This window comes from Sphaerodactylus townsendi, linkage group LG03, assembly GCF_021028975.2.
Source record: "Sphaerodactylus townsendi isolate TG3544 linkage group LG03, MPM_Stown_v2.3, whole genome shotgun sequence".
Classification (NCBI taxonomy): domain Eukaryota; kingdom Metazoa; phylum Chordata; class Lepidosauria; order Squamata; family Sphaerodactylidae; genus Sphaerodactylus; species Sphaerodactylus townsendi.
The window spans coordinates 108,701,822-108,802,963 of record NC_059427.1 but is presented as its reverse complement, the minus strand read 5'-3'; the positions used below and the strand labels follow the sequence as shown (position 1 = coordinate 108,802,963).

Sequence of the window (101,142 nt, the reverse complement as noted above, 5' to 3'; positions counted from 1 at the left end):
GTAGAAAATATCCCCTCCTTCAATATAAAATTCACAAACGTTGACAGCTGTCATCATGCGGTGCTTGGAATGTCCTGAAAATAAATGGGGCTGTAGCTATTGAAGAACAGGGATATTTCTTCAGCACCTTTTCTTGAATGTTCTGCAACAGAGCAAATGGAGGAAAGAGCAATTTTAACACTATAGAAGCTGAGGCATCGGTCTCCACTCTGTGAGGGGCAAAGTTTAACAGTCATAAGTTATGTGGATCAGAACTGAGGTTTTCGTGCACGGGAAGATGAAGTTACGTGCCTTGTGAGGGGGTATATTCAGTAAGGGAAGTGGTTAGTGTGTGTTTTCTGTTTTTCATTGCTTATCAGCTGTTAACAAAAATATGAAGTTATGCCAAAGATCTGAGAACAAGGCTTTGTTTCCATGAGCTGAGAGGCCTCAATCCAATTTGAGGTCTTCAGCTGCAGCACAGGGTAGACTGTATTACTGCCCTCAAAAAAGTGACCTGGCAGCATTTTTTCAGGGTGTGAAAGAGGTCCATTTCTTCCTCCTTGAAGCTGTACAAGGTCAGGTTTGTGGCAGAAAGGAAACTCTATGGAGTGTAATGGGGAAAGAGGTTACCCGAAGTTAGAAGTTGAAGGATGTTCAGCAAGGAGTTTTAATAGTGTTACTGAAAGTGGTGCAGAATGAGTGAAGCCAGAAAAAGTTGTGTGGAAAGTGTTTAGAACAAGACAGAGCATGTTATTGGGGAGCATGGTGCTTCTGAGGGATGCTTATTCACCAGGCTGACTTCCTGTAGTGTTGTGGAAGCCTCAACAAGAAGTTGATTTGTACACATGTCATCTCTGTGATGTTTTCTTAATATCTCCACAGTTTTAAGAGTGTAGGAACTTGTGAATTTTTCCAAAGGTATTACTTAACAACTTGGACTTTTAAGATTTTAAGGCTGAGGTGGCTTTTCTTGAGGTTGTAGCCCAGAATGGAATGTTCTGTTTAGGAACAGAGTTTAATAATCTCAGATTCCAATATCTGCTTGTGGTACTGGGCATATTTTACATTAGTTGTCTAAAGTGGAAGAGATGTTTTGTGATTCATGTGAGCCAAGTCATAAGAAGTGCAAAGATTTTTAAAAAACTTTTCAGACCTAGAGGAGAAAGTGTACCTTGTAAGATATCATTCCTATGGAAGTGTATTTATTTCCCATTACACATGCAATGGTACTCGATTATTCCCTGTGACAGACTCTTGTTGACCCACTGGCTTTTGAATGGTTCAAGAATTCCTGTATTTTCCTTGCAAGCTACTTTGAGATATTCATCTTGGTGGGGATGAGAGATCTGGACATGTCTTCTTGAGATTGTTGTTGTAAGGAAGTAAACCACCTTGGATAGAGAATGTTGGAGAAAGAAAAGAGCAGAGAGGTGTTGAAAAGTGAAGGCTGAGGTTCCAAATTCTTACTGAAAAGCAGCGTGTGCAAGTAAGGGTTGGAATTGGGCTGTGTGGAGAAGAAAATGTAGTCAGGATAAAGTGCAGCGTGCACAAGGGAAGTATGGAGAGGTGAGGGGAAGGGAGAAAGATGGTTGCTTGAAGTAGACTCCTGGACAGCAGTTGAATAATCTGGTCCTAGTTTCTAGAAATGTCTCCATTCTGACATTGTTGGTTGTGCGGGGTGTGTGTGTGTGTGTGTGTGTGAGTGTGTGAGTGTGTGAGTGTGTGTAGTGCTGACAAATCACAGCTAACTTATGGTGACCCAGTAAAGTTTTCAAGGCAAGAGAATAACTGATGTGGTTTGCCATTGCCTTCCTTGGCAGCCCTGGTGTTCCTTGGTGGTCTTTCATCCAACTAGTATCCAGAACTGACCCTGCTTAGCTTCTGAGATCTGGTGAGATCAGGCTAGCCTGGGCCTTCTCGGTCAGGGCATCGTCAATCTTAAAGTTGTGCAATTTCTCAGTAGACGTTACTCTGATCTTCTTGATGTTCAGCTGTAATCCTCCTTTGGCACTTACTGGTTTATTTTTCCTCAATGGTCATTGCAAGTCTTTGCTAATTTCTGCCAGTAATGTGGTATATGTCTCACCATCATTATCAAGCCGTCTTTTATTGGCATAAGGAAAGTGTATAGCATATCTCAAATTGTTTATGTTCCTTCCACCAATTTTCACTCCACCTTTTTCTAAATTTAATCCAACTTTGCCTATGTTCTGTGACAACAAATCGATGCCTTGGCCATGAAGCTTTACAACTGTCCTCGAGGAGCTGGAAATAGACAAACTGTCTTTTTTGACAACCAATCCTGGATGCCCATTAAACTTCCTCGTCAGGACTAATATCATCCAGAGCCATCTTGAGATCCTGGAGATCAAGGTTCAGGGCATTGCTGATAGAGGGCTCCCAGTACTGTTTCAGTTCATTCTCCTGCAGCTTCCGCATCTGTTGCAGAGCCATGGGGAGGCAGTGGCTGTTGCTTAGCAGCTGTAGGAGGCCCTGGGAGCATGTCAGGCAGCCTTTGTAATAGGTGAGCTTGCAGGCCAAGGACAAGCTGTTGGGGAGGATCTTGAATATCTTCCGCACAAAGACTGGATTCCTGGCATCTATCCGAGGGAAGGCAAAGAGCAGTTGCTTTTCACTGTTCACATTCTGAAATATTGGTATTCCCATGTGGTCAGGCCGAGGGTCAGAGAAGGTCAGTTTCTTTTCTCTCTTCTTTTGTCTGTATACATTCTATAGTAGTGCATGGCTGCATTGTCCAGCCGCATGGCCTCCTTTATGCACGTCAGGTGGACTTTGGAGGCACTCAGTCACACATGTCTTTGTTCTTTAGGATATATTCCTTTCCTCTCTGCAATCACCCAGACAGGGAAGTATGATTCACAGGGGCGTAGGGTGAGAAAATGGCGTCTGGGGCAAAATGGCGCCCAGGCGCCGCCCCCTTCAGCCCTGTCCTGCCCCCGCCCCCTGCAGCCCTTCCCCCTCCCCCCCACACTTACCTTTTTCTGCCGGCTGAAAATGGGCCAGGCTGGTGGGGTGGGGCAGGGGGGCAATTTTCCGCCCCCACCAGTGCGTGCATGGTACACCCCCCGTCCCCTTATAGCTATACCTCTGATGATTCAATCTCTTAGTATTTCTTGTAGTGCTTGTTCCTTTTGAAGTTGCCCAGGTTGGCCTGCAGCACAAAACCGGCCAAGAGGGAGCAGGCTTCTTCATGCCTCTTGCACTGGGAATGCACTGAGAATGCAGGATGTGTTTTCACAGGTGCAAGTTATAATAGTAGAAGGCAATTCAGTTCATGGCACAGAATTTTAGCATTGATTATATTGAGGAAATCACCATTGGGTTTGAAAAGTACAGATGCTGCAGTAGACTTGCATGACTCTGTTATTGTGGGAGTTTGTTCATCACGTTCCAGACTTTCCCCCATGAGTCATTCAGTGAGCCACTCCAAAACTGCTTGGGAACCTCAAGATCAGAGCATTTGGTGATGGCAGCTTCTCTTCATCACCCGCATCACAGGGGGTGGGGCATGTGGGTGTCACCCCCTCAGGCAGCATCATTTCTGCTTGGCTATCCAGGGTCCCTCAGAGAGCCCCTCACTGCCACAGCTCAGCTGCATTCTCTGCCTGCTGTGCTCATTTTTTTGTTTACTTCACTGTTAAACATTCTTCAGCAAAGATGGCAAAGGACTAGTGTTACGAGGCACTGTTCTCACTCCAAAATGGCCAAGGGATCTTAATAATGCAGCTAGGAAAGAATCTGCCTTCTACAAGAAATGAAATTCATTGATGTTCAGAGCACATCCATTTTCCTTGCCCCGCCCCCCCCCCCCCAAAATTGTTATTAGCAGTTTCCATTTTGAATTTGTTAGACACATTAAGCTTGCTGATTTCTCGTGGTGAGCCAGGCTATGAATAATAGAGGACATTAATTTATTCTATCACCATAAGTCAGGAGTGGTGTGACAGCTCTTAGCGCACACACGATCTAATCATCCAGAGTACAGAAAGGCAAATTTCATTCATCGTTTAATTGGCTTACAAATAAGAAATCTTTTGCAGGGCTTTGGGGTTTTGTATATTTATCTCCTAATGTCTCAGAATGTATTGGTGTGTGCTTTGCTTTTCTGTTCACAAGTTTCTGATCTAGGGTTCCAGGAAGTAGGGCAGCTTCTGCAAATAAGTTTTTCCTCTGACTTTGATTTGCCCACTGAATTTTTTTAAACTAATGATTGATTAGTGACTGTTGAACGTTTGAGTTTTTAAAAATAGCCCCTTTATTGAAAAACTGCTCAAATGGAACAGAAGCACTAAAGGCATTATTTGTCTTCAGCCTGCATCACTTAACCTTCCCTCTGGAAGCTTATTCTGCCCACTTTTTGACGTTTATCCAGATGTGCTTTCTAATATTGTTGAATTGATTACCACAGGAACTTGGAAGTACGGCCTGTGAAATTTCTAGTGTACCTTTTCTGACCAGTACCAAAATGTGTTTCCTACCCACCTGAGTTTATCACCCTATGTTTCCAGGACAAATATTGTTACTGAGAACAGGAAACTCAAGGAAATTAGAATGGCTAGTGCTTGGGTATTGATGGGTCTGAAACATCTAGTTGAGTATTATGTGGCTGTTAGATGGAAGGCAGATGGTGTATTCGTGCCCAGGGTAGAGTATTTTTGCTTTGAAATTTTGCAAGGGTTGGTAAAAGCTTAAGTGCTCACCTACCGGTAGATATTTTTTTTTAATCTTAGAACTGACAGTGAGGTTATAGATGTAGGAAAGGAGGGCAGTGGAAATTGCAAAATAAGTGAGTAAAATTCACACACAGAAATACGTTGTTAGAGGTTGGTGTTGATGTTGGTTGATCATGACTTGGTTGATGTTTTAAAACGAAAGCGTTTGTATTTGTTAGACTGATTTCTACAGGAGAAATGCTACTCATGTCCCTGGCAAGAAAATAATTTGGCTTCAACTGTTTTGTTTCTTTTTTGAATGTGAAATTTGAATACTGCAAACCATTCTAAAAATGTTGCCCCCTCAAAGAGCCCCCTTCTCCATTCCTTTAACTTCAAGAGAAAGCAAGAATAACCTTAGGAACCCCAAGGAAGTTGTCTCACTTTCCAACATGGAAGGGTGTCTTCCATTCTCAAAGCAAGGTTAAAATTTGAAATTGCCATGTTGGGAGGGTGATGGGGGGGTTGGGGGGAACAGTTTGGTAAGGGTTCAAGGCTTTTTCAAATGTTCAAAAACATGGGATGTCTTTTCAAGGAAAAAATGAGGAAAATGCAGTTTTATTGCATTTTTAGAATTATTTTTTTAATGTATTAATTTAGAACAAATCTTTGTTTTAATGTTATTTTTAATCTGGGTGGCTAAATGTTTACAATCGCCTGCCTGACATCTGCTCTTAAAGTGTGTGGGGATACTGGGGGTGGGCGGGGAGGGCACATGTGTGCAGCGTGTGGTGCATGCAATTCAAGTGGGGAGTTTAAAACAAAACTGTAAAAAAAATCATGCCAAAGGTAAGGCAGAGACTAGCTGGGTAGATGGTTATATTCTAGGCATTAGCATTTCACTATATTCTCTATATATCATATATTATAAATTTGCATGTTAAAAGTAAATACAAGTAACTTTTATCTTATATGGAAAGGGAATTTAACTTTGGAGTACTTGTAAATTTGGTCACATGTCGCGATTCAGGCTTGCCTGAACCTCTTAAGCTTTAGGAGCGGTTTGATTTGTTTTTGTAGCTTTTTGGGGTGGGGGTGGGGGTAACCAGCAAACTTTCATTTTGCCTTCTTTTGATTAAAAAGGGTGTGGCTTACCCAAAGTTTCCTAGAGAGGTGTAAAAGCAAAAGCAACTAAGCAGCAGCAAAATTGGCTTAAGTTACAGCCCAGGTGGGACTGATAGCCAATTTGTCTCTCTCCAAATATTGTATCTTCCATTGCTGGCCTGTCATGTGGAAATCTCCACCATGGATTCATTTCGAAGGCTTGGTTGTACCACTGACATCCCCCCAGACAATGCTGTAGGAGCAGGCAAAAGTTTTTCCAAATGGCTAGTGGTTTACATTCGCTTGTTTAACCAACTTTTCCCCTTGTTACTTCTGAAAGATCAAAGCTATACTTGTGTTCATTTATTTATTGCCCAGAGGGGACTGTGTGTGTGTGCGCGTGTGTCTGTAACTTATTTTTTTAACATTCCCTTAATTATGGGAATGTATTTTTCATCCGTTGTATTTGGGTAGGCTATTGGATCAAAGTTGAGGGATGGAACATAGCTAACATTTGATTCAATATACTTTTCTTGCTGTTCAAGGGATCCAAAAAAGAGATGATGGATAAGAAGGTTTCATATTACTTTTCCAAGCACTTGGTTGGGCCCCAGAGTTGGCAGGATTAGTGAAATACTAATGGCCTGTTTGGGATACATACTGGGAGAAGGACAGAGGCTGGGACTTGGAAGAATCAGGATATGCACAGTGACCAAATTCTGGTGAAAAAAGTTTGCTTTCAAAATAATGATCTGGGATAGCATGGTGATAATTTTCCCTTGCCTTCTGGTTTCAGACTTTGGGTTCAAAACCAACACAAAAGTCACTTGGCACAAACCATTTTTTAAATAAATATTTTAATGCAGATGAATAGGTTTACTCTTTCAAACAACTGAGTCACAAGAATGTGTGAGGATTTATAGCCTTGTACTGTGAGAGGAAGATAGCCTGCTGTGGGGGAGTGAAATAGATGTGATATGACATTGAATTTTATTCCAAGAAGGGTCAGAGTGCTATTCCTCTCTAGCCTCCATCATGTTTGGTGCATTTCATCCCAAATCACAGAAGCATAATACCCCTGCTTGAACTGAAACCATGGGAATGTAGGGGGAAAGGTGGTCTATACCTCCGGAGCAATGTTTCCCATTGTTTCTGAAAACGAATAGTATTATTTTGTGCACATTTATTCCACTGCTCCTCCAGAAAGCTCAGGGAGGCCTACGTCATTCTCCCTGCCTCCATTTTATTCTCACAACACTCTGTGAAGTAAATTACGCTGAGAGAGAGTGACTGGCCCAAAGTCCTGAAGCAGGTCGAGTGGAAGAGTAGGGATTTGAATCAGGGTCATCCAGATCCTAATTTGATACACTAGTAGCTGCCCCACACTGCTTGTTGTATTTGGCCATTTGTTTTTTAGCTCAGTACAGTGCAATTTGAAAAAATGGCCACATCTCTTACAATTGTTGGAAAATTGATCAGATCTGAAGAGAGGCACTGTGCCACTTAATCAAGGTTGGCTTGTTTTTATTTTTTTTTAAACCACATGTATTTTGTAGTGACTCTAGTGCCCTCTGCTCCCCATAGGTCGTAGTTGGTGCTAAAAACCAAACAAAAACATGATGATACCTGTGCCAAAGCACGCTGTGATTTGTGTGGAAGGTTACAGTGGTGGGAAGCGTAATATCCCGCATGCAGACTCGTATGTCTCAAACTAGTTAGGGCCGGTCAACACGGTACTTTTTCCCACAGCAGACTGCATTTGTTTGATGGTTCTCTGTACTCTTTAGTAATATTTAGTAAAGCAAAATATGCAGAACCCTCTGATCTTGTTGGAAAGTTGCCTCACCAGCACCAGATATCCCTGGAAGTGGCATGGGAACTCTTCCTGCAATTCAAGAATCCAAATGGCAAGCCGCTTTAGACGTTGCTGTAGGCTGGATTAGGAAAGAGACAGGTGGCATGGAAGAGTCAGCCTTCAATATAGTGAATAATATGGTTTGTCCAAGGAGGAAAATGTTCTCATTTGTCTGTGTGTAATTGATTTCACTTAGAAGACATCTTTTGTTTCCTAGGCTTGGGTCCGTTTATGTGTGTTCGGTGGTTTAGCATATTGATTCCTGCCATTTTCCACAGGCAGATCATCTTTCCTTTGAGTATTAATTGTACTTAGGATTCTTAAAGATAATTGAAGAATAGTACCTGCTTCACTGTCTTCAGGAATCTGTGCTAAACACTTCTGCCTGGACTGTGGGGAGTGAGCAACTTCATTGGGTCAGTCCAACCACATAGGACGGGGTTCGTTTTATGCTTCCTTCCATTTGTTGTTTGCTAGAGTCCTCCCTCTAGGGTTTCACTATCCTGAGTCTCTTTGGCTTTATCCCATTTCATTTCTTGTTATATAGTGATCCCCAGAATGGGGGGTTGGCTTTTCTAGGGTTTCTCCCACTGGTAGTCTAAACAGCTTATTAGTAGTAACTGTTGACCTCCTGTCAGTGAGGTCAATTTCAGTGCGACTTTGGACTTAAAAACTCACCTGTGTTAGTCATAAAAAGAAGACAACATTCTTCATTACTTTTGAAAAGCTTTTTTTTTACTCTGTTTGTAAAAACCCTCATAGAAGCTTAAAAATAAAACTTTCTTTCCCTAGATGTCTGACTCGGCCCTTTGTAAATATCATTCACATTTCTACACCCTCCTTCTTTCCAAACAGGACTTCAAAACCATCCTGAGCAGTGAAACACTTTGAACTTGGGATCAAGAACAAAGTGCATGATGGTAGTATCTCAGAAGATTGTTTAAGCATGTGTCAGGTTATCTGAGTGTGCCTTGTATTGGTTTCCTGTCCCATTATTTACCAGTATCGCCAAAGTGGTTTATTATTAAAAATTCAATATGTAGTCTAATAAAGAATGAAAAACTCTCAGATTGGAAAAATATGATGGCTTACTAGAACGAAAAAGGAATGACCATATCTGTCACTTGCGATGACTCTTGAACCCTGGAAACTGGCGCCTGTTTCCCTCGTTTTTTAGCACATGTGAAATCCTAATGTATGAATTCCAAAATCCTAATGTATGGAGCAGCTTCAAGGGACATTATTTAAAGATGTATCATCATTTGGTACTTTTATTGGCTCTTCACATCTAATCTTCAGTTTTGACTTGCATCATAACTGGCAGAATAATGGCAGTAATTTAGACACCATGAGAGGGGCAGGGGAGAAATAGGAAGAAATGGTATACGTTCTCTGAAACTGCTCAAGAGTGATACCAGCAGTGGTGAAGTCCTACATGTGTGTGCACACTCTCAAGTAATCGGTTCTCAGATCCTGCATAATAAAGGTGTGTGTTGAGTTCTCCCCTACTTTCTACGTGTACATTCACGCTTCCATTATCAAACAGTGCTGGGGATGTGGTTGGTAGTCTGACAACGTGTTATCAAATGTCTAGACAACAAAATGGTGCGGCCTCCACCCCCCATTCCAGCATCTGATGAGCATTGGTGTCCTTGAACAGGGTTTATTTTAAATACACTGAGTAAAGGTTTGATCTACTGTGAATGGGCTTATAATCCGAGCATGTGTGCAATATGTTCTTAGACGTCACTGTTGCGGCTTTCTGTCCTTTGCCAAATTGCTGCTGTTTAACTCTTAGTGGCAGGAGTGTACTAGATGTTGTATAACTGACCTTTCCTTACCCACCTGCCCGCCATACATGTTTCATTGCCGCCAGGCATTAGTGCTTTCTGCTTGAGTTATCCCACCTAATGGTGGCAAGCTTTGGGCACTACATTTGAAACCTGGTCTGTGCTCTGTTGAAAAACTAAATGAATCAGCTACAGTAGTGTCAGGGGCACTGACCTTTGTGGAGGTGGGCCTGGGCTTCAGATTTCCATTCTGTCATTCTCAAGGGCCAGGGCTGGTTTACATAATACTCTGGTTCTCCTTGTGAGTAATTCCAGTTGTCCCATGTTCAAGTCAGTATCAGTTAAATTATATCCAAACTCAACTCAGCCCATCTTTTGGCAAAGTAAAAAAAAAATGCTACCAAGAGTCACATTCCAGAGAATCCCTTCACATGATACAAGTCTCCTATTGGCTTAATGTTTCTGGGATACTAGTAAGCAGTTAAACAATGGATATACAGTACTGCAACATCAGGCTACCTATATTTTTCTCTGTTCATCCCACTATTAATACATTGCCCGGAGATTTTCTAAGAAAGGAAGGGGCAGTTGCAGGAGAGGGGCAGACAGAACTTCTGGGGTAAAAGCAAGGCTGGGTCATCTGAGAGATAATTACTTTGCAGGGATAGAAGAAACTCCAGAAAATAACCACAAACCACAGGTTTCCAGAAAATAACCACAACATATTTCAATTTCCAATTATAAGCCCCCCCCCCTGTTTTTAGTATATATTTATCCCACCCTTTCAGTAAGCTCAGGGAGGTGTTCATTGACCTGCCTCACTTCGTCAAGACAAGCATAGGAAATTTAAAATGCACTAACTAGCCTAGGTTCTTGAATAATACAAGTTAACTCTAGCTTGCTGAAGCAGCAATTATTGTCAAATTCCTTTTACATATCTCTAAACAGTTTAGGCTCTCTGCAGGCGCTGCGGTTTCTCTAGGGACCAGAGTCATGTGCATACCTGAATGTTGCAGGGCATTGTTACGTCCCCATTTGGAGTAAAACAAAAAAGTGTATATGCCCTTTAAACTAACAGATTTGTTATGCTATTAACTTTTGTGGATTAGAACACACTTTTATCAAATGCATGAGGCCAATTGGCAGATAAACACAGGTATGAAGAAACTCAGCACTGGGGATGAAAATGCCATGAAATGGAAGAGTTTTTGGTATATAAGGTCAGCACAAGGACAAAACATAACATGGAATCACCATGTGTTCTCAGCTAGAAAATGTTTGAGAGGGACTATCCTTATGGGAATCTGATAATGTGTTATGTCCACTCTTGCTGTTGGGTACCAGACTTTCTTCAAACCAAACAATATTGTTCACTGGACAAGGAACGAATGCTACCTGGTTTTTATCAATGGGGTAAAGGACTTCTTTGGCTTGCCAATGATTTCCCTTGTGGTCAAATAACAGTCTCTGTGCTTTAGCTGCATGCCTCTTTGCTACCACATTTTAAAATCCTCAAGTCTTTTCTCACCACCATTACTTCTCATTTGTCACCTGGCTAATGATCCAGGAACAGCAGTCCAACAACCAGGCATTTCTCTTTCCCAGTCCTACTTCATGGAGGCAGCAATAGGTCATGCTGACCTAGAGTGCAGCAAAACACAGGGCTCAACTTACCTGCCAGTGCCTCTCAGGAAGTCTCCTCCTTTGCCTGTGTTAATCATAAATCCACCCATCTCCATGGAGACCCAAGTTTCTTACTCCATGGGACATCATCAAGGTGAGAATCTTTATTTGGTAGATCAGTTTTGGGGAATCTTACCTTTGAGTGCTGAAGTGACTGCTGGTGGCAGCAAGGAAGGAGAGAGCCGTGAGGGACTTCTGCTGCCCTCCCAAATGGCCTAACATTTTTTTCAGCTGCCGATTTCCCTTCGAAATAATAAACAGCTGTCACCTAATCCCTGTACCCTCTACATTCTGCCCATCTCACTTGTAACTTGAAACTCCCATGGGCATAAAGTTATTTATAACCTTCCATTGACCTCTACAATCTTGATTATTATACTTTAAAACTTACCAGCCTGGGGATAAGAGGCATTAAATGATCTGCTATTTATGATCTGCTGGAACAGTGGGAAACCCACTCTCTATACTTCATATCAAGTACTCATTTCCCCAGTTTCCTCTTCTCCGACGCTGCAGCTGGATCGCACTACAGCGAGGCAACTCCCCTGGCCAAGGTGAGTGTTTTCCTGGCAGCCTCCCGCAAATGTGGTGCTTGCAGACCAAGTGTGCCATGCTTGCCTAGGATGGGTGGGGCTAGGAATACAGCTCTCAACCATCTCATTCTGGAACCATAAATCCTGCTCTGCGTGAGTCCGAAAGTAGCTTTGGATGTTGGACCTGAAAGATGAAAGAAGGAAATGATGCAGCAAATGCTGGTGGTAAGGAGTAAATTTAAAGGGGTTGATGTGTTTGAACTAGGCTTAAATTGGGAGAATATAAACGATCTGCTTTTGGAAAATTTGCCTCTTGGTGGTAGTAAATCAGGAGAGGCTGACCTGAAATTATGATGTGGAGCAACTAAGTGCCCCACTACATACCAAAACCAGCATGGAAACCCCCCTTTACTCAGTGGCAGGATGGTTAAAGGGATTATAGAAAGTAAAGAATGTGGATTGAAGGGATTTTGAGTGAGTTCTAGGCTCTCAGTATGTGGAGTAGGCTGTGAGTGAAATTCTTGGGCTTTTATTCCCAAATCTGGAAAAGGAAATTGGGTTGGTTGGATTCAGACCAAACAGGGATGGTTCTAATCCAAGGTTTTAAGTTCTTGGTTTTTCTTATTGCTGCACTTGTGAAAACTGTGCTAGGAAACAAGTATTTCCAGGGAGTTGTGATACCCTGTAACAGGCTTTCTGTCATTCTTTCACCCCATGTCCTCTGGCTGTCCTTTCCCCACCCATGATGGACCTGGAGAATATCAACAGTTTTACATTTTAACTGGAAACCATGCATAGGAGTTGCCTGCAAATCAGTCACCTATGGAGACAGTGTCTGCTGCTGTTTAGCCTTTGGGGGTGCCTAGGAACAGGTAATGTCTGAACTACTGAAGAGAGGGTCAGGTGGGTAACCATGAACTGCTGAAGACTGTCTACTCCAGGCTATTAATCTAGTGTGAGGGATCCGATAGAACTCACGGAAGGGTTGTGTTTGGAGAGGGTGGAAAGAAGAGCAGCGTCTGTCCTGGTTTGACCTCCCATGAGAATTATTTTTTGCTTTTAAAAGTGTGTGTGTGTAATAGACTGTTCTGTGTCATTTATAGATTATACAAAATCTATAGGCAAGGAAGCAATCACAACAAATACCTTGCAACTGGGAGTGTGTCCAAAGGCAGGCATTTGCCAAATGTCTCCTTCCTTTCCCCCAGATCTGAAATGATGGCTCTTAAACTGATTTTTTGTGCCAATGAAGAACAATGTGTGTGTGAAGCTATCAGAAGGTTAAAATACTTTTTAAACAGGAGTTTGGGAAGGTGTCTTTATTCCACTGAACACTGGTGGTATTTTTGACTTTTAAGACTGTGATAACTATCTTGTAATTGAACAGCTAAATTCTAATCCTGTAGCATCTTAGAGACAAACAAAGTTTTCAGGATATGAGCTTTTTACCGTCAATTGGGGGAGCTAAAAGCCCACAATCTGAAAATCTTGGATTCTAAAGTGCTACTGGACTTGCATCTAGCTGTTCTGCTGCCGACCAAGACAGCTTCCCTCTGAAACATCTTTCATTGTGTTCTGCTTGAGTCAAGCTGACAACGGGCAGAAAGGGGCTACGCAAAAACCATGCCTTATTTTTCAATGTTCCCTGGTCGTTGGCATGCTTTTCACCAGCTCTGTACTAAATGCTTCCTGTTACTCTAGGGTGGAAGAAAAGTTAACCTATAGGGGTTTCCCAGAGGGGCAGTATAATGCTGAAATACCTTCTGAGCACATTGCCCATAGATGGTGGTTCTCAACCTTCCGAATGCCACAACCCTTTAATACAGTTTCTCATGTTGTGGTGACCCCCCAACCCTAACATTTATCCATTGTACAGATGGAGAGTACTGATGCAGGGAGTCTTAGGTGACCCCTGTGAAAGGGTCGTTCGACCCCCAAAGGGGTCCTGACCCACATGTTGAGAACCGCTGCCATATATGGTGGTTCCCTTTTGGAAAGAGAAGGGTTTTGTGCTCCAAGTTTACCTTTCAAGGTTATAGTTCCTGATCTGAGTGAGGAAGAAAAGGTTGAGATATATTCCTGCTATTACTTTACATCAAGGGTGTCCAACTCTGGTGCCCCAGATGTTCATGCTGGCAGGAATCGTAGTCCATGAACATCTGGAGCACCAGAGTTGGACGCCGCTGCTTTACATGTCCAAAAATGGAGCAAGTACCTAACTTAAGGTTAGCACTGTCAGCCCCCAGGGGGTGGCCTGGAGATCTCCCAGAATTACCACTGATCAGTTGCCCTAGCAAAAATGCCTGCTTTCAAGAGTGGCCTGTGTGGCATCATATCCTGCTGAGATCCATTCTCTTCTGAAACCCCGCTCTTCCCACCTCTATCCCCAGATCTCCAGGAATTTCCCAGCCCAAAGTTGGTAACCCTAGGTTCTAGAGGCCTATTTCAGTGATGAGTAGAGCAGTCTGTTCCTTTTTTATGGATGCTAATAATATCTAGGCACATTGGCTTAAATCCTATCTAGAAATCACACAAAACATTGTTTATGTAAGCAGATTTTCATGCCTCCCCCCTCCCTCCACTGCAGGCGACAAGATCACCCACTGTTTTAATTCTCCCCGCTTTTTTAAAACTGCCCTGCAGCTATTCCAAATAAGGACAAACTGTGCCCAATTCCTGTGCAAAGACATTCATCAAAAACTTTCTCTTGATACATTCCAAGTTGCAAAGTATTTGTTGCAATTATTTTCTTGTCTATTGATTTGGTTATCACCTATAATCCATAACAACATTAATGACCTACCGGTAGTAGTTTCGGGATTTGTCCTGGTCAGACCACGAAATCTCCCCCAGTGACCGAGATCAGATCCCCTGGAGGTAAAATGGCTGCTTTGGAGGGTAGACGGCATATGGTGCTAGACCTCGCTGAGATCCCTCTCCAGGCTCCATCCCCCAAATTTCCAGGGATTTCCCAACCCACCGCAGGAAATCTTACCCTAAACAACACGTGACCTGAATTGTAGAACAAGGTTTAGAGATTGTGGCACAATACGTTTTTACTGCTCTTGGAGTTAAAATTGATATTATCCCTTATTCATTCTGGTACTCCTCAGTGGACCCAAAAATATTACACGGTGTCAGAAATGGATAATGGGGGGTGGGGGAGAGGGGCTGTCAAGTCACAACTGACTTATGGCAACCCGGGAGCGTTTTCAAGGCAAAAGACATTCACGGGTGCTTTGCCATTACCTGACTCTGTGTGGGCTGAGAAAGTTCTGAGAACTGTGACTGGCCCAAGGTCACCCAGGTGGGAGTGGGAATTGAACTCAGTTCTCCAGATTACAGTTCACCACTCTTAACCACTATTCCATGCTGACTCCCAAAATGGGAGTACACCAGATTAAACTAAAAGCCATTGCCATGCTGTACAGCTAGAATCAAAAAGAAAAGGTCTATGGGTGTCACACCCAAAGAAAGCCTGGAGGGGATATTGGTTGAGATATAAGATGGATGGCCGTGAAGCTCAATAGATTATTCATTTTACTCTTCCTATTGATCTGTGAAATCTGGAAGCATTCTGTCCCCACACTGCCAAAATAAACGCTGAGGGATCGCAGTATGTTTTGCGCTGGAACTTATCCTGCTGTTCCTCTATTAATTCCATTCAAGGAGGACATTTGTCCTTTGCTTTCATATCCCCTAATTTCAAGTTGCCAGATCTCAGGGGGTTGGGCCTGGGTCTCAAGTTTTTAGGGCTCCTTTTTCAATGCCTCAGAGCAGCAAATTGATATCACGGGGGTTGTTTGGCTGGGAGCACACTTGCTGAGTTCTTTTAAGACTGCCTTGCAAGCCTCCTTCTGTAAATTATAGTTCCATTTATTGCCCACAGTTAAATTTCCATGATAGTCTTTGTTTTGTGTGTGTGAATGGCCCATCTCGTCAAAGCTGCATACCTGCCTATGTTAATTCACAGATCATTCCTGGTGGTGTGTGTAGAATTACTACCCTTAGTACCAGTAGCCAATGTGGCATCCTCAAACCCACCCCAAGAGCCAGAGTTTGGGATGCTGAGGACCTGGCAACTTTATGCCCATAATGGACCCTCACAATGCAAAGAAGTCATCTAGGCCCAAGTATTTCTTTTATGGCAGAAACTTGGACTAAAGAATCAGGAGGCCGGCTTCTCTCTGTGAGGTTCCTAACAACTCAGCGTAGTTGGGCTCCCCACCAACTTCTATTGTTCATTCCCTTGACTGGGGTTCTCTTGGCTGTTGATGTACCTGTTAACTAAGTAGACTCTGTTTTGTATGGCTGTTCTACTTGGGTGAAAAGTTCTTTCAATTAGGGGATCCAAGCAGAGGAATGAAACCCTCAGACTGGAAGCCTCCTGCCCAAACAAACAAAACAAACAAAACAAACAAAACAAACAAAACAAACAAAACAAACAAAACAAACAAAACAAACAAACAAAACAAACAAAACAAACAAAACAAACAAAACAAAACAAACAAAACAAACAAACAAAAATGCTTAAACATTCCATTTCATTACACATGATACTCAGTTCCATCATGTGCTTCCAGCTGATCTCAGGAAGTCCGTAGAAACCATGAATTTTGAACTGCTGCCTGTAGGCAGTTTTTGAGTATATGCAGGCTAATAAATTGAAGCTCAATACTAACAAGATGGACATGTTACCCAGATTGCCTTTTTCCATCTTCCATCTTCCATCTTTTTCCATCTTTTCCATCTTTTTCCATCTTCCATCAGTGGCTGGCCCCTTACCTCCCCCAGGCTGACCTGGCCATGGTGATCCATGCAATGGTCACTTCCAGCTTAGACTATTGCAACTCACTCTATGCGGGCTTTCCTTTGTGGATGATCCAGAAATTAAAGCTGGTCCAGCATGCGGCGGTGCATCTCCTTGCGGGTAGCTCTGCGGGTAGCTCTATTCGAGATCACATCTCCCCTGTATTGTGCCGCCTGCACTGGCTCCCAGTGGAATTCCAGATCATCTTCAAGGTGTTGGTGTTAACCTTTAAGGCACTTCATGGCCTGGGGCCTTCATACCTTCGTGACCATCTTATACCATATGTCCCTATAATAGACCTCTGCACTCTGCAGAGGCAAATCTGCTGATAGTTCCCCACCCCTCAATGATGCAGCTAGCCTCTACCTGGGCCAGGGCTTTTACTGCCCTGGCCCCTGCCCGGTGGAACATTCTCCCTCCAACTGTTAGGGCCCTGCGGGACCTTGATGATTTACGCAGGGCCTGTAAAGCCGAGTTGTTCCACTGGGCTTTTGGGGAGCTGGCTGCGGATTGCCTGCCCCCTCTTGATGCCCCATATACCATCTGTTGTGTCATCTTCATCGATTTGCCAGTCCCATCCCCCCCCCCCCCAGCATGGGATCAGGTGCCGCCAATATATGTGAGATGCTGCTATTGTTTTTAACCTTTTAATGTTATAGAATATTTTATATTTATACTTTGTGTTTTATTGTTGTTTGCCTATGGCTTATTGTACACTGCCCAGAGCCCTTTGGAGGTTGGGCGGTATATGAAATTTTAATAATAATAATAATAATAATAATAATAATAATAATAATAATAATAATTGCGCCTGGAGCCATTCACAGAAAACCTGGTTTCCAGAACATCTTTGAGTTGATAAAATTAGCATCATCAGGAGATTCAGAGGGCAGCCCTGCTGGATCCGCTTTAAATACTCTTTAGCTGTTATTACAACTTACGTAGGCCTCTGGGTGAGGCTCGAATTGTAATAAATGGCCAACACCAGCTAAAGATCTGGCAGCTGTGAAATCTGTAATAATAATAATAATAATAATAATAATAATAATAATAATAATAATAATAATAATAATAATAATAATAATAATAATAATTGGCACACTGGGCGCCATTCTGAAAACACTAGGGCAGCACTAGAAACATCTTTGAGTTGATAAAATTAACATCTGTCAAATTCAGAAGGCAGCCCTGCTGGGATCCGCACAAATACTACGCTGATACATTACAACTTCGTAGGCCTCTGGGTGAGGCTCGAATTGTAATGAATGGCCAACACCAGCTAAAGATCTGGCAGCTGTGAAATCTATAATAATAATAATAATAATAATAATAATAATAATAATAATAATAATAATAATAATAATAATAATAATAATAATACTTTGGCATGACATCTATTTTGGGGATGGCATTGATGAAGCTTTAGCAATTATTGAAGTCTTTTTTGATCAAATTCTGCTCTTGTTTCCCTTCAGCTCCTTTTCATCATCCAAGTTGTCTTCCCTTGTCTTCATCCACACCCCATCCTGTGTTCGGCTTCTGGGAATTACCCCGAAAGGGCATAGGATGCATCAGCCAGGAGCATTCTACCACAGGGCAGGAAGTACACATCATAAGCCTGCGTGGGGATGGGCCAACAAATGCACAGGTAGAGAGGTTGCTTTTTGAATACACTGTTCCATAGCCCCATGATTGTGTACTGCATAACCTCTCCCCTTCCTTGATTGTATAAGACAGCTGCTTGCTAGAGTCTTGCTGGAGGCCCAGGCTACCTCATGGTTCACCAAGCAAATGCCATTTTAATTCGGGATTAGACATCCCAGACATCACAGCAGATATCCAAGGGCCTAGAAGAAATCTCCCTCTAAATCATGGATGGTTATATTAGGGTTATATTAGCCAAATTAAGAACAGCATCCTGGGCATGCCTCCACATTACCCAAAGTTCTCAGTACCCAGGAAATGTTTATTCGCTCATTTTTCTGCACATGCCTAGGTCAATGCCCAAGGTAGTAATACTGTGTCCTTTTCCCCAGTGTTTGTCTCTAATGAGATCCAAGCTCTATGACACCTACTATGGTTTTGCAGGGCCTGCAAGATGGAGTTGTTCTGCTAGGCCTACAGTTGAGGCAGCAGTGATATATATGTTGAACTGGCCTCCCTTTCCCTTCCCTGTGTGAATGTGGATTTTATGAGGAAATATGATCTTGATTGGTTCATCTATCCCTCTGAGAAAATGATGGTGCTGGGACATTGATAATTATATTTTATTGATTTTATTGTCATTTTTAAATGTTGTAAGTCGTCCAGAGCCCATATGGGGTATGGCAATCTATACACTGAATGAATGAATGATCTTCTTCCACCATCCATAGAGGAAGGGGTGCCCCCTTACCAAGGGCCCTATGCTTGAACCTAGGAACAATTTTCAGTTGGTGAGAACTGATGAAGTGGACACGGTGCTGTGAAATGTGCAGTCCACCCCATCCAGTCTTGCCCCTTGTCCCCCTTGGCTAATCATATCTTGCCACTGTGTTGGTTGGTTGGGTTCAAGAGGTAATAAATGCCTTTCTGAAGAAGTGAATTAGCTCCAATGCCTTTGAAAGGCAGTTGTAAGACCCCTTCTGGAAGAAGGCAGCCCTGAACCCAAATGACTTAAACAACTTCTGCCCAGTGGCTCTTATTCCATTCTTGGGAAAGGTCCTTAAGTGGGTAGTGGCTACGCTGTTTCAGGCAGTCTTCAAGAAGTTGAGTTATTTAGACCAGGGTGGCCAAACTATGGCTTGCGATTCATCTCCCCCTCTCCTGGTCTCTCTCCTGCTGTGCATGTCCTTATCCCTGGCTGCACTGCTGCCCTTTGCTACGGGACAGGGAGGCCGGGAGGGATGACAAGAGCTTGGGCACACTGGTCAGAGGCAGAAGTGCCAAAGTCCCCTGTAGCCCCTGTAATTCGTACAGCCTTGATAACATATCAGCTGGATTTTTAAAAACTCACAGCGAAGATGGAAACTCGCAATAGTAGTAGTAACTGGTAACTATCATTAGCAGTATATGTTTTTATCCCTTTTTTGGCAATCTCATTTAATGTTAATAAAAATTAGTAAAAATACATATATGAATAAAAATTATTATGTATGTGTATTAATATTTATATAAAAGGTATGTAACAAAATGTGCATGTTAAGAAAAATGTGTGTAATATTTATTCATGTGTTGTGGCTCTCAAACATTTAAAGTTTATTCTATGTGGCTTTTATGTTAAGCAAGTTTGGCCACCCCTGACCTAGACTCATTTTGATCTGTATTTGGGACGAAAATGGCCTTGGTTGCCCTGATTTAACTTTTCTGGGATAGTGAGAAGGGAACCACATCCCTGTTGATTCTTTTGGACCTCTCCAGGGCTGTTGGTACTACCAGCCATTGTATACTGTTGGTGAGACTGTCTAGGCTGGGAGTAGGGGGCATCATGCTTCAGTGGTTCAGCTCTTACTTGAACAAAGGATTCTGGAGTTGGTGCTAGGGGACCGAGGCTCAGCCCCATGGCATTTTGCTATGGGATCGCAGCAACTCCCTCTTATCCCCCATGCTATTTAACTTGGACATGAAACTGCTAAGAAAAGTCATCCAGAGATTTGGAGCGAAGTGTCATCAATATGTGGATGAAACCCACCTTTACATTTAGCAGCTAGGCCAGGTGGGTCTGTGGAAGGTCCTGATTATGTGCCTGGAGTAGATAATGGTATGGATAAACTTAATAGCAATAAACTTAATAACAATAAACTTAAACTCAAGCCAGACAAGGCTAAGGTGCTGTTAGTCAATGGAGAAGCTGCTTGGAGACTACAGAGCCAACTTGTCCCAAGCAGGGGTGATAATGTTGTACACTTTCTATAAAAGCAGGCACAAAGCTACTAGATCAGAGGTAGGGAACCTGCGGCTCTCCAGATGTTCAGGAACTACAATTCCCATCAGCCCCTACCAGCATGACAGAGGCTGATGGGAATTGTAGTTCCTGAACCCTGCAGATCCTGAGCAGTTGGAGCTCAGGTCTCTTAATATTCCTGGCAGCCAGGGCCTTTTATGGGTTCTGGCTGATTACCCGGTTATGGCTGTTCTGGAAAAGCTATGAATGCTAATGCAGTGATCTATGTTCTGAGCACATCCAGTTGATTACTGTAATGTGGTCTGGGCAACCGAAATGTGTTGGAAACTGGGTTGGTCCAAAATGCAGTGGCCAATTGCTATGCAGGCTGGGTTTTATTCATCATTGCTGTAAGACAGTTCTGGTCAGGGGTGAAGACCTCGCGTGACTCTCAGATGTTCAGGAACTACAATTCCCATGAGCCTCATGTCTGGCAGAGCCAGGCACTTGGGTTCCCTACCAATTCTGTGCAATCCTGGCCTACAGTTGGAGGCTCAGGTCTCTTGTATGGCAGCCAGGGCCTTTTATCAGTTCTGGCTGATTCACCAGTTTATGGCTGTTCCTGAAAAAGTATGATCTGTCCACAGTGATCTATGTTCTGAGCACATCCAAGTTAGATTACTGTAATGTGGTCTATATTGGGCAGCCTTTGAAAATGTGTTGGAAACTTCAGTTGGTCAAAATGCAGTGGCCAAATTACTGTCACAGGCTGGGTTTTATTGCATCATTGCTGTAAGATTGGTCTAGGTCAGGGGTAGGGAACCTGCGGCTCTCCAGATGTTCAGGAACTACAATTCCCATCAGCCTCTGTCAGCATGGCCAATTGGCCATGCTGGTAGGGGCTGATGGGAATTGTAGTTCCTGAACATCTGGAGAGCCGCAGGTTCCCTACCCCTGGTCTAGGTTATGCATCTGGGCACAATTCGGAGTGCTCATTCTTATTTTTAAGATCCTAAACGGCTTGGGACCAGGTACCTTGAGCACTGCCTCCTCCTACATTATCCAGCCTGCCAGTTAAGATCTGCCTCTCAAGCCCTGCTATCTGTCCCCACCCCCCTTCATAAATGAGGCAGATGGAGACTAGATACAGGGCATTTTCTGTGATAACACTTCCCCTTTGAGGCGCACCAGGTTCCTGCTTTGTTTTCTTTTAGGCACCAGGCTAAAATACATATTTTAACCCAGACTTTTAATTACAAATTTTATCTTATCCATTTTTTCATGGTCTCCTTCTGTTTTCTAGATAGTTGTTATGATGCTAATGTCTAACAGATTGTTTTCAGTGACTTTTAAAATATATTGTGGTTTTAATTTAACAACCTTTAGCAGAATTCTGAAGCGGCAGCTTGGAAATATCTTAAATAAATAAAACAGGTAATACAAATATTTCAGGTAACTCTGGTTCTGGGCTCAGATCCCCCACGCAGATCCCCCATCTTTGTGCTGCGCTCCCAAGAGCCTCTGAATTGGATGCTACCATCTCCACCTGGAAAAAATTGGACCTTCCAGGTGAGGAAGGGAAAATGGGGAAAAGAACTTGCAAATGGGGGTTGTACAGTCAGGTGCCTCTTCTAACAAAGAGGATGACAAAATAATGTTGGAACTAATCAATGGATTCCATAACAACACATGCAAAGGGATTTGCACTTTAGCCTCGTTTGATCTCAGGACCACCTTGTGTAGTACTATTTCCATTTTACAGAGTGGGAGGAAAGTGAGCGGAGAGAACCTGAGAATCCATGGGTGAGGTAGTATTTGAACTTTTGACCTTCCAGGTCAAAACGCAATGCTTTTTATTCTTAGTGTTCTTAGGTCTGAGAGATCAGAGAAGGACCAGATCCTTCCAGCCAGTTTCTTTATATTCCTCCTACTAACAGATTTCCCCTGGGTCCAGTATCACAGCCCTCGGACCAGTGGCTTCTGCTGAGATAAACATCCCAGAGACACGAAGGAGCCTGCTACAATGGGCACGCAGGGAGCACGGAGGGGTCACCTCACTGGCTGAGTACCATGGAGTCAACACTATTTACACACACTTGGGGGCTGGTATGGGCAATAAATGTAGATGTGCTCTGCTCTCAGAGGGGAAGGGTGGCCATGGGTTGGTGTGGCATGGTGCTAATTCTATGGGAGAGAGGGGCTCTGCTTGGTGGGGAGAAGAGCAGTGTCTCTAAGATATTGGATGGCAGGTGTAGTATTTTGTGGTTTCCAGCAGTAATTAAAGAACAAATAGCAAAGGGAAGACTTTTACAGACAACAAGTGGGGACCAATAAACCTCATGGTGGGGGGAATCCGATCCCAGCCTCTGCTGCTGAACTCACTGTGCCTCACCCCCACCTGTGCCTCTACTGACCCCGGACCAGCGAGGCTGCAAGCATCCTTGTCACCTCTTCAGTAAGTGCATTGTCCATGCAAACACAGATGTTTTTAAAAATCAGGAGAATTTAAATCCCCCTTTTTTTAACTTTTCAGATTTTTCTGCAAACTTGGGGCGTACTCCAAGTTTGAAGAAACACCAGCTTGCAGTGAGTGTGCCCACTTTCTGCGGATTTAAGTGTCTACAGGCAGGGGGCTCACTTTGAAATTAGATACATTGATAGGTCTAGACTCACTTAACATCAGCTAGAGATATTTGTGGGGACAAAAAGGCAAGCAGTGTTTTGCTATTCTGGGCAGACAGCACCGCCACCTCTTGCAATATTTAGGAATGAGCAGATAAGATTAATCTCAACATTTATCCAGGGTTGCCCCTATTACAAGTCACTGTGTACATCATTCATTCCACTCTCTCTCCCAGGTGGGACTGCACCAGCAACCTGCAAGCTGCGTAGGAATTTCCTAAAGCCTGCACATTCTGCTTCTGAGCGCCAACTTCAACCTCTGAGGAGCTGCCTGAATTCTGACCCGCCTCAAGACTTTGAAGTTCATGTTGTCTTCTCCAAGGGAGCTGCTTCAAGGTGGGCCAGTATATCACTTGACAAGCAACTGTTCTTTATAGGGAAGAACTTTTGCAAAAGGTTGGTGAAGTGGATCTTGTAATGTTAAAATGAACTGAAGATTAGGGGAAGTGATGGAGCAGCCTGGGCACAACGTTGAACTTCATTTGCCACATTGATGCTGGGCTTAAAATGAGGCCCCCTTGGAGCAATACTATCACTTCTGGAAGTGATGTCATCGCATTGGTGATTTCGAGGCAGACACTCTGGTATTTTGGCAAAACTCTATGGTAAAAATACCCTTTACCATAGAGTTTCTGCTCAAACACCAGAATATCACCCTCAAGGTCACCAGCATAGTGACATCACTTCTGCAAGTGATGTTAGTGCATTGATGGTGGCCTCCCTCCACAGCTGGTAAGTCTCCTCCACCCCATTGGCCACTGGTTGCCAGGGGGGCCTACCATCCCTAGGTGTGTACCATCAGGACCTGGAGATTATCAGTTTTTAATTTCCCCAGTAGGTTTAGAACATCTTCCCCTCAATTTGACTCAGTTCTTCAGATTCCCTCTCTGAAAATAATGGCTATGGCATAAGTACATGCCCCACACTTTCCACAAAGAACACAGAAACAAAAATGTCATTAGCTTCTTCACTGTCTGTACTTCTTCCTTTAGCAATCCCTTTAGTCCTTGGTGATCCAAAAACCCAACTACTTCTCTGGTTGATTTTTTGGTCTGGATATATATAAATAAATGTTGTCTGTTTTGAGGCTTTTAGTCCTTAAATTCTTTTTTGCATGTCTAATTATTGACTTACATTTCTTTTGCCAGCACCTATGATCCCTTTTGTTCAATTCATTAAGACAGACCTTCCACAGTTTAAAATAAGTCTCTTTACTTTTTATAGCTTCCTTAACTTGTGTTGTTAACCATGCAAGCATTCTTTTTTCAGTTGAAGAGAGGCATTCTTTTTTCAGTTGAAGAGAGGCAAACAAGAACTCAGTGCTGGTTTGAGCAAGATTATGAATAAGAATAGAAAGGGATCCATTGATTGAGGAGCAGTGCTTGGGATGCATTGTGGTATTTGCTTCTCTGTGTTGTTATTCCTGGGATCTGATATATTATGGTTGTGTGATTAACAATATGTTTTCTTCTAGGATACTGGCCCATTTGACTGTGGAGCTTTATGCCCTGAAAAGATCCCCACATCAAAGTTTATTCTTAATATTGAAAAGTGAAGGAAATGCCCAATGGATGGTTCGTGTGCACCACCTCACTGGCCAACTGCACGTACTGGTATGGGCCAGATCTCCAGCAGCAGTAGATTTGAAGACTCAAGGCTGGGATTGGACTGGCCATTTAGCTTACAAGGAAACCTTAGTGGGGTGGGTCACTGCCCTGGAGAGCCACTGGCAACCAGAAACTCTGCCTGATTTAAAATAGGGGCCGCTCAGATGAGACCTGGCCTGCTGTGCCAGAGCCCCTCGGGGATGGGGCGGTATAAAAGTTTAAATAATAAATAAATAAATAAATAAATAAATAAATAAATAAATAAATAAATAAATAAATAAATAAATAAATAAATACAGTGGAACCTTGTTTTTCGTTGGTAATCCATCCGAAAAGAATAGATAAAAACCGAAACCAATGAAAACCGAGGCAAACTTTTCCATTGGAATCAATGTAAATCCAATTAATCCGTTCTAGGCACTCCAAAAAACATACCAAACACACATTTTGGGTGAATAAACATAGTGTTTAAAGCTGAAAACAGTAACAAACAATAACACTAGGCCCAGCTTCAGAGCCAGTGGACCAATGTCGCACCAGAAAGCCTCTTCAAGATTTGTCTGAAATGGGGCAAGACATTGTCATTAAACTAGTTGCAGACACTGCCTGCAACAACTTTGTCCGTGTGATTTTTCTCCACAAACCCTTGCACCTTACTGCAAATCGATGAAAACCGAGGCAAATCAATGAAAATGGAGACAAATTTTTCACTGAAAAAATCGATGAATACTGAAACTAGAAAGTCCTATCATGATCTTTTAAAGACCAAAAAGAAATTACATCTTACAAAGATTTGGAACAATCTCCATCAAGCCTTTAACTCCAGAGACAGCAAAAGCTTTTGGCGCATAATTAATTCAAGTGCCAGCGAGCCCTATACAACCATCAGTTCTCAGATTTCAGTGGAAGCATGGAGGACACATTTTACAGCCATTTTCTGCAATCCAGAACTTTTGGATATTCCATGTGCAACTGGAGCAGCAAAGCATTTACCAGAATGGCCTCCTGTCAGCTGCGATGAGGTGGTCACCCTTATATCTAACCTAAAACAAGGGAAAGCGCCAGGGCCTGATGGCCTGCCACCTGAACTCTTTAGAAGAAGATTCCGGAGTTCTGGGCCCCTATTTTGGCTACCCTGTTTACCAAAATTAATAACAGTGGCTGTATCCCGAAAGTATTGGACTGAAGCTATCATTGTACCTCTACATAAAAAAGGTGATCCATCAAATCCATCTAACCTATCGCCCGAATAAAGAAAGCTTGCTTTCAGTGGCTAGTAAGCTTTACGCAAGGTACCTTATGATGCGATCTCACTGCCTGAGGTCCTCTTCAGTGCTAGTTGCCCAGAACAGATACAGGATATGCCACAGGTAAGAATCCACCCTTGACCATTGTCCTGTGTTTTTTTTAAATCATTTTGGCGGAGAAATATTGCCACCCCAAAGGGTGAAGGAGAACTTCTTGCGGCTTTCCTAGATCCTGAAATGCATGTTGACTCTATCCCCGAGGAATCAGCTGCTTGGGAAAAATTGAGCGAAGCGTTAGAGGAATAGACCAGAGATTACTGTTTCTTATTAAGCCAGTTGTATTCCTCAACTACCTGTCAAGTTAGATTTGTGATCGTGCTGGCGGCTTAACTTCACCTATAGTTTCTAACAAAGGGGAGTCAAGCAGGGTTGTATTGCTTGCTCCTCTCACCTGTTTCAATCTTTATTTCGCGACCTTGCTCCTCATTTATCTCAGACTGAAAGTCAAGCACCCATTTTGGGACAAAGACCCACATGTGCACTGCTCTATACAGAGCGACACTGTGTTACTGTCATGCAGGTCCAAGGTGGGCCTGCAAGGGAACTACTTCAAAGCCTTTGCGACGGTACTGCACCGAAACAAGTGCCCTGTCGAGTAAAATTACAAGCAAATCCAAAGTTGCTGATTTTTTCGAATTCAAAAAAAAACTCAGCCGCGTGGAAAATAAGCAATGATACATTGATTGAACAGGTCCATTCATACAGATATTTAGGAATCACCTTCCACCATTCGCTTAACCTGGACCTCTCAGTATCCACCGGACTCCTCAATACAAAGTAAAACCAAAGTGTTGGCAATATCCAGATTTTTTTTTTTTTTCACACCAGAAGGCGGTCCAATTTTTTCCCTGCCGCAATGGAAGTTTTTAAGTTGAAACTACTGACAATATTACTTTACGGAGCCCCAATCTGGGGAGCAAAAACCGCTGAGAAATTAGAGAGTGTTCAATCTTTTGTTTTAAATTTTTTAAAATGCGTTTATTGGGTCTTCCCAACTCAGTCCGCATTACCAAGTTCTTTGTTTAGAAACCGGAACCAAGACCCGATTTTTTTCCGGGTTTGGCTTTCTTTGTTTTAAATACTGGCCTTAGCCTTCACTTTAGAGCTATCCCTCCCGAGGCAGTCTGACATATCTCCTGCATTAAGCGACCAACTTCCACTCCACCTGGCACACCAAAATTAATCAATCAAATAAACAACATAGGTGTATCTTTTGACCAACTCCTACTGATGGACGAAAGACAGGGCTTTCGGAGTTTGAAACAACGATACTCTTGACATTGAAGGGCAGCTTCTCCACGGCTGGAGCCTGCAGAACTTGTTCTCCCCACATTTGTATGGCATTTCACCACCCACCATTGCGGGTTTTATGGCTAAATATCTGGTAATTTAATCAATCCACATCTCCGTAGATATTTTATGCTTGCTTTCGGCTTAATGTGCGTACCGACTGCCCAAACAAGGGGCAGATGTCATGGCATCCGGGAGGAACAGGACTTGTTCCTGCGCCAGAGCCTACCCGAGAACAAACTGAACACGTGCTCGCTTCATTTTGTAAAGATTTGGCAGTCCCTGCTTCGGTTTGCTTTTTTCTCGAGGCCATCTTGAAGAAATTTTCAGTGAGATCAGACAAGGAAATAGTTTCATACTTGCTTAGTGACCATCATCCCCACACTACTGAATCAGTTGCCAGGTTTTTAACAAAGGCACTTGGATCAAGGGTGAAACCTTTGTGTAAATTTTAGTCAATTGGTTTTAACATAATTTGCATTTTACCACTTTTTATATGCCATTAAAGGTATTGTATTTGTATTTGTATTTGAATACTGAAACCGATGAAAACCGAAGGCAATGAAAACCGAGGTTCCACTGTATTGCTTCACTCACTGTTGCTGATAGCACAGAAGGAAGCAACAGGTGTGTCCATGCCCATTACTGATACTGCTGGCTAGGTCTAAACATCCCCTGCGGAACTAGATTTTAACTTCAGCAAGGAGCAACAGCCTTGCTTCTCCCTGAGCCATTATAATATCCCATTCCACCCCTGCTTCAGGCTGCTTATATATCCTTCTTAAAAGTGGTGATATCTGGAAGGAACACAGAGAAGCATGTAATCTTCCTAACCCTCTTCTGCAATGTGATCAAATAGCTTCCCTGGTACCAGGTGGTGTTCCCGTGGCCTGTTTTGTAGCTAAGGTTGTGAGCTCCAGGTTGGGAAATACCTAGTGATTTTGGTGGTATAGCCTGAGAAGGGCAGGGTTTGGGGAAGGGAGGGGTTTCGGTGGAGTATAATGCTGAGAATCCACCTTCCAAAGCTGATCTGTCGCCTGGAGACCAGAGGAAACATCGGGAGATCTCCAGTCATAAATTGGAGGTTGGAAATCATATTTGTAGCTGTGACTCTTGGCTTGCTTTCTGCTTTTGCTAAAGTGACCAAAGGAGGCCCTAAATATTTGTGGGCTTCTTCATCCCACAAGGTCATTCATTCTTCTTTCCTCATTTCTGTTAACATCTCTCTCTCTCTCTCTCTCTCTCTCTCTCTCTCTCTCTCTCTCTCTCTCTCTCTCTCTCCATCTATCCACCCACCCCTCCCTCCCTCTATTTCTCAGCTGTGAGCCAATGTGCAGATATCTAAATGCGTGGATCCACCCACATTGAAAGAAAATATATTCTTCTTCAAACTTGGGGGAGCCCTCAGGTTTGCAGAAAAATAAAGCTGTGGTGGGCTTGCCAATATCAGTTGTGTGTGTGTGTGTGTGGGAGAAATCATGCCAGACTCAACAGCAGAAGATGTGAGAGTGGAGGGGCTTTGTGAGCCGCAGCATTGAGTGGTGGTGAGTTGGGGGCGGGAGTGGGACCCAGGAAGCAGAGGTTGGGAGCTGTGCCAAGCTTGTGGCTGTGTCTGTGGAGGGGGACACACAATGATATGTTTTAATTTAAAGTGGCAGCTGCTGGCAGTAACTGAGAGGGAATTAAAGCTAAGAGCGGGAAGGGATCCTCCCCCATGAGTATCAAGAGCTCCCACTTGTAAGAATGCAAGAGCAGCCCTAGTGGCCCATCTCATGCAATGGCCAAACAGTTACCCTGGAGACCAGAGGTGGGATCCAACCAGTTCTCACCACTTCTCTAGAAGTGGTTACTAATTTTTTCTGAGTGCGGAGAAGGGGTTACTAAAGCAACCTCCCTGCCCAATAGGGACTGGAGGTGTGTGTGCGCTTCCGCCACTGTTTGAATCCCACCACCATCGGAAACTGTTATTAAAATGTTTGGATCCCACCACTGCTGGAGACCCACGAACAGACCATAGAGGCCATCCCCTGACATTGCATCCTAGCACTTCAGAAAAGTTACTCCCTCTGAATGTGGAGGTTCCTTTTACTCATCATCTTCATGTTATCTAAGCATGGGTTTTCTTTCCAGGCTTCGCACAAAGTTGTAGTGAGCAGTGCAGAAATGGACTCGTCCTTGACTGTGACCCAGCGTACATCCTCTGAGCTGGCTCGTATCAGAGATCCTTTACAGTGGGTTGCAAGTCAGAAACTACCTGTGTTCACATCCTACACTGAGGCTGAGCACGTGAACAGATTCCTTCTGGTTGTTGGGATGAATGGTAGGCCATGTACTTGGGAGATCTCTCCACCGCAGAATGTAGGAAGTTCAAAGTGGTCACTGGTGATTGGTGGCATTGTTGAGTTGTCCTGGGAACTTGTAACGCAGCTGCTGCATCACCAATTCTATTTTAAGTCCTTGAAATCTCCTATCCCTATTCTTTTTGTGTGTTTATTACCCAACCTACTGTTACCCTGGCTGTATTTTCTTTTTCAATCAGTGATCATATCATGATGTCATGGTGACATTAGTGAAGGCAAATGAAGCCATGTTGCTCTCTGAATGGGTGTCTGGGGTAAGAAGAACATGTTCATACATTGCAGAGACCTTCAAGATGGCAGTCTATGTCTGGCTACACTATTCTGAATTAACCACTTGCCCTTGCAGTGAATATAGCAGAGGACGCATTTTCACATTGGCAAGGCTGACTAGTCAGTGCTTCATTGTCTTGATGTTCTGTGGGATCCAGAAATAAAGGAATAAAACCACCACCTTGCATCACAACAGTGTGCCTCATCCCACTTGCTATGGCAATAAAGAGCATCCTGCAAAGACACGTGCCTCCGCACAGTGAATGAAAAGTTTTGCCAGTTTGTGCCCCTACTGCTGAACTACCTTGAACTTACTCAGAGGCAGATTCCACACGGACCAAAAACAACAGTGTGAAACCGGTATAAAATGGTTTTGAATGGTGTAAAAGCAGGGGCGTAACAAGGCAGCCCTGGGCAAACTGTAGCCCTGGGCAAAACCTGAGTTGGATGCCCGCCCCCCACCACCATGGGCAGCCACTCCACCACGACCAAATTTTTTTTGCACCAGGACATTGGTGCCTGCAGGGGGTGCATTTTTAGACATATCAGCACCAAAATTTCAGCATATCATCAGGTGACTGTCCTTATGCTACTCCCCCAGTTTGGTGAGGTTTGGTTCAGGGAGTCCAAAGTTATGGACTCTGAACCCAAAACTTCCACCAAACACAAGCCATTATCATCAGGGCAGTCTCCTGGTCGAGACCCTGAAAGAGATTTTGAGACTGTGAATTCAGAAATGTATGCCCCCTCATATTCCTGCAACCCCATTGAGCAAGCAATACAGAAAACTCAATTGCACAGAACAAAGATTCTTGGGCATTAAATTTCTGGGATGTTCCTGCAGGGGGCGCATTTTTGGATGTATTGGCACCAAAATGTCAGGGTATCATCTGGAAACTGTCCTGATGGGACCCCCATGTTTGGTGCAGCTTGGTTTAGGGGGTCCAAAGTTTATGGACCCTCAAAGAGGGTACCCCATCCCACATTCTTTGCTAAGGAGAAGGGGATACCCTTTTGAGGGTCCATGGCTTTGGACCTGAACTCAAACTGCACGCAAACGCGGGGTGCCATCATGACAGTCTCCAGATGATACCCTATAAAATTTGGTGATGATACAAATCAAGAGATACCCTCCACCTGCAAGAACTGAATCCCAAAATTTGCCCAATAATCTTTGTTCTACGACCGAGACCCCTTTGTTACCAATCAGTAGGTTGCAACTGTGGGGTGCACATTTCTGAAGTCACAGTCTCAAAACTTTCAGGGTCTCATCAGGAGACTGCCCTAATGATACCCCCCCAGGTTTGGTGCAGTTTGGTTCAGGGGGACCAAAGTTATGGACCCTCAACCCTGTAGCCCTCATCTCCTATTAGCTCCCATTGGAAACAATGGGGGATAGGGGCACCCCCTTTGGGAGTCTATAACTTTGGACTCCCGGAACCAAACCTCACCAAACCTGGGGGGTAGCATGAGTTGAACCGGTCCTCCTGATGATACGCTGAAATTTCGGTGCCGCTAGCCTAAAAACTGTGCCCCCGCAGGCCAAAAATGGAAAACCACTAAAAATACCCAAAAACGAACCCAGCATTTTGATGCCCCCCACAAGGTGATGCCCTGGGCAGCTGCCCACCTTGCCCAATGGGCATTATGCCAGTGTGTAAAAGGGTTTACACTGTTTTCACACCATTTTCACACCACTGTTTTTGGCCCGTGCAGAATCTGCCAGAGGATGGGGTGCATAGAAGCTTTTTTGAAACAATTAGTTGCATTTTGCAACACCCCTTGTTTAGTCTGTAGAATTCCACCTCTGCTGATTCTGGTCTGAATGATGAACCTATGTGAAAAGTAAAGAGATTGTCTAGAGGAAATGGGGGGGGGGGGAGTGCACTTTCCTGTTGAGACTGGGAATCCCATGCTCCCTGTTGAGTCTGGGAATCCCAAGCATACCAGGCCATCTAGCTGAATATCTTTCTCTCTTATAAAATTTGAGGCCATGCAGTTTACTCCATCCCTTGCTTTAATGCGATGCCATCTGCCCTACTCTCTGGAAGATTCCATAGAGTACCATATGTAGAAGAAGTCTGTCTTTGTGAATCAGGAACTATTGAAACAGTACAAAATATTTTTATTCTTCTGCTCATTCTATGCTGAGATTCAGTCTAAGTTCTTAACCCTTATTCTTGCACTGAGAGCTGATTCCTCTGTTGCAGCATTGACATCATTTTTATTAAATAGCCCTTCCACAGATCTGTGTGAGGGGGTAGCTAGTTTCCTATATGGCTCTATAAACCTTTGCATTGTCAAAAACAAGTGTTAATGTTAGGTATTGTAAGGTATATAATATATGTATTTATCTAATTTTGTTTTCTGTTATGTTTTATATTACTTTTTAATGTTAATCAACTGTGTCTCCTTTTAATTATTATAATGGATTACAATTTTTTGATGCCAATAAAGCCATATGTATGTATATTCTGACACGTTGCAAAAGAATGGCATAGACTCAACCATCTGTTCCTTCTTTGCAGATGCCACATCAGTTCCTAAAGTGTTTGGGCCCATATTTCTGCCTCCCATCAGATCTGCAGAGACTCAACAACCCTTACCAGCTGCTGTAACAGTGGGGTGGGCGAGGAGACAGGAGCTCCTGGCAGAGGACAGCACTTCACTCCTGCTGCCCTCAGCCAAAACAGATGCTGAGGGAGCAGAGCCTGCACTGTGTCCTGGAGAACAGAAGCCCAGTCATGAGAACAAGGATACCCAGAGTGTGAGTTACCAAACTGACCATTTCCAGACTGGAGGCAATGAGGGTCCTCTGCCTATGCAATTTTTGAAGGGCAGGGATGGAGGGCTACAGGCATTCTCCTGTGTGCAGTCCTGCTGTGAGAGGTTATTGTGGAGGTATGAGGCTGCTTTGTATGTAGCCAAACCATGGATCCCTCCAGGCCACACTACTGCCTATTCTAACTGGCAGTAGCTCCTTTTTACTGGGGATGCCAGTAATATTGAATGATGGATCTCTAAGCCAGAATTCTGCAAATAAGATTCTTTTCTTCCATTTCCTGTACAGACACTTGCTCTTCTTGGGCAAGTTTGAGAATGTTGCTTTTTATTTCGTTAGTGCACAGGAAATTTGGACTGCATAGATGAGTCAACTGATGTTACCTTCCTTGGTTCTCAGCAGTGAGAAGTTTTCTCAGCAGCTGCTCTCTCTAAAGGCCCTCCAAAAGGCCCAGCACGTCATCAGTGTCAAAGTTAAGGCCACGCCTCTCTCCTGTAGGTTTCCTGTGTCTCACCTTCATCAACTCAGGCCTCTTTCCCAGAAGCTACTATGGCCTTCCAGGACCTTCCCTTTCACCTTGGTAATGTCCTGCTCAGCCTTGAGGTCTACAACTCTGAGGCGTTTGCTAAACAGCCAGGACCCTGTGTGGTCTCAGCGAACAGCCGAGTCTTTGTGGAGGTAAAGCTGATGTTGAAAGTGCAGGAATTGTTTTTTGTTGCAGGGGTTAGGCTCTCAAAATGAGCTTCCAGGGAGGAGACAGGGGCCCCAAACTGAAGGGTTTTCATCTGTGTAGGCATCACATTGTTCTGTCAGCACAGTTTGATGCCACAATCCATGACATATGCAAGTGTTGTCAAAATGCAGAACAATATGAGTGGTTTTACATGGTGTTTAACAAGCGGTGGTAGGACAGCTGGCCTTTCAGCATTACATATTTCATAGCCTTGCAGGTAAGGGAATTCTGCGAGATTTACATAGTGAGATGACAAAATGCAACTGCAATCTTTTCTCACCTATTAACATTTAACAATCTGCTGGTCATTCCTGTTATATGAAGGATTTTCCAACTTCTCAGTCCACTCCTAAAGAATGAAACATCCAGTTGTTTAAGAACCCCATAATAGTCAACCAGAAAACAAGGCAGCAAATGATAAACCTAAAAACCATACATAACCAAGGATTTAAAAAAAAATCTTAAGCAACCACAAGGACTTTCTACTTATGTGTAATCTAAATAATGTACACTGCCCACTGCTACAAGAGTGTGGATGCTGGCATTCCGTAAGAGCTGCATGTGATATTGCTGGGACAGAACTCTGTACCCACGAAGCTGTTTGTTTTCTTTATCTGCATGTAGTTAGGTTGTGTCAGTGGTTGAGTGGAATGTCTTGTTATTCAGGGCAAGCTTTCAGTGTCCTGTGACACTCTTTGCCCTTCCTCCCTGTTTACCAAAAGTAGAATTACAGGAATCAGAATTGTGGTGCCATTATGTAAGATGAAAAAAGTTTGATAAGAAAAACATATAAATTATTATTGGCAATACAGACAGAAACAGAAAGGGTTAAAAATATGATAAGATGGTGATCACAAGATCTAGGTATAGTTATTAAATTGGAGAACTGGGAAAAGATTTGGAGAAAGAAATTGAAATTTACTAATTGCATAAATGTAAAGATGGTATTTATAGCTGGTAAGGTTAGCCAAGATGTATGTAAAAGTGAAAGATGTTTGTTGGAAATTCAATCAAGATAAAGGAATGTTCATTCAGATGTAGTGGGGATGTAAGAACATTACACAGCATTGGTATTAAATTTATAAACTGACAAAATGTAAATTGGATTATAATTTTAAATTCAGACCAGAGATGTTTTTGTTAAATATTTTGGATCTAGTCATAGGAAAAAAAATGAAAAAATAATATTTTACTGCCCTGGCCCCTGCCTGGTGGAATGCTCTTTCTCCATGCAGTGCTAGAGGCCCCTCAAGGGACTAACAGATGGGGAGTTCCATGCGGGGCCTGCTAAAACTGAGTTGTTCAAGCTTGCAGACTTTGGGGGGGGACCCGACCTTTAGCTGATTCTGCCCCTCTCATTGCTTACCCCCAAGTGCCCACTGGCTGTGCATCTGAACCATCTGCACCAGCTTCTCCCAGAATTTGACCACTCCCAGGATTTGATCACTGGGGTGTGGTGTCAGACGCCCTTTATTAACATTAATTATTAACTATTTATTGATAGATGCTGCTGCTATAGTTTTAAAGTTCTGTATTTTAAATTGGGGTTATTTTATTTGTTTTATTATGTTTGTTGTTGTTTGTTGTACACCGCCCTGAGCCCTTTGGGGGTAGGGCGGTTTACCGAATTAAATAAATAAATAAATAAATAAATAAATAAATAAATAATCTCAGCTGCAAGAATTCTACTAGCAAAAAAATTGAAATCTATACAATCTCCAACAGTGAAAGACTGGTGAAATAAATTGGTTGAGTATATTGTAACAGAAAATTATCAACACTGATCAAATACCAAAATTGGGAAAAATTTATAGAGTATTGGGAATTAACTGGTAAATTATATTTAACAGCAAAAGAGAATATCAATGAGTCTTCAGCACTAGGGAAAGATGAAATGCTTTTGTTTGATACGAGCAGCACATGAATGATAATGAAGGGGGGTTAAAGAGGAATATGTAATGGAAGAAGTAAAGTGATTATAATAATTCGTAACGAGATCATAAAGACTGAAAAGATAGAATTATTGTTCTAGTGGGAAGTGTTTTTATTTTTTAATTATAAGATTTATAATATAGTCAATGTAAAGTATTGAGGGAAAGTCAATTGTATTTTCTTTTTTTCTGGTTTTCTATATACAGTACATTTTGATGGTTAATGTAATATTTGTATGAAATAATTTAATAAAGATCAAATAAAAAACAAAAGTAGAATAAATCACGCAAGTAAAATAATTCAAATTTAATTTATAAAGTTTGTAGAATCCAGGTTTTGTTGGTTCACATTTTTTTAAGGATAACAGTCTTGCCTCTGGGTTTTCAGAGAACATGATCGCCTTTAGGAACTTGGGGACAGCCATTTCTGTAACATTGGTTTCTGGAGGCTTTTGGAAAGATGAGCATGAGGGACCCCATAAGTAAAACTTAATTACAGTGCAATTCAGGGGAAGGTCTCTTGTAGGATTGCCTGTTATCCAATTTTCCACTATGACTGGGGGCGGGGGGGGGGGGGGTTACCTCCTGGCCATTTGCTAAGTGAGGCTTTTTCATGTAATGGAGGAAATAGGAAAGATGAATTTTTAACTCTCTTGTTCCTTTGAAGGCTAAGAAATCTGCTGTCCTGTAACTTTAAGACTTTTGCAGCACAAGGCCTACAGCCGATGTTAGCTTTCATTTTCAGCTCCAAGTTTTCTGTGCTTCAAAACCAGCTTCTCTAAACTCTGCAGTTGTCTTTAGCTACTTTCCCTGTTATCATCTCCGTATTGATTGAGGTATGAAAATATAAGAGAGAGGGAGCAAAAGCCTGTGTTGCTTAACTGTATTAGTATTTTGTCTTGGGTTCACCTTTTGACTTCTTGGCTGTCCCTGGTCACATGGACTATATCCCTGACCTCACTGGTCCAGCTCTAGGTGGTTGGATTATCAGGATTCACCTTGCTAGATCTGCGCCTTCCATAAGTTGGCAACCCTAGTCCCTTGAAGAGGAGACCAGATATAACTTGCTGTGTGTTTTAGGATAATAGTTACAGTGCAGGAAAGAACTGAGAAAATAGATTGAATCCACAGACTTCATGCCAGGTTTAATCTGTCAGGAAATCTGACAGTAGGCCATTAATGCTCACTGAGGAATGATTTCTCTTCTATTACGTATCAATGAATTGAAAATGGCTGCAGTTTGGTTCATGGCAAGGATAAAATAAAATCTGATTTGATATCTATGTTGTAACACCTCCATGTGGAATTTGTTGTGTCATAAATGCTTTTCAGAGCCTGGCATGGCTTCTCCTCAGGATAGGAAAGGCTCCAGGAGTTAGGCAGCATGGGGGATGCAAAGGGGGCTTGTGTTTCAGCCCCAGTCCTGGCACAACTGAGTGGGGCCTAGTACATCAAATACAGAAGTCAGTCAGTCAGTGTGGGAAAGGTATGTGAAAACTCTTGTTTTCAAACTACATGGTGTTTTTCTCTTCCTTTCAGGCTGCTTTGGCTGCATATGACTTGTGTCTTGGCTTCACCATCCGGCAGTGCTTCCTCTCTCCCTTCTCAGATGCTTCATTATCCTCTCCATATGTGCTGATCCAACATGGCTGTGTGGCTGATGCTCATGTCACTTTGTCAAGGTCTGAGCAAGCAGCCCAGGGCCACACATTACCTCCAGGATATCAAGAGCGCCAACGACTGAGTTTTGTGCTCCAGCCCCTCTTCAATGACTCCGTTCAGTTCCTGCATTGCCACCTGACACTCTGCAGCAGAGAGCCTTGGGGCTCTACCAAGCTGAACGGCCTAATCCCCAAGGTCTCTGGCGTCACACTAAGGAGTGGCTGCTGTTCTCTAGTAGATATTGGTTGGCAGGACACTTCCTTATCTAGTGTCAGTGTCATCAAAGCCTTAGTGCTTCAAAAGACAATGTCCTGCCTGGGGAGGAGTTGGAGAATCTTGATCCTGACCTGCTCCTGGGCTTCCCATTGAATGCCTGTAGGAGATGAGAGCGAAGCTCCTTGAATGGGGTGAGGGGAAAGGTTATCTGGGCAGGAGGCCAAAAGCCCTCCTCTTAGTTTGAGGTCCATCTGAGATTGTCAAGGGGAAGGGGAGGTATTCAAATATTTAAAATAAATGACAAGAGGTATCTAGGACCAGCCAATGATGCCTAGTGCTTTCCAAGCTGTTGAGGACATGGCATTTTTTAAAGGAGGTTTTTGTTTCAGTGCCAGTCTGAGAATGAAGCCTGCAAGGTGGGAGAAGAACTGGCCAGCGGACGCTTCCAGCGGACCATCTCAAAGCCCATCATAGTTACTGTGGAGATTCCACCAGGAGCAGCAGCTCCAAATCTGAGGCCAGGTAGGAGCTTGGTATGAATTGTGGAGTTGGGAGAGGCATTCTAATCCACCACTTCTATTGTAGTATTGACTATGCTTGTGGTGGGGCTCCCCTTTCTAGTAAAACCAGAGAGTGGAATTAAGAGGCCATGATGTGAGAAGGCTCCACGCTGCAGACTTGTAACTATCCAGGAGCCCCATCTCAATAGAGGCTTATTCATAATTCTGCTCTCACCAAGCTTGATACTCAGACTATGTCAATGATCCTCAGCTGGCCTGCCTTGAGAAGCAAAGGTGCTGTGCTGGCAATAGAATTCAGCCCTCTTTTTCATGGTAAAAGGGGCTTGCTATTTGCAAATTCCCCTGTTTTCTATCACCTTATTGACTTTACCAACCTTTTCGGTAGATCGTTTTCTGCTCACCCAGCGAGGAAAAGCACCAAAGAATGTAAACCACTCATGGAAGACACAGCCTGTCCCATGTAAGTAACAAATTGTGCTATCTTACTGGCCTTGTTTCCCTGCGATCGGTTCTGCAGGTGGATTCTGTCTTCAACTCAGAGAGGAGTGGAATCAAGTCCTATTGCATTGACTTTGCAGCTTTGTATGTGAACAGATATCCAGAGGGCATGGCGCTAATGGATCACTTCCTGCTTCTGGAAGACTGCTGGAACAGGAGCAAGAGACCTCTTGCCAGCCCTACTTAGAACCTTGATCCATCTACTTCAACAGCTTTTCCTAAACATAGAAATGGAACTAATTTTCTGTCCTTGTCTTCTTCTCTACAGCCACAGCTGCCCAACACCTTGAGCTCCCAGCGGTAGTTGGCATAGCCTTCTCAGCCTTTATCATTGGCATCTCCCTCACTAGTGGGCTCTGGTTCATTCATTCCCAGACAGGTAGATGTAAAACTGCTTACAGTACCACAGGTAACTACTTTCATTTAAACCTCCCAGCTCACATCCATGTAAACATAGTTAATATGTTATAATGGGTTTTCCTAGGTTTTGCCTAGCATTTGCTTCACTGAAATTGTGGGTTATACCCACTCACTGTTCCTATGCCTTTGGTAGGAGCTAGACCACAACCTCTGAACCTAATATAGCTTTTCAGGGCATTAGCCATTTGCATTAGGCACAGAAGGCACGAGTAGGTCTATGCTGTTCAGCATGGTGTTTTCTCTCCCTGTCATAGTGAGTTCTGTGTGATCATTTCCTTTGTAGCTGGGTTCTAGTTAAGGTCAACTGGGGGAATGTCAGGTTGCCAACCTCCCGGTGGCCAAGCAACTGAGATCACCTGGAGGAAATGGCCGCATTGGAAAGTACACTCTTATGATATTATTATACCCATTGAAGTCTCTCCCCACCCCAAATCCTACCCTCCTCAGGTTCTACACCCCTCCCCCACAAACCTCCAGATATTTCCCAGCCCAAAGCTGGCAAACCTAGGGAAACATGGCCTTTAGGTGACCTGTGACACTGTGGACACAGTGGCAAGGAAACTCCTGGACTTAAATACATGGAGGGGATTTCGTGCTGAGCACAATCTGTGGACAGTAAGTTATGACAAGAAGATGTCAATATTTTCTTTGAATAATTATATCCGTCAAGTGACCCCCATGGAGGAAAAACAGAGATAAAACAAAAGTAGGGCCAAACTGTTGTAGTAGTGATGAGTAGGAGTCAGAAAGGAAGAAGAAGAATTTGCATGTGCAGGCCACCTGCTTGTTCCTGATATTTTTTGCAAACATCATTATGCATTTCCAAGCTTTCTTTGAAACAGCATCATCTGGAAACTTGCTTCCATTTAAAAAAAAAAAACTAATTGAAGTGTCAGAATTATGAAATATACAGAACTAAACATTGTTGATTCTAACTTTGTTGTGCCTGGCCTCCCACATTTCCACTTGGGTTGCTTTCAAATGGGAGGCTTTGCTCAAGCTTGGCATTCAAACTGGAGTGGGCCTGTTAGAGCTACAACAGCACGCTGTCCCCTAATTGTTTGTTTTCTTCTGGTTTTTCCCGAATTGATTTGATACGATCTTTCTGAAAAGACCATGAAGTATGTTGGCATACTATGTGGATGGGAGAGTGCATTTTTAAAAGACCCTGCTTGCTTTGGTTTAATTTTGCTTGCCTCTGTCTCCCACAGCCAAATGTTTAGCTTATTAGCATCTCAAGAAGCCTTCTCAAAGAAGGCTACACACTGAAATAGGGACCAACCAACAGCTGGCTGCCCAGAAAACATTAGGGTAATAAATACTTTTCACCTGTGCTCCTCTTGTTAAAGAGACCACACAGTCACAATCAAACAATTCCTTTGAACCCCCAGCTTTCATTTTAAAAAAGAAGTCTCCAGCTGTTTTTGTTACAGAAATACTTTTCCCCAAATATTTTTATAATGAAAAGAGCTACAAACTTATTTAAATAAAAAAGAAAGCTGGGATTCAGAGGAACTAGTTGATTGTGGCTAAGAGCATTATGACACCATAGAGATCTGGCAGGTACCTTCTTTTTTTTTAGTCCTCAGGAATGGCAAAGGGAAAGTGCATGGAAAATAGTGGCTGATGGAATGTCCATACATTCGGTCATTTTTTTTAGTCCTCAGGAATAGCAAAGGGAAAGTGCATGGAAAATAGTGGCTGATGGAATGTCCATACATTTTCATTAGAAGTTTTGTGCGCGCTTTCCTCCATGCCCAATGTGAATGCCTTTGCATTCATGGCAGCAGTGACAGGGAAACTATGAGCTCTTATTATATGGAGGCAACTCTCCCCTGCCTACTCCTTTAACAGTGGTGTTCAACTATGAGGCTGTTGTCACAAAGAGGAGGCCGTATGATGTCAAGAGAGACTGGGTGGGCACATGGGCTTCTGAGTGAATAGCCTTGATGACCGAAATTCTGCTGCTGTTCTCATTTCTGACATGGTTGTAAAGGAATTTATGTAGCAGATAAAAGTAATACCAACACTTAAATCATACTGATTTTATATTTAACTGGCTTGGCCTCCTCTAAGGCAGGGGTCCCCAAACTTTTTAAACAGGGGGCCGGTTCACTGTCCTTCAGACTGTTGGAGGGCCAGACTAAAAAAAACTATGAACAAATTCCTATGCACAAATGATTGTGAAATGTTTGATTTCACCTTTCAGCCTTTCTGTCATGGTCTATTTTTAGAACAGTGACCAAAGTATGTCAAGTACAGGGTGGGCTCCAAATATTGTTGGGGAGGCTGTGGAATACCTTCCCCTGTGCCATGGAACTTCTCTCCCTAATGAAAGACTGACCGAACCCAGGATGCAGGTATCTTCCATGGGTTCTTTTTTCCTCCCTAGCAGCCAGCTGTTTACTCCGGCCAGCCTGGCTGATGCAATGATGGAGTGAGGCGGAACAGGGCCTGAGAGCAACACATGGAGTAGCTGAGAGGGAGGGGCGGAGCAGGCGTTGCCACATGTAAGGTTTCCAACTCTGGGTCAGAAAATTCATGGAGATTTGGGGGTGCCATCATGTAACTGCAATCAACAGCCGTTGGGGCCGGTTCCTCCTCTCCCTCGAGCCCCCACTGCACATGAATGGAGCCATCGCCGCCATGCCTGGCAGGCTGGATAAATGCCTTCAGGGGGCCACATTTGGCCCCTGGGCCGTAGTTTGGGGACCCCTGCTCTAAGGCATGATGTGGGTGCTTGAGAATACTATATTAGCAGTCCTTGCAACCTTCTCATCTGCTGAGCTGGACTGAACAATGGTACTACAGCATGGGGGATGCAAAAGTTAGAACAAGCAGCTTCATATAAGCAACCCACTGCATTTTTCAAGCACTAGGGTGCTTCCTAGCCAATTTTCAGTGACCCCCACACCAGGACTGTTGCTTTTGCTGACTTTCGGAAATCATGTGTACCCTTCATAAACCCATGCAGTTGACTGACCAGTGTTTTTTATTCACCTGTGGGAGCAGTAGAAAGCACAATAGTGGGAAGGGAAACAAAGGGGCAGTAATTTTGCATTTTATATCATTCCCTCCCCACCAGATCCCAAAGAAGCAGCAGTTCCAAAGGCTCTGGCTACTTCCTCAGCTCCAGCTGGCCCTGTACATGGTTGTGTGCCCTAAGACAGTGCTACGGGACACAGGTATCTGTTGACAGGAGCAAAATGAAGTTGGGAAATCAGAAGGGCAAAAAACAATAGCTTTTTTAAAACAGCAAAATCTATTCCAGTTACTTCTGTTTACTAGAAATTAGTCTGAACAGATTTTAAAATTTAAATTTATACCAAAAAACCACCCCAATTGGAATCTGCTTAAAGAACAATAAATTGTGTAATGTACTAAGAAAAAAACCAATTGGTGAAAAGATCATGATGCACAATAATGAAAGTATGTATTTGTAAAAAATCACCTATCTGGAATTCCACAGAAGGGTGGGGGGAATAAGCATTTGGGAAATTCTCTTCCGCTTTGAATCCATTTTCTCCCTTGGTCATGCTTTTTAAATTATGGTAGGTTCCAGCAGGCAATATCCTGCTGTCTCTGTTGTTTTATTCTCTTTAACTGATGCTCACATGGCCTTAACCTTCCCTGTCACATAGAGGGCAGTGACTGTGCTTTGTCCCCCTCAGGCCATTGGAAGCTGTGCCTTTAAAAACTATGTACGAATGTCACTTCTTTCTGCACAGCTGGAGAGTGCTCCAAATATGTAGACACTCTTCCCTCGTGGCTGGAGACAGTCTGATTCTTTTGAAGCAAGGGCTGAGTAGAAGCAACCAAAATGAAACACTTGTCATCTCCACTAATAGCTATTCTGGAGTAACCTCTGTGGAAATGGTTTTCCCCAGGAACATGCATGTGCTTTCATATAACTTCTATACATTCAAATGAAGCTTGAACACCATGGATCTCACTCTCTAAGATCTAGACCAGGGGTGTCCTAGGACAAGGGGCGCTTCAGATGCTTATGGAATTTGACAGATTTCTCCATCCAGCCTACTGCCGGGCATGGACTAATTGGAACACTTGAACATTCTAGAAGTGCCAGAGCTTGGTTTACCACACCCCTGATCTAGATTGTTATGGCAACAATGCATTGGATTGAAAGTTGCCTTCTACAGTTCTTTATGTTTCAGATTTCTTCAGCGGAAATGGGCTGATGTGCCAAAAGATTCAGGAAGAGAGGGGGACAGTAAATTGCGGACAGTGAAAACTGCATTTCTTTCTAGCCATGCTGTCTTTTTCTTCTTCTTTTCAGGCTCTTGTAATTTCTTTTGCCAGCAGCCAGATACCCATTCTTGTGAACCTGCTTGTACCAGAGGCTCCCAGACTGAATGCTCCTGGCTTCAGACTTCGCAGCTAGCTCAATCAATACTTCTTGTCAGTCTCTAGACATTAGTTTAAATGTGTAATTCTGATGCTGATGGTAGCAGTTGGGGGATTCTGTTATTTGATTGGGACAAGCTGCCTCGAGAAATGTGCCTGTTTCTTCACAGAGTGGCCCTGTTTGACCACTCTGCTGAGTGGACAGTGTGGAATTCTTCTGCTCCAATCTATGCAAAATTATATTGCATTCCACTGTCGTATAACCAGTTTGCCATCACTTTGCCCCATACTGGCAAGCTGTTCAGTTATGCAGTGCCTTGCAGTCAGACATTTGTCTGTTTCAGGAATTGGGGGCAGGGATTGGTTGGTTAATGGTCTACTAAGGAAGCGTAGATGAAATATTGTCACGTTTGCTTCTTATCTTATTATCTTGATATGGGATGCAAGTGTTAATTGTAATGCACCATGTAAGTACGTTCAGGGTGCTCAATTGGGCAAGGCAAGAAAGACCTCTGGAAAATGCAGAATTCAAATTTGGCAGACAGCTGTCACACTACCAACCGTGTTGCCTTTTATTAAACATCTGTGCAGACAAATTGTAAAACTGCACCATACCTCTTTCACTAGACATTAAGAATGGTACTACTTTGACACTTCTTATGTCCATGTGGGCCAGATATGCTAGGGCAGGGATGTTAATGTCTCTGCTGCTGCCGCTATTGAGAAGTTGCCTGGGGATGCAGAACAGCCACTATGTTTTATCTCAGGTGCAACTCAGAAAGCCAAGCCCATCTTTTCTCCTGTAGTGCATTGGTTATAGTCCCCATAGACATGGTTCATTCTACCCATAAACTGCACCTCTGCCAGCTGTTTTACACAAGCCTTGACATTATATACCCTTCACTAAAAAGCTACGTCATAGAGCATCTTCAGAACCTGATGGAAGTCCTGTGAATGAAAATGGGCTGTAAAAGTCTAGATCACTGTGATTGCACTCCAACAAGTACTTCATTTGTTTTCAAACTGGGCACTGAGTTATAGGTTTAACGTCCCTCTTCCCCATCCCACCCTGCTCACTGGACAAACATTTTGTTCTTTGCCTTCTCCCAAATGCTGGAAACACACAGTTATTAAGACAGTGTAAATAGTTTATTGTTTTGTTTTTAAGTACAGGTATTTTTGTACAACAGTTTGTTTTAAAACGGGCATGGGCTGGGAAGGATAGGAGTTATATTCTGAGAAGCAGAGAAGGGATACCGATACATAATTACACTGAACACTTAATTTAAAAAACTGTTGGGGCTCTGGAGACAGTGCCCTGCTAACATAGAAAACAAAAATTCATGGCAACCTGCATATTCCTTTTAAGCAGCCAGCAGCTTATTATTTGCCAGTATTTAGTGTTCCTGCTGAAGACACAATAGGGGGCAAGTTAACATACAGTGACACCATTGGGCCAACTCTTACTATGGGGAAGGGCTGCTCTGTATGAGTACAAGCCCAGCCCAGCATGGGTATAGTTCTGTTCTTAAAGTATCGTGCAGCATTAAAGGCCGTGTCCCTGGCTTCATTTCACTCTTTAGCTCCTGGCTTTCAATCAACAAGCTAGTCTCCTACAAGAGGGTAGGAATGGAGACCAGATTTCCTACTGGCAGAACCAGGAGCATCTGCTGATCTACAGCAGTGGGGGAATAGGCCACATAAAATATTTCTGCCCCTCATGGTGAATGTTAGAGTCTACCTCATAGGTACCATGAACACCTATGTGTTTCTGGATACTCTGGGGTCTGATGTGCACTTTGGCGTGCTTCAGGAAAATTCTCAGATACAGTTCCCCATTCCATGTAACATTTTACTCCAGGGCTAGTAACCAAACAGTGACGTGATGCAGTTACCTACTACACTTTGAACATATGAATCTGCCTTCTACCAACTGCACAATTAATCCATCTGCTCCATTGGCACTGGCCCTTTGCCTTCCACTTTCCACGTGAGATCCTTGAAGTGGAGGCCCTGTGGTTTGAACCATGAACCAGCATTGGAAGCATGTGCTCTTTCACCCCCACCTACTTTTTGCAGATAAATTCCCAACCCCAGGGCAAGAGGGTTTCCCCAGAATGAACAAGAGGGTAGTGAAATCAGTCTTAGTCTGTGTCCAAAAGGGTACTGCCTAAACACAAGTCCACCAATTCCTTTCATCTACCTGCTGACTTTGTCCAGGCACATCCTTTCTACCCCTGCCCCTCCCCCCTTTCCGCAAGCCCTCATTCCAGTGATTTCTACTTGTCAACACTAACTTTGGTCACGTTAATAACAATCATACTGGGAAGCAGCATCTGACATAACACCATGCAGAAGTCCACCTCTTCAGTCCCCACAGGTATTAAATGGTTTCCTCTACTAAGTTAATTGCATTTTTAGACATTGGTAATGATTAAAAATGAGAACTGATTATGAAGACAGCCTAAGAGCACTCAAATAGGTTCTTTACCTAGTCTGCAGTGGCTTGAATCCCACTGAAAATTTCCACCAAAAGAATGAGTTCCATCAGTGTAGCATGATTCCTCCATTGCCCCGCCCCCTGCAACCCAGAATGCCCCCCTGAGCTTCTGCACATGGGGACTACCCGGGGTGGGGGGGGGGAGAAGGGAGACAGAACAGTGAAAACAGTACAAACCAACCCCTTTCTATCAGCAGGAATGATCAACAGGATCCAACCCAAAATTGCAATATAAAATCTAACACTGGCTCAGGGAAATGTTTTGTGTTCTAAAAGGGTGGGCTTATTTTTTGCCTCACTCCTCATGTATTCCACATGTTATCTGTATTTATACAAGTGGCACAGTGAGTCTATGTAAACATAGGTCCTTTCTTTATCTCCCTGCCCCCCTCCAAACACAGTATAAAAATGGGGAACTACTCTGGGACTGGGTATATATCATCAATATCATAGGCACCAGCCAATAGACATGTACCACTGCCAGCTTTCCCCCTAGTATAAATAATCTGCTGAACTATCATATCAAAGTCTGGGACAATTACACAGACATTTATGTGGTGGGCTATTGCCCGCACTATCCAATCAGTGGTGGGATTCAGACTGGTTCAGTAGAACCGGTAGCTAATCGTACCACTGCCCCCCACCATGGCCCACTTGAGCTGGGGGGGGCAAAGTAGCCGGTGGGGCCACGGCTTGCTACCAACTGCTTCCGACTCCTCCCTCGAGCTCCATCGGGAGGTTGAGCGGGGTCGGCAGCCGGTTCCGATTGAGCGGCCGGGGGGGGGGGGGTCATCACCCTGCTCCCTGCTCAACCAGAACTGGTTGTTAGATTTTTTTAATCCCACCACTGCCTCCACTACTCTGAAAATGTCAATATACACTTTCATCCTATTGTTTCTGTGATCAAAGGCTAAATAAACTAGGCCTTAGAAAACAGAATTGTTTCTTCCAGCTGCCACCTGCTATTCTTTCTATCCTTTGAGCCATACTGTACTTGTTATCTTGTGCAATGGGGCTTGGAACAGGAAGGGCAGGCCCAATTTAGTGTAATTAATTAACCGGGCACTACCCAGGATGATTCACAGTAGTTAATTCAGCATCCCCTGCTTCTACAGAAGTGGAAACTGACACAGAAGAAGAGAATGGATCCATTCAGAATACAGAATGACTAGAAGTCATGTCAGAGCTGGATCAAGGAAGCATTCCCAACCCCAGCTTAAACACAGCACCACACATTGATTTCCCTCCTCCAAGAAGGGGAAAACGACTATTAAAGTGCAAACTGAATTCCGTAAAAAAAGCCTCTGACTTACCCTGCCCAGGAGCCTGTGCCTGGGCCAGGCTGTTCTGAGCCAACTTGGTGGCTCCATCTTTTCCAATACTCAGTTCCTAATGGCACAAAAACAGCAGCCAATGGCCACATAAAGTTCAACTGTTACCCGACGACCCTTCTTATTATGAATGCTGAAGGAAAGCAAGTATACCCCATAGCATTTATAATGAAAGCAGAGGTTTGTGCAAACTTATGCTTGATAGAAATAAGTCTGCTTCTTAGAGTGGCATGTACATACGTGCACATTTCTCTGCCTCCCACAGATTCTACTTTCCTGGATACACATGACCTTCCCTTACTCCACAGCACTGAGTGGTTTAAGTATTTGGCACCTTAGTTTGGAAAACAACACTGGTACACAAGTAACTTGCAAAGAGAAATGAGAGAGAAGAAAGCTCATTAGAGTTACTGCATGTAAAAAGAACTGCCTCCACCTTTTGCAATCTATTCCTTCTGCTAATAATGTAATCCCAAGAACACGACAGTAATCTATTCCTTCTGCTAATAATGTAATCCCAAGAACACGACAGTGGCAGAGAACCCAGGGGGCGGGGTGGTGAATTATCTGCTTTGTGATGGCATCCGGATGGACTTCTAGTAATTATCTGCTTTGTGATGGCATCCGGACGGACTTCTAGTTTGGGCTCCGGCTGGGCAGAAAGCCCTTGCCCCAAACAGAAGACAGCACAAAGATGCTCGAGAAAGCACTTCTGCAACTAGTCTGCCTGGCCCCATGTTTTCCACCAACATATGTGCCATAGCAGCAGTTTGTGCTGTATTCTGTTTGGGGACATGTATGAAGCCTGTGCCTCCAAGCACACACTTACCCTTTTAGAAGCCAATTTAGCTAATGACTGGTTTTTAAAAAAGTGGTTGAGAGACAGAATTTATCTAATATTTTTTTCTGCTGTTTGAATGTAAAAAGGATTATTTTTAAAAGTCTGAAGGTCTTAAACAGCACGACAACACAACAGGGTTGCAATAATTTGAATAGTTACTGTTGAATAGTTTGGTAGAAGTTTTACTTGAGTCGGAGTTATGCTAGAATAAACTCAAGGTAAGGCCTGAGTCAGTAAGCTGAGTAAGGTGTATTTCACATTATGTTATACTTCCCTACATTAAAACAGTTTGATACTGTCCTGCAAACACATTCTGCTCCCATTTACTCCAGTATAAATCTGACACACTAAAGTTGGGGGGGGGAGGGGTGTTTGCTCCAGATTTAGAAACGGCAGGCATAAAAGCTCGCCCTTTCAGTTAATGTTGGAGGCAGCAAGCATTCAGGCAGCACTTCACAAACAAACAACAATTGCTAGGAATTATGCACAGACTGGCGAACAGTTTCACAAGCCATCCAACACTGCAACTAGTAACAAAGAAATGCATCAGGCTGACACAAGCAGATCAAAGCAACAGTGCTGGCTGAGCTCCTGCTTGAACCACGTATTATGCTGCTGATCTCTGGGGGACGTGGAAAGGGGGCAGGGGAATCACAGAAATTTGGCAATACAGTGCAGCATGAGTAGATATAGAGTACATCTATTAAAATATGCAAGTTTATACCAAACTGGAACCTTGTCCAGGAATATTTATATAAATACACATATAATACTTTAGGACCACTCTTGTAGTGGACTGTAGGTGGTGAGTGCGGATTCGTCCTGCTTCTGCAATACTAATGCTGGCTTAAGCTCACCAGAGGAGTCCAAATTTCAGGAGGTTAAAGTGCCTTACAAAATTTGCCCTGTTGCTACAAGAGGCAAAGCTTGCGGGGGGGGCGGGGGGCGGGGAGAGAAGGGAAGAGAATCAAAGAATATCTTCTTCACTGCAAACCAAATAAAATGCAAAGGCCATGACAAGGGTGGAACCATGAAGTCTTCAGTCAGAAATTAATCAAAACCAACCAGCAAACTGGGAGCAGTGGATACATCACTTTGTAACAGACTGGAATAAGAAAAGGCAAAAAATGTGGAGTGTATGAGGAAATGTCCGTAACAGGAAATGCTTTTCCTTCCCTGAAGATAGAAACAGTCCCCTTCCCAGTTTGTAACCTAGCTGGACCACAGAAGTTTCCCAATGGATGAAGATCTTACCGAAAAACATCTGGAGAGGACTACCTCCTCAGCTGATATCAAGGTTCTGCATCATCAGCTGACTGCAGTTTGTAGTTCCTCTCACCTTTCTTCTGTGAAACCCTGTCCTGCTCCTAACATCTGTGAATCCACACTTAAAGAGTTTGAATTAAGGAACTCCTACAGACACCTCGCAGCAGGTCCTTCAGATCTCTCAAATCAGACGGTAACACCAACAAAGATCCTGCATTTTGCATAGAGCTGCCCAGCTCTTGTTTCTTTTTCAGAAGGGGCTGGAACACTGGCCTTCCTGTGGAGTCTGGAAATAGCACCAGTTCTTAAGGAAAATGTTACAGAAGGTTGGTTTTACTGATCTCAAAATGTGACTCCATTTTTAAGGGGGATCGATCAGAGTACAGCCAGCAGGTTTGGGCTCTGTGCCATGAAAATGAGAGGAAAGGTTATGAACATCAGTTGCAGAATATCTCTGGCCGATACAAAGCAACTTCATATCACGTTCCCAATGCATATTATTTCCAGGTGAGATGAGGATCGCTGCAAGGAGCATTAAAAATATTTTTTTCAGTGAGATCATAGCCAGGTGTAGACTAGAGATTGTTTCAGTTGGGGTATGCTGATGTTCTTACTGCCCAAAGAAGAACAGAAGATAATCTTGTTGAGAAGCTAAAGTTTTCCTCCTGTCCACAGAAGAAAATGAGAGCTGCTCCTGCAATTGGAGGGGGGAAGGAGGGGGGGCAGAACCTATATGTCATTCCAGCAAAGCTATGTTTCCTAAATGTGGAGCTGATAGTTACTGTGCATGGAGTGAGGGCAGCATTTGCTGTGGGCTCAGGAAGGGTTCAAGCACTCCTTTCTCAGTGATTTTCTCCTGCACGTATCCTTCTTTTCCATATTACCAAGAGTCAGATTCCCTATACTGGATTCATAACGTGTAGTTCCACCCTGAAAATCTGGATATTTCTATTTTCTAGCCAGGCAGGATCAGATGCCTGGGCATCTGTTATTCCCATCTCTTCATTTGCTAGTTCTGTTCACTAATGGGAAAGTATTCTTCCAGTTATCCGCTTAGGCATTTCAACATTCAAGAAGGAATTCATCATACCTTTCTTGTCCCAAAAAAATGTATTACGGAGTACGCTGACTTCATCTTGCCTGGAGAAGAACAGGAATTTTGCAGGACCTGGTTTCCAAACATAGCATCATAAAGGTGGGGTTGCAGAAAAGAATGGACCATCCCATAGCATTCCAAGAAAGGAATTTTGGAGGAACTGCCACTTACCATCAGCAGTAAGACAGCAGCGAAAATTTCCTCTTCAAACAGAATTACAGCTCCAGGCAAAAAGGAGCCCTAGAAAAGTATCATGTGTAACACTTCCCTTACCACAATTTAAAAAAAGAGAAAAAGATCTTTAGCTACAGAAGCAGCTCCATCTGTGGCTGCTCCATAAAAGCCCTCAAGATCACTGAACTTAAAGCTTTACGCCCTGCTCCTCTAGGGGAGCCAGACTGGCAATTTTACACAGTATAAATAAATAACATACGCAGAAACAAAAATATAATCTCTCTTCCTTTCTAGAACCAAATCACCTCTTCAGGAGTGCACACTCCATGCACACTCCCTCTCTCCTCTCTCCTTGGGCTGTAAAGGACAAATATGGAGGCATTCAAGCCTCTTCTCTGTATGCAGAACAGCAGACTGGAGGGAAACATATAAATAAAGGGAAGACCAATCCCTCTTGTCTCTCTGAGCAGAGAACAAACAGAGATAAAATACAACTGAACTGCATTATACGGAACCAATGGCCTCCTTGCTCCCACTGTCCCCAGGGAGTTCTCGAACGTGCAATCACTTTGCGCGTGTGGGAAGGAGGTGTGACCGCAGGAGGTGGTGGTGGGGGAGTGAATCAGTATTATACATTGATTTAGATTTTAAATTGCCAATGATGACAGAGCTGGAAAAAAGGCAGTGCAGACAACGAACAATAGAGATGGTCCATGTAATGCAGGCCAACTACAGAACTGTCTGTTCCCTGTGCCATCCTGGGGGCCTGATACTCACTGGGCAGGGGATTCAGAAGGCATCTTGTGCGATCTGTCCATAACCCCTGTTCCCTCAGGGCCAGAAGACAAAGCACCTTCCAGATGGAGCTGGGACGGCAGCGTCTCTCCTCATTTGCTCAGGGCCTCGGCAAAGATGATCTCACCATTAGGCTCCGTGGCAGAGGCAGGGTCATCTGGATCGCTGTCTGTGGTGCCGTCACTCTCCTTGCCAGAGCTCTCAGCACCTCGTAGAAAGCGTGAGTTATGGGGAGACAGTGGGTACAAGACGTCCTGCAAAGCACCCACCACCATGGGGCTGGTCAGCAGCTCTTCATCTGAAGAGTGCAGTGAGTCATCGTCTACTGCCAGGTGGCTGACAATATGGATGCCATCAAAGCCCATGGAGTCCTCAAAAGGCTTTGGCCCCTTCATCAGTCGGATCTGCAGGGAGACAGGGAAACAGCAGTAGGGACAGGCATAATGGAACCCAAACAGCTTTCCAGTAATCTGGAGGGGGAAATACAGAGAAAGAATGAATGGCAGACATGGTGAAAAATGTCTTATGTAAAAAAACCGCCCTGTCTGCACTGGAATAACTAAGAGCAGTGAATAAAGTGTAACAGATCTCCCTCCCAGACAGATGACTGATCAAGGGGTACCATGTTTTAAAAACAAAAGGTACCATAACAAGCACTTCAGGTGAAAGAGCTGCAAATGTGTAATGAATAGAATCTACTCCTCCTCTGGTGTTGGCAAGAGCTAGGCATAAGTGCAAGGAGCCAAAGCAACAGCAGCCTCACTCTTTGGACAGGACAGATGTGTTTGTGAGGCAGATACAGCTACTTTTAAAATAGGGTCAGAGGTATTTCCTAGATTACATAGGCATGGGGCAGCTGAACCATGTGCTTTCCGTCACTTTGTACAGCAAAATTAACTATCCCTGTGGAGCAAAGCTGGTGGTGAGAATCTGGGCATTCTCTCTGCATTCCTGTCCTGACAGCTGATGCAACTGATGCCAACCAAATGGCTTCCTCACACCTCAAATACGGCCTTCTGCTTTTTCTAAGGAAATACATAATTTTGTAAGCCTCCGTCTGTTTCCTCTGCTCCTCAGTTTGAGGCTCTGTATGGAAACAAGAAGCTGTGACTTGATATAGATGCTAGAAGGTGAGAGACCAGGAACTACACAGTGGACCCAGTGCATGGACTTCTCCATTCTTTCTACTATCAGCTCAGACTCACCTCCGCCTTGAGCTCGTCAATCTGGTCCTTCAGTTCTCGAATGTACTGGGAAGAGTCAGAGTTGTTGAGCTGACCTTGGATCATCCCTTCTTCCCTCTGTGAATAAAAGAAGGGAAGAAATGAGGAAGGGTCATGAGGCCAGTACAGAAGGTGTAAAATTGCTTCTACCTTTCCCCATAATGTTATATTCCTTCAGTGCATGGACCAAAAAGCATTCTATGCCTAGGCAGAATCCCCTTGTGTGAGACCTCAATTTTCTCCAGGCTTTTAAAACTACTTCTAGCTTTGAAAATCCTTTGGTAGGGAAGCTTTTAACCTAAGACAAATAGTGAAAATGAACAAGGTGTTATAGATGAATTAAGTGTGGTTTCCAGATGACATGGTGTCTGTTTCCTGTTGGATCACTGGTAGAAGAAGATTAAATAATGGAGCAGGCCCATTATGATGGTAAATAAGAACATCGCCCTCATCCAAATAGGCTGAACTATTACAGCCAATTCTTGCATGAGAAAAGAAGGGAAAACTCTGAAACAATACTCCAATCAAGACTTCCTCAAACTCAAGCAGAAGGGGACAAGTTGGAGCTTGTGACTCCCCTCAGAGTTGGTGGTGCCCTTCAGGGAGGCTAACCTCATCCATAACAACTCTGTACACTAAAATGTCATCAGCCCCTTCATCTTCTTGGCCAGATTCCTCTCTTTTGTGGGCTTGACTGAAGGTGGAATCAGGTTATTACAGGCTACATCTCTTTGCGTAATAATGCCTAGTACAATCCATGCACTATGCATTTCTTTGCTTGCGAGAAGGGAGATAAACTGCACACTCGCATCACATCATGTATTTTATAGCAGTAGAAATTCCAAAGAAAAGTAGAAAAGAAGCTCAGAGAAGCAGCAGTATAACTGGGTCTTTTACAATGCTGATTTCTGTCTCAACTGATCATGAGTGCCCAGAGCTAATTCTGGGTTAGAAATTTAATTTTAGACCAGGGTCCCCAATCTTTTCGAGCCTGTGGCACATTCGGAATTCTGATACAGGTTGGTGGGTGCAACTACAAAATGGCTGCTGCAGGAGGCACAGCCAATGACAAAATGGCTGTCATAAGAGACAGAGCCTACCACAAACTATCAGGGCATGAGGTCATGCACAACTTTAACAGTAACTGTCCATCATTTCAGGCAGAAGCTTGGGTAACAAGATGCCTTTCAAAATGAATCCATTGTTTAAAAATATTTCTTGCATACATGCAGCTTACCTTCAGTAAATGGAGAAGATCCTTGTGCTGTGCTGCCATTGAAGCAACTTTGTATAAATCCGCACAGCCAATCAGATCTTCAGTAATTAATCAGAAGCCTTTCAAGACCAAAGTCACATCCCATCCACTGTCTAAACACACTTGTCTAAACACACCAGGAAAGGTCTTCACGGGAGCCATGGTGCCCATGGGCTTATGCTGTGATGCCAGTTTGACTATTCTGATTCAATTTTATTTAATACCGCTCTATATTATTAACATTTATAATGTATATCAGAATTCCAAGACATGGATCTTATGACCACATGAAAGACTAATTAATCAGGAACATGCTTTTTGGCCATTGTGCTAAGTCTCCCCCGGCTCCAAAAATCAGACTCAAGGGATGAAGCAAAGAGCGAGACCAAACGCTCCTGAGATTCTGCTGCCGACAAAGTGCTGCTCTGGTTCCAAGGCAGCCCAGTTATCATCCTGTGCTGCTAACCTGAATCTCCAGCTCAGCAATCCGCTGCCGCATCTCTGCCACAGCAGCCATGCTGTCAGCTTCTCGCAGGCGCACGGCCATCACCTCTTCTTTACTCTGCAACAGAAAGCACAAACTAATGACAGAGTGCAAGCAAGGACAGCAACTCCAGGCAGGGACCAGAAAGCAATTTACTTCTTGCAGTTTCTCATGGTGGCTGGAGGTGCCAGGAAACTCATGATGAGTCACACAGCTGCCAGGGATTCCCAGAGATAATTCTGCAAAGACAGGACAGTGACAAAAGCCAAGGATATAGAACCGGTAGGATTCTCATCCCATCCTCTGAAAACACAGACCTCCAAACTGCAGTGTACCACCGCCAGTTCACTCTTACAGGTCCAATGATTATTTTTTGTAATGATGATGGGTTTTATAAGTCTATGAGGTTCTGAGCTGTTACCCTCAGAGTAGCAGTCTAGCAAGATTCACTCATTGCCACAGGGGAAGCAGCACTGCTCATGAATGGGATGCCACATCTCACTCACCTTGCATTCAGATTCAGAATGCTTGCGCTTGGTCTCGCTCAGCTGGGTCTGCAGCCCCTTGTTCTGTGCAGTGAGGTACTGTACCTTTTCATGCAACGCAGTACATTCCTGTTCCATACGGTTTAAATGGTTGCTATGGATCTGATCCTGGAAACAGGAAATAAAGATGAGCTGAGGCCATGGTACTTCAAGGCCAGAGACCTCATAATAATATCTGTGGGTACCACCAAGACATCTTTGACATGCAAGCAAATAGATATCCCACCCCTTCCACATACTTACACTCATTGTTCATAAGCAAAACTTAGGCTATCCTTACCTATTAACTGATGTTCATAAAGTTGTCACCTGTGCAGTCACACATGGGAATTAGGCATGTGCACACCCAGACATGAAACATTTGCTAGCTCATCTGAGTACACATTAGGTAGCTCTAACAACAGTTAGACAGAGTGAAAGCCCCATACAAAGGAAGGAGGGGGGGAAATCTACTCATAGCACTGCCGAATTCACTCATAGCACTGCCAAATGCACCTTCCCCAGTGCGCTCACCCTGGCAGAGAGGTGATTCTGCTGGCAGGTGGGCGCCACACCCCCCACATGCTGGAATGCAGGGCCAGATGCCATGCCAGCATCCCAGGATCCCTGCCACCACTGGCGTAGCAGGAGTGGGCCGGGGAAGTGGCCAGGGAAGGAGCCAACTTTAGCCGGCTCCTTCCTAGCCTTTGCCAGCGTTATGCCGGCAGTCTATACTTTGGACTTTGGGGCAGTGTAAGTCCACTGAAGCCCATAGAGGCTTCTCAGCAGTGGGGAGCCTTTTTGACTTTTTGAGCCTCCCCACACCGGCAGGAAGCCTCTTTGGGGGCGGTGGCCAGGGGTGGCCATGACACCCGGCTCTTGGATGGATCTGTGAGAGTGCCTCAACCTCAGCTGTCCTCCTGAATGTCCTGAATTTACAGTTCCCATGTGCAATTGCTCAGAGACCATGACAAAGGAGTTTTCCTACGACCAGGACATTCCCCCTTCATTGGCTTCTGTGGACTTAGAATGGCATAACTGTTTAGGATTGCACTGTTTGTGACTTAAGGTTGGAGAAAGAACCTACATGTTCACCTTGCATGAAGCGAGTTTCAAAATTATTTTCCCCCTGCAAGAGTAGATGAATTTAAGAAGTTTAGCTCATTAAAAGCAGGCTTGACACTCACCTGGGTTTCAAGCTCCACCACCCTCTGACGCAGTTCTCGGACCTCAGCCTGGGCCTGAGTTTCACGCAGACGGAGGCTCATCAACTCATCTTGGAGGTCATTCATAGTGTTCTTGCGGGGAGAGTCCTTCCATCGCCCCCCAGTCCGGCTCAGGTGGGCCTAGAGCAGGGAAGGCAGAAGGCGAGCATTCCAAGTCCACACACTGTCTCCATATAGTGCCATTAGCTTGCCTGATATTAATATTAGGTTTATTGCTACACGGTTTACAGGACCAGCTGATGAATTAACTAACAGTGTCCTATGATACTGCTACAAGGACAATTATTACCACAAAACATACCTGCCAGTTGTCATTCAGCTCCTTCACTTGCTGCTGCAACTCCCTGAGAGACTTCATAGCCTCAGACTCCCGCACATTCATAGCCTTCAGTTCTTCCTGTAAACGAGCCACGTTGTTTTCATCTGGCAGCAAGCTGTTCTTCTGCAAAAGGGAGAGAATTGGAAATATGCTTGAAACATTTTGGCCCACTCCTGTGCTCAGAGTTCTGAATATTGCAAAGAGTGAAAGGAACATTTTAAAAGAAGCCACAAGCTAGAGAAACTCAAGAGTGAAAAGTATCCAATCATTTGATGTGGAAAAAAATCTCTACAAGGCGATATTCTGCTGCTGTCTGCTCATGGTAAGTCTTGAAATGTAACTTGAAATTATAAAATCAATATTTATTCATGTCCCTCAAAATGGCTGCCTTTAATAGTTTTTCACGAGATGAGTAAGTACTGATATAATCTTGGAATGGGGACCATTCAGAGGAAAAAAACTCATGGAAAAGTAACCGGAAAAGGAATCTTGAAACTCTCTCTTCTCTTTGTATTGTTTTATAATCTTCATTTACATTAGCAGCATGGAGAGGTTTCTATTAGACTAGAGAATCCAGAGTTTTCGTCTTGAGCCAATTCTCTTCCTGGCAACCCAAGCTGCTCTTGGCTTCTTTCCAATGCTATTGAGTTCTTATGCTGGTCCTTTTAGCAGATATACCTTTTCCATGTCCAGCACTTTGTCCTGCATCTCCTTAAGGGCGCTCAGTGTCTCAGACTCTCGTAGGCGTGACTGCTCCAACTCTGTTTCCAGATGACTCACAAATTCCTCAGAGAAGCGGGGATTTCCCTGCAAGGCATGAGGTAAGTTCACAATTCCCAAGCACTTCACCAGGCCATAAATCTTGAAATAACACTGCTTTGATCTTTCTGCTGTGGAATACCCTCCGTCCGACCATTAAATTGTTTCTTTCGGCTTTGCACACAATCCACCATTTTTCTACTCTGCCTGGACTTCCTTTTGTGGCTTGCCATCAAAATCATTCAACTCTCTAGTCATTCTGACCCCGTGACATCCTTTATTAAACATAGAGCCTGTCTACTCTTCAATCCAGTGGAAACTTCCCATCCTTACCTCCCAAGTCTTCTATGGATTTGCCTCCCCTATCAAACTTCTATCCATATATCTCAATACATCCCTTCAATCCTTTTATGGATTAAAAACTGGTTAAATAGAGTGGAGGGATAAACTGACAGTTCTCCCAGTGAAGGGAAGTGAGCAGTGGGGTCCCATAAGGATTGGTCATGAGACCTGTGGTATTTAATTTGTTCATAATTTGGAACTACAAGTGAACCACACAGTAGCCAAGCTTGCAGATGATCCTGAATTATTCAGAATGGTGAAAACCAAGGTGGATTATGAAGAGCTCTGTAAACTGGATGAGTGGGTAACAATGTGGCAAATGAAGGTCAATATAGGTAAGTTTAAGGTGACACATAATGGAAGAACAAATCCTAATTTTAAATATATGTTGGTGGAGCCTGAGATCTTGGGGTTATAGTGGAGAGTTCAATTAAAGTGACCACTCAGGGCTGGCAGCAATGAAAAAGGCAAACTCCACGCTAGGAATTATTAGGAATAAAAATAAAATGGCCAATACTGTAATGCCCTTGTATAAAGCTATGATGTGGCCTCATTTGGAATACTGTATGTAGTTCTGGTTACTTTATCTCAAAATGAGTACTGCAGAGCCGGAAAGTACAAAGGAGGGAAACCAAGATGATCAGGGGCGCTGAAGCACTTCACCTTTTAGGAAAGACTTGAGTGTTTGGGCCTTTTCAGTCTAGAAAAAGAATAGCTAAAGGGATGACATTAAAGAGATTTATAAAATTTTGCAAGGGGTGGTGGATTGACAGAGCTTTTTCTACCTTTCTCTTAATACTAGAACTTCAGGGCACTTAACCTTGGCAGAGGCGGAGCTACGAGGGGATCGAGGTGGTCGCGTTGCACTGGGTGCATGCCTGGGGGGACTCGCCCCCGCCCCCTGGCACCTCCGCCCGCCCCACACTCACCTTATTGAAACAGTGCAGGCTGGAGAAGCAGCCTATTCCCTTGAGGCTGAAAATGGCTTGGTGGGAACTACACTTCCCAGGAGACCTTGCGAGCACCAAGCTTTTCCAGGCTGAACTAAGGTAAGTGTTGGAGGAGGGAGGGCACTCTGGCCCAGCTACGTCTCTGAATGTTGGTAAATATTTTTAGGCCTGGCAAAAGTATGTACTTCTTTACTTAACAAGTAATTGAACTTTGGAATTCACTGCCAGAGAAGCAGTGATTGCCATGAGCACATGCAGCTTTAAAAGTGGATTAAACAGATTGATGGAAGAACAATAGTTGCACTGATAATTTCATTTTTCTACATCACTTGTATTTTTATAACTCACTGGAACACACTCTTCTCCATGCTACGTTAGAAAGACAAATGTGAAATTTAAAAAGAGAAGTGGGGAAAAGGACAGAAGTGCAATACTGGTGGGACTCGTCTCAGAAAAAAATGATCAACTTAAACCAAACTAGTTAACCTGTGACTCTTTAATTTCCCTCTCCTCTTTAGTGTTTTATCAGTTTCCGTCCCTTTCACCTGCTGGTCTTGCAGCTGCCGGATGGTGCTCTGAGCCTTCTGCAAGTTCTCTGTGGCTGAGCAGCACTGCTGCTTCACTACTGCTAGCTCTCGCTTGATGATATAATTCTCTTCGGCCTCTTGTGCCCGGGTGACTTGACCCTGAACAGAAATGAGATTAGAAACAAGTATCCCAAGTCAAGCACGTCCATATGAAACATCTCTATGACACATAGATGAGGAGAGACTATGTCAGAGGAAGAATTTGTTCGATCGTGGTAAGCTGAATGTACCAGCTTTAGACATCTTTGATTGTCAGCCAGTCTTCTAAAAACATTGCCCTAGTGCCAGACATTTGTAGAGGACTGGGCATGTATGCTTTACCACCTGTGCGATTTAAACATTCAGACCTATCTGTGGCAAAATCCTGAACAGATAAGAAGGCCCACCACGGGGGAGGGGATCATTCATTTCAGAGTTCCCCTGCTAAATCCTCCCTTGAAACAACCCAAACACATGAAAGAAAACCATATGATTTGTCCAACTCCACAGTCCTTCAAGGTGAGAAGAGATTGAGAATTTGCCATCTGAATTTAGCCGCATGGGAATCCAATAGGGATAGGGCAAAGAAAGTTTAACTTTTTTCCAGTTTCAGTGATCAGAACTAGCAGGCACAACCCACACTGTAATTAATCCTCCAAGAAATTACAGTGTCATTTTTGATTGGCAAAATCCATAGCAGGAAGAAGAAAATAAGAAAAGAAGTGGTGTTTGGATTTATACCTTGCTTTTCTCAACCATAAGGAGTCTCAAAGCAGGTTACAAACTCTTTCCCTCCATTCTCCACAGCAGACATAACAGAGCCAGTGTGCTGTAGTAGTGAAGAGTGGTGGACTCTACCAAGAGAACTGGATTGGATTCCCTACTCCTTCATATGATTGGTGAACTCTAATATGAAGAACTGGATTTGTTTCCCCACTCCTGCACCTGAAGCCGGGTCCCACTCCCAAGGTGACATCTCTTCAGATGTCATGGAGAATGAGAGTCTGGGTGACAGAGGGTGCCAGTCTGAGGTGGGGGAAGATGCTCCCTTAGATGGGATCCCTTCCTTAACTGGTGATCAGCTATCCTCTCGCACTGAGGATACCCCTCGGGGAGGTGGGGGGCTCCTTGTAGTGGGTGATTCGATCATCAGGAATATAGAGAGTTGGGTTTGTGACAGGCGTGATGACCGCATGGTGACTTGCCTGCCTGGTGCGAAGGTTGCGGATGTCACGCTACGTCTAGATAGGCTGTTAGACAGTGCTGGGGTGGAGTCAGCAGTTGTGGTCCACATTGGTACCAATGACATTGGGAAATGTAGCCGGGAGGTTCTGGAAGCTAAATTTAGGCTGCTAGGAAAAAGGTTAAAATCCAGGACCCCCAAGGTGGCATTCTCAGAAATGCTACCCGTTCCACGCGCAGGGCGAGCTAGGCAAGCGGAGATACAGGGTCTCAATGCGTGGATGAGAAGGTGGTGCAAGGCAGAGGGTTTCAGATTTGTCAGGAACTGGGGAACCTTTTGGGATAAGGCAGGCCTGTACAAAAGGGACGGGCTTCATCTTAACCAAAGAGGAACCAGGCTGCTGGCGCTCAACATTAAAAAGGTGGCAGAACAGCTTTTAAACTGATTCCTGGGGGAAAGCCGACAGGAGCTGAGGTGACTTCGGTTCGGAATACAGAGTCCATGGGGATGCAGACAGAGAAGGAGGTTTTTTTAAATCAACCACATACAAGTGAGGAACATAGCAATGTGCATGTGACAAGGGATAGTGTCTACAAAAGACTTGAGGGTAAAGCACATAAATCCCAGGTTAAGGACAGAGACAGGGTATACAGGTGTCTCTATGCTAATAGTAGAAGCATTCGACCTAAAATGGGGGAGCTAGAGTACAGAGTTTTGAAGGAGGACATTGATATAGTGGGCATCACAGAGACATGGTGGAATGAGGAGAACCAGTGGGATGCTGTTATCCCAGGTTACAGGCTCTACAGGAAGGATAGGACAGGGCGTTTTGGGGGTGGGGTGGCCCTCTACATTAAAGAGAGCATAGTGTCACATAAAATAGACAATGCAGGGGGAGCTGATTCCTCTACAGAAGCACTGTGGATATCAATACCAGGGGTGAAACATAGTTTAACATTAGGAATATATTATCGTCCCCCTGACCAAAGCGCACAAGAGGATTCTGAGATGGAAAAAGAAATTAGAGAGGCCAACAAAAGCAAAAATGTTGTGGTAATGTGCGATTTTAACTATCCCCATATAAACTGGAAAAATGCATGTTCAGGTCATAGTAAGGAGAGAACATTCCTGGATATGCTAAATGACTGTGGCTTAGAGCAGATGGTTGTAGAGGTGATCCTAGATCTAATTCTATGTGGGACCCAGAACCTGGTGCGGGAAGTCAGTGTTGTTGAGCCAATAGGGAACAGCGACCACAATGCTGTCAGATTCAGTATCTCTGCATGCAAACAAGTGACAACTACTAATGTAGTTACATTTGCCTTCAGAAAGGGAAATTTCTTAAAGATGAGGGGGATAGTGCGCAGGAAGCTGAAAGGGAAAATCAAGAGAGTCAGAAATGTCCAAGGTGCTTGGAGGTTATTTAAAAACACAGCCTTAAAAGCTCAGCTGGAATGTGTTCCACAGGTTAGGAAAGGCAGTGCCCAGTCCAAAAGAAAGCCACCATGGTTAACAAGGGAGGTTGAGGAAATTATTAGGAAAGAAAAGATGTCTTTTAGAAAATGGAAGTCCAACTGAACTGATGAAGAATACCAGAGAGAGAACACAAAATGGTGGCAGAAAGAGAAGCAAGTTAGCTGTAAGGGGGGAGGCAAAAGGATTATGAGGAACGCATGGCTGTGAACATCAAAACCAGCAACAAACAGTTCTTCAAGTACATCAAAAGCAGGAAGCCAGCAAGGGAAGCGGTAGGCCCGTTAGATGACAAAGGAACAAAGGGTGTGCTAAAAGATGACAGGGAGATTGCAGAAAAGCTGAATGAATTCTTTGCATCTGTCTTCACCCAAGAGGAGGCGAGGAAAATTCCTGCACCTGAACCAAGCTTCTTAGGAGGCGAATCCGAGGAACTAGCGAAGATAGTGGTAGACAAGGAAGAAGTTCTGGCAGCCATTGATAAACTAAATGCTACCAAATCCCCTGGCCCAGATTGCATTCACCCAAGAGTTCTTAAAGAGCTCAAGCATGAAATTGCTGATGTTCTCACTTTAATATGCAACTTATCCCTGAAATCAGGCTCCATCCCTGAAGACTGGAAGATGGCCAATGTCACACCAATCTTTAAGAAAGGATCTAGGGGCACCCAGGAAATTACAGGCTAGTCAGTTTGACATCTGTTCCCTGTACATTAGTAGAAACCGTCATTACAGATAAATTTATAAAACATGTACAAAAAAGCAAAACCTGCTGAGAAGGAGTCAGCATGGCTTTTGCAGAGGCAAATCCTGTCTTACTGTAAACTTACTAGAGTTCTTTGAGGATGTAAACAGGCATGTGGATAAGGGGAACCAGTGGACATTGTCTACTTGGATTTCCAAAAGGCTTTTGACAAAGTTCCTCACCAGAGACTATTGAGAAAACCAGCAATGAAGGAATAAGAGGGGAAGTCCTCCTATGGATTAAAAACTGGTTGAGAAACAGGAAGCAAAGAGTGGGTGTAAATGGGAAATTCTCACAATGGAGAGATGTGGGGAGTGGTGTCCCCCAAGGATCTGTATTGGGACCAGTGCTCTTTAACCTATTCATAAATGACCTGGAAGTAGGGGTGGGTAGCGTGGTGGCCAAGTTTGCAGATGATACCAAATTATGTAGGGTGGTGAGAACCACAAAGGATTGCGAAGAGCTCCAAGCGGACCTTGATAAATTAGGTGAGTGGGCTTAGAAATGGCAAATGCAGTTCAATGTAGCAAAATGTAAAGTGATGCTCATAGGGCAAAAAATCCAAACTTCACATACACGCTACAGGGGTCAGTGCTATCAGTCACAGACCAGGAAAGGGATTTGGGCGTCTTAATTGATAGTTCCATGGGAATGTCAACTCAATGTATGGCAGCTGTGAAAAAGGCGAACTCTATGCTGGGGATAATCAGGAAAGGAATTGATAATAAAACTGCAAAGATTGTCATGCCCTTATATAAAGCCGTGGTGCGACCACACTTGGAGTACTGTGTTCAGTTCTGGTCACCACATCTCAAAAAGGATATTGAAGAGATAGAAAAAGTGCAGAGAAGGGCAACGAGGATGATTGAGGGACTGGAGCACCTTCCTTATGAGGAAAGGCTGCAGCGTTTGGGACTCTTTAGTTTGGAGAGGAGACGTCTGAGGGGGGATATGATTGAAGTCTATAAAATTATGCATGGGGTAGAAAATGTTGACAGAGAGAAATTTTTCTCTCTTTCTCACAATACTAGAACCAGGGGGCATTCATTGAAAATGCTGGGGGGAAGAATTAGAACTAATAAAAGGAAACACTTCTTCACGCAACGCGTGATTGGTGTTTGGAATATGCTGCCACAGGAGGTGGTGATGGCCACTAACCTGGATAGCTTTAAAAGGGGCTTGGACAGATTTATGGAGGAGAAGTCAATTTATGGCTACCAATCTTGATCCTCTTTGATCTGAGATTGCAAATGCCTTAACAGTCCAGGTGCTCGGGAGCAACAGCCGCAGAAGGCCATTGCTTTCACATCCTACATGTGAACTCCCAAAGGCACCTGGTGGGCCACTGCGAGTAGCAGAGAGCTGGACTAGATGGACTCTGGTCTGATCCAGCTGGCTTGTTCTTATGTTCTAAGCCTGCTGGATGACTGTGGGCTAGTCATAGTTCTCTCCGAACTCTCTCAGCCCCACCTATCTCACAAGGTACCTGTTGTGGAGAAAGGAAGGGAAGGAGTTTATAAGGGGCTTAGAGACACCTTATAATGGTCTAAGTCACAACTCTTCTAATATTCTTTTTGTGAGGTAGGTGGGGCTAAGAGAGTTCTGAGAGAACTGTGATTACCCCAAGGTCACCCATCAGGTTTCATATGTAGGAGTGAGGAAACAAATCCAGTTCTCCAGATTAGAATCCACTGCTCTTAACCACTACACCATGGCCTTTGGTCATGGCCTATTCAATGCATGATCTGTAAACCTCCAAGCATCCCAGCTAGTACTACCCTAAGCTAGAATCCTTCTTCTCAACTAACAGTACTTTCCATGGGAACAACAGCTGAGCATAGGTAGTATTTTCAAATGAGTTACCCCTTTCACAAGGTCCTACAGGTTATTGTGATTGGCTTCCCTGTGGTTTCTTTTTGCGCTTTTATATCATTCTGCTCTCTGTCGCATCTCCAGGCTTTTGCCTTCAAAGCCACCTAAAAAAAGTTTTGTTGAGTTCCCAGATTTACGGGATCAAGGTTTAATATGTCAAAAAAGAATAATTCTTAGAAAAATGAAAGTAGGTGCCTTACAAGGAGACAGGGGAAGAAAGAAACCAAGTTCTTTGAACCCAGGACCGTAAGGAAATTGGTAATTTAGTAGGAAGAACATCCTGTTCCCTAGAATTTGGGATCTGGGATATTTACATGCTTTCTGTCTACAAGAGATGCAATAATGTCATTATCTGTCATCACAAATAGACTGTAGGGCAAAGCTTGCCATCAGCCATATTTTTACACAAAGGATCTGGTATCCAGACTTCCACAATGATTTGCCCACAGTCACAGTGGCAGAGTAGTAAACTGAATGGGAACAATCCAAATGGCAGAATAACCAGTCACAGACAGGGTATGTGACTGGCTTTCATGTGACATCTGGTTGGTTTGGGGTGGGGAGGGGAGGGGAGGGGAGGGGAAGAGACAATCTTTAGTAAAAGGCCCATGGTGGAATCATGGCAGTTGGCATCCTTTGTACTAGAATCCAGTTGCCAGTTGCATTTTTCAACCCCGTTTTAGAGAAGAAGTGGGTGTAGTGGTCATGAAGGAAAGATTCCATTAGGCATCTGGAGCCTCCTCCAAGCTTTTGGTGGGAGTGGGATGCAGAGGGCTAGAGTAACAACATTGAGAAATGCGCATCCCTTGTGCGCCCTAGCTTCCTGTGTTTCAGCAAATGAACAATATCTAAATCATAGCAGGCACTGCCATGTTACAGAAGCAAAATGTAACGTAGCCATTTTTAAAAAAGCAGCAGTAAACATGGCCACTGAAAAGGATGGAATGAATGGGCACAGTGAGATTTCCTCAAAAGCACCACTCATTTCTGCAGCTGTCCCAAGTATGGCTGATAGCCACCAGGTTCTGAAAAGAACTGCTTTCCTTCATCACTTATTTCCTATCTGTCCTCCAAGGATAGGGAAGCTGTTTTGCTCTTAAACTTACCCATCCTACAATAACCAGCCACTTGGTGATTGTTTAGACCCACCAGCAGCACTCACAAACTTTTTCTGCAGTGGGAAATGCTGTGTAATTTCTTTTCATATTTCCTCTCCTAGAAAGGTGACCCACTGTCTCATGGCACAAAGGAAGAGATGAGGAGAGTGTGTGCGAAGGACCTTCTTAGTAAAGATCTACTTGACTTTATGGAAGAACACTGGGATAACTCATTTTTCTGCACTGCCTGCCAAATTGGGCAGCATCTTTCACAGCCACTGCCTGGTTCCTTAACCTAGGCCAGTTTACCCACTACCCAATAAACAATGCCAATAAATGCCATCTGCTGCTACTTCTGAAACACATTTTCCTGTCAGGCTAACCTCATCATTGGAACAATGTTGCAACACTTAGAACTCAGTTTTTACTTTTCAGTCACACCTTGATTGATACATGGTTTAAAGGGTGAGTTTAATTTCCCCCCATTTGTTCTGAATGTAGTGGTGAAAATAGTTGAAGTTTTCCAATTGTAGAGGACCAGAATTGTCGTACTCTGATGATTTCTTCCCACTACCATAATATTAAAATTCACATATACACTACGACCCCCAGAGGGGCAAAATCCATTCCATGCTTGATATCCACACTCCGGAAGCAACGTTACCATGCATCCTATGTCAGCAGAATACAACAGAAGCAGGCCTGATCCACACAAGTCTTGAGAGGTTACAAGAAAGGTATCAGACCCGAACACATACAACCCTTTCAGACATTACATATGGATATGACAGGACCAGGACAAACACAATTCTATTTATTTAATTCTGGAAAATGTCATGGTCTGCAGTTTCATTTTGCAGCAATTTACGCCATTCATGCATATCCCCAAGGGAAGTAATTCCTAAGAAAATACAGAACACTACTGAAAAGTATACACTTCTTTTTGGTGCAGTATGCATTTTCCTTCAAAATGACCAGGTAACTTTTTCTCCCTCTCCCATAATACAAGCTATGGCAGGCTCCTTCATCCTCCTTACTATTTGTGGTAGGCTCAGGTAGCCTCCTAACTATGCTGGGCATGTTTTTCTGCCTTTTCAATGATTGAGCTGTTTTGATAATAGTGTACAAGGTGTTTAAAGCTTATCTGCTCAGCCCTAGGAACTCCAGAAAAGTAAAGGGACTACTGTTTTTCCCTAATGGCAAATCCCCCTTTTCAAGGCACCGGAGAACTTCAACAAACAGAAGTAAATTGTTTTGAACAAACTAGATGGAATCAGGGAGATATTTCAAATGGTTGGAAATTAAGCAAGAGATAACTACATACAAATATCAGTTCTGGCACTTAATTCAAGCTTTATAAATTTCTTCAGTAGCTTAGATGTTATGAGAGATTCTTTATTTTAAGATGGTTCAGTTAGATGTTACTGGCTAATGGATTCATAATGACTTTGGGTTCTAACAGGTTGGTATCCTTTCACACAGTACACATACAGTCTTGACACTGTTAGCTACCCACTTCATATAAACTTTCTTCCTGAGGTAACTTTAGCAGAACACTAATATGCCAGATTGAGAATTCATCAGTGTATAATTCTCATACTAACTGGCTTAGGAATTCTTCTTCTACATCCAGAAGATATATTCCCTTCTCTTTTAATTATGGGCACTTGTGGAAAGTCTCACTACTATTCCACGTTCAGCTTTGACCACTAAATAAAACTCCCAGTTCTCCTGTGTGTATTTTCTGCTTTCAGCTCACACTGAACTCAGTACATTTCAAGTCAGATTCATTCCCTGAATGAAATTCCCTCAGTTATCTCGTAGGAATCTAAATCTAAAAGCTTACAAAAATTTTCTTCTCAGAGATGTACCTCCACCCTCTCTGAGTCAGCTGGTTGCTCCACCAATCAGAGCACAGATCAGCTTTCCCAATCAGGGTGTATTCCCATTCCTAGAAAGTTTCTCCCCATTCTGTGGTTATAGCACCTTGGTCCACTGACTGACTTGCACTTTTAAAATCTTTATTTTTCTGTGCACTCCATCACACAAGCATTTGAGGGACACTCAATGAAGTTGGTAAACAATCCATTTAGGACAGGCAAAAGGAAATGGTTTGTTATTCAATGAGGAAACAAACTTTCCAGGGATTGCTCTGCCAGTGGATATAACCAAGGACAGCTTTAAAAAGGGATTACTGAGAATCATGGAAGATATGTTATCAACGACACTAGCCATGATGATTAAAGATCTATATTCAGAGGAAGAAGCTTCGGTATATTGATGCTGGCAGGAACTTCTGGCCTCTATGCTGTCTGTTGGCCCTCCAGTATAACTGGTTAGACACCTTATGAAACAGGTTGTTGGACTGTATGACCCACAGGTTTTATCCAGCAGTTCTCAGATAACATATTAGTAAGTAGCTTTCTACAGGTGACATAACACATATTGAAATCAACTTATATTGGGGAGAGGGAGGGGAGCAGATACAAATATGCTGAGCCTGGGAGCACACAGTTGATGGTTTATGAGTGTGGCATTTGCACATATACAAAACATATGTGTAGCGGCTCCAGCCCCTGGAAACACTCTCACTCACCAGGCAGAGCCTACTTATGTATACTTCCTAAACATATAAACTCCATTAAAATTATTGCAAATTTTGGTTTTAATATAGAAATATACAGCATACACACAAATTTACAAAAACTAATAACTATCTTGATGGTGATAGAAAGTGCCATCAGATACCTACTTGGTAATATAGCTTAGCCAAAACTGTACATACATTGATTTCAATTAATGTAACATCAACCGTAGAAAATTATGCATGGCAGATCACAAACATTTGAACAGCAAAGATAAAGGAAACACTATCCTAGAACAGGGAAATGGTAAGGGAGACTAATTTATTGTATTGGAGATGGCAGTTTGGAATGTAACCTCCATTTAACTGTATTCTGCCTATACAGGCCTGAGTACCATATTCCTCCTACCTCTCTTGAAAAAGAATGCAATTGGAATAATGAAATATTAGGGGTGAACCAAATGTTTTCCCACAAATATTTTTGATGCAAAATCAATGTATCAAATTCTCAACATGGCCAGGCTTGAGGATACTTAAATCTGGAGACTGGAGTCATGAACAGACGAGACAGTTCTTTCAATAACTTTAAAAAAGCCCCAGGTTTGCAGAAAAATTTGAAAAAATGCATTGGAGGTTAACCCTCCAAAACAGGAGGAGTGCCTTGTAGCTTTAAGAAAGTCAGTGGCCAATATGGCTGTGGCTAGGCAACCACAACAGTATTGCCTATCTATCTTTAAGCCTTGGTTTCAGTCATTAAAAGGCAAAGGGAGGGAGCAGAGTCATTTCTACGGCTGTTTTAGTCTTTGAGGGAGAACTCATTGGGGCTACACACGATAGCAACTATCACCCAATTTGATACCATATCACTTACTGTTCAATAGCAGCCAGAAGCCAATGTGCTGTAGTGGTTCAGAGTCTCATACTAGGATCTGGAAGACTCTGCCACGGAAGCTCACTGGGTGACTGTGGGCCAGTAACACGTTCTCACTCTACCCTACTTCACAAGGTTGTTGTAAGCATAAAATCGAGTCAAGAAGAATGTATAAGCTGCTTTGGATTCCCACTGTGCAGAAAGGTGGGCTATAAATAAATATCAATATACTGGTAGCTAAAAATGGGCAGATAAAAGGTAGGTTGGTGGGTAGAAAGGAAAAAGTGAGGCTATTGATGTGTCCAGGAGGAAGGGAAAAGGCTATAAAGTGAGTAAGGGGATACATGGGAAAGTGAGGTGTCCCCCCTGACAAGCCCTTGTGGGTTTTCCACCACACAACAGGACCATAGTTTTCGTGGGAAGACTGCTGGGGAGAAGAAGGGAAAGCTGAAGAGAGAAGCAGATAAAGGTACATTGGCTGATGATTGGGAAGGAAGTAAACAGGAAAAGAAGGTAGGTTATGGGGATTTTAAGGGAAGGGAAAGAAAAAATAGTGAGGGAGGAGAAATGCCCCTTGCAGATCCTTGTGGGTCCCCTATTTGAACATGCTAGTTGAGCTGAAACATAAATCAGTGTCGCTCCGCCTTCACTACCTGCCATACGAACGCTCCCTCATCTCATTGACACTACAGGACACACAGGCTAACCCCTGGTTTTCTCTAATCGAGAAAAATATTATTTCCATCGGCCTGCCTATTGAATCACTCTACCTAATGTCCTATTCAGAAGGGTACAATAGGTTCAGAGATTGGCTTTTAGATCTAGAATTTGCAAATTTACATCTAGCAGCCAAACGAACCTGCTCTCCAACACAACTCTTAATTCCATTTGAGCAGAGACGTATGGCCTACTACCTCCATACTTTAACGAACCCACATGCAAGGAGAGTCCTTACCATTATGCGATTTAACGTTATGCCCTCTGCCCTATTAAAGGGTAGGTCCAGCAATTTAGGAAAATCTGCAAACTTAATGTGGTTGAAACTTAATGTGTTGCAAACTTAATGTGGTTGAAACCCTGACTCACCAATTTTTGCACTGCACCAGATTTGATAACATCAGATTTAAATATACCAACTTACATTTTTTCTTCCAATCTGGGCTGCCTGATCTGACTAGGTTATCTCTATTGTTAAACAACTCGGACCCTGGTCTTTGTGAAGAGATCGCCAATTTCATTGTGGAGATAGTTGAGTGTTCTCAGTAGAACGTACTTGTTGTGCTCCCCGTGGGCCCTTTTTATCTATCATGTATTCATGTATTTGCTCCTGATTTATGTATTTCTTTCTGACTATGCCAATAAAGGCGTATGTATGTATAAATCAGTGTCCACCATTCAACTTCCAGCAATTTGAGGGTTCCTTTGAGAGGTTTACCTGCACACACAGGCAACAGAAATAAAGCAGTTTTTTCCCCATCCCAACTTCAGCGCTTCAGTGTTGTTTTTCCTTCAGACTGGTTTTCTAGCAGCAATAACATCAAGCAGCTAATCAGAGTTACCTAGCTGACACAACATGGGATAAAGCACATTTTAAAATACCCCCAGCTGCTAGAACAGGAGTCAAGAGAGCTGCCAACAAATAGGTGCAAAAAAATGTAAACTTGAAGAGGAGGATATTTTGATAAATCTCTCAAACCTCGCCAAGCACCCTCACCCCAGTCTGCAGGGATTTCCTAAACTAGTACTGGCAACCTGAAGCCTCTTCCTCCCCATCTCCCATTTTATTTGCACCAAACAAAGCTCACAGGAAACAGTCCTCAACTTAGCAGTGAATGTTTTTGCAACAGGGATAAAATTTGTCAATTGTTTTATGGGTAGAATTAAATTGCATTGAAATGTAAAAATACCAAGGTAATTAAGAAACCCATGAATTTAACTGAAAGTGATCTGTGAGAGACTACAATAATTCTTGGTACTGAAAATCGGGGTGATTAATACAACTAGGAATGTTCACTGCTGTCTGTTTTGCGTTGTGGAAAACAGATGCACTAAATGTTTTATATTCCTGGCACTTTAGGAAGTTCTTAGTTTTACATTTACTGGTAGTTGTATTCCTCTGAAACCTTACAGTTCTTTCCCACCCAATCCTATTCATGTTTTTACTCAGTGGACAACTTTAGTCAACAGTCTTCACATGACCAGAAGATCAAAGGCTTTGCGTTGTTAGATACTTTACTTTTTCCAATGAAAAGCACTTGATTCCTAATTGGTCCATTGGACCTTTTCCTGACTTACCTTAGAACCTCCTGCTTCTTTTGCAAGAAATGTTTGACATTAGCTGTTGAACAAGTTAACCTGTTTGTACAGTAAAATAAATGTTCTGTGCAACCCCTGCAGGGAACATGGCCAAAAGAACAGAGCCAAAAGGTATTTTAAAAACATTTATTACTCCACCAACTGCATTAGAGTTCAACAGGAAAGAATCCAACTACCACATTCTTTTCATACACATGAGTTAGCTGAATGAGAATAATAACAGAGACAATTTCTAGCCTTGTTGAAGATTTCTGCTCAAAATATTTAGGTCACTTTTTCCATTAGAATAGAAGCTGTTAGCACTTCTGGCAATTTTAGCTTCTTCATGTAATATCTGCATATTGGCTATTGAATCAAAACCAAGCTCATATTTCAACATTTTGGTGCAGGAGAAAGGGCCATGATAGTCCAGAATGACATATGAATAATCTCACTGCAGGTACCTTAGGCAACATACAAACAAGAATGTTGTACTTTGAGAATCAAGTTAAAGTGGATTCACAGATATGCTGCTCTTACTGCTCAACATAACCTACTCTGTATTCTTAAACAGACTGGTACAAATTACAGTTTCATCACAGCAAAGCATGAGGAGATTTGCAGTACTTTTCAGAAATGCTTCTTGAAGAAAGCAATCATTATCCCATCTTATTTCCCCACAAAACTTGGAAGGCATCATTTAACTAATTTAACCCAAAACTGTCCCCTCAAAAGATGCTTGCAGGTACTAGGGAGGGACTTTCCAAGATCTGCATTCCCATCTCACTACTGTCAAATTCATTTTGAAAGCTTTAGAAATCTTCCAGGTTTAATCAACCTTTCTTTCTTCCAAAGCTGTGCCAGCATAAGATTTTCTGTGCGGAAGTGCTCTCAGGAAATTAGTCACAGTTCATATTGGATTAAAGAGAAGCTCATTTGAAAAAGATATCACAGTTCCATGTTTCTTCCTCCCCAACCCTTTCCCATAGAACTAGATCTGGATAGTCACAGATTGAAATCACTAAGGACTATATTATAAGATCAGATACAACAACCAAAATGTAACTAGCTTCATAACTGCCCAGAAAGTTCTTGGTTTGATTAAATATTACTAGCCAGAAGCCAGAAATTCTCAATGGTGTTAATAATGAAGGTGCCACTAAGTCTCAAGGACTCATGGCGACGCCCAACCATGGGACATTCAAGGCTAGAGAGGGGCAGAGTGGTTTGCCACTGCCGTCCTCCGCATAGCAACCCCAGTGATATCCCATCTAAGTACTGGCCATCCTGACCCTGCTTAGCTCCCAACCTCTGACGAGCCCAGCCTAATTGGGCTGCTGTGATGTTCAAAATGATGTGGAAAGCCATAAGCTAAATCCTTGACTGCCTAAATAGGATTGTAGCATCAACCCTATCACATATCATACACTTAAACTGTATTGTTTAGATTGTATAGGCTCTTAAGACCACCGGTAAAATTAAAAACAGCTCAAGAACCCATGTGGGTTAATGTTTTCCCTTCTGGATGGATATGCCAAGTAAACCCAAGATCTGTAGAAGGGCAACATGGCACGTGATTTTTCTGGGAAGAAAGGAAATAGAATACCAAGACAGAAGAGCTGGAAATAAAAAGGGTGTACCATACCTGGATCAATCTATCTGCCAAGGCAGCACTCTCCTACAGGAGGCACAGAAGGAGAATCCAGACAAGGAAGGAAGGGAAAAGAAAAAGACACAACAGCAAGGTCACACAAGCTGTCTTGCTATAGCTAGAAGCACAGGACAGAAAAGATCCCCACAGAGCCCAAGAAGAAAGCTTCCGTTCCAGAGTAGTTCCAGATCAGCAGCACTCTATTTACAGGCATACTTGTTATAAGGGCATATAAACAGACAGGGATTCACCTGGAATATCTATTGTATTATCTTTGCCCAATTCTGCAATCGCTACAAAGCAGTTTTATTTGATTGTACATCACCCATTTAGGCAATGAAAACCATCTTGACATTTCAGAGGTTGCATTTCTGTTGTTTAAAGATCTAGGGTAGGTGCCGAACATGCAAACAGCCAAATATTAGGATGCTGCAGGCCACCCTGATGCAGTGTCTCTTGGCAAGCCTCCAAGATTGTATAGATTATCATAAGGTGCCCTATATCAAAAGAAGGTCAATGGTAGCTTGTATTTTCTTGAAAAATGTTTAATATTAAATTTAAACATCAAGGTCATTTGAGGTATACAGTACATCATGACTGAAAAACAGGTATACAATTCCACTGCTGCACAACCAAGTTAGCCACCGAGCAGGCTAGCTCAAATTGTCCAGAAAGCATCAACTACTACTATTCAAGCCACTTGGCTAATGTAACTTACTTGTTTACTGCAATATCTGCAAAACTTACTTGTTTACTGCAAAAACGCAGCCTTATATTTTTCCCTTTACAGAGCGTCCAGGATGAGGGAAGAAACAAGGTCACAGGATTGAGGAGAGCTATCCTTGAGAAGGTATTCTTATTCACTGGAGCTCTAGAAACTTCCTACAGCAATCCCCATGAGGACCATACAGTGAAAGCTAATGACTGGCATTCTGAGTAGTGTTTACTGTTAACTGGGACAGATGGCTGTGTAAGGCCTCATTTTTTGGTAGCCAAAGTAGTCTGGAAGCGGAGGAAGTGGATCCTCATGCGGCTGGGAACACTCCTCACCTTTTCCAGGGTTTCAATTCGTTGTTTCAAAAGGCGGTTCTCAGTACGAAGCCTCTGTAAGCAAGATCAAAATTAGCAGGGTCCTAATTGCAAGCATGAGCTTTTAAGATCCAGCATGGAAGGTGATGCTGAAATCCTGAGCAATGAGCAAGAGCAACTGGCAGCTTGAATAACTGGGATGGTAGGAGTAGTACCTCCCTCCTCCCCTTCTGGGCTCGAACTACAGTTCAGCCACTGGAAATTCCTTATGTTTCCAAAATAGATTCCATTCCATAAAACACTCAAGATAAATGATCACATTTTTTTTTGCCTGAACTCTGTGTGTAGGTTTGTGTGCATGGGTGTGTATGAATGACAGAGGACACTGCAGCATTTTCAGAACAGCGAACTATCCAAAAAAAATAAGAAGCACTAACACATAAAGATTTATAGGCAGAGATGATGCAAAACGGTCTTCTGCATGGTGTGAATACTGCCAACACAAATTAACCTTCAGATGACAGACTTTCAAGACTTTGCCTCCAAAGTACATAGGCAACAAACTGATACACTATCTTGAGAAAAGAAGATCTCCTTCCTCCACAGCCAGCATGCCAAGACCCCCCCCCCTCGACTCCCATACTCTGCTTTGCATGCTTCCCCCTCGTCCTCTTCCCTGTTGCCAACTCCTTCCTGTTTCTCTAAATGCTTGTATTGATGCATAGATATCAACCAAGGTATCTTTCTGGCTCCACCCCACCTCGTCTGCTCTGCTTCTGCCTTCCCTGATGATCAGGAGGGCATTTTAAAAACTTTCCTTCAGACAAGCTTCTATTTTAAAAACAAGTCTTGCTCTTGCAGCAGTAGCGAGACAGAGAGACAGTGAGTGGGAGAGTGTGTGCAAGGGGAACAGAAAATCAGTGAGATTTGTGCCTTTAAGGCTGTTGATCAGTGGAGTTAAGAGAAGCAGCAAAAGGAGAGGGTTGAGACTTCAGGAAGCAACTGCATGGCAAGCACTGGGCTGCGTCCTCATGTGCAAACAGAAACATGAGAAGAGCCCACTGCCTAGAGAAGAGTCCCTAGGTAAATGTTTCCTGCATAATCGGCCACAGAGTACAGGAATGAGAGAACATGGAGGGTTTACCTTGATTTCAATCTGCTCTTCCATCTCTCTGTTTTTGATTGCAGTGTACTCCTTCTCTAGTCTGTAACAGAAGAAAAGCAGATGATCCTACCTCTCCCTATAGAAATCCCAAGTTTGGACATAACCCTAGGGATCAAACAGGGCATTATGGTGCTAGATCCTGCCCAGATCTGCTCCTATTACACAAAAAGATTATAGTTTAATGTAAGGGAATATGGTAATGTAAATTGAACTCTTCCAATATTTCACATCACTTCCCCCACAGTTGAGGGTACTGGAGTGTGGCTGAGAGAAATGGAGTGATTCAGACAATGAACCTTAGCTTCTCACGACAGCATGGCTCTTTCACTCCATAAACTGGACCCCCCAATTCTGCCCTAGCTTTTCAGATATGTTGGATTTAAACAGATGTGCCAACTGAGGTTGCTGAAACAACTTTCTCTGAGCACATCACACCTCACTGTAACCTTTTAACCTCCCCATGCTATCTGGTATGATAAAGCCTTGTTTCTGGCAATTGGTTTAACTTATGGGATGCAGGGAACACCTTTGTTTTTCTTCCTCCCCAGGTGTGTGCAAGACCTATCCAAACTTTCTGAGGCTTTTGTTACATAGATCACACTCTGTACTAGACCTAAACAGTAACAAATGAGACAAGTCCCAAACTCTGAGTCGCTCCTCTCAGACCAGAAGTTATGAGAAAAGTAGAAAGTAAAAGATAAATAAACAAGATCCAGAACTAATTTACATGGCTCTCAGATGGCTTGGACGAATTTGGGCACTGAACTTAATCGTACAACTCACGGCAATAAACTTATAAAAAGGACACTCACAATAAAATATATTCCCTAGCACACCCACCTAATGTCTATGACTATTTGTCATCTGCTTCTGATGTAATGTAATGTAAAGTAATGTAATGTAATGTAATGTAAAGAAGATAGGCACTCATAACCAACCCTGCTGACTCTAAGCAAGCCTCTAGCACAGTGGTTCTCAACCTTCCTAATGCCATGACCCTTTAATACAGTTCCTCATGTTGTGGTGACCCCGAACCCTAAAATAGGCAATTTATCAATTTTACAGATGGAGAACACTGATGCAGAGAGTCTTAGGCAACCCCTGTGAAAGGGTCATTCGACCCCCAAAGGGGTCGTGACCCACAGGTTGAGAACCACTGCTCTAGAACATAGGTGTCAAACTTGCAGCCCTCCAGATGTTATGATGCTGGCAGGGGATGATGGGAACCGTAGTCCATAACATCTGGAAGGCCGAGAGTTTGACACCTGTGCTCTAGCAACTGAACAAAAATATTTCCTCCCAGTTGTCACCAGTATCCTCTGGTCACAGAATTTTCACAGAACATTCTTTTTTTTTTACTTTTAAACTACACAGAGGACTTTGAACTAATTTATCAGGTGCTTTGATGAACAGTAATAGATCCAGCAATATCCTTGTACACACCCAAGGGCAATCGTTTTTCTCACTGTCCCACTTTGGCCAGGAATGTTTAATATAATCTTGAGTATAACCTAATTTTACTCAAATGATTTTGGGCCACTTTCCAAAATTTCAAGTATGATGATCAAATATATCAGCAACACTAGCTGCACACAGGTTTCACAGGAGTCAAGAAAGCAGTCTCATCTGAAACAAATATTTCTAAGTATTTATTACCAGTAACAATCTGGGACATTAGCCATTTGGATACTATGTTCAGATGTGTGGCAAATTGACTTACAAATCAGATTCAATTATCTCTCTCTCTCTTTGGAAGACTGATAGCTATGCTTTTCTCCTATCACCTATATAGGTTGTACAATTGATATTGCTTAAGCAAAGTAATGGTTTTACTGATAGGCCACATACATGATTTTCTTAGGCTCTGATTTAGTTATGCATAATTATGATTTAATTATGCCCAGAAGGATTAAAAGTTAATGGAGGGTGCATAATATAATGACCATGTAGAAGATTCAGGCAGCCTTGTGACTTGGCAGGAAAGGAACAGTCTTAATTCTAATTGTTAATTTACATTTTACTACAGCATCTTAATGTTACAGCAGTATGCCCATTACTGATTAAAACAAAAATCTGAAGAAGCCCTCCAAATGGTGGGCTGGGGAACAGAACCTGGGAAAGTCAAGACAAATTATTGTGTGGGTGTTTTACTGATTAACAGAAAGAACATGGAAAATCATTGCTGTATAGATGCAGCCTCACTTAGCATCTAAGATTCACAGCTTGTGGATGCTGCTGACTCTGTATCTATGCCTGGAATCCCAGGTTTCAGTCATGGCACAGATGTTGCCTCAAACTATCTGGTAAGAAGATTGCAGCCCCTACGGCCACCAGTTACAGACATCCTTCTGACAAGAGAAGTCCCTTGGAAGCAGCTTAGTGAATCTACCTATCCAACCCAACCTCTGAAGGAAGACAAGTAGTTAGCTGATTTATCCCATCTGTCCTGCCTAGCTCAGGAGTTTGCAGCATTACCCCATGAGAGAAGGAAAGCTTAAAAACCTACCTTTTCATTTTTTTAGGGTTGTACTTGACCTGGTAGGCCTTTAAGATCAGCTTATCAGGACAGCTGTCAAACTGATGAGGAATCACTTTCTGGAAATACTGTGAAAAAAGGCAATGCTTAATTCAGGATGAATCTAGGTCACACTCCCTTTCCAGCAAAACCTTGTTCTGATGTCTTGCCCTACTCTTTCCCTCAATCATTCTCACTCTTAGACAACGAACTGAAAAGGAAAGGAAAGCACAAGGGCAAGCAACTTTTCTTTAGACTTGCACCCACTGATAACCAAGATCTGGGTCCACCTCCTAGCTATTTACACAGTCTACACCATTATCATCAAGCATCCTCTGCAAGAAAAGGGGTGAGCAAAGCACTGCATTCATTATTGCTTGTCAAATGCTTTTTTCAGCATTAACCGTTCCCATCTAGAGGACTGCACATAAAGGAAGCAAGACAACAGAACGTCAGAACAGGCTCCTCCTCAATCTAACGATCTTCTTCCTTAAGTCATTGCTACTACACACATCTCTTCTCCCAGTTCAATCTACACACAGTCCACACTGAATGATGTTCCTTCATCTCAAAATGACAAAAATATTAGGTTTATACACTGAAGTATCAGTCTGATCAGGCTCATATGAAAAAGTTATCATGAAGAAATTTCATTGAAACAGGGGTGGAGCGAGGGGTGTGCCCTGGGCCCTGGGCTACGCCACTGCACTAAAGTAGTTGGGAAATTCCAATGTCTCACAGAGTCATTTTTTGTGAATTAAACTAATACTTCTACCATTGGGTGAGAATGAGACTATACTCTCCAATCACCCATGGGGGAAAAACTGGGATCTGTTATGGAAAATTTTAAGACACACGAAGATCATGCAGTAATTGTTTTTGCTGGCTTTTTAACCCTTGAGTATTTTTGCATATATTATTTCTGTGTCCCTGAAGGCTAGAAGCTCAACTCAGTCTTTCAAATTTCTGTTCACTAGGAGTGACAAGCAGTTACCCTAGCTAAGTCAACCCACACCCCTCACTATTGGCTAACTCCTAAAATCACTCGCAATAACCACCCCAGTGCTGCCCTGCCTCTTCCTACCTGGGAAAACAGGGGGCTCCAACTGCCCCTGAGTTTCAAAGCCACTTCTGAGGCTTTATTTTTTCACTTTGCTTTGGGACCTACTGTATGAGGCAGAACAAAGGTGTGGAAATAACTACAGTGAAAAGCTGATAAGGCTTCCAGAATGTTCTTCTCAGCGGGTTGGATCCATGTATCTGCCAATGGAAGATGCTGATGGCCGAAGATATCTCCCCTTATCTCTTACCCTCAGGAAAATTGATTCCTGGGGTTATGAGTCCCATGCAGTACAACAACAACTTGGGACAGGACACTCCAGTGGGGAAGGGGGTGAATCACACCTCTGACCTCTTGTATCTCTGTTGTGGGATTTTAGCCAGTTTTACTTACATGCACAGCTCAATGACTGATTTCTACTAAATAGTGTTATCATATCCAATAGCTGGGTATGTCAGTCAGATCATTAAACATATTTACTTAGAAGCAAGTCCTACTGGTTCAGTGAGCTTGTTCCAAGTAAATATGTAAGCAATGAAGATAGAAATCTTAATTCTTTAAAGTTTAAATAATGGCTTTCCTTCTTATTAGCACAATTGGTATAGGGCAGTGATGGCGAACCTATGGCACGGGTGCCAGAGGTGGCACTCAGAGCCCTCTCTGTGGGCACACACAAACAGAGTTCATCATGTGGGGGGGAAATCGCCCCCCCCCCCCAACACACACATCTAGGCTGGCCTGGGCCGCTGGGCTCGATTATTAGCATTAATCCTAAGACCTAGTTTTGGGGAAGCAGTGTAGGTAACCCTGTTAAGCGCTGTTAAACCCCACTGATTTTCATGCAAAGAACTAAAGTGTGATCCTTTACCTAGGAGTGAGCTTAGTTGCTGGCAATGAGGCTTGCTTCTGAGTAAACCCTCCTAGGGTCGTGATTCACCCGTTCGAAGAGTTGCATGGTTGCTTCAAAGCAAAGCCAATGACTACCACCAAGCTTACTCCTGAGTAACGCACACCTTGGAGCCAACCATTTTTTCTAAACTAAAACCTCAGTATTCAGGTTAAATTGCCGTGTTGGCGCTTTGCGATAAATAAGTGGGTTTTGGGTTGCAGTTTGGGCACTTGGTCTCAAAAAGGTTTGCCATGACTGGTATAGGGTCTGATCTAGAAATAATCTTGTTCTAGGTAATATTATGGGAGGACTGGCTTTTGCAACTGGTTAGAAGAAAATACTAGTTGGCTATCAAGTTCAAATACAATTTGTGGATGCCTGGTGGACCTGGTAGTCAGACTGCAGCATTAGCAGGTATAATAGTTACATTCAACCACATAATGATGGAGACACATCCAAATCTTTCTCAAACCAGAAAAATAAAAATCCAATAGGCAAGGACTGAGAATGTCTCTTCAAGTTCCCAACGCTTGGGGTTAGGTGGAAAGGGTGCTTCCCAAACTATGGTGGTAAAACCAAGGATGAAAGAACCTCAACACGAATAGAGCCAAAACGAGAATCAAACAAATAAGAGTCAGACTTAAAACAAAACATGATCATTTGGGAAATGACCCTTTGCCTTCAGAGATCAACTAGGAATAAATTACTTTGAAAAATGTATTACATTCCAAGGCCAGATCTCAACCAGCCTGGATTTTCATTCTCCCTCCACTCACCTCCACTATAGTGCAGAAGTTTGAAGCAGAAACTGAACATTTGTTTCTCGTAACATTTAATAAGTCTACCTCCAGTCCCACAGTGCACCTGTACAGCTGACCTGTGACATCCCCTCCATGTCCAGCTGCACAAGTTCAGCCTGATTGAATTGCAGAAGAGCCATCCCGACACGGAAGATGATCTCCAATCCCTATAAGAAGTCAGAGGAGTTTAAGATGGACTCCAGCCCAAAGGGTGTTTAATAGATTTTGAGCAGATGCTACTGAGCAGACATTTCCTATCCTAAAACAGAAAGCAAATGAGGCTTGAGGTTCCCCCATAAAGGAAGGAAGGATAATTGGCTTCTCCCACAAAGTCACTTATCCAACTGCGCACACAATCCAGGGAGAGTCTGCTTCATCAGACAGCTCATCTGACAGGCAGCTCTGGGAATCCACTTGGCCAGCTAGCAGATCTGGAGAAGCATCATTGACTGCTGCCAGAGTAATTTATAGCACCAGAGTGATCTGCCCTGGAATCTGCCCTACTCATGCAATTTTTAATAGTTATTTCTGCCGACTTCCTGCTCACAGAACCATTTATTTAACAGCAGATTGGAATTGAGAGGAAATCTGTTTTCCAATAAAAGTGAAAATATTTTTGCCATTGCCTATAGACACATGTACCATTTTACACTATGTATTGTTAGGAAATTATTCTATTGTAAGTATCACTTATTCTTCTATGCAAAATCTGCTAATGTAATGAGCAGAGAAGACCTGGATTAAAACAGGAAAAACCCACTATTTTCCCACTTCAATCCCTATTCTCTTCCCCTAACTTTGCCTCAGTTTTTGCAATGGAAAAATAGAAGTTTGGGGGAGCGTCTGAAAAATATTTTCTCTATTGTAATGAGTTAAATCCTTTTACTGGTTTAGAATGTGCAATATGGAGACTTTTATGTAAGACAGGATTAAACAATAACTCCTGCATATACAATACAATTTCAAGCAGAATACTATATCACAGGGGCAGTCAATGAAATTGTAGCCAAATAGGTTCAGGACAGGGAAAAGGAAATGCCTCTTTACTCAATTAGTAAACTGTGGAAGTTAACAATGGAATTCACTGCTAATGGAGGCAGTGAAGGGCCACTAGCATAGATAGCCTTAAAAAAGAGGCACAGATTCATGGAGGAGAGGTCTATCAACAGCCACGGTGACTGAAGGGAGTCTCCATCTTCAGAGGCAGCAAACCTCTGAATACCAGTGCTGCGAGGAGGTTGCAGGTAAGAGCTTCAGCCTCTACCCTATATTTTGTTTGGCCCTTCAGAGTAACTAGATGATCACTGTGTGAAATCATATGCTAAAAAGGTCAACTAAAAAGGCCCTGCTCCTTTCTCCCACTTTGTGCCTTACTTCCCAGGCTTAGATCAAACTTTACCTCATACATGAAGATATCAAACACTCGAGTGGCCACAGGTAGTGGAAAGGTGGTGAGGAAGAGTGTGAGAAACCAAGATGAAGCATACATAGATGTCAAGAAGCTCTGGGAGCGGAAGTGGATGTTCAGTTCAGGCAGCTGCTCCTGAAACGGCACAGGACACAACCCTTACAATCACAAAAGGTTCTCATCTCCCTCCAACATACTGAGAATCCAAAGTGTTGGCCAAGGAGACTTCTAAAGGGAAGTTATAAAAACTGGCACCCCTAACTTCTCCCGAAAGCAACATGCTCTTATAACTTTAGCCTTCAGCATTTCTAAGAGGCAAGTGAAATTATACACAAAATGAGTATCTAATATAAGCAACTGACAGCATTCCTAGACTTCTGAATTTCTTTCAGATCTGTATTCTATTACCTGAAGCATGTACTCAAACTGGTAGATGCAGAGACCCAGCTCAGCCATGGTGGGTTTGAACAGCTCTCGTAATCTGTACTCCTGCATCAGCCGTACAAACACACAAAAAGCCTCTTCCTCCGGCATCTAGAGTCAGATAAGATAGCTGCATCAGCTTCAACAAAGCCCACTCAAGGATAAAAGCAAAATTCTTCTGTACCAAGAACCAAACTCTGAAGATGCTTTACATTAAGATCCAGCTATGAATTCAATAGAGATTATAACAATCATCATATGACAAAAGTGAGCAAAAAAGTATCCTGACTATTTAAAATGCTACTGTTTCAAGCTACATACACAATACAAACAAACTTCTATTAGCCCAGGGGTAGGGAACCTGCGGCTCTCCAGATGTTCAGGAACTACAATTCCCATCAGCCTCTGTCAGCATGGCCAATTGGCCATGCTGGTAGGGGCTGATGGGAATTGTAGTTCCTGAACATCTGGAGAGCCGCAGGTTCCCTACCCCTGCATTAGCCTGTTAAAAGAAACATTACTTGTCATGGCAAAGTAAATCTATTGTTACTCAAACTAGTGCTGGCCTTTTTTGCAGCGGCATAACAATAATGAATTTTCCACACTGTGCCTCTCCCACATCAATTATCTATTTTATATTGGCAGGTATACAATATCATAGTTCAGTTTAAAGTAATCAACTCATATTGTAATTACACTCTCATTTCCAAATTCTATAAACATATTTACACAAAATGTGAGCGTAAAACAGTGATTAACAGATTCTGAAGAGACCCTTTGAAAGGCCTAGCTGATATTTCCTTTCAAGTTCAAGGAAATATAAATTGTACATTTAATGTTCTTACAAGCTATACTCCTAGGCAAGAAAAAAGCCAGGTCCATAGAATTCAGTGCTACAACAGGATGAATAGTCAAATTCATAGGTACCATACATATCTAGGGAATTTTTCTAATATTACCTTCAGTAAAAACCATTTGAAAATATAAAAAGCTTTAGTGCATCCGAAGAATACTACCACAAGTATTTTTTTACCAAAGCAATACATAAAATCTGTTACCACTTAAGAAAGCACTAATAGCCATACACAGATAACTAACAGATTTATGTTGAGTATCTTACAAGGAATACAACTAGTTCAGAATTTTGGAGGGAGGGGTGGGATTCGAAATTTGGTTGCAAAGACATTTGACTTTGCGTTACACAAACCTGCATCAAAAGCAGTCCAACGATAAATGCACTGCCCTGGCAGTATCCAACCTCACGGTCCACTAGAGAGTATGCCTGAAAGAGACAGAATCTTAAGCAAAAGAACATCTAGCTCAGTACTACATAGAACTCACACCTACCCATGAAGAGAACAGTGTGAGGTACCATCATGCAGCTCAACCACTCTGAAGTCAACTCAATACTACAGAAGTATCAAATAAGAAAGTGGCACATCAAAAAAAATGCAGAAATCATAAACCACACTAGGCCTTTGGTGTAGTGCTATGACAGAAGGATGGGCAGAAGTATACAGCCTTAGATGGACTAAAGTCCTGTTTACACTAATGGAAGGAAAGCATTTCAAGGAAAATTTAACTGATATGGATGGAAGCATAGCAAAAGGAAAAGTACTGTAGTTCCCATGTGGCCTAGGGTAGGCATAATTGGGCAAAGTTATGACATTCAGGAATTAATTCAGCTGGGACATGAGACCTTTTTCAAGGCTGAGAACAGACATGAAGTTTATCTCTACCACCTACAAGAAATCAAGTTTTTCGCTCTTAGAATTGGAAGTAACAAATAAGGAAGAGGAACTGAGCAATGGAATGCAGCTTACCACCTTAACACTGTCTTGTTACACTTGAAGGCTATGACAACTGAAAGGTAAACAACTGAAAGAAATAGCTTTACAGGCTATTTCTGCAGAACTGACAACTTTATATCCCATATATATTTATAGCATAAAAGAAGATGAAGGCATGCAGACCCTGAACCGCTACGCCTTCAGTAATATCTTAGTTGCAGCAAGAGGTGCTTTCTGTGCAAAAACATTACATTTCCATTCAGTTGTAATTGAGACCATACTCAATGGAGGCTGTTGCATAACAGTCCACATTAACATAAATAAAAATCACCAAGTCACAGTGTGATGTTATGAACAGTTACTCCAATAAATGAATACTGATTTAAAACATGTTAGACCAGAGTAACTATGCATACACACATACTATTAGAAGAGGAACAGCACTGCCATTAAAATGTTTCTTTAAAGGAACCAGTTTTCATGAATTAGGGGGGGAAAGCACAGAACACCAATGCACTAAACACAGTTCAAGAGTTTTTTCCCCACATATTTTATAAGGAGCTGAGATGAGTTGCAGCTCCAGGTACAGTCTGTTTATTTCACCATGTAATCTATCCTTCCAAGGAATTTAGAGTGATTCCTACATTTTACATGAACATTCTGAGATACCATAGGTCTCCTACATGCAATACTAGCTGGATACACTTGCTGGCAAACTCAAGTTTGCATCTGTGTAGTACAAGGCAAAATATACTACTGCTCTAAAGTCAACTTAAGTCTGTAGATCTCAAGGCACAGTTGTACAAACCACAACATTTCTGCAAAACAGAACCCTGAACTCATTTCAACACCTCAGGCTAGAGAGAATACTCCTTGCCTTTAGAGCAGGGGTGGGGAACCTTTTTTCTGCCAAGGGTCATTTGGATATTTATAACATCATTTATGGGCCATACAAAATTATCCAAAGGCCATGCCCCTTCTGCCCCTCAGTAATTTATGACAGCTCTATTCTGTCCTCTCTGTGGTCTGCTGCTGACATTCACCCAATCACCAGGCAAAAGCATGGCCGAGACCCAATCCCAACCAATGGTGAGCTGGAGTGAATGGCAGCGACAGAAGGGAGGAGGGGAATGGAAGAGTCCAACCACTGCTCCTCCTTGCGACCCCCCCTCGCTTTCACCAGATTGAAATGATAAGCATTTAAAGTGGCACCTCATTCATGTTTTCAGTCTCTGCAACTCCCTGTTTTTTCCGTAATTTCCGTTATTATTTGATCATTATTCAAATAAGTTACCCTTCTACTTCCCCACTCACCACTCAAAGCAGACAATTGTGTGGTTTTAATAACATCTCCAAGTCATTTTCCAATACATGACCATTCTTGTCCACCAAGGAAATACCAACAGTCATATCAAGATCAGCGTTAAGAAGAACAGCAGCAATCAGAAAGATGACCAGAAATTGAAACACAAATTCAGGAAAAGCCCTTTAATTTTAAAATGTTGTTTGGATAAATAATAACTGCCACCAAAAGTTCATCAGGAATGGCTACTTGCCTTCATGACATTGAAGAGAACTTCTTGGCCCAGGCTGTCCTGGCCCTTGAAGAACTCATGCTCAGGGTATGTCCTGGCAATGTCCCTTCTGATCAGTTTCTCACAAGGAGAGGACATTTTCAGTAGTTCTGAATACTGATTCTTTACAGGCATATCTGTGGCACTGCACAGAAGTTGCCAAACAATGGCTCGGAAGTGGTGGGGGATTCCTTTTCTTATCAGCTCCTAAGGAAAGATAAAACATGACAAAAGGTCATTATGGGGCTGTTCCACCGCTCAAGTCCTTTTCATACTTCGTACACCCAAGAAAAATGCCAATTTTAAATCTCTGACATGAGCTGGAGTGTTGGCCAGAAATTACACAATCAGTTCCACATTAACCCAACATGCTGATGCCAAAGAACCCCTGAATCTGGACTTTCTTGCATATGTTTCAGATATTCTTCTAGAAACCTAAAAAACTTCTACTTTAGGTGCAGAAGCCTTTGGTACTTTAACCAGCTAGCAGTTGTGACTGGATTTCTGTATTCCACCTAGTTCTTCACTTCTACACACTTACTGCACCACATTTTTCTGTGAACCACATTTCCTTTTCTTCCACTATTAACCCCTCAACAAAGGCACACATTCTAATATTGCCTGCTTTTTAAATTCCCCACATTGGCCTTTTCTGCACATACCATTTACAACATTTTCAGGCAGAAAATAAAATGTTTCCTCCGTGGAGTTTTGCACTGCCCCCCCCCCCCCACCTTTGATTTTGGATTTTTTTTAAAAAAATCTGTCATATCTGAAACACTTTTTCTGAGCTGGTTTCCCTTACAGTGCAGTCAAACTTGAAATGTTTCAAATTTCTCACCAAAACGCCAGATCATTTTCCAAGCCCCTGTCCATTGCTCAGGTTTTTCCCTTGCCCCATTTCCTTGTTTCCCCATTTTCCAAGCCCCTGTCTCATTGCTCAATACCTCACCTCATTTTTGTTTTGTTTTTGGACACATATCAATGAAGAAACAAAGCTATGAAGCCAAAAAATGAAGGATAAGGATAAATGCCAGCTATTAAATGTTTAGAGGGCGTGAGTGCAGACAAACATTGTGGCAAAGGGTTTTTTTTTAAAAAAAAATTCTTGGAATGTTTTAAGCAACTTGTGCAGAGAAAGTCATTGTTAAGACTGGCTATTACTGCGATGCAGAGATACAGAGATGAAAAAAAGATTACAGGAGGTGCATTCAACCATGGGAGAGGGAATATACTAGTCTCCAAAGATGCCCATGTTCCTCACCCTCAGCAGCTTTTCCTTCTTTTTTCGCCATTCTTCCCATTCATTGACAATTCGTCCCCACAAGATCCAAGTATCCTCCTCAAGATGGCTCAAATTGGAAGAGGCAGAAGAACTGGAGACTAAGGAGGACCCACTGTTCCTGCGAGAACCATTCATGGAACGCATAGATTTGGAATCTGCCTCAAGAAGCCTGGAAGATGACAACCACAGTTAGTAGCACTCCTATCAATGCAAATATATTGTATTTCAAGCGCAGACCAGTGCTTGCCTAGTTTCATTTAAGTTCTTCAAACTGTCACCAAAATGGGTCTCTCCAAGAATGTATAAGAGTCTTTAGGAAAGTGTGGCAAAGATGTTGCAAGATGCTCTTGCAAACTGCTTGGATTCTCCATTCCTAATTTAAGTTCTCTCTTTAGAAGAGAGCATTTACATTCAACCAGCAGATGAGAAAATTGAGGCAAACTGGCTTCTATTGCTTTTACAAGCTATTTTAGTATGATTCCCCTGCCAAATTGTTCTGCATAAGCTTAAGTCATAGATAAATATAAAAAACCAAAGAAACCTTGTGCACTAATTACATCATAGTAGAATTCTTCAGATAAGGAGTCCTGCTTACCCATGGACAAACTATTACTGACTGTTCACCTACTTCTCACTTTGCTGCTTACAGCTCAAGCAGCTACAACAAAATTGACATGTAAATAAAACTTGCTAGAGGGCCGGAAAAATACTATTACACATTAAATCAACGGTATTACCAATGACCCCAAATTCCACAGTTAAGTGCATATGTGGAATCTTGGCTGCCTTCGAGTAGACTTTCCTCATCAGATACTTTTTAAATGAGATATGCTAATATAGCTTCATCATATTTTGGGAAAAATCAAATTTAAGGTTGTAATCATAGGTCATAACATAACAAACATCAAATATACAATCTTGATCATATGGACTCACTGGATTAAGTCTTTTGGGAAAGTCTAGCAGGAACTCAATTTCTACCCCCTGTACCTGTCAGCCCATCAAGCAACTTCACCTTCTGGACATGACTGTAGTTACTAGTGTCAATTTAATATTAAAACAGGCTTCCTACAGTATAAAGTACCGTCAGAATGTAGATTACATATACTATTCTTTTCAGATATACCATCCTAGGTACGGCATATAGCAAAACTATACCCAACTCGGTCAATATAGTCCACATATTACCTATTGGCCTGAATCTGTGATAAAACAATACTGGAACTCGGCTCATCTCTCACCTGTTTTGTTCTTCCAGCTTTGCTAGTAGCTCCAGCTCGTCTGGGCTCAGATTCTCACAATCTGACGTGGGGGAGCACGCAGGCATTGAGTTAACAGAAGAGAGTGCATCATGGGAGGAAGAGTCTGGGCTGATGGCTGGACTTGCCATCTCAGAAAGTCTGAGAGTAGTGGGGGTATTCATTCAGAGTCCTCAAAATGGGTTTTCAAGAAGGTCAAAGTATCACCTAATAAGAGGCAATAAAGATTTCAAAATAATCCCCTATTTCTTTTCTGTACTGCACTCATCCACTCACTTTCTTAACGGGTCAGAGAGACTCATCTAGACCAGCATTGTTTATAACAGCCAGCAAGATACTTCGGGAGGTAAAACAGGACATAAACACACTAAAAAGTAAGAAAGGATTTGATTGTTCTTCTACTGTTCTTCCACAGAACTCTAAGAAGACTTCAATCTCCCAGCAGTCCTTTCGAGTAGAAGAGTCAAGGGGAATCTGAACCTGGGCTTCATCCAGCCCAGTATTTTAGCCACTGAGCCTCACAAATGCACAAGATAAAACAAAGATGCCATAAATTTCTACTTTTGCAACAAAATCCCATCGACAGCTATACAGTCAGTCCCACCACAAACCGAATACTCAAGTCTACCTCAGGTTCTTTTCTCCAACATCATATTCACATAATTCCTTTTGGCGTATGTTTTTGGTTTAAGTCAAGGAGAGCTCTTCTACCTCAGATGGAAAACTGATGCCTGGTAGCCCTCATTCTCTTTAGGGAATGTTAAGAACCCAAGAGACACTAGCACTACACCAGCTTTTCTGTACTGTGTACCTACCCAACTTAGAAACCTATCAAATCACCACTGATTTCTGTCAAGACCTCTGAATAGATAAGACTTGACATGGTGACAGAGAATCAAAAACAGGAAAGTGGCTGCAATAACATCTTTTTATGTGGGATTGTTTCAGGTATACTAATTCCTATTAACGACGCTTCAATCCAGACAGATACCAAACTTACAAAATATGTATTATGGCTCAATATATTTAGGGTTGAATTCTACGTCTTCTTTCAGCTTCCATCTCTCTTTGCCCATTGTTGAGATGGTCCTCCACTGTGGATGGTGTTCCTCCAGTATAGGTACTCCTCAGCTAACTGAAAGACATTGGTCTTGTGTGAAGAGCTGAAGGAACTTGCTCTGCTGCAGATGACCGCCTTCACAATGGAAGAAAGTGCTACGCAGGCAGAAACAAGGCTCAGGATTCAAGCTTTAGAAATACTGAAAATCTCAGTCTCTTGATTTTGGAATTCAGAAATCATGTAGCACTATCTTCCAAGCAGGACTTAAGACACAACAACACAGGCTTTCTGAAAGGGCTATAACGCAAACATCCAAGTATTTTCTCAGTCACAGATAATAAAGGCAGAATGATCACAGCTTTTTTTTTTTTGCTGTCAAGTCACAGAGGGCATATGGTCACCCCACGGGGTTTTCAAGGCAAGAGACATTCAGAGGTGGTTTGCCATTGGCTGCCTCTGTGTAGTGACTCTGCCATTTCGTGGAGGTTTCCCATCGACACACTCACCAGGGTCAACCCTCCTTATCCTCTGAGATAGGACAAACTCAGGTCAGGGCTGCTTTTTCTGATTATTAATGCTTCTTGAATCTTCATTTCTGACAGAGGACATAAGCTAACAGCCAAGATACATAGTATGGGCAGAGACCACCATGCTTGATCAACCTGAGGAACAGGTTGTAAAAGCTATGAAGAATATCAGAAGAGGTTTAATTAATTGTATTTCATAGCTCCAAGAACATACTAGATACTTAGCAGCCAATCCCAACCTTTTGTTAAGAGAACAGACTACCATCCACGTAACAAATTGACAACATGCAGATGTAAATTTGGGGACAAGAGGATTTTAACCCTAAACACATTTTAACTGAACATTTCAAAGACAGTCCAAAGATCATAATTCCTGGCTCTGCAAAATATAGCAGTTGAATTGTTAACCAAAGTTGAAGCTCAAGACAAGAACAAACTTTTAAAGACATTGCTAGACTTTTTCAAACCATGTCAGATCTGAATACAAAAGTTAGATTAACTTTGATTTGACTCTGCTCTTCATACTGCAATTTTTCAGAGTGCTAACACACAACCAACGTAGCTATTAATAGCTGACAAATAATTAAGGGAATGTCCTTGGCTGTAAAAAAAAATTCAAAGTTTTTCTGTCACAGTCTTCTTTTATGGTCCAATCTGAAGGGGTGGGGTATTGGAACAGAGTGCTGCATCAGTACCCCTGTGCCCCAGGCAGCTCTACCAGCGTAGCGGGATTGTTCTTGAGCAGTGGAGTATCTGCCAGAGGGACATGTGGGGGTCACATGACCCTGTGTGCCACTCTTCTGATCACAAGGGGGGTGCAAAATCACTCCCCCCTCACACCCTTGGTGGGAGGATCACACTGCCTACCCTCTTGGGCAGAGGACATCCCCCTGCACTGGGCTGAGCATCCGGGGCTCCTCCCCGTGAGCTCTGCACCAGATTGGATGGCCCGGGGTGGCCCTAGTGGCCACAAGGCAGCCAGTGAGTGGGGAGGGGAGGCGGCGGGCGGGCGGGCGGGCAGGCAGGGTGCCCAGGCGCAGCAGGTGGCATAGGAGCAGCAGCAGCAGAAGCAGGATGGCTGCCGCTCTTGCCCTCCCGGATTTCTCCACCTCGAAGCTTCCCTTATTCAGGCAACAGGTAAACTTGTGGGGGTGGGCAGGGGGCATGTGTGGGGAAGGGTTGCCCCAGGTGCCATTTATTTCCAGTACACCTCTGTTCTTGAGGCGTAGCCAGGGTGGAGCTGATGTTAGTTGGCTTCCACCCCAGGATTGGCTCCCAGGACCCCAGTGCTCAGGGCTTGGACTTAGACCACCTTTTTGGGTGGTGTAACCCCTCTAAGCCCAATGGAGGGTTTTGGGGAGGCAGGGACGCTTTTTTGTTTTTTGCCTCCCCATGCCACTGAAAAGCCCTCTCAAGATGGCAGGATGGCACTGTAGCAGTGCCACCCCTGGCCACCCCAGGGCTCCGGATTGGGCTGCCTGTTGACTAAATTGCTTTATAAAAGATTTTAGGGCTAAATTAACTTGCCTTTTCCAAGAGATATAAATATTTCCTTAAGGGGTTTACCTATTTATTCTGCTCTTCTAACATTTTTGGAAAGAACTGTAAAAATCCTACACTTAAAAATTGATTTTTTTCCTAACAGTTATAGCATGAAGGATGCACATTACTCCCAAAATACTCATGCTTCCTAGTGCTATTAAGACTCCGTCTTGACAAACTGAGACACTGCTTCAGCCTTTTGAATTTTTAGAGTTCCATCAAACCAACTTGCATAATATTTGCAGCACAGCTACACTGTAGTCCTTCCAAATACTTATGAAGTTGGTTCATAAAATTCGACAGTCCTCATATTTATATCAAAAACTGCCACTAGTTTACCAATTACTGACATATTGTCATGTCAGTAATTGGTAGACTAGTGGCAGTTTTTGATGTAAATATGAGGACTGTCGAATTTTATGAACCAATAACCAAGGTTATTTCAACAAAATACTGGTCTCAAGGCTTTGTTTCATCATTTTCTACAATTTCCTATTAGCTACTCTCTTTCAGCCAAGGTCAATATATTAATGAAAGTGGTGGAAAAGGGGATTGGTGAGCAAGTCACCTTGCATGCAAGGTTGAATGAAAAAGGCAGCAGAACCTTTACCATAAATATTTGCTCTTTTATGAAGTGGTGCAACATGATCTATGGAAACAGCTCCTGGCCACAGCCAAACAGCTTCTAGCAACTCAGGCCTAGTCAACACATGCAGCAGAATCAGGTGGCAGAGTGGACTGTACCATGGCAGGATGCAAGTGAAATATTGAACCCCCCCCCAAGTTCCCCTGTATTAATCCCCTATTGTGATGTAGTGGTAAAGAGTAGTAGGCTCTAATCTGCAGAACTCCACTCCTGCACATGAGCAGCTGACTCTTAACTGGTAAACGGGGTTTGTTTGCCTGCTCCTCCACATGAAGCTTGACCTTGGGCTCGTCACAGTTCTCTTAGAACTCTCTCAGCTCCACCTAGGGTGTCTGTTGTGTGGAAAGGAAGGGAACAATAGTTCACTTCTTGCTTAGCTACGCTGTGAGTTTCTTGTGGATTGGAACCAAGATCTGAAATATGATGCAGAATGAACTGATAATATGAATGTGAAGTGACAGAATGAGCTATACCCCGTATGTCCCGGCACGGCCTCTTCGTTCTGCGGAGGCCAATCTATTGGTGGTCCCTGGCCCCTCAATGATGCAGCTGGCCTCCACACGGGCCAGGGCCTTTACGGCTCTGGCCCCGGCCTGGTGGAACAGCCTTCCTCCGGCTGTTCGGGCCCTGCGGGACCTTAACGAATTCCGCAGGGCCTGTAAAACGGAGTTGTTCCGCCGGGCCTTTGGAGGGTCCAGCCGCTGAATGGTGCCCCCCCCCAGTTTGGCCCCTAGCTGATTCTACACCTGGGCCTTCCATCTAACATGGCTCGCCACCTCCCCCTCTCTTTTCCCGGGGAGAATTTTAAAATTGGGGTTGGCGGACGCCTCTTTTACTGTTATTGTTGTTTTAAATGGTTTTAGTAATTTATTTAACTGTATTTATATTTTTGTGTTGTACACCGCCCAGAGCCTTTCGGGGATGGGGCGGTTTAAAAGTTTAAGTAATAATAAATAATAATAATAATACCATGTTAGGTGAGGGAGTCACACTTTTAATGAACCTTCTCTCCTGTAAGGAATCTCAAAGCAGCTTACAAAATGCTTCTGCAACATAGTAGAACTGTTCCTAAAGGAAAATAAGTCTGGAAAAGGCATCAGTACAAAGATATGTGATTTAGGCATTGTACAATTAGCACAACATGTCCATATATGGCTTTATATTTTCCACAATAACATGCATTATGCATAAGTACAAATATTTGCTGCTGTCCACCAGCTCAGGAAAAGCTGTCTGCTCTGTTATCTTGAACGTTAAACACTAGAAGCTATGAAAAAATATATTTAAACTTCTTCTAACCTTAACTGATGTTAGAAAATTATTGCTATACCAGCCAAGAAAAAATAACTAGGGCCCTTTCCGCACGGGCCAAAAACGACGGCCTGGGGGTGGTAAAAACGCCGCCCCCAGGCCGCCGTTCGCACAGGCGGCGCTGCTGCAACGCAGCAGTGCCGACCTGACTGCGCTCCCCCTCCCCCAGGGCGGCGTCAGGCCGCCCTAAACAACAACCCTTTAAAGGGTTGTTGTTGAGGGGAAAGCGTCTTCCTGGTGGCGCGGTGCGAACCGCGCCACCGGGAACACGCTGTTTCCCCTTCCCTTTCCCATGTACCTCTCGTGTCGCCGTCCTGCTGGCCTCCTAAGTCCCTCCCTCGCTGTCCTCCGACCCCTGGAGGTCGGAGGGCAGCGTGGGAGGGGGTGAGGAGGCCAGCAGGACCGTGACACGAGAGGTACATGGGAAAGGGAAGGGGGGAAGAGGCGGCTCCATGCGGAGCCGCCTGCCGTCTGCCGGCCTCTCCAGAGGCCGTCCGCATGCCTGCATGCGAACAGCCTCCGCCTCCACGCCGGCGGAATTCCTGCCGGCGTGGAGGCGCCCTTACGGCCGTGCGGAAACGGCCTAGGTGAAGTTCCCTTGGCCCCCAACTCCAAGTTCTTAAGTATTCATCTTTCTTTGGTATAAGTGAGAAAGCCAGGACAAAGCCCTCCCTGCAAACCAAAACAGAAAAACTACAGCATAGGAAAGCAACCACAAGTATGTCACAACTTCTCCATCCCAAATGGTTGGCTCTGCTTCCCCCACCCAAAAAGAGGATCACCTGCCAGTCATAGTGACCATTTAAGCATGCACTACTTACCCAACAGTTGAGAATCAATCGATTCTCTAACTTTGCTTTGCAGTGGGGTCCCATGTTTACACCACTCTTTTTAACCCATGTTTTTTGTTTACACAGGTTTACTTCACACGAGGTGTCCCAAATTAAGCTAATCTGCCATTTTGCCCGCCTCCTTGTAGTTTCTATGCTACCTGCTGCCTTTTTTGTTGTTGCCATCTTTGTTCTAATGTTAGTTAGCAGATCTGTCTCAATTAAACTAGGTGGCTGTTAAGAAAAAGGACCCTGCCATGCCAAGCAATAAAAACTTGTCCTGCATGAGGGGAGGGAGGGAAGAAAGAAGGTAGAAGTAGCTGGTGGGCAGGGAGGGGGGAGATAAGGAAGATCAGGAAGAGATTTTTCAACAAACCCAGGTGTGTCAATTTCGCTTTGTTCACCATTCCAGCAGTAGACCTTTACCATGAAAATAAAAAGAGAAGCCCTTGTGATCATCCTGAAATGGTGGTCTGAAGAGAGGAAGAAGCTACTGCAAGGGAAGGCAGGGAGGAGCAAGAAAACCCAAGGAAAACTTAACATATAATGAACTCCTTCACTTTCCCTGCAAAGGGAGAAAACAGGTCACACTTAAACAGCTATTGGAAATCACAAGGATTCTCTGATCTGAGGGCGAGATGACTGCCAACAAGGAGAAACATGTGCACAACCAAGAATCAAACCCAAATATATGCTCAAACTGAAGGAGGCCACATGAGCATAAATGGCCAGTGTGTACTTTACTAAGAAACATTCACATTAAACTCCCAAAAACTTAGTCAGCACAGCTCTGCTCTTCCACCCTTTTCACAGAAGGGAAAAGAGACCAAACTCTACTAAAGATAGTTTGAAAATCTTGGTTCTTTTAGTTATACAGTTGTTGTAGAAGCCTAGATATTCATAAACATAACAAAACTTTGTTCAAGTTAGTAAATCCAAAAGACTAGACCAGAATTGCTAGAACCAATTGAACAGACTAAACTGATGAATGCATTTAGTCCCATTTATTTCCTAGTTAAGAGCCAGGGAAAGGGACTTCTGTACCTCTATCACAAGGGGCATCAGAGTCCAGTCTCAATACATTTGTTTCTTTCCTTGTTTACCTGGAAGAACTGCAGCGGAATTGTTATAACCAAAGGAAAACCACTGCAGCCACCTCTTTTGGATTGTTTCTGCTCAAAGCCATGCAATAAGGTGGCACCTACAGGTAAATTTCTGAACAATTTGAATCCATAAAACCCCTCCCTTTACAGGAAAACAAATGAAATGGATTCAACAATTACTTTCTTCTTGAACCTAAATTTACTACTTTAACATAAAATATCAAAAGCAGACCTCCAGCTCCTCCTCTGCATCTGTAGTAGCATCAGTTTGATCAGGTTTGAGCATGAAGTTGTTAGCACAAATTCTATATCAGATATCAAAGAGACAAATAAAACAAGGATTGTAAGGTTAAGATTCAAGAAAAGCTACCCACGGCAGAAAAACTAACATCTCCTCTCTCTGTATCTACCTAAGATGCACTCCACACAAATCAAGACTACAAGGCTAAGCTTTGTAAGTTGAATCAATAACAAACTTTATGGTATTTCCCCAAGTATTGCTGTTACATGTGGAAGCTGTTTTAGAAAGGGAAGACACTAAAAGTCGGAGGCCATATGTACACAGTCAGTTTGGAAAAGGGAAACGGTTTCCTGAAAGTGTTGTGCAAAAAGCAACTGCTGTCATTTATCACATCTAACTATATAGTCTCAAAATAAAACTCAATATTGAATGCACACATACTGAGCATTAAACAGACAAATTTTAGCTAGAATTGTTTAAGCATGTAAAACATGCTTAAAGCATGTAAAACATGCTTAAAGGCTATTAGCTTTATAGCAACTAACTTTACTCAAGGCACATGATCACAATTAGATGCCTTGTGGTGTGCACAGTGGACACCACCAATACATACAATGCACCAATACATACAAGTGTAATTACAATAACTGCACTGTTGCTGCATATTAGGCTTGATATAAAGATCTTCAATAACCTCTAAGAACTACTGTTCAAATCACAGTTTGGAAAAGCATACATATAAGAAGTCAAAGGAAGGTAACAGTGGTATTTTTCTTGTTTTGTTGTCATCAAATCACAGATGACTTACAGCAACCCCATAGGGTTTTCAAGGCAAGAAACAGCTATCTCTTGCCCTGAAGTATTAACCAAGATCCGATGACATTGGGCTAGCCTGGGCTATCCAGATCAGGTACACACAAAGTCTAGACCTGAAATATACTCAGGTTATCTCCCATGCCTGATCCATGATCGGATGAGATTGGGAGAGTTGAGGGTGGTATGGCTATAGGCACCTGGTATATTCCTGCATAATACTCTAATACAATTTTTTTTTTAAATAAAAGGATGGGTTACCAAAAAAAAAAAAGCTTAAAAAGTGTGCTTATTGACATCACATAAATATCCAAAACATATCCCGCTCAGACTCAGTTTTCACAGAAGCATACATTTAAGTGGGCTTGTAAGTATGTGGACTAGCATGGACCACAGGAACTAGACTTTAAGCCTCAACCTGGACTCTGAGGAAAGCTGAATGAATGCAACTGAAAATTATTATGACAAAATTGCCTTAAGAACTTAATTTGAGCCTCCACAGTTACTAGAGAAAACAACAAAATCCCATACCAAGTACCTGATAAGCTAGTCAATATCAATGACATCCACTATATGATAACTTATCCTGTCTTACAGACACATCTCAATATTTATTTTTGAACTCTAAAGTGATTCGAACGTGCCTTCCTCAGAATGCTGAATTCAAATATTCAGAAAACCAAACACACCAGTACAGTATTACCTGGTGAAACAGGCTTATATCCAACAACCATTCCATATTCCTTGGGGGATCAGATAGCCATGCAGAGGTTTATAGAAGCTGTTTTTCATTTATGCCACATAAACAACCAAAATGAGTATGTGAGATTGTAACCATTTCAGAGACTGTGTTCTACAGAACAGTGCAGTGCACTGCAGTATACTTGGGAAGGAAGTATAAGAGAGTATCTTCATCAGGCTTTAACTCTATCCTCCCTTTTCCCATCTTCATCCTATGAATGCAGACTGATAGTGCCTAACATGCAGGAAGAAAGCAAGAGATGCCATAATGAAAGCATTGTGGGGAACGAGAATAACGGTTTTTCCCCTTCCATAGATACAATGAAGTCACTGTTTGGAGCTGGACAAGAGGTTCTGCTTGGACAGGAAGGGGGGTTCTGCTTGCACAGGAAGGGGGGTTGATAACGTATCAGTTCTTTCTCATCTAGTAATGACACAAAACCATCATAAATTATCTCCCCTTTGTCCCATAGAGACCACTCTTAAGTGTACCAAGACATTGCAGTTCAGCATTTAAGCCCATCCACGTTTCAAGAATCTTTAAATGGCAAGCAATGCTCAATGCAGATAGTTTCAACCAGCAATAGAGTGACTACACTATAAAATGGCCAATGAGCAGTGGTCTCTCCACATCAATACCTACAAATGTCTCAGGAAGCCCAATTTCAAACACAGTTTACTGAGCAATAAACAGCAGTTGCTACAAGATTGGTACAGGAAGGAGCAAACAGAAAAGGCACTAGTAAAGGCTGCAAGTAATGAAATAAAGTAATTTTCTCAACTCTGTGGGGATCATACCTTCTGTAACCTAGCCTGCACATCAAACTCTTAGCATAATAAGGCATTCAAACTACTCCATCACATAGTGAGTCCATCACTAGAAAATACACATACCATTCATGTTTTGTTAAATATCTTCCAAGTCCAGTTATAAGTACTGCAGAGTGTTCTACTTGAAAAGAGAATCTCAGCCTTCAGTCTTCTCTAAAACGTTCATTTTAGATCATCAGTTCTCAGCATTCTATTAGAATATATAACATGTTTTGAAAATAAATTTTGACACTAGGCAGTACTCTCAGTTGTTAGTAATCACAAAATGGTTTTGAGGATATAGTTTTCCCTATCATGCAAAGTGTTCTTCAAAATAAATGTTGGCCAGCTCTTCCTTTTCAGTAATTATAATCACGAATTTCAGGTTAAGCTCTTTTTAAATGGTGTTCAATTATAAATAGAATCAGTTTCTTTACCTAGTCAATTGTCGCTTTCAGATTGACAGGACTTTGCTAGGTCCAACACAAAACATGAAGGATTACAAGGTATACAAGGTAAAATATACCAATTACTATTGGAAAGAAAAGTAATCTATAGCTATGAAGAACTTGAGGCATAATTACTTCTCTCCGACAGGATGCCTAACAGCATTAAACTTCCATAAAACAACCTTTCAAGTAGGACACTGTAGTCAAATCTACAGAAAGCGTAAATTGTTAACCAGTTCGTAAATTGAACTTCTCAGCAGTACCACTGCAGCATCCTTAAGTACAACCAGACATACAACTGCTGAGAACAGACCACCATCACAGAGATTATAAGAGTGGTGTATGTGGTGGTGAGTTTGACCTGTATTCTCCATACAGCATTGGGCTCCATCAATGTCAAAGATAGCTTAACAGGCTTTTAGTTTTTAAAATGTCTCTATACCCAAGGTACACTACATTTCAAAGAGGAAATCACTTTCAATTTTCAGTCTAACTGTGACATGACTTCTAACTGTTGACATCAAGAAGTTAAATATTAAGTCTGAATGGCGTTTCAAGGATGGTGTTTCCAAGCCATCACTCGCTTCTAATCCTAAAGACTTATCACCTAGGTTAGAAAGCAATAATAATTTATCAGTCTGTGTTATTTAAAAAAGAGGAACACAAGACCATCCGAACAGTTCCATTTGACTAAAATTCTAGTAAAAACCCACACATAACAAGGCAAGTAACAATTTTTCAATATTATTAATGGTAGGTAGCTCCATGTTGGTTCCTAAAAAGTTAATCATACTGAACAGCAAGTGGGATTTTTCTCCTCCCAGCAGAGTTTGCATCCATGCATATATTCATTCTTTCTTCATGTGAGGGAGAAACAGTTCTACCCTTGTTTAGGCCAGCACTGGATCACAGCTAAGGGAAACAAATGTTTAATATTACTAAAAAGCTTTTCACTGGTACTTGATGGTATGTAGACAACTGAAACAGCAGTGCTTCCTTTATGCTGTAACAATGCAACACCATCAAGGCCGTGGGGTCCAAGGCTTAGCACTATTCCAACCCTCTGCTTCATATTTATTGTTCTGCTAACATAAACTGGGCCACTTAGAACTGAACTCAAAACAATAGTCATAGCAAACCACTTCCTTTAACGGTATCCACCATTTGGGGCAGGTCAATTACATCAGAATTAACATTCAAATCAACTGTCTGTGGTAATCCTTCTAAGAAAAGCAGTTTGCCCTGTTCTATACAAAAAAATTAAATCAAAAACAAACAAGAATTCTTGCAGTGACAGACCTCAACAAAAAATGGCACCATTTTAAAAGCGTATTGCTGTAGTAACTAGCCAATAAGACACCACTTTTCAGATGCACCAAGTCAGATCTTGAAATGTTAATGGAAATATCACCAAAAACTGTCTAGCAGCCAAGATTTTGTTTTCTTCAATCCATATGATGCTTATAACACCTCCTAAAACACAGAAAATCTCCCTCAAAGAAGCCTGCTAATCACCATCATTAGCACCAAGAGCTCTGACAGAAATGAGAATGCGTTCTCTCCTTGGACAGAGAAGAAGCCAATGATCACTGATCTTAGAGAACAGCAATGCGAAATGAGATTGTAGAGGGGCTGTTCATATACGACTTTCCCCCCAGGTCAACAGCATCCCTTTCTCCAAGGCATTTAACTTCTCTCGTATGATGTGGATGTCTACACAAGAACTGCTGAAGCACTGAAGTCAGTGTGATCTAGCTCATCTTGGAAACCTGGGTTCAAACCTCCAAGCAGCTGCGTGCCCTCAGGCTAACTGCCCTCTCAGCCCCAGTACCCAACCTGAAAAATCAGAATGACAACACCAGACATCACAGAAATAAACAAGGGTTGCTAAGCACTTTGTCCCCTTAAAGTGTTATAAGTAGTAATTGAGGTCTGCCAAAGGGAACAGCAAGAAACCACTCATTAGTTTGTGGACAGCAGAAGAGCACTTACTACTTCCACAGATTAGCACTCATTACAACATATCTGGATGGGGTGGGAAGGGAACTGCTTCCCTTCCTGATTGAGGGGATATTAGTGTTCATTCTTAAGAAGCAGGTGAGAAAACTGGTTCTGGTGGGTTTTCCGGGCTGTGTGGCCGTGGTCTGGTGGATCTTGTTCCTAACGTTTCACCTGCATCTGTGGCTGGCATCTTCAGAGGCATATCACAGAAGGAAGTCTGTTACACCTTCCACAATGCAGGTGAGAAAAGGCTGAAGAAACAATGGCTACCTTGCCTTTACAACAAGGAACCCGACCAGGAAGGCTTCGAGTGCCAAAAGCCTTTCAACATCAAATGGAAGGACACAAAAGTTCCAACGCATTGGGCAATGCCAAAGAAGAGGTGGGGCAGAGAGGAAAATGAAACTCTGGGATTGTGCATAGGAAGAAGCAGGAGACAAGCGAGGTGGTCCTCCCTGGCTGGGGGACTCTCCAGGGGATGCGGAGAAAACAGTCCCGTAGGGAAGGGCCTCACCGTAAGGCGCAAAGGAACGTCCCATTGATTACTAGCGGAATAAGAAGGAGCCGCCTCAGGAACAAGCTGGAGGGGCGTCAGGAAGCGGAACCGTCAAACACCCCCCCCCCACCACCACCACCACCACGGCTGCAGACGGTTCCTCACCCTATTCGGCGTGCAGGCCGCTAAGCCGGTGCAAAGAGGGTCACCTGCGGGGGTCCCCGCGAGCAGCCCTCCCCTACCTGCACGGCCGGCGCTGCCATCGCGGCTCCTCCTCCTCCTCAGGGCGGCGGGGGTCCTGAGCCTCCAGGCCCGGCCTCGGTGGCCACCGCCTCCCGCTCCGTCAGCACATGCACCAGGGCGGGGGCACCCACGCCGGGAGCCGCAGCTGCCATGGAGCTCCTGCGGGTGGCGGCGGCGGCGGCGAAGGAGGAGCCACCACCGCTGCCGACTCCTTCCCGCCCTCCCTCCCTCCGCCCGCAGCAGCAGCCTCGACCGACCGAGAGGGAGACTGACAGGCAGCGAGCCCCGCCCCCTTCCCTACACTCTCTCCCCTGACTGGCCAATGCCTCACCCGGCATTCCGCAACCGCTACCCGCCTACCGAGGTACATTCTCCAATCACAACGCAAGCACCGGATTCCTCGTCTTTCCTCTACCAGCAGCCGCCGACGCGAGCCCGGAGAGATCCCAGGGAAGCGAATTGCGGCCACAAAACCCGCGAGAGAGGGAAGAAGAAAGCCGGGAAGGGGGTGGGGCTATTGAACCTGTGCGTCTTGTTTTCACCAATAGGCCGTGGAAGAGAGGTGACAGACAGGAATGCGGAGAGCCAAATGCAGCGAAGGGGGCGTTTGTTTCCCCCTAGCTCCTGGGAGCGATGCGAAGCACTGGAGAGCTGCAGTTTTAGCCAGGCAGGCGAGGAGGGATGAGCTTTTTGTTATCAATTATTTGGTTGCGGGCATATTTTGTAGCACCCGGAATCTGTCTGAATGGCAAAAATGAGCTACTCATGAGATTTA

At 43.2% G+C, this 101,142-nt stretch overlaps 2 protein-coding genes across 15 annotated transcripts; one reads left to right on the top strand and one right to left on the bottom strand.

Annotated features, from left to right (window-relative positions):
* The first annotated feature begins 11,489 nt into the window (after positions 1 to 11,489).
* On the top strand, positions 11,490 to 43,543 carry LOC125430220 (transforming growth factor beta receptor type 3-like). Of its 5 annotated transcripts, none has more exons than XM_048492072.1 (16): positions 11,490 to 11,641; positions 12,389 to 12,492; positions 17,906 to 18,078; positions 21,745 to 21,861; positions 22,230 to 22,398; positions 23,151 to 23,310; positions 24,449 to 24,587; positions 29,309 to 29,498; positions 32,337 to 32,575; positions 33,089 to 33,268; positions 36,794 to 37,111; positions 37,522 to 37,654; positions 38,039 to 38,113; positions 38,420 to 38,560; positions 41,657 to 41,756; positions 42,869 to 43,543. In XM_048492072.1, the coding sequence occupies exons 2-15, from the start codon at positions 12,411 to 12,413 to the stop codon at positions 41,734 to 41,736; spliced, it is 2,196 nt and encodes a 731-aa protein (XP_048348029.1). In that variant the 5' UTR covers positions 11,490 to 11,641; positions 12,389 to 12,410; the 3' UTR covers positions 41,737 to 41,756; positions 42,869 to 43,543. The 5 variants fall into 5 exon arrangements, with proteins under 5 accessions (XP_048348029.1, XP_048348028.1, XP_048348027.1 ...); XM_048492071.1 differs by having other exon boundaries at positions 12,378 to 12,492; XM_048492070.1 differs by having other exon boundaries at positions 11,490 to 11,845.
* A 3,723-nt stretch (positions 43,544 to 47,266) lies between these two features.
* Positions 47,267 to 100,827, bottom strand: EVI5L (ecotropic viral integration site 5 like). Of its 10 annotated transcripts, XM_048492061.1 has the most exons (23): positions 100,290 to 100,631; positions 97,263 to 97,389; positions 94,806 to 94,878; positions 88,555 to 88,689; positions 87,537 to 87,761; positions 86,275 to 86,464; positions 84,993 to 85,217; positions 82,854 to 82,928; positions 81,632 to 81,757; positions 81,215 to 81,358; positions 79,893 to 79,982; positions 77,058 to 77,155; positions 74,531 to 74,591; positions 73,408 to 73,461; positions 72,352 to 72,384; positions 58,567 to 58,707; positions 56,649 to 56,777; positions 55,953 to 56,093; positions 55,613 to 55,771; positions 54,408 to 54,554; positions 53,884 to 53,979; positions 52,145 to 52,240; positions 47,267 to 51,343 (listed from the first exon to the last, which is right to left on the bottom strand). In XM_048492061.1, the coding sequence occupies exons 5-23, from the start codon at positions 87,716 to 87,718 to the stop codon at positions 51,032 to 51,034; spliced, it is 2,499 nt and encodes an 832-aa protein (XP_048348018.1). In that variant the 5' UTR covers positions 87,719 to 87,761; positions 88,555 to 88,689; positions 94,806 to 94,878; positions 97,263 to 97,389; positions 100,290 to 100,631; the 3' UTR covers positions 47,267 to 51,031. The 10 variants fall into 10 exon arrangements, with proteins under 10 accessions (XP_048348018.1, XP_048348020.1, XP_048348022.1 ...); XM_048492063.1 differs by lacking the exon at positions 94,806 to 94,878; XM_048492065.1 differs by lacking the exons at positions 88,555 to 88,689; positions 94,806 to 94,878.
* Positions 100,828 to 101,142: the final 315 nt, after the last annotated feature.

What these genes read in the sequence shown, in the direction of transcription:
- LOC125430220 (XM_048492072.1), top strand. Translation starts at nt 12,411, where the DNA reads ATGCATAGGAGTTGCCTGCAAATCAGTCACCTATGGAGACAGTGTCTG. An exon ending in TTGGGGGTGCCTAGGAACAG is followed by an intron (nt 12,493 to 17,905) that starts GTAATGTCTGAA and finishes GTTTCCCTTCAG; the next exon opens with CTCCTTTTCATCATCCAAGT. An exon ending in GAAAAAATTGGACCTTCCAG is followed by an intron (nt 21,862 to 22,229) that starts GTGAGGAAGGGA and finishes TCCTACTAACAG; the next exon opens with ATTTCCCCTGGGTCCAGTAT.
- EVI5L (XM_048492067.1), bottom strand. Translation starts at nt 87,718, where the DNA reads ATGAATACCCCCACTACTCTCAGACTTTCTGAGATGGCAAGTCCAGCC. An exon ending in AAGAGCAGATTGAAATCAAG is followed by an intron (nt 73,462 to 74,530) that starts GTAAACCCTCCA and finishes TCTTGCTTACAG; the next exon opens with AGGCTTCGTACTGAGAACCG. An exon ending in GGCAGCTGCAAGACCAGCAG is followed by an intron (nt 56,778 to 58,566) that starts GTGAAAGGGACG and finishes CATGCCTTGCAG; the next exon opens with GGAAATCCCCGCTTCTCTGA.